Consider the following 121,896-nt stretch of genomic DNA (forward strand, 5'->3'; position numbering starts at 1 on the left):
CCGGGCTTTCCCCAGGCCTCCCAGGGCCGGGCGACGGTGTCTGTGTTGTTTAGAAAGCGGGCAGCCCAGCCCAGCACTGCGTTCAGCAGGCGCTCAATGCATGCACGAGACCTGCCCTGTGGAGGCAGGCGGGGGACCCCGGGGCATGGCTCTGGCAAGTAAGGAAGAGCTTTCCAACCAGCTGCCTCAGCGGGAGTGAGGTGCCCGTCTCTGGAGGCATGCAAGGGAAGCTGCTTAACCTCTGGCAAGAAGGCGGGAGGGGCGTCTTCAAGGCGAAGCCCGTGCAGAGCCTCTGGCTGGGGGCCCTGTCTTTGTCCCTGGTCACAGGGAGAAAGGCTGAGAGGTGCCCCAGCATTCCCACTTTCTCTGTCTGCAGTCGTTCCCGGGCGGCGGAGGCTGGGCTTCGGGGCAGGCCCGAGGCGCTGGGGCTGGGGCTGGGGCTGGGGCTGGGGACAGCAGTGCCTGTTGGCCTTCTTCTGCTCGGGCCACCTGCCCCGGGAGCTGCCGGTTCAGGGAGCATCAGGCATTGTGGGAGCAGCCCCGAGCCCGGCCCACCAGACCCCTCCCCCACAGGCCCAAGAGCAAGGAAACTGCTGGTGGGTGTTGTAACGGAGTTTTGTGGTGGTTTGTTACGCAGCTGAAGCTGACGAATGCATGTCCATGCTATAGTGCTGACATTGTTATCACTCAGTGCTACCGGTGGGGAAGCTGGGCTCAGAGGGATAGGTCGGGCCACGCTCCGGAGGTGCCCCCACTTGCAAAGGCAGCCTGACACTCAAGCCCAGCGGTCTGGCCACAGAGCCTGGGCTCTCAGCTCCAGCGGCAACGCCTGTGCCTCCCTTCCTCCCTCCAGGGAGCCCCGCTCGGCGCCCAGGGCCGGGGGCACCGCGGGCAGGCCTGCAGGTGAACCGCAGAGGGAGCCCTCACTCAGGAGGGCCAGCTGCAGCCAGGACCAGGCCCCATGACCGACTGTGTGCAGGTCCCCAGGGTCCCTGGTCTCCGTCGGCTCCCTGTGGTCGCCCCACCGCAAGGTGCTCGCCTCCTCTCTCTCCAAGGGTGGGCCCCACCTAACACGCTCATTCCCTTCAAGGTGCCGAGACAGGCGAGCGGATGGAGCCGGAGCCCGGAGACCAGGCTGCAGGGGACCGACTGTCAGCCCGGTGACCTGGGGGTGGGGCGGGCAGGCCAAGCACCGTCCTCGTCCTCAGCAGAGGGGGCCGGGCAGCCTCAGGGACGGGAGGGCTGTCTTCCCTGAAGCCTCAGTCACTGCCATCTCGGAGCCTTGGCCCGACCGTGGCCTTCCTGGCCTGGAGCCCCACCTCCCCAAGACGGGACACGGTCTTGGACCGAGGACTCAGCCGGAGGGCGGCGGGGCGGCCCCGGACTGCCCAGCGGCCGGGTCGCGTACCAGGCAGCCAAGCCCCGTGGGCACTCGAGCAGCACCGGCTGTGTAAGTCCACGCCGTCCCCAGACGCCCCCGAGCAACGCTGTGCCCCCTGGGCCCGGCTCGGCCCAGGGCTCATGCCGGGGGACCTGGGAGATGTGGCCTTGTCCCAAACGTGCCCACGGCCCTCGGGAGGGCGTCTGGCAGGGCGACGAGGCCAAGCCGGGCCCAGGGCAGGGCTGCGTCCACGAGATGAGCAGAGCGCCCCGCGGGCTTTGCCCCGGGGTTGTCCGGGGTCTGGGACGCCGTTCCACCCCAGGCATGTGCTGGGCTCCTGCCCCGTGCCCCGCCCTGCGTGGGGTGCAGGAGAGAAGGGTGGGCAGGGCCGGGGCAGGGCCGGGACCCGCGAGGCCTGCTGCGAGCACAGCTCTCGTGGTGGCCAGGAGACTGGCCGGTGGGGGTGAGCGCAGAGTGGGGCGGACAGGACGTCCAGGGGAGAGGGGGCGGGGCGGGGGCGGAGTCAGAGGCGCTGGGGGCTCCGGGCCTCCTCTGCGGGGGGCGTCCTCCTGGCTCTCGCCTGGGCGCCGCTCATGACGAGCATTTTAGGGGCACTTGGCCGAGCGTCGGTCACACGTCGATTGGAGAGATGAAGGAATGGCCTTTACAAATGAGGGCGGTGGCCCCGGCGAGTCCCCACTGGCCTGGAGGCCCGGCCCCTGAGTGTCCTGGGTTTTGAAGGCTGAGAATTATTTATTCATTCGTTTGGTTGTGGACTGATAGATACATCGATTTCTTGTTCCGCTTATTGATGTACTTGTCGGTTGATTCCTGTTTCTCCCCGGCCTGGGGATCGAACCCACAACCTTGGCTCATCGGGACGATGCTCCAACCACCTGAACCCCCAGCCAGGGCCCCGAAGGCTGAGATCTCTACGCAAGCTGTGGAGCCTGTCACCTGGGATCAGGGCCTCCCCGTCTCCCCATCCCAGGCCTTTGGTGGGCTCAGTGAGAGGGAGACAGAGGCAGGGAGGGGAGGGGACAGCCAGGAATGGCAGGGGGACACCTCGTGAGGGGCGCTCGCGGCTCAGCCTCCACCCGGGCCCCGCCGCCCGGGTGCCGGGCGACAGAATATTCTGGGGTCATCTGTGCCCTGGCGAGGGCAGCAACCCCAGGAAAAAGGAGGCGTTCAGCCCAGCAGTCCCGTCGCGGGGGAGGCCGGGCGCCAGCAGCCGGCGTGTGCACGTGTGTGCGCACGTGTGTGCGTCCGTGCACGGTTTGCACCAGGCCCACAAATTGCCTCTAAAGAAACGAGCACGTTCTCGAGGAAGGGGACACGTCTTTGCATCGCCATTGGCCCTCCGAACAATGCTCGTTTAATTAGTGTGTTTTGAAGGGGAAATGAGGGAAAATTATAACTCGTCCGAGAAAATGTTTGTACGTGCTCAGCGTTTCTCATGGGCTCTGGAGGGGCTGCCCCAGTTCCCGCAAAGCCCGGACCCAAAGACATCCGGGCCAGAGGACGCAGGAGAGCCCATGAGGACCCGGGGGCAGGAGAGCGCCCGGCACCGGACGCGGCGGGGCGCGAGCCGCGGGCCCCTCCCCTCGCGGGCTCGGCAGCGCATGGTTCAGCAGAGAAAGGAGCAGGGCCCCCAGCCACCTGGTTCGAGCCCCGGCTCTGCCCCCGCTCGCTGCCAGAGCCAGCCCAGGCCTTGCTGTAAAATCTGTGACCGGGGCCGATGCCCGTGAGCCCGACAAGGTGAGGGCCAAGACAGGGCTTGACTGAGTGCCAGGTCCCGGGGGGGCGTGGCCGAGACCCACCTGCAGGCCCGGCCGGCTCTCCGTCCTGCACGAGGGCCGAGCCTGGGTCTGGTCTCTCCCCAAGTGTGAACACCCTCTCGCCTCCTTCCGGTGGCCTGGCTCCCTGGGGCCGGGGCACGGCTCCCCCTGCCCAAGCCACCCCTCCCAGAGGCCGCCTCCCTGCAGGTCTCTCCCGCCCCCGGCCCTGCTTCTGGCTGCAGCCCGAGTGAGGGAGTGACCGGGCCTGGGGGAAGCGCCACCCTCCCTGCCCAGCCTGCAGGGCAACAGGGCCTCCGCCCCGCCCCCAGGCGCCCGAGTCTCCCCGCTGGCCCGCGCCCCTCCCAGAGGCCCCCACCCCCCGGTGGCTCGGGCCTGGGCTAGGGGTGAGGAGCCCGAGGTTCCTCCCCTGCCCTCCTCCGGCCTCTCCTGTGGGGCAGGTGCGCCGAAGGTCGGCGCATGATGGTCGCCCCACACACTCAGGAGATGGGCTCTAGCTGGAGGGGGCATCTGGGGTGGGGAAGGCGCAGGGCCCCAATGTGCTGGAGAGCAGGGCGCCTTGCGCAGGAGGGTGCCAAGCGGTCTGCACTCGCGGGGTCCACAGGGAGCCCCCTGCACCGGCAACCTCACCATCTGAGGAAGCAGCAGCCGCCCCTCCCCACCCCCGCCGACGCCTGGGGAGGTGAGGGAGGCGGCTGCTGGCCTGTCCGGCCCCCCCCCAGAGATGACAATCTGGCTTCAGTCCCCAGCTGGGACTCAAGTTCCTCCTCTGCTCTGAGGGGGGCTTCCTGCAGAGGTGGCAACCCAGCCCTAGAAACCCCAAGTCCTCTTCCCTCTGGTTCGCCCTCTGCCCTCGCCCTGGGGCTGCGCCCCCAGCCTCGGGCAGTGGTGGCGCGGGGAGCAGAGCCCCCCCGGCTCTGCCCAGCGTGGCGCCCCCTCCCCTGCAGGGTCGGTGCAGCTGCCTGGCCCGCAGCGCCGCCCCCTCGCCGGCACCTGGGAGCGCTCCAGCGCGTGCCACCTGAACAGCGCGCTAGAACCCTCTCGGCCTGGCCGCCGCTCTCCTGCTGACGACACCATTTCCCCCTGGCCGACGCTGGCGCCTTCCCCGACAGGTCTCTTACGCACCGGGAGCTGGCTGGACGCCTCCGGGGGAAGTTGGCGGCTGCCCAAGCGGCTGAGTCGCAGCCACGGGCTGCAGGCGGCCTTCATGGGAGCGGGGGGCTTCCGCCTCTGCGTCTGGCCGTGCCCCACGCCCACGAGCGCGACCTCAGGCCGGCGGCCCCGGTGCCCCCACCTCACAGATGCCGGAGCAGAGGCCGGGAGGGTCAGGGGCCACAGGGGAGGCAGGGGGGCGCCGAGGCTGGCCCCGCTCAGCCTGGCCGGAGGCGGGTGCTCCTTCTGCACGCGCGGCGTCCTGCCTGCGTCCCCCCTGCGTGTCCGCTCCTGTCTCCTCGTTTCCCTGTCCTGGAAGGCGTGTCGGCCCCTCCCAGCCCCACCTGCTGGCCTGTCCCCCAGGAATGCAGTCGCCACCCCGCCCCATGCCCCTGCTGTGCCTCCCTGTGACCGTGGTTCCCCGGGGCCTGGGGCGGCGGGGTCACCGGCTCCACACCATCCCCGCGGGTCTGAGTCCTGGCTCTGCCCCGGGAGCCGTGGGACTCCGGACCGTTCCTCAGCCTGGGCCCCGCTTTCCCTGGAGGACGCGCACCCCGGCCTCTGGGCTGCTGGCAGGGGCACCGGGCAGCCCCGCGCACTGACCGCTCGCCGTGGATGTGGGACTGGGCAGCTCGGAGCGAGGGTGTGAGGCGTCGCGAGGCTGCGTGTGCGGCGCAGGGCTGCCGCTCTGCATGGCCTCTCATCCGACGGGCCTGCTCTCCACGGCGGGAGGACGGCGGCCGGCCGGCGTGGGGGCCGGGACACGGTCGTCCCCACAGACGAGCTCTGTGCTCGAGCACCGCCGCCTCCCCAGCCGCCCGCCCGCCCGCCCCTGCTGCTTCCCGAAGGCCGCCTCCGCGTGGCGGGCTCCAGGCCACACACGGCCCGCGCTTCCCCCGAAAGTCAACAGCCCCGTTTTAGCCAACGTGGAAGCCACAGAAAAGCAGAAAGGTGTGGACAGCGTGCCCGGGGCCCTCCTCAGGCCGCCTCTGCTCACGCCTTCCTGGCCCCGCTTCCTCTCGCGCTCGCGGGGATAGGGGCCCTCGCCCTCTCCCTGCGTCCCCGCCAGGCCCCGCCCGCGAGCCCCCCGACGCCCGGCCGCGGGGGCCTGCTAGGATGCTCACTTCTTGGATGGGGAAACTGAGGCTCCAGGAGGCACACTGGCCCAGAGGTACATTGGGTGGCCCCTAAGTGTGAACCCGGGTCTGCCTGACCGCCCGCCGGCCTCTCAGCCCCGATGGGACAGAGCAGATGCGTGTGAACGGGGAGGGACCCACAGGACAGAGAGGGAGGCACCCGTCTCCCACGAGCCTGCGGCCAGGGGAGCGAGGGGCAGGGGGGCTCCCCCGGCGGCGCTGGGGCCCAGGTCGCTTCCCGGGGGTGCCTGGCGGGGTCCCGACGGGAGGCCAAGTGAGCTGGGCTGTGGGGGGCTCGCCTGTCCCCCGTTTTCCCCTTTCCTGTCTGCCTCTGGCCCCGGCAGCGGCAGCTGGGCCCCGGGAGCTCGCACGCAGACCCCCACGGCCAGTGGGCTCCCGGCCGAGGGACCGTCCCCAGCCGCAGCCGGGTCCCCGCCCTCCCCTGTGCGCCCTCTGCCCCTGCCTGCGCCCCGGCCGCCCTCCCACTCCAGTAGCTGGCCTGCGGGGCGGCTGCCCTCCAGGTGGACATTCTTTAGAAAAATGGCTTCATTATCACCTCGGGCAGCCTGGCGTTGGGAGCGGGGGTGCATGGCGCGGGGCAGGCGGATGGCCACCGCCTCCCGCAGCTCCCCCAGCAGCGGCCCGGGGGGCAGGGTGGCCTGGAGCCCAGGCTCCCAGGGACCTGCTCACAGGCCTGACGGAGACAGATCTGCAGGTCCAGGGGCTGGAGGGCAATATTACATTATGAAAACAAATCACTCCGCTGATTGGAACTTAATTACGTCTCTTTTATCTTGGTGACAGTCCCGCACCTGGGCTCAGGGCTGGCGTGGGGCCCGGCCCCTGGGGATTAGTGAAGCCCGGCCTCCTCGCCCCCGCCCCTGCCCCAGAGGAAGCAGCAGCTGCCCCTCCCCCTCGGCGGGGCAGGGGAGACAAAGGGGCTTCCTGCGGCAGAACTGCAGCCACCAGGGCCTCGGTAGAGAGGGTGGCTGAGCAGGGCAGGGGGTCGGGGTCTGCCCATGTGGACGGAGGAGCCCACACTGGCCTGGCCAGGCTCCAGGGCGGAGAGGCCCTGCTGGGGCCTGACCTCTGCAGAGACTAGCGGTCCCTGTAAGCTCCAGGCCGCCACCGAGGGGGGCGCGGCCCCAGGATCGGAAGGTGTCACGGACCAGGGAACACAGGCAGCCTTTGGTGCTGGCCTCCGGGCCGAGGTGACCTCAGATGGCCTCTCGGCACCTCAAGATGGGGCAGACAGGAGGGACAATGAGCCAGGTCTGGGGAGGCCCCTGCGGGCCACAGGGCCTCCTGGGAGCAGGGCCGGCAACAACCAGGATGTGCTCTGGGGGCGAAACCCTGCTGATAATCACCTTTTGGGGGCAAATGTATCCCGCAGATTTTTCCCCAATGGCTTGGACTGAGAAGCGCTGGCCCCGGAAGCTGCGGAGCCCAACCCTCGGGCGTTCCCGACGCAGGTGGGGCCGCCCCTCCGGCCCAGGCCCAGGTCCCGGTGCCGGCTGCCGGGGCTGTGGCCATGGGTGGGTCTGGGTCCCCAGGGAGCGGCAGGTCCTGGGGCAAGTCACTGGGTCTTTCTGGGGATGGGGTGAGGACTGGGCACCCGCCGGGCTGGCGTGAGGCTCCGGCGGACGGTGGAGCGTGTTCAGTGACGTGACCAGCACGTGCGCCCCGCCCCCCCGACCGGGGCTCGGTGCTTCACGATGTGGACTGGTTGAATCCTCCAGCGGACCTTACGGGGGTCCGGCGATCAGCACTGGGCAACTGTGCAAACTGAGGCACAGCGCGGCGATATCGCCCGCCCTGCGCCGCACGCCCGCGGCAGAGGCTGCCCGAGCCGGGGCCGGGGGGGGGGGGCGCTGTCCTGCCTGCGGTGGCAGCGGCAGGCACGGGCGGGTGCTGCCAGTATCGTCGCCTTCCCCACAATGATGGTTCAGCCCCCGAGCGAACGTCGTCTCTACGCCCGGCCTGCGTTTGGGTTGGGGGACTTGGTTCCCGCGCCAGGCCCAGGGCGTGCCCCAGGGGTTCCGGCCTGACTCAGGCCCGGGGGGCTCTGCGGACCCTCTCTGGGCCTCCCTTGGAGAAGGGCTGCGGGGGGCTCCTAGGCCCCCCACGAGGAAGCTGGGGAGCGGGGCTGCCCCGCCGCCGTCCCCCAGCCCCTGCCGTGGCCTCAGGGCGGGAGGAGGCCCCGCACCCTCGCCCGAGGCTGCCGCGGGCGGCACACACTCGGCTTCTGATGGAAGCGCCGGGGCGACCCCGGCAGAATTAATGCCTTTTCATAGACTGGCTGACAGCCGCTGAGTCATCACACAGGACGATCCATCAGCCGGGCCTCCCAGGGCAGGAGCTGGGAGCGATGTCAGTGCTTCGGGGACTCGGGGGGGGGGGGCCTCCCTCTTCCACACAGTTCCTGGCAGGGGTTGGCGGTCTCTGTGCGGAGCGGAGCGGGGGTGGGGTGGATAGGCGTGTCAGCCGCCTTCTGAGTGAGCGCGGGGTGCGGCGTGAGGCTGGGGGCGTCACTGCAGGTGCGCGCGCATGCTGTGCACCCCGAGTGTGTCCGGGACTCCCCGGGGCTCGCCTGCGTGACTTTTCAGCCAGGCCCCCCGGACGTGGTCCTTACGTGCGGTTGAGTATTTGCACGTGAACCACAGATTCCGGGGCGTTCGAGGCCAAACCCCAGGCTGCGCAGGAATCCCCAGATCTGTCACTCGCCCCCAGCCAGGCCGGGACGTCGGTCCTCTCACCGGAGGACGGCGAGGGCGGCAGAGCCGACAGGACACGCTCGCCACGAGGGCTGACGGATGGCAGGGCTCCCTTGCATGGAGCCCGCGCCGCGTCCCTCGAGGCTGCGTGTGCCGAGCCCGTGTGCAGGGGGCGCTGGCGGGGCACCGCAGCATCAGGGCCTGCGTGCGCGCGAGTGTGTGCGGGGGACGGGGGGCGTGAGCGTGAGCGCAGGGACTGGCCCACGAGACCCCCGAGGCCGGGAAGTCCCACGTGGTTCCACGTGCAGCTGGAGACCGTGGACTCCAGGGGAGTCCGGAGCCTGGGGCCCGTGCCCAGGGCGGAGGGTGCCGGTGCCCCAGCTCACGCCCTCAGGCCGAGAGAGGCGGTTTCCCCAGGCCTCGCCCCGGGCCACGTTCCCGGGCGATCCCCTGCCCTCCCGCTCCCCTGGGCCGGCTCCCTCGAGGCCCGGCTGCCGTGGGATCGTGGCTGCTCCGACCGAGGGCAGCTCGGGCCCCTCTTCCCTGGCCGCAGCCACACCGCTGCAGGCAGGGTGGAGCTGGCCGCCCCCTCCGTCACCCCGCCCCGAACGAGGAGGGCCACAGCGAGGGAGCCCAGTGGACGAGTGAAGGCTGACGGCCCAGGGGCAGCGAGGGGACAGGTGTTTATCCGATCTGGCACCTTCCTAACGAGCCCCGGGCAACCTCTGGAACCCTAGCCCTGGCTGGAAACGGAGCTTCCGGATGGTTCTCGGGGGATAGTTTTCACAGACACCTGATCCCGGAGGATTTGATCCCGGGAGGTGGAGGCCTGGCCTCCGTCCCCCACACGGTGGCTGTCCCCTGGAGGGGGACGTGTCCCCGCCTGGGGTCTCAGTGTACCTGGGTCAGTGGGTTGGGCTGCCCGGTGTACGGGACCAATGGGGCGCGCCCTGCGGGGCGGGGGGCGGCGGGACTGGCCCTCCAGGTGTGGACACCCAGGTGCTGCTGGGCTCTCCCTGGGCGGCCGGTCGTGGGCGCCCTTCTGGCCTCTCCCGGCTGCTGGCGGTGGCCGCCCAGGCTCACAGCGGCGGCTGGACCTCGCCTCTGCCTGCGCGCCCTCCTCCCGGGCGTCTGTGTGTCTGTCTTCACAGCCGGACCTCCTAAGGACCCCAGTCCCGTCGGATTGGGGCTCACCCCACCCTGCCTTGACCTCGCCAGAGCCAGTCACACCTGCAGCGACCCCGCTTCCTCCCCATCAGGCCTGGTCCATGACCCTGGCGGCTGGGCCTTCGAAGTCTCTTTGTGGGAGGGATGGGATTCCACTCAAAACAAGCAACTCCAGGTGTCAGAGCCGTAGTGTTCCCAAACGGCCTTGCCCCACCAGCTCACCGTCGACGGCCCCAGGGGTGGGAGTGGACACGGTGCGCCTGGCTTCTCCGCGGCCAGTGGCTTCATCTCCCGTGCAGGGGGTGCCAGGCCCACGTGTCCGGGGCTCGGGGCCTGGGGCCCGGGGGCAGCATTTGTTTCCGGGCGACCTGGCGCCTTCCCTGCCCCACGATGGGGCCGGGGCTGCCCACCTGGCCCCCACTCCCAGGCCCGCTGCCCAGGGCTGCCCGTCGGGGGCAGGGCCTGCCCACGGGGGGCAGGGGCTGGGAACCAGCTCTCAGCGCAGCCTCTCTGCGAGACCCCTGGCTGGCCGCCCTGCCTGCGCTCGGCCTGGCTCCCGCGTCTGTGGGCGGCTGGGCAGCGCTCGGGGGCCCGGGCAGCGGCGTCTGCGGGTGCGAGAGCCAGCGGGGGCAGGGCAGGGCCCGAGACAGATGCGCTGCGTCCCAGGGTCCGACCCGCCGGTGTCTCCTCTTCCCACAGAGTCACCCCATTGAGCCGGCCTCCCCCGGCCCCGAGAACAAAGCCCAGGCCCCTTTTATCTCCCCTGCCGGGTCCTGGGGGGAGGGGCACACAAAGGCCGGACGCAGCATCATTTTTCTCCCCCTCCCCCTCCGGCCCGCCCTTTTCTTCCCTTTATAATGTGTTTTAATAGGGTCAGAGCAAGACGGATGGCCCCGGGCACCGGGAGAGGGGCAGCGCGGGCCTCCCGCCCACCCCCCCCAGGGCCCTTGGAGCTCGGGCGGGCCCTGCCCAGAGCCAGGACCAAGGAGGCTGCCAGGGGCGGTGTCTCGCCCGAGGCTGGGGGTGCGTGCCCACGCCCTGCCCCACAGCCGCTCTGCTCTGCCCGCTGGGTCTCCGGAGGGACCCCGGCTGGGCCGCGGCCTCCACCCTGGTTCTTAGCTGCTCCCGCCCCCTCCCCTAGCAAAGAGGCCCTGGGTCCAGCCCTGGGGTGGTGGGGCAGGGGACGGGGGACCCCCGCCCCAACTCCCGCCCAGCCGGGAGGACCAGGGAGGACCGACCCGCAGCGCCCCAGGGAGCCGCGGTTGCTGCCCCTTATCCAGCCGCTCACTCCCGCCGCAGCCGTCTCACTCCGTGGCTCCTCTCCCCATCAGCCCGGCTCTGCGCATCCACGTCCCCCTGGCACGGCCTCGTGGACCCCCCACGTTCCCAGGACGCGGGTGCCCTCACCCCACCTTACAGATGAGGAGACGGGGCCTCAGGGCGCACTGGCCGGGGCTCAGGGGCGGGGTCCGGAGCAGCCCACCCTGACCCCCACCCCCATGCAGAGACTGAGGCCCAGGGCCACAGAGGGCGGGCCCGACCCACGGAGCGTCAGGGAAACGGGCGTGGAGCTGGGGGCTCAGGTCCCGGGCCAGCCCCTCCTGGCTCAGGCGCAGGAAGTGCTTCCGAAACCCAAAGCGCCTGGTCTCCCTGCAGCGGTCCATTCACCAATTGAACGTAACATGTAGACGTTCCTCTTCGCGAGAGGATCACTCCTCAGCTTCTCTGGCTGGTTTCTCCTGCTGGGGGTGGGCGTGACGCTGGTCACGACAGCCGAGCGGTGGGCACGGCCCAGGGTCCCCCACGCTCGAATGGGGCGGCGCAGGCGGCACATCCCTGCGCTGGCATATTCTTCGGCCCCGGGAAGCCGGCAGTGCCGGCCCACGGTGCAGGCAGGGAGACTGCAGGCGCGTTGCGCCCAACGGCGGAAGCCGGACACGAAAGGCCACGTGTCCCGTGAGGCCATGGACGCGAAACGTCCGCAACGGGCAGACGCACTGGGATGGCGCGCAGAGGGGTTGTTGCGGGGCCGCGGGATGGGGACGGAAGGGGCGGCCGGGAGGCGCAGGGCCTCTCAGAGCCACGCGCATGGTATGGGGGCGGGCGGAGGGGCCGCCTGCCCCACCGCGCGAACACCCTGAAACCCACTGGACTGTTTGCTTTAACACAGTGAATTCTATGGTTTGCAACTTCTATCTCGATTTTAAAAATTAAGAAAACAAAAGCCACACAGAGGAGCTGTGGTCTGGCGGGCAACGCCGTCCCCTCTGGCTTACCAATGGCAGAGCAGTCCTGTCCCCGGCGCCTTGGGAACTGGGGCGCAGGGGCCGCTCTGGCCCAGCACCCCGAAGAAAGACAGGGGTCGGGAGCGGGCTGGGAGCTGCCTCCGGGGACGTCGGAAACCCCCAAACCCCGGCTTGAGTCCTCTCCCCAGAGGTCACGGCGTGAAAGTGGCGGCAGCCGCGGTGTTGATGGGGGCTCCCCCCAGGGGACCCAGAATCTGGGACCCAAGCCCTGGTTTCACTCTGTCCCACAGATGTGTGCTGAGCGCTGTACTGGCCGCCCAGGGCTACGTGAGAAATCACCCCCGACACACAGTGGCTTCAAACACCAAGGACCCTTGGTGACACCACGTCCTGAGGGCCAGTTTCGAGGGAGAGCTTGGCTGGGCAGGGCCGGCTCGGAGAGGCTGCCGCCAGGATGGGGGCCGGGCCGGCCCGACTTGCCTGGTGCCGAAGGGCCCTGGGGCAGCAGGTCACGCACGTCACTGGTGGGTCTGGGCCGGCCGTGGGCCGGGGGCCTCGGCTCTTGCCCGCGCGGAGGCCTCCAAGGGGCCAAGCGAGTGTCCTCACACTGTGGGCCCTTGGGCCAAGGGGGACACCGATGTCTCCGGACCCAGCCCCACGGCCGCGCACTGGACGACGTCCCACTGGATCCCCAGCAGCTCCCTTCTGCGAGGAGGGGGCTGCGGGGGCGCAGCTGCCAGGAGGTGGGGTCGCGGGGCCATCTGGGAGGCTGCCGTCCCCCGGCACGAGCTCAGGGTGACGCCGAAAACCCAAGTCTGTCTGCTGTCGGTGGGGGCAGCCGCCCCAGCCCGCGGGTCGCTGCTGTCAGTCCTTCCGGATAAACTGGCGCTGCGTCCCCCGCCTCCTCCCGCTGCCCTGAGGCTGGGAGCTCGGCCCTGCCCGACGCCGTCCCTCCGTGCCAGGCAGGGAGGCCGGCAGAGCAGACTCCCGAGGGCAGAGGCGGCCTGCGCACACCCCCTCCCACGTGCAAGGCCTCACCCCGGCCGGCGAGGGCGGAAGCAGCGCTCAGAGCTCAAGGGAGAGCGGCGCCGTGCAAACGAAGAGCGGGCAGGGCACCGGGTCTTCGCCTGCTCCTGGGAGCCTCCGCCCTCCTCCCCTCGTGGCTCTGTGACTTCGGGGGCTGGCCCGGCGGGGGGAGGCGGGCGCGGGCTCCCTGTGCGCGGACGAGGGCGGTGAGGCGGAGGCAGCGGGTGGACTTCGCTCCGGGCGGCCAGTGCCTGCCGGGACCCCCTTCCCCAGTCGCCTCTGCTTCTGGGTCCGGCCCGCACCCCTCCTCCTTCTTCCTCACACGTACGGTGCCGACCGCCTGGGCTTCCGACCCCTCGCCTTGCAGCTGCCGCCCCTTTGCAAATGCCCCCCAGCACCCCTCAAATCCCTCTGCGTGAGAGCGCCTGCGTACGGCCCCCCCGCCTCTGCAGGGGAAAGAGACAGAAGACAGGCAACGGACGGACCCAGCTCTTCTCGCGAGTTCTGTGTCTGCGAGGCCGCGTGCGGAAACACTCACACGCCCAGGCCATAAAGGAACCGTGAATCCAAGCCCGAGGACTCCCAAAAATGTCACCAAGACTGCAGGGGTGGCTGGTCCCTTCCCGGCTGCACGGCCGTGGGTGTCAGGCTGCCCGTGACGGTGCCTCCCACCCAGGGTCCCACGGCCGGGGGGTCAGAACAGCCTGGGATGCACATCGGGGCCTGAGGGGCCTCCCCAGAAGGGCTTCACTGCAGGGAGCGGGGAGGAAATGACTCGACACCGGGTCCCCAAGGTACCCGTCACGCGTGGTCGTGTGAGCACTTACTGAGACAGGAAGACGTGCACGGCAGAATTTCAGTTGAAAAAACAGGGTACAAAATAGTGAGTGTAGTATGACCTTTAGGTTAAAATACGTACATTCACAGAAAAACAGTGGAAAAACCCCCAGTATTAATAAGGGCGATTTCTGCCTGCTGGGATTACTGGTGTTTTTAGCTTGTCTTTTATCCTTTATCTTTGTACATTTTCCAGACTCTCTCCAATGAACTACTGGGTGTTTATTTAGAAAGGAAATGACTTAGGAGGTCATGCCACCCGGGACCAGCACACGGAGAAGAAGGCACGTCTCAGGCACAGGGCGTCAGGGGACGCGGGCGATGTGTCACACGCCATGTGCACTGCATCTGACAGTGTCAGTGGGGACGGACGCCGCCGAGGCCCCTGGGACCCTGGTCCCAGACGGCGCTGGCCTGTCTCACTGCGCAACTCTGGGCGCGCTCTCTCGGCGGGGTCGTCGGTCTGTCAGCTGCGGTGGGGACGCCCCCCGCCCCACCCCCGGCCTTAACCCCCGCTGGCTCCGGTCCCAGATGCCGTCCCTGCCAAGGGAAGGACTTCACCTCCCAGGGCCCCGAATCCTCTGAGCTGAGCTGGCGTCCGGCTGGGGAGACGACAGGGACACGGGCAGAGAGGCACGTGTCCAGGAGATGTCTGACCAAGCGCCTGAATTCGTGGGGGGAAAAACGACGACAGCCGCCCAGAGCCAGAGCAAAACGCCGGGCAGCGAGGCCAGCCAAGCGCCGGGGGCTCGGGCCCGGTGGGCGGGGCCCCGCAAGCGTCGCAGGCGGACGCTGACGCTGGCGGCGCAGGTGCGGAGAGAGGCGGCAGGGGGCGAAGACGCACGCCCCTGGGCCGCAGGCCCTGGCCCTCATTCCGTGTTCACGATGTTGGATTTGTTTTCTTAGAGGCCTGCCGATCGTGCGTACTTCCTGCGCCCCAAAGCCCGGTCCGCCCTGTCATGGATGAGCCCGTCCCTGAGCCCCTGTGAAGATTCCTGGCTTAGAGAGCGGAGCCTGGGCCGGGGTCGGCCCCTCCTGCCCATGCCGGCCCACAGCTCCCCCCGCCCCCCCCAGGAGGAGCCTGAGAGTCTGGTCCACGTTGGTCCATCCGCGGCCTCTCCCGGCCCTGGGCCCGCCTTCGGTGGGGCCACCCCCTCCGAGATGTGCGCTCCTCCCTCCGTGGGGTGGGCTCTCCTCCGAGTCCCCAGGCTGAATGAGCCCCCAGCCCCACGCTCCACATCACTGCCCCGCCCCCGCACACACAGTGCTCGCCTTCACTATAACGGCCGAGCCAGAAAGCCCTTGGACCGGGCGGCCTCTGCTCCGGCCGCTCCCGCGGCCCCCGCGCAGGGCGCCGAGCCTGGCGCTTCGGGGGTGCTCAACAACGTTGTTTTCTAAATAGACACCAGAGTGAAGGGATGAATACAACCAGACCCTTGCCAGTCCACGTCACCCAGACAGGTCCCTCGGGCAGGTCCCCGAGGCCCACGGGAGCCCCGGCCGGGGGCGGGGGGGGGACCGGGTGCCCAGCCGCCTCGCCCTCCATGGGGAGCCTGGGGGCGGGGCCGAACCAGGCGGGCTCCGTGCTCCTTCCTGCTCACAGGGGGTCTCCTGCCCTACTTTCCTGGCCAGCCCCCCACTTTGCCCATTTGAGGGTGTCCAGCTAGAGCTCATTCGGAGGCTGCCGGCCACCCCAAGCCCAGCAGAAGGGGAGCCTGTTGGCCCCAGCCTGCGCCCCTCTCTCTGTCCCCGCCGAGCCCGGCACCAGCCTCTGAGCCAGCCGGTCACAGCCAAGCCCCGTGGCCAGACGGCCCCGCTGTTTTACTTTCGGCTTGTCATTGTCGATAATACCCTATTAAAAGTTGAAAATACATTTTCCTCCTGCCGATCTTTTTCCTTTTCATTTAGCAAACATTGATTTTTCCCTCCTGCAGATGGACTAGAAATGAAATCACACACGTCTCTTTGGGGTGATTTAGCTGTCAGAGCCGGAGGCAGCGGGCAGACGCGGGCGCCTCTTGTCACCTCGTCCACGGGTCACTTTGTGACCTCGGACAGACGTTCAGCCTTTCTTCTCTGCCGTGGTGCCCCCACCTGGAAAGGGGGAGCCCGCGCCCCGGGCCTGGGAGGCCCTCTCCACCGGCTGGAGCAGGATCAGGGCACGGCTTTCGTAAAGAGCCCAGGTCAAGGCTGCGCCAACACCCACGCCGCAGAGCGGCAATTATCCAGCAACCCTGATTAGTGTAGACAGAACCGCCCACGTCTGCTCTGCGCACCCCCCGTGCGGGTTTCTGGAGCTCAGAGAGCGGGGCCCGAACACCCGGGACTTGGAAGCCGGATCCCGGGTGCCCTGGCTGTCCCCCTCTAGGCCCCCGTGTCCCCGGCTCTAGTGTGGGGGTGACGGAGCCTCCCTCAGAAGCTGTGGCGAGGGCCGTGGGCTGGTTCCCAGAAGACCTCCGGGGAGGCCAGGGCAGCGGGTGCCGAGGGGTTGGCGTGCGGGCCACCGTGGGCCAGCGACTCGGCACCTCGGTCCCTTGTCTGCTCCGTAGGCGGCCTGAGGCCTCGGCCTCGGAGGGCGCAGCTCAGGGTGACGGTGGCGGCGACAACGGTGGTGTTGATGGTGACGATGACGGTGGCGTTGATGATGATGATGGTGGTGGTGACGAAGGTGAGGAAGAGGAGGAGGAGGATGTTGCAGGAGCTGACGTGACACCTGTCTTCCGGGCTCACTGTACAGCTCTGGCCGCAGAGCCTTCCGAAGCGATCCCTCCCCACCGAGCGGCGGAACCGACTTCCTCCCCCTTAAACCTGGGCTGCCCCCACCACTTGCTCGACCAACAGGACACAGGAGGAGTGGTGGCCCGTGACTTCCGGATCTAGCGCAGACGGAGCCTTGCAGCTTCTCCGGGCCCCGGGCCTCCTGGGACGTGCTGGGAGCCGTGGCGTAAGATGCCCACCTACCCCAGGGCGCCGAGCTGGGGGGCCCAGCCTTCTAGGCTGCCCGCTGAAAGCCAGCCCCCGGGGAGCCCAGCCAGGGCCACGCGGAGCCGGAGGGCTGCCCCGCGGGAGGCCTGCCGGGCTTCCTCAGCACACGATGGCGAGATGTAATAAAATGGCTGCCGGCGGCCACTGAAGGCGGGGGCGGCAGGTGACTCCCCGCTGGAGCCGCAGGTCTGGTTCCCAACCGCGTCCCGGAGGACATGTGTGCACAGGTGGCTGCTTGGCGTGGCATCACACGCCTCAGGCCCCCGCCCGGCGCTGCCCTGCCGTGGGGCCCACGTTACACAAAGAGCGGTTCAGCCTTTGCCTCTTCTGCCTGTCGTGGAGCTGCTGCTCACAGAGTCGGCAAGGGTCACAGCGGGGAGGCGCGGAGGGGCCGGAGAGAGCCCAGCGCCCTGCGAGCCGAGGGCTGCTGGGTCCCGGGGCCCCGCCGGTAGCCCCAGGCTCGCCGGCTCGGGAGCAGGGCGGCCCTCCGCGGCAGGGCCGCCTCCTCCCGGCCAACCCCGGGCTATGCCCGCGGCCGGCTGGCCATGGGGTGGGCTCAGAGGTGCGGGCGCAGTCTGGGGCTTTGGCTGTGGGAGTTTCTTTCCCTCCCAGCCAAGTGCTGTGTTTGTGAAACGCCGCGCACTGCGGTCCCCTCTGTGCACCCGCCGTGTGGCTGTCATCGCCTGAGGGCTGGGTCGCTGTGACCGCGCAACTCGCAGGCAAGGAAACCGGGGAGGAGAGGCAACGCGCCGGAGCGTACACGGCCAGAGGGTGGTGGAGCCAGGCGGAGCCACGGTCCCCTCCCGCCTGCCGCCGAGTGGCCTGGAGCACCGGGGTCCCTCGGGCACGGAGGACCCACCCTGGGGGTCTGTGCTGGGGAGGGCAGCTGCGAGGGCCTGCGGGGCCACCCTGGGCCGTCGGGGGCCGGCCCAGCCATGTGGGAGACAGGACTGTGTCCGTTAGCGTGTCCCTGCAGCGAGACCCGAGGCCGAGGCACAGCCAGCACCCGTCGAAGCCCTCGTGGCTCAGTCAGGGCAGTGACGCTCACAGGCGCCAGGCACCTACGACGCGCTGCGTCCCCGACACAGGATCTTCCAGGAAGGTCCTGGGGCCCTTGCTTTAGGGGGGGAAATAGAGTCGGGGTCCCGAGGTGTGCACCTGGGCCCCGGGGACATGCGAACCAGCAGAGCAGGGACCCCAGCTCGGGCGCCGAGAAGGTCCACTCTCTCCGCACCCCGACGCACGGCCCCGCCTCAGGGCCGAGGGCTGCCCGTCCCACAGGGCGGCTGGCAGCCTGCGCAGGCTCGGCCGCCGCCGGTCCCTGTCAGAGAGGCCTGACGTCAGGCTCAGCTGCACCCCTGACCGTGAGGCGCAGATGCAAGGCGGCAGTGGCTGGCGGTCTGGGCGGAGGGACGGCGTGGGCACAGATTCCTCTTCAGACGCCGAAAGGGGTCAGGGCAGGAGCGATGAGGCCCTGCAACCCTACCCGCCCTTGGCTCGGCAGCCTCCGTCGGGTGGCTCCCCAGGTGGACAAGGCCACCCGGGCAGCTGCCTGTTGAAGAACCCAGGCCTCGGGGAGCGCAGGCAGCCAGAGAGCCCGAGGGGGACTGTGGGTCCGCTGGACGCTTCTGAGGGTTGGAAGGCCGGGGAGGCCCTGCCAATGGGGTGGCCCTGGCGGGCCGGGCCTCGCAGGAGACCCCCAGGGCTTTCAGGACGGCCTGGGGCATCCTGGCGCCTGCCCAGGGCGGTTTTGCGCGTTAGTCCTTGGAAAGTGCCCTGGGCGGGGCGGGGCCGCAGGCTCTTCTCGGGCACAAGGCTCAGCGCCGAGCTGACCTGGGCAGCGGCCACCGCCTCCTCCCCGGCCAGGCTGGACCCGCTTCGCCCTCTCGACGGGGCTCCAGCCGGGCCAGGCAGAGCCACCCTGTAAAGCAGGTCAGCTGGCACCTCCAGGCGCGTTTCCCGCTGCCGAGTGGAGCCGATGACGGCGCCGTCCCCCGTGACAACGAAAGCGGGGGCGGGGGAGCCCAGGGAACAGCAGCGCAGGGCCCGCGGGTCCCCGACAACGGCAGGTCCCTCTGGGCTCCGACCCTCCTGGGGCTCCTCCTGCCCTTTCAACAGGCCCCAAGCTGGGCCATCGGGGTCCTCCCACCCCTGTGCCCAGCCCCGGCCTGCAGGGCGCGACCCGCGCTCTGCAGAGAGGGTCCCGAGCCGCCGGCAGCCCCCTACCCCTCAGCTGCGGTCTGACCTGCCCGCCCTCGCCCGCCCGCGCCCCCGGCGGACGTGGCCCACCTCCAGGCCCCTCGGGAGCCCTGCACCCCGATGCCCAGAGGGCCCCAGCGCCCCTCCTGGGTGCTCCCAAGCCCTGGCCCCTTTACCTCTGGTCTCCCGCCGTGCCCGGCCTCCACTCTGCTGCTGTGGGTTTACCTGGGCGGTTACAGGCGGGCACGGGTGGGACCCGGCCCAAAGGCACGTATCACGTCAGCGGGCCACCTGGAGTGGAGGGGAGGCCGGCGCCTGGATGGAGCACCTGCCCCTCCTTGCTGCCCTCCCCGGCCCCTGCGCCCCGGCTCGAGGGGGGCTCTGTGGGGGAGGGGCGTGTGCCAGGCGCGGGGGCTGGGGACCCCCGCGCTCGCCGCCTTCGGGGGAGCCCCGCCACCAAGCTGTGCTGGTCCCTCACGGCCCGAAACAAAGGCCAAGCGGCTTCTGCGTCAGCCTCTAAAACCCCTGAAGTGAGCTCACTGGTGCTGTGGTCCAAATATTTTGGCCATTTAGATGCGACCTTCTGTGCTGGTGAAATTAAGTGTATTATTAATCTCGTTTGGCGCGGTGACAAGGTGGGCCGATCAGATAAGGATCCTGGCAGTGGATCGCGGGAGGGCCAGTGTGTTCATATCGGCACCAAGTGGACGCGGCGTGGTTCCCAGGTGATGCGGATGGAGCCGAGCCAGCCGGGGGGACGCTGGGAGCCCCCCACGATGCGGACGGTGCTCGGAGAGCAGAGATGGCTCCAGGGACAGGGCCACTGACCACAGGGCCCCGGAGGCGGTCACGGGGCACCTGGGGAGGAGGGGGCCGGGGGCTGCGGCCGGGGGGCAGGACCCGAGCTGGGGCTGGCTGCGGCGCCGGGCCTCGGGTTTCCGGCACGTTTCGGACAGACCTTTGCTGGCCGCACTGTGCACCGATGACACACGTAAGGAGGGCCCGTTCTGAGAGCAGCGCAGAGGAGGCCAAGGGACGGCGGGCAGCCTCCAGCCCCGGGGCGAGGCCCCGCGCAGGCCGGGGGGGGCTTCCCGGGCCTGTGGGTGCGCGTTCATAATCGGAATCCTTCTGTATGTAATTTTAGACTGCGGTGTTTTTTCACTTGGCAGTGTATTATTTTTAGCGCACGCGTGGATTCCACCGGAGGCTCATTGCTCGAGGCCCCGCGGCGCGCTCCCACCTGCCCAGTGTCGGCCGGGCCTTTCCCGCGGACCCCGCCTACTGATGCTCCCTCTGGGTGCGTTTCCTGGGGACCCCTGCTGGGCAGGAGGAACCCGGCTCCCAGGGCCGCCGATGGCCAGGGCAGGGCGCGCTGGGTCACATACCTGTGGGGGCGGGGGCTCACGCGCCCGGGAGGAAGCCAGGGTTGGGGGTTGGGGGAGGGCAGGCCTGAGGCTATCAGGGCGATTGGCTTCCCTGTCGGCTAATGCTCCTCTGAACCCCGTGGGCTGAGAGGGCCAGCAGCTGGGGCGGGGGGGTGTGCCAGGGGCCTGCGGGGCCCGCCTGGCCAGCCGCCGCCTCCGGACAGCCTGAGCACAGGTGCGGGCCGTCCCGTGTGGGGATAGCCGGGTCCTTCCTCTCTGCCCGGCGGCGATGGGCGCGCAGGAGCAGGGGGAGAGCTCAGCTCTCTGCTGGCGCCGCTGCGGCCACCGGGGACAGCAGGAACCTGTGCCCTGGCTGGTCGGCTCTGAGTGGCTCCGCGGGCGCGGGGAGGCCCTGCTGCCTCCCCACGCGAAGTGTTGCTTGGGAGCGGAGAGCCAGGGGCCGGACCCGCAGAACTCGGCCCGTGGGCAGCCACGCCTCACCCCTGGGCTGCTGGGGCCCGAGCCACCCGTGGGTCTGCTGCAACGGGCCTGCTCCCACCCAGCGGCCACGGAGCCCCCGAGCATCAGGGGGCAGCACGCAGACCCCAGGACAGCCGGGGAATCTCTGCCACGTGGCGTGACCTGGGCCTCGCCTCTCGCAGGGCTGCCAGCAGCCCAGCAGAGCACCTTGGTGGGCGCCGGGCCCCGGGGGCCCCGTGAACTCCCCCACGTTCGCGCGGCTCAGGGCGGCCTGGGTGGACGCTCTGCTGGTGTCGTCTCACGGCATCCACACTTGCGCCCTGTGGGGTCCCTCTGTCACGTGCCCCTGCCCCCGCTGCCACGGGGGAACCGAGGCCGGGGCTTCGCCCGCCGCCCGAGAACAGAGCCGGGTCGGGAGGGTCCGGCCCCGGAACGCCCCGACTCCCGCTCCCACCCCCTGGCCTGGATTTATCAGGGACACACACGTACGATTAACCTGGAAAACATCGAGAGAGGAACTCACTTTTTCTTGAAAATTAGACATTTCCCAACAAGCGCACTTCCAACAGCGGCTGCGGTGAAAGAAATGCAGACACCCCTGAGGGACAGGGAGGCACCGCCCCGTCCCTGCCGCGCAGCAGAGGCAGCTGAGGGCTGACGCCGTTTCCTGAACGCACGCAGCCCCCCTGGTGGTCCTGGAGCCTTGGGGCGTCCCTGCCGGGGAAGCCTGGCACTGGGGTCCCTCCTGACTCCGTGTCCATGACTCTTGGGGTCCGGCCAACCCCTCAGAGTTGGGGGGCTACACAGGTGCAACCGCGGGCCTCCCAAGGCTCGCACCTGCCCTCTCCCCGGGGGCCCTCTGAGGAAAGGGTCTGTTGCCAAGGGTGCTTGACACCTCCCGGTCCCAGGCAGCTGTCCAGGCCGTGGGTGGGACATGGGTGGGACCCGTGACCTCCTGGGCCTCCCTTCCCCCTTCCTGTGTCTCCATCCCCTGGGGCTGGCGGCGACCCTGTTTCTCACGTCCTGGGGAAGAGAGGAGGGCGGGGGCCCGAGCAGGCCCAGGTGAGGGTGGCGGGCTCAGTGGGCGAGGTACAGGGTGCGGGACGTGCAGGTGCTGCCGCCAAGGGCCCACCGGGGCGTGTCGCCATGCCAACGCCAGGCTGCCGCGGGGAGGCCCCGTGAGACCAGCGTGGCCACAGAGCAGGAGGCCGGGGCTGCCGGGGGTCTCCGGGGCGGATGGGTCTCGCTGAGAGGGCCCGGGAACTCGGGCTCCGTCTCCTCGGCCCCGGCCTGCGGCTCCGCTTTCCTGTCGGTCCGTCCTGCCTGGGTGTGTAACTCCACCCCCCGGCCCAGGGAGGAGGGGCCCCGGGTGGCAGGCAGGCAGGTCTGGGCTGTCCTCCTGGGCCGCTGCTCGGCCAGGCTGCCCCGCCCCTGCAGGCTGCGCCTCAGCTCCGGCGCTGTCCTCTGGGACCCTCGCAAGGGGAGAAACAAAGGCCAATTGTCACCGTGTGCAGACGTTCATCAGCTGGGGGGACGGGGCTCCTCGGGACGGAGCTCTGGGGCTGGGGGCCAGGGACTGGGGCTAGGGGGCAGGACCTGGGTGTGGCCGGGCGAGGGGGTGGTGGCAGAGCGGGTGGCCCCTCAGACGTTTCTCGGTACAAGACTCTGAGCCCTTCCCAAAGCAAACCCTGAATAGCTTCCTCGTGGACAAATGCTCCAGGCCTTCCGGGGGCCTGTATTCGGGGCCGAGACTCCCTGCACTATAGGTAAACTGAGGCCTGGGAGAGGAAGGCTGTTTTTCTGAGAATAGAAGCGTTGAGTTGTATTCGGGACCCTGGGAGTCCACTCCCTGGCTTGGAGCGGATCCACTGCCACGGTGGCAGGAGCCAGGCCCTTGCAAATAGTATCCCGACCCCTCCCTCCACCGCGCAAACATCCCCGCTGTGTGCAGTGCGGGGCCATGGCTTCCGAGACGTTCGAGGGACTATCAGGCACACGGACAGGCCACACAGAGGGACAGAGGGTGCTGGGGGCACAGAGGAGCCCCAGCCGGCGTGCGTGGGGGCGGGGGCGCCCGGGGGGGACGCTCAGCAAGCTGAGGAGAGGCCAGGCTGGAGCTGGGCTCTCGGGTAGCACGTGGCGTGGCTGGGTGTGGCTGCGGGTCCAGAGCCGCAGTCCCCGCCGGCCTGGGGGGGGGGGGTCAGCCTGCAGGGAGGGCTGGGCGCGGGCAGGAGGGAGGTAACCCGAGGCGGGGGCGAGGGCCTGGCGGGTTTTCTTTGGGGTCCGGACTTGATCCCACGGGCAACAGGGGCAGGAGCGGGTCCGTAAGCTGCGAGCGGCCAGGCAGGGACAGGCGGGCACTGGGCGGAGGGAAACTGGGCCCTGGCCGACCTTTCAGGGGTCTCCAGCCGGGGAGGGCGGGGCCTGGGCCTCCGTGCGGGGAGGGCCCCCCCCGTGGGACGCCGCGTGGCGCCAGGCCCGGCCCCCTCCGACGCAGACGCCGGTCTGTGCCCCCCGCCCACGCGCCGCCGGGGGGCGGGGGGCGGCGCTCCGCTGCTGCTTTTGACGCGAGCGCCAAGGACCCCCGGGCCAGCTCCTTGGCTACTTCTCTCCCATTCTTCAGTGCAAACGACTGCTCTTTATGGCCGCCATCAATAACCGCTCCATCCCCACAGCCGCGGCGGCCACATATATAACATTTAAACCACGCTGGTGGGTGACAGAGACGTACGGATATTTTTAATCCCAACAGGCTATTACGGTTCATATCATGTCTGTCAAATAAATATTATGAATCATTTCCCGTTATCTTTATGGGGGCGAGGGACTCCATCGGGGGCCCGGCAGGGCGGCTCCTGCATATTCATCCCCTCTTACGCGTGCTTGTGCGCACATCGAGAGCGGCGGACCGGGCGGTTGTCGGGAATAAATGTCCGCGAGAACCGCATTCTCCTCCGGCTCAATGGGCGGCGCCCGCCGAGGTGCAGGCAGAGGGAAGCCAGGCTGGGCTGGGATCTCACCGCCGGGCGGGCGCGCGCTCCTCCTGAGCCACCTCCTCGCTTCTGCGATATGTTCCCATCAGGCTTCCTGCTGATCTGTTCTCGCTTCATGCCTAAACGGCCCCCGATTCGCTGGCTCTTGTTGCCCATCTCACAGAAGAAGAGACTGAGGTTCAGAGAGGACCAGGCGAGAGCTGGTGGCCGAGCTAGGCTGGGGCGTGTCCTTCTCATACTCAGTTTTCCGAGTCGGACACCCGGCCCTGCCCGGCCCTGCTCGCTGGACTCTGGCTTCACCCAGCCCCTCCCGCCCCAGCCCTTCCTCGAGAAGCGGGGAGGTGCAGTCCACACCCTCCACCCTTGGTGGTGGTCCCAAGGCTTCCCGGGGGGGTCTGACCGTTGACCTCCACTGCAGTGACCAGGTGCGGCGCCGACGCCGGCCCCTCTCAGCCTCAGTGTCCCCATCTGTGAAGTGGGGAACAGCAGTCTGCAAGGCTGGGAGCCCACCCGGCGTTGCCGGGTGGTTCAGGGCGAGCCCTTGCCTCTCTGGGCTTCATCCCCACCTCCCAGCTCGGGCCACCTGCCGCCACAGGCAGAAAGCGTCGCCCCCCGAAGGAGCCACAGAGGTGGCGGTGAGAAAGGGCCCTGTGGCCTAGGGCGCTTGGGGACAGAGACAGGCCACCTGCCCATGAGGACAGGCTGCAAGTGCCTGAGCCACAGCCAGGCTTGCTGGGGACAAGCACCCACGCCCCATAGGGGTCCCGTTGGTCCCCCCTCGGGATCACAAGGGCCCTCCTCGGGGAACGGGAACCGGTGGCAGCTGAGGTGCCTCTTGGTGCTGCCAGAGCTGCTCGGAGCCGGCTGCCCAGACGCCAGCCCCGGGGGCCCCAGCCCAGCAGACGTCCGCCTTTAAAAATATTATTCGCCAGCAATTCCGGAGACTGTTTACAAGACTGAGCCCAGACAGGCGCACGGAATAGACCCAAGCGCCTTAAAAAGCACCCTTCAGGGGGAATAAAAAAGCCCCAAACAAAAAACAAACCGCTCTCAGATCCTGGGTTGTAAATAGATGGATATTACTACAAAAATATTTTTGGCTTCAGGAGCACACGGCAGGAAGGCGGGGGGCGGATTTTTCCATGGTTAGCCGGGGTCTGGGCTCTCCAAGCGGGGCAGCCACTGTCTCGGGCGGTATCGCGTGGGATCATTTGCTCCGAGGGGCCCCCGCTTGAGGGGAGAGTGAAAATAGAAAAAACAAGCAGACCGCACGTTTTCCAGCCGGGAGCCCGTGTGTCTGTGGGGCCTGCCCGCCCCTCTCCCCAGCGCCCCGCCGCGCCCACAGGTAAGAGGAGCCCGGCACGGGGTGGGGGGGGGGGGTGGGGGGGGTGGGCGGCTTCGGCGGGGTTTCGGCCAGGCCTGTGCGGGGCCCGGCCGGGCCTCCCGCTCGCTCTGCGGCCCACGCGGTCTCCAGGACAGAGGCCGGCAGGGCCTGGGTGACGCCTTCTCAGGTCTCAGGAACAGAAGGCCCCTCTCGCGCCTTTGACAGCCCTGAGCCCTCGTGCCTTCCCCAGGGTGGGGAGCCCAAGTGGACATCTGTCTGCATGGGGCTCCCTGTCTCAGGCGCCAAGAGTCCCAGGCTCCAGTTGTCTGTGGCAAGGCTGCGGCGGGGGGAGGGGCGGGGAGGCCAGGATGCGGGCTGCCCACCGCCGCAGGCGACTGCAGAGGCCTGAGCCCCGCCCTGCAGGCCTCGGGGTCCAGCCTTCCCGCCAGCGCCCGGCGTGTCCCGACCCGCTCGCCCGGCGGCCGCCTGCCGTTCCCTCGCGGTGCTGGGCGCCTCCGCCCTGCAGGCCCCGGCTCATGCCCGTCCTGCTGAGCCTGACGGAGAGCTCCCACCTTCAGAACCCAGCTCAAGAACCGGCCGTGCCCCGAAGCTGCCCGGGCCCCGGGCTGGACCCGGCCTTGCCCTCGGCTCACTGTCCTCGAGGCTCCGGCCTGCCTCTCACGCTCCACCTCGACCGCAGCTCCTTGTGGGCGTGTCTCTTGTCCCCCTTCAGGGCGGGGGCTCCTGGAGGCCTAATCTGTCATCTCCTGAGAAGAGTGATCACAGAACAAGTCACTAGGGCTTGCGGAGCTCCTCCCCCGCGCGGCCAGCTCTGGCTGCCTTATCTCGGTTAGTCATCCGGGTGACTCAGCGGGGAAGGTGCGCCTCTCCCCACTTTCCAGATGAAGACACTGAGGCCCAGGGAGGAAAGTGGACTGGCTGGGCCACTCGGCTGGTGGGCGGCAGGGCTGGGGATTGGCCGCGCCTGTCCTCGGGGACCACACCTCTCCCTGAGCACCCAGCCCTAGCCCCGGCCCCAGCCCTGGCCCCAGCCCAGGGTCAGGCCCTGGGTGAGGGCTCAGCAGACGTCTGTTGAGTGAATGAATGATCTACGGTGCTGGAAACCTGGGAGTCATCCATGTACCCCCGACGTCTGCGCCAAGTCCCCGGGCCACGCAGCGGGAATGGACCTTCCGCACAGGAGGCGACAGACAGGCCCCACCGGGCCACTGGTCCCCAGCTCACATCCTCAGCGGCCTGGAGGTTGCGAGGACGGGCCCTGCAGTTAAACGCTGGCTTCACCCTCACGACCTTGTGACGCGCTCACCAGTCAGGGGTTGAGCAGTGCCCACGGCCCCCCAGTTGTTGGGGTGACAAGCGAAAGACTGGGCACTGTGGTTCTTGGGCAGGGGCTGCTCCTCCTGGTCACTTGTACCCGAAAGGGGCCTCGGCGTGGAAAGGGCACGCGGTCTTCTCTTTCCCAGCGGGAGGGCCAAGGACATGCCGGGGTGATGGGGACGGGCTCAGGACCCGGCTGGCCCTCGGCACCCCCCACAACCGTGTCCGTGCGTCCAGCCTTGCCTGCTCCGGCCCTGGCAGGAGGAAGTCGGCTCGAGGAGCGGGTGGCTGCAGCTAAACAGGCTGGAGGAGGGAGGGGCAGGGGCAGGACAGGGTGCGTGCCAGGGTGGGGGGTGGGGAGCAGGGGCCCCGGGCAGGAGGCTTCGAGAGCAGGGGAGGGGAGCACGGGTCCCGCAGGAACCAGGAGGACAGGCCCGGCAGGCCGCCGGTGGCCGTGTGGGGGCGTGCTCCCCAGCCGGGACTGGCCCTCCTAGGCCCCCCAGGATGTGGTTGCCTCTGGGCAGCCGGCAGGGTCATCCGTACTCAGGAGTCACCTCCCTCTCCACCAGGGACCCCGGCCCCAGGGCCACCCTGTGCAGCCTCTGCCCACCAGAGCCCAGGTCCACACAGCTAAAGAGGCCCTGGATGACAGCAAGGAGCCCCTCTGCAGGGCCTGGCGCCGGTGGAGGTGGGCCCCGCTCAAGTGACCCCCACCCAACCTCAACTCCAGCCGCCCAAGTTGTCCAGGGCACACGGCTTCCTTTCGTTTTCATACAAACAAATCCTGAATTTTAAAGTCCGGGCGGACAACTACCCAAGGCATAAAAATAGCCACCAGCCACAAAGTCACTTCCCGACTCTCGGCAGGTCCTTCCCGGCGGAGCCCTTTAAAGAGGGGTCCCCGAAGAAGTCAGGGCTCACGTGCAGCGGTAATGCAGAGCCCTCGCCCTTCCCGGCCTGCCCGTGGGTCAGCCGTGGGGGCGGGGCTGGGGTGCCCTTCGGCCTTTGCTTTCCCGCAGGCGTGAAAGTGAGGGGCCGACTGGGAGGGCCAGGAAAAAAACAGAACCCCCCACCCCCCCAACCATGGAGGAGCCGAGCGCGTGCTCCCGCGCCTGGCTCGGCCACCCTGGCCTCAGTTTCCCCGCTGTCGGCCGCGGCGGGCGGTGCTTTGTGCGGCCGCGCAGACAATGGCCCGGCCGAGCCGGGCTCCCCAGCCTTTCTCTTCTCCTCCTCCGCCCGAGTGGCGTTTTTTTTTTTGTATTTTTTTTTTTTTTGGCAGGCCGGGGAGGGAATTCTGCTCCCGCCCGCGCCCTGCCCCTGCCCCGCCACCCCCGCGCGGCTCCTGGGAACCCCTGGCGGAGGCAAACTTGCAAGTTTGCAACGCGCTGGCTCGCTCGCAACTCGGCGGCCGGGCGGGAGGGAGGGAGGGCCGCGGGTGCGCGCGGGCGGGGGCGGCGGCGGGGGGCGCGCGCGGGCGGCGGGCGGGGCGGGAACGCCGGGCGGGGCGGCGGCGCTGCGCCGAGTTCGCGCCCGTCGCGGGCCCCCCGCCGCCCCCCCCCGCCGGCGCCGCAGCGGTCGGAGCGGGGCGCGGGCGCGCGCGGCGGGGGCGCGGGCGCGGGCGCGCGGCGGCGGCGCGCAGCACAAGTAGTTTACATTGTTGGGCGACTTTTGCAACAACTCGCCGCGCCGCGGCCTCCGCGCGCCGCCGCCGCCCCGCCGCCGCCGGCTCCCGCCGCCCGGGCCCGGCCGGCCGCGCCGGGGGCCGCCGCGCTCGCCGCTGCCCGTCGCGGCCGCCGACATGGACACCAAACATTTCCTGCCGCTCGGTGAGTGCTCGCGGGCCGGCGGGCGGCGGGCGGGGGCGCGTTCTCGGCGCGCGCGGGGCGCCCCCCGCCCGGCCTCCGCGGAGTTGGGGCGTCGGGCCCGGGGCCGGGGGCCGGGCAACTTTTCCCCGCGCGCGCCGGGTGAGGAGGGGGCCAGGACGACGGGCGCCCCCGGCCCGCGCCGGGCCGCCGACTGGGTCGCGGAGCGGGAGGGCGGCGGGCCGCGGGCCGCGGCGGATCGGCCGGGACGGGGTCTGTGCGCCCCGGCCTGGCAGCTCCCCGCGGCCCCGGCGCCTGGCTCCAGCCGGCGGCGCAGGGACCGGGCCGGGCGGGCGGAGCAACTTGTGCGCTCGCAGCCTCCGGCCGCCGTGGTACCGGGACGGCTTCCGCGCCAACGCCCGGGCCGCTGAGTCCAGCAGGCCGCCGGCCCGGGCACACGGGGACCCTCGTCCCCCAGAGCAGCCCGGCGCGGTGGGCAGGGTCACCGGGGGGCCGGGTGACCGGGAACGTCAAACCTGGGAATGCCCTCTCCCAGAATTGGGGCCCCGCGCTCTGGCGCACTCGGGGTGTCCTCTGGGGCCTTCTCCGGGGCTGGCCCTACACTTGCAGGGAGGACGCCCCAGAGGCACGGAGGGTCGGTTTTCCTGCCCTCCCACTGCCATCCTGCTCGGTGGCTTCCTAACCGCAGACTGCCCTCCAACTCCAGGCCAGACCCACCTGGGAGGAGGAGGGGGCATAGCCAGGCGTCCCCGGCTGTTGCCCTCCCCAGGGTTTGGGAGCCAGTGAGAGGCAGGGAAGGGGGAGGCGTGGGGAGACTTTATAAATGAGTGCCGGGAAGGATATTAATTTGGTGGTGGGGACAGCAGCCAGGCTGTCAGGCTGGGTGAAGGATTTGTCCTGAATGGAAATTAAAACAGCTGATTCTCAATGAAACCCCACGGCCAGGCCCCCCGCCCATCTGCTTCCCCCCCCGCAGCCTGGGGTGCAATTTGGCTCCTCGGTGGGCGGTCAGAGTGGCCGCAGTGACCCTGGGGAGATGGGAGTTGGCCCCCAGGGTGTCAGGGCGAGGGTCTGAGTGCAGGGCGAAGGCACAGGGCTTGCTGCAGGGCGGCGGGAGAGGGGGTGTCGGGTTCCAAGTTTGTCGGACCTCAGGCCCCTGCCTGACTCTGTGTGTGATGGAGGCCTCCCGGGAGGCAGCGGGCCTCCCCCCTCCCCGCTGCTGCGGTGGGCGCTCCGGCCCGACCCACAGATAAGGGAACTGGCTGGGAGAGGCAGAGGCCACAGGCTGCCAAGCGGGAGATTTGGGATTTGGACCCCCAGCCCGCGCGGAGCAGGGCAGAAAGCCGAGTTGCTTGGGACTTCGTGTCTGGCCTGGCGGGCTCCTGTGTGGGCCGGCTTCGCCTTTTCCCCGTTAAAGCCTGGCGCGCCCACAGCCGCCCCCACGCGCACACTCGCGCGCAGAGCCGGGCTCTCCCCGAGGATCCCCCCTGGAACCCGAGCGCTCGGCTCTGTCGTGCCCCCCACCCCCCACGTGGCAGGGCCCTGCTGGGTGCTGGGAGCAGGACGGGCCGCTGTCCCAGACATCCTGGGACTTGGCCCATGCGGGGCCCGGGTTGCAGGGTGGCTGTGCCAGAGGCCCCATGGCCACGGCTCCGGAAGCCTGGGTGGGTGCCCCCCGCCGCCCCCAGGCGGCTGGAGGCTGCTGCCCGGTTCTGCCGCGGCCTGCCGGGCAGCCCACACACCCCGGGCCTGAGCGGAGAGACCTGGGCTCTGATTACATTTCATTTTTCTCTACGCTTGTGACCAGCTCTGAAGTCCAGTGGAGTCGAAGGTCCATTTAAGCGGCCACTTGCCTAAGCCCTTTTGTCAACACAGCCTGATCCCTCCCGGGGGGCGAGTGTCAGAGGCCTGCCTCGCCCGGGCAGGCGCTGCCGGGAAGGCCCGCAGCTCCTGGTAGTCGTCCGGCCGCTTTCGGGGCCTCGGGCAGAGCAAGTTTCCTCCTCCCAGCGCCTAGGGGCTCAGCAGGCCTTGTGGGCTTGGCGGGTGCCGGCCCTCCCCCTCCCCAGAGCCTCCCAGCTGCCGCCTGCTGAGCCCCGGGGTGGGGGGCAGGGACGGACCCAGGATGCAGGTCAGAAAGCCGAGTGGCTTGCCCGAGGCAGCCCCCCCTCCCTGCCCCTGCTGCCTGGGCCGGCCAGCGCCCCCATCCCCTTCCGCGGGTGAGGCCTGCGCCGCCATCCGCCTGCACGGCGGGACTGGACGGCGAAGCTTGGAAAGGGTGACCGGAGGTCTCAGGCCACGCCAGACCCCTCGGCAGCTAGTGACCCGTTTGCGCTGTTAGGGGTGGGCGGCCAGTGGCGGAGTGATAGGCCCACTGACCACTCTCCGGGGGGCTCTTTGGGACCTGGGTGAGCTTGGAGCCCTGGCGAGGGGCTTCTGGGAACATCAGAGCCTTTGGGACCCAAAATAGAGCGTGTTCTGGGGCCTCCCGAAATAACAGGGTCACATGACTGGGGAGGCCGGGCCGGAGTCCGCCTGCCCAGGCAGCTCTGCCTCGCCTGGGCATTGCCGACTGTTGGGGCGTTTGTTTTGCTAAACTCCGGAGGGGGCTCTGTTTGTTGACGGGGAAGTGTCAGGGTGAGAAAAACAGCTCTCACGTGTGGCCCGGCCGTGGCCGTGGCCTCGCCAGCCTGCATCCTTCCCCGGGGCTGGCCGCCATCCCCGGGCCCAGCGTGAAGCCCTGACCCCTCCGCCCAGACACGGGCGGGACGCGCCGGGGCCCCCAGGACGGGCCGGGGCCCGGAGCCAGGGTTAGGCGGCCCCACCAGCTCTTCCAGCTGTGCCTGTCCTTCAGGGCCCGCGGGAGCTGCACCTCCTCCGGGAGGCCCTCTGCCCGCTCTCGCTCGGCTCCCCCACCCCTCGGGCCCTGGGGGCGGGTCCTGTTGGTGGTCTCCAGGCCTCCCCACCCCGAAGGTGGAATTGCTGTGCAGGCACAGAGCGGGCGCCCTGGGTGGGCTCTTGCCCGGGCCGGGCGGGCGTGCGTGCATGCGGGGTCCTTGGCACCAGGAGAGGGACCCCAGGTGAGCGAGGTGGGACGCATTTTAGCTACGTGGGGGGCGCCGTGGAGCTGGGGGCCGGGAGTGAGGAAGCCTTAAAGGCCTGTGCAGAGCTGCTGGGAGCTGCCCTCGGAGTCTCCTTTTTCTGGGCTCTTCCTGAGTGGGTGTGTGTTGGGGCCGTGGCTCCAGGGCCGGGCAGGCCCCCCCCCTCCCCCAGCCCCTGGGCCCGGCTCTGCGGCCCTCCGCAGGGCACAGAGCAGAGACCACCGAGCTGGCTCCGGCGGAGGCCGCGCAAGCCAGGACCTGCCCTCTTTCCCTCCTCTGCCAGCTCCAAGTTCGTTGCTCGCAGCCGCCTCTCGCGGCCAGGCCTGGAGGCGGCCCAGCAGCTGGCCTGTCTCTGCTGGGACTGGCCATTGGTGGGGCCTGGGGTGGGGCCTGGGGTGGGGCAGGGGTTTGGGGCTTCCGAAGCCCGGCCGCCTGGACGGGGGGGATCGCCTCCCGGAGCTTTGCCGGGTGCTGCGCGAGCAGGTCGATTTCAGGGGTGCCGGGAGGATGGGGGAGGGCGTCCCTGGCCGCCGCCGCCCCAGCATTTACACTGTACCAGGTGCAGGTCCGAGCGGGACTGTGTCCGCCTCCCCTCCTCCCGCTGCCGCTCAGGCCCCTGTGTCACTTGTTCCCCTGCCCACTCTCCCTGGAAGGAAGAGGCCCCCCAGGAGCTCTGCCTTCCTGGGGGCTGTGTCCTGCTGCGGCTCAGGGCACTGGGGCCCTGGTCCTCTGTCCCCGCTGCCTGCGCTTGTGGCCACCTGCCCGTCCACCCTGCAGCGGCCCCGCCGCCCACCTGAGAGAGGGGCGCGCGTCCGTGCTCTTCCTGGGAGCCGGGTGAGGCTGCGGGTTGGCTGTGGGGTTGTGTCCCCGCCCACAGGCTGCCTGGGTCGGCGTGCGGCCCGGTCTGCGCGTTGGGCCCAAACAAGACCCCGAAGCAGGGACGGCGGCTGGGGCCGTCAAGCGTGCGGGGCGGATTCAGGAGAAGTGGGCTGCCCGTGTCCTCCCCCGCTGAGCCCCCGCCCCTCCTCTCCTGGGGCACCCAGGAGGCAGGTGGGACCAGGGGCTCGCTGGCGTCCCCCACCCCCGGCGGAGCCAGCCGTTCAGAGCCGCGGTGCCCCAGCGCCTCCCAGACAGGAAAATTGCGCCCTGGAGTTACAAAGCGATCGTCTAGCTCAGCAGCTGAGTGTGCGTGAAATGGAGCAGAAAGCAGCTCCGTGCGGCCGGCCTGGGCCGGTGCTGGGAGAGTGGGGATGCGCACACGCGTGTACGGGGCCTGGCCGTGCACAGGCACGCGCACGCGCGCGCAGGTCCCCTGCCCCCCGCCGCCGGGCCCTACCTGCGGCTCCACCTGGCACTGTTAGTTGTGTGTCCCCGGGCCTGTGTCCCTGTGTCTGGGTGTCCCTGGGACCCCACGTGTCTGCCTGTGTGTCCCTGTGACTCCGTCCTGCACCGGCTTCGTACCTGGAGCTGCATTTTCAGGGCCTCACGGACGCTTCCCAGGGATGGGCCCCGTGAGCAGACGGGAGAGCGAAGCCCTTCCATGAGGCCTGACCTGGCCTTTGCGACGGCGCTGGGCCCCCAGGTGGCTGATGGGCGGCCGCCTGCGTTTTCTCAGCCAGCTGGGTTCCCAGCCCAGAGGTCCTGCGCAGGGGCCGAGGAGGCCCTGCCCTGGGCGGGGCCGTGCCCCCCAACCTCCCGACCTCCCGGCCCTCAGGCAGCGTCGCGGGAGCTGCCCGCTGCCGAGACCTGGGCCTGCTCCCGGCTGGGCCCCGCGGAGGGAGAAGCTTTGCTCCGTCCTGTGTCTGTTCACCCTCGAGGCCATTCGAGGTCGGGAGACCCTTGGTCCTCACCCTGGGCTGCCCTGGGCTGGTGGGGGGTAAGGTGGGACAGCGGCCAGTGGCATAGCCTGAGGACCCCACGGCCGGGTGCTGAGCTCCCTACCCCAGGGCGGGGCTGTCTGGGCGCAAATTCCTGAGCCCCCTGGGGAGGGGGGTTGGGCAAGGATGGCCACTCTGGGCCCCAGGGCAGGGCGGGGCCTTGGTCGTCTGTGGTGTCCATGCCTAACACATGCACACATGTGTGCACACAATGCATGTTTGGATACATGAACACACACAGAGGCACCCACGCACACACGCGAACACCCCCCTACCCCCACGCACACGCCGAGCCTTCCCCGCCGACTCTAACAGCCTTGACAACCCCTTCCTTAGAAGGACTCGCGTCTGCCGTCCCGGCCGTTTCGCGTGGTGGCGCCTCGGGCTCGCCCGCTGGGTGCTCGCCTCGCCCTCCCCACCCCGGGCGTGGGGGCGCGCAGGGGGCGGGGAGGGCTTCCCGTCAGAGCCGGCTCTGGCTGGGGCTCTGCTTGGGGCGCGGACGGAGGGGCAGGGTTGCTGCAGGCGGCGGGGGCGGCCCTCCCCGTGGCGGGACGGCCAAGACAAAGGCCAGAGGCTCGTGTGGCCGGAGCCGGGCGGGGGGGCAGTGTGGGGGGGCTGCAGAGACACACGTGGGCCCCGGTGCCGCATCCGGCGTGGGGGGTCTGGGTGCTGGCGTCCGGGGTCACAGCAGCAGTCCTGGCCGGGGTTGGGCCCCAAGCCCTGTGCAGGGGGCCGGGAGGGGGCCCAGGCAGCCCGGAGCCAGACGCGGTGGCCGCCCCCCGAGTGGCCTGTCCCCTTGCTCAGCCAGGGCGGGGGGTGGGGGACGCTGAGGGGCTTCCTGGGCTGAGCTGGGGACCCCCGCCCCGAGCACGTTGCTGGGCGAGCCCCCCCACCCCCCAACACTGGGCCCGGGCTCCTGTCCCGGCTCCTCCTCCCGTCCCGGTCCCTGGGCCCTGGGCCTGGGGCCTCTGGGGAAGGTGGATGCCCAACCCAGCGGTCAGGAGGCCTCCAACCCAGGCCTGGGAAGGCCAGGCCAGGCCTGGAGCGCTGGCTGAAGTTGCGAGACAGGCTGTCCTTGCAGGGGCGAGGCTCTGGGGTCAAAGTAGGAGTGTGATGGGGAACGGGACATGGGCATTTGGGGGACCCGAGCACTGGAGGCCCCCGTGCGAGGTGTCACGTCAGGCCCTTGGCTGGCCCTCGGCCCCGAGCTCGGTCGCAGAGGGGGAGCCCGAGCCCGGCCCTGGCCTCCCACACCTGTCCGGGCTCATTTGGTCAGCAGTGGTGCCTAGCCGTGCCTCAGTTTCCCTGACCGTGCCCTGGGCGGGGCGCTCCGCAGAGCCTCTGGCCGCTGTGCTCAGGCCCGGGCATCCGGTGCTGGATGGAGAGCGAGTTGGGCCGTGGCCAGGCCGCGTGTGACCCGGCCGGCGCACCGTGGGCAAACCCCGTGGAGTTCAAAGCCGGCCCCGGGTGTGGGCTCCGGGTTGTAATGAGATTACTGATTCAACAGGCTGTCCGGTGCTGCTGCCCAGAGCCAGGGGGGCGGGGGAGCCCCGGGGAGGAGCCTCAGCGTCCCGTAATTGACCAATTTAGCTTAAGTGCCCGCACTGGCCCTAGACAGAGGTCAGGCGGTGACAGCCCAGGTGGCCGCCGTCGTGGCGCTGGGCTCCCATGCATGGCCGCCTTGTCCGAAGACCTCGGAGCGGCCGGGCCTGGCTGGCCCTGAGGCTCCACCTGGGACTCCTGTCCCCCTGCGCCCCCCGTCCATCCATGGGATCGGCCCCAATGCCGCGCCTTCCGGAAGCCTGCCGGCTTTCCCCGGCCAGAGCCAGCGGGCTGCCCTCGGTCACTTGGGTGCGGTGGGGGGCGCAGGCCGGGGGGCGCGGCTTTGGGGTTGGGTGCTGGGCCGCCTGGGTTCCGGTCGCGCTGTCAGGCCGCTGGCCCCGCGCCGCCGCCTCCTGGGGACGCGTGAGGACGAGCTGACTCCTCGCGGAGGGCTCAGGCCTGTCCTGGTGGAGCAGGTGCCCGGTCAGCGTGGGCTGCGGACGTGCCGGCCGCCCGGCCTGCCTCTCGCATCCGAGGCCTCCCGAAGGCAGGTGGTCCAGGAAGCGGGGAAGACCCCACGCCCGGCCGCCCCAGCGCCGGCTCCCCAGCAACGCCGGGTTCCGTGGCCAGAGTGAGGGCCTTGCTGTCCGCTTGCTCGCCCTCAGAGGCAGGGCCGGCGGTGGGGAGCCTGGGTCTGCGGCGGTGCAGGGGTGGCCCTGGGCCGGGCCGTCCCACGCGCAGCTCTCTGTGTCCTGCGGCCCACAAGGCGGGGGGCTGTCATGTCCATGCGTTTGGGGGGGCGGCTTCCGACGTGGGGGGTTGAATGATAGGCCGAGCCGCCCTTGCTGGCGAGGACCCGGAGCGCCATCTCTGGGGACTGGGCCGCGACGTCTGTTCTCCTGCGTCCCGAGTGGCGCTGGGGTGCCCCCAGCAGAGGCTGGCGCTGCTGCTTCCGGGTACAGTCTGTGCCTTTGACCTCCGGGAGGCCCCTAAGCCCCCCGTCCTACCCGGTCCCGGTGTCTGCTCTCCGACCAGCTTGCTGTGGGCCAGACATGTCCGTTCTCCCTCTAGGCCTCAGTTTCTCTGGTGTGCGCTGGCTGCCGGAGAGTCCGCCCTTCCCTCCCCTCCCGGCAGGCACCCTGGCCTTGTGCCCGTGAGCTGGTGGCTGTCCGGTTGGGACGGCGCAGTTGGGGACCAGTTCCTCAGGAAATGGCTCTGCTAGGTCCCGTCTTCAGGGCGCAAGGCCTGGGCTGGGCGGCTCGGTCTCCGAGGCTGGGGAGCCGCGGGCTCTGCGTTGGCTGAGGCGTGTGGGCCCTCCGGTGAGGACCGGCTCTGGTGTTCAACTGAGAGGGTTCTGAGGACACTCTGGGAGTGAGCAGCGTGCCGTGGGGAAATAGTGACCCTCGCTTATCGGGACAGGCTGAGCGGGGGACTCTGGGTCCTGCCGGCTGCCACCCAGGGCCCTCTCTCCTTGGCCTCTGACCCCACCTGCCAGGACTCCCCATGGCCCTCCCCGCCGCCGTGGGGCGGCCAGGCCTCTGCTCAGTGCCACGCGGTCCTGAAGCCTCTGCCGCCACACCAAGCACCACTCACCCCTCTCCCCGGCCTTCTGGTGTGTAAAAAGGGACGGTGGCCCTGGCCGGGTGGCTCGGCGGGTTGGAGAGCGCCGTCCTGGAACCGAGAGGTGGCCCGTTCGAGTCCCAGTCCCAGTGCGTACAGGAGGCGACTGGCAGACGCTCCTCGAGTGTTTCTCTCGCGCCCTCCCTCTTTCCCGTCTCTCTCTAACAACAATGGAAAAAAATGTCCTTGCGTGAGAGTGAAACCAAACAAAGCAAAAGAGGACTTGACAGGGAAAGAGACCGTCCTGTGCCACGGGCGACCGCCGGCCTGGGCCGCAGCTGCCCCGCCTGTAAACTCCCTGCCAAGGCAGGGCGGCTTCCCGGAGGAGGTGCTGTAGGTGGGTTTTAAGGGATGGATAGGAGTTTGTTGGGTGGACGGCACAAAGGGAATCAGCAGGGAGAATGGGCGGCCCCAACCAGGGTACAGAGGGGGTGCCTGCGTGGCCGTGGCAGGGGTCCCCTCCCAGAGGACCCGCCTGCTGGCCGGGCTCCGTCGCTGCCCGCTGGGTTACGGCCTGTGCTGGGGATGAGCCATGTGACCGCAGGGGGTGTGGTCAGCTGGTCTGGGAATAATTAACTGCGGGAGGAGGTGGGGCTGGGGGTGGGCCCGGCTGCAACCTGGAGCCCCCTCGGAGTCGGTCCCCTGCTGGCCTGATGTCCCCTTCGCCTCCCGGGCCCTGGAATGTCCTGGTCTAGAACATGAACCACGCTGGCCCACCAGCTCGGACCCCTGGCTCCTGGGGTGAGTGGCCCTGTCGGCCCCTTGTCCCCCGGTCGGTCCCCACGTCCCGCGGTCCCTGCCCCCGGCGCCCTCTGCCCCCTCCGTGGGCAGCCGTGGGTGCTGTTTCCCTGGCAGCCCCTGCGTGCGCCGGGCTGTCTGACGGCCCGCCACCCTCTCCTTGCGGGGGCCGAGGGCGACAGCTCTGACTGGGGGCAGAGTCCAGGGAGGCGTGGAGCCTCCCCCGCCCCAGACCGGCTCCTGGACTTTCTGCCCGGGATCAAGGTCAGGAGGAGGGCTGGGAGGGGGGCCGTACGCATGGGGCGGGCGGGCGGCTGGCCACTCGGGGCTCAGGCTGGTGAGGGGGCCAGGGCCGGGGGCAGGGCAGTGCTGGCTGGGGCCTTCCTGGGCCCAGCTGCAGGGGCGGGGACCACGGGGAAGGGGCAGCCCTTCCCTCCCCCCCCGCCCCCTCCCTGGGCACAGGGTCCGGCCGGCAGCCTCGCTCCCCCCGAGGCGGGGACCCCGGAGACCTCCCGCGCGAGAGGCCGAGCCCGCCAGGGGCTGGCCGCGGGCGGCACGCTCCGCGCCCCTGCGTGTGCATTCCGGCCCTGCCTTGGGAACTTGGTGACTTCCTCGCTCTTTATCTCGGTTTCCTCGTTCGTAAAATGGAAGGAAGGATGTGGGACCAAGTCCGAGGGGGGAGGCGTTGCCGCGCTCCCGCTCCCGGCAGGACCCGGGCCGGCATCGCCCACTGGCGTGGGGCCCGGGATCTCGGGCCCCGCTCAGCGGTGGGGTTGGCTCGGAGGCCAGGCTGGCAGAACCCGCCGCACCGGGCGCCGCATGAGCCCTGTGACGTGTTTGTTGAGCGAATCCGTGCTCTCTGCTGATTCCCTCTGCAACCTCCTCTTCAGAAGTGCCCTGGGGGCGAGCCCACCCCTTGCATAGTCAGCTTTTACAATTACCATCATGATTTGAAAGGGAGGGAAGTCCCGCTGGGCATCTAGCCTGGCTCCGACGGCGGGAATGATGGGCTGGGGCGCTGCCCAGCGTGCTCTGGGCTGGCGCTCGAGGCCGGGGCTCCGGGAGCCCTCAGGGAGCCTGCAGCCGCGCGGTGGCCGTGTGTGCAGTGCCCGCAGGGCGAGCCCGCACCCTCGGCAGGGCTTGTTGTAGGCGCACCTGCCCCCCGCGGCTGGACGGAACCTGGCGTCCTCGGACTCAGTGCTCAGTGCAGAGTGGGGGGACCCTCAGCCACCAGTGACCGTGCTGTTGGGACCTCGTTCCTTTCTCCACTGCTGAGCGTGTGCTGTTGGGGGTGGGTGGGTCGGGGATCAATGTTTGGCCAAGATTTCAGAGCACACCTCCTTCCTGCCAGCTGTCTATCCATCCGTCGACGCGTCCCAGGCCTGACTGGCTTTCTGTCCGCAGGTGCCTGGCTCCTGCTGGCCGCTGGGGACGCAGAGTTGAGTGAGGCCCCGCCCCCCAGGGTGAGCCCTGCTTGGAAGACAGACAGCGTGCAGCCGTGGACCAGGTCTTTAAAACCTCCCTGGGCCTCAGCTCGCTTCTCTGTGAAGTGGGCTGGCCACCTGCGTCCCGGCGGGTCGCTCGCAGGGAGCGTGGCCCTGAGGCTGATGCGTGTGGTGTCGCTCCTGCCCGTCTGGGGAGGAGGCCGGCGAGGGCAGCGGCTGCCGTGGAAGCCGGCGGGCACACAGAGGAGGCGTTGGCCCGCCCTGGCGGGGGGGCCCTCTGAGCTGGGTTGCGGCGGTGCCTCGGAGCGGTCCTGCGAGAGGGCGGCGTTTGCACCCTCAGACCTGCGTGGAGGCCGTCCAGGCGGGGCTCCGTGGATCTGCCCGGGTGGTTGGGGCGGAGCCAGCGAGGGAGCTGGCAGAGAAGGAGTCAGGGAGCCAAGGAGGAGGCTCCGCATCGTCTGTCCCCGGGGCCAGCCGGCCTGGATCTCGCTGTGGGGACAGTTGTGCCCGCCGTCCGGGTGGGCCTGTGGCCGCAGAGCAGCAGCCAGCAGCAGCGTGAAGGTCCAGGAAGAGGCCAGCAGCAGCGGGGTGGCACCCTGGCCTCACCCTGAGGTGAGGGGGGTCCGCGTGTCCCCGTGGGGTGTGGGCACATACCCCCTGCCTCCAGCCCAGGGCCTCTGCCCTTGGTGGGGGAAGCGAGAGAAGCCATTCTCTCTTCTGGGGCCGGGAAGCCCAGAGGGCACGAGCCGTGTCTGAGGTCCTGGGGCTGGAGACTGCCCCTCGCCCAGCACCGTGTGGCCGCGCCCCGAGGGCTGGCTGGAGCACTCGAGAGGTAGGAGGCCCACGGCGGCCCCTGCCACCGGGCCCGGGCAACTGGGCGGTCGGAGCGTGGGCCTGGGCCGATGCGGCCTGGGGTGACGCCGGCTCAGGGTCTGCGTCTGCGAGGGGCTCCTGGCAGCCGGCGCCCAGGAGACCGGAGGCTCTGCGAGGCCTGGGCGCCGGCAGGGCCCTGCCCCTGTGTCGCCTCGCGCCTCAGTTTCCCCGGGCCCCTCTGGGCCTCGTCCTCCGCCTGGAAGGGCATCTCTGCCGGCAGCTGGCCCGGCCTGTGACTGGCCACCACCGAGCGCGTGGCCCCTGCTGACTCATTTCTGGCTCCCTGTGGCCAGGACTTAACAAAAGGGACGTGCCGTGGTGTTCACAGGGCTCCGCGTGTCGGAGCGTGACCCCGTCCGCTGGGCTGCAGGACCACAGGGCAGGGGTTCGGGTCCCAGGGGGCGTCCCTGTCTCTCTGACGGGGCTGGTGCTGCCCCCCACCCCCCAGTTCCTGGGTCACGGGTGGGTCACTGCTCCCAGCGCGTGGCTGCTGGGGTTTGTGGGAGAGGCGGTTCTCCGCGGGCGTCTGCCCAGGTGTGGCGGGCGGCCGGGGTGTGGGCGGCCACCCTACCCAGGTCCCATCGCTGAGGCTTATCTGCTTGTGGACAGGATCGCGTCTCCCACGTTGGGCAGCAGGGACACCCTTGTGGCCGGCCGGTGGAGTGGCCCCGGAGGTGGCTGATAAGCTGTGGCGCTTGTTATCGGAGGGGGCAGCCCCACTGGGCCGTCACGGCGGCCCTGGGCTGCGGCCAGACCGCGGCCCCGCGGGCGTGAGCAGGCCCTGCGCAGAGCGAGCGCGGAGGTCCCACGGGGCGCTGGCGGCGGTCCCGGCCTCCCGCCCCTGCTAGCCCTGCGCCCTCCGGGCAGCTGGCCCGCCCCCGTTCCTGAGGACGAGGAGATGATGTCGTCACCACCTGGCTGTCTTGGACTCCGCACTTGGTGCTTGGCGGCCCACGCTGGCCAGGACCTGGAATCTGCGCCGGGATCTGGGTCGCCGGGATCTGGGTCACCGGCCCATGCGCCTGTGTCCGGAGGGCCGCCGGAGTCCCCGACCCCGGGCCTGGTCCCCGTCCCCAGGACCTGGCGCTCAGGGGGCCCGGCGTCGGCCCTCCTGTCCTTGCTGCTGCCCTGGGCGACCCCCGCCCTGGGCAGAGCGGCCGGAGGGCCCCGACCTCCCCAGACCTGTCTCAGGAACTCACAGCCGGAACCGAGCCAGGCGGAGGGGCTGGGCAGGGCCGCCCCATGGCCGGGGTTTAGAGGCAGAGCGCGTGTGCGTGCGTGTAGCGCACATGACGTGTGCGCGGCGTGTGAACCGTGGGGGCCTAGGTGCACACGCGCCCGGGGCCCCTCCCCTGCGGGCCCGCACACAGGCTGGTCCGGGTGGGAGGCAGGCCCACGCCCTTGTGGGGTGGCCCCCAGTCAGCTGGTGCCCTGAGGAGGGAGGCCCCGGCCGAGCGGCAGCCCCGGCCCATGCGTGCCGGGCGGCGCGGGCAGGTCAGCCGGGCAGCGTTAGAGGCAGCGGGCTGCTCGTACAGGGACTGGAGAACCGAGAGCGTCCAGAGCGGAGACGTCTTCCAGAAAGACCTCGTCTAAGGGATGTCGGATGCAGGGCGGTTTGGTGCTGGGTCCGACCCGTGACGTCAGCCCCAGACTTCCCCAGCCGGCCCCCCGAGGGCGCCTTGTCCTCGGGGAGCGGTCAGTGGTGGGCCAGGGGCTCGAGGCCAGACTGTGGCAGGTGGCGCTCGGACCTCCTTCTAGCAGGTGCCCCAGGCAGGCGCCTCGCTGAGGGTGGCCGGCGGCTGGGCCGTCAGCTCCGGGGTCCGCGCGCACGCGCTCCTGTGGGGCTCTGCACCTTCAGCGCACAAGCCAGGGTCAGCCATGCACACTGTAGTGCGAACGAGTCCCGGGCCGACCTGGAAAGGCCCCCCGGGAAAGGGAGGGAGGAAGGAGGTTCCCTCTGATTGTGCGGATGAGGAAATTGAGGCCTGGGCTGCAGGGGGAGCCACGGTGGGCCGGGGGCCCGCCTCGGTCTCCTGCCCCTGGCAGGGGCTCTGCTCCCCAACCGCCCAGCTTGGGGCAAGCCAGCGGGCACACGGGGGGCTCCGCAGGGGAGCCCGGCAGGGAGAGCTGTTGGCAGGCCCAGCGCAGGGCACCCTGCGGGGTGAGCCGGCGGTGCCAGGGGCGCATGAACACCCCTGTCGCCGAAGAGGAAGCCTGAGCACGAGGAGCCGGCCAGCGCCATGCCCGAGGTCCCACGGCCAGCGATGGGCACAGCTGGGACCGAACCCGGTTCCCAGATTCCTCTCGGAGGCACCTGCTGCCCTGGGCCCGGGTGCGAGGCTGAGGTCCTGGTGGCAGCGGAAGGTTGGGGGGACATTCCTCATCTGGGAGGGGCTGGGAGATGCCTTGTTTCCTACACAAACAACCAGGGTGGCTGGAGCAATTTTATTTTTATTTCCTATTTTTACTTCCCCATGAGCTCTTTTTAGTAACTGTGGGCTGGATAGGCCCCCGCCCTCTGATCTCCACCAGGCTTCCTGGCGCAGCCCGGGGCCCTTGGAGAGGGCGAGTGTGAGCGTGTGTGTGACCCCGGTGGGGGAGGACCCGGCGGCTCGGCTTGCATACACCTGGTGACGGGGAGCTCCCTCCCTCCCTGGCTAGTTCTGTGGGGCGGCCCTTTCTCGCCCCCTGGGACCAGGCCTGGGAAGCAGGGGGTGGCAGTGGGTGTGCCTTAGTGTGTGACTCAGTTTCCTCACATGCCTCCCCGGGTTCTCGGCTGGGATTTAGGTTCGGGGAGGCCCCGATGGAGAAGAGAAGGTGACCAGTGCGGGTGTATGTGCGGGGTAGGGCGGGCTGTGTACGCGCAGGTGAATGAATGCAGTGTCTCAGCCTCAGACGCGGCTGGGCAGGGGGCGGGGCGGGGCGGGGCTGGGGTCCACTGTGGGCTCTGGTCTGACCCACTGAAGGACCCGCCATGCTGTGGGGTCAGCGAGACCCGCCCGGCCGGCTGGGGTCGGGGATGTGAAGGCCCTGGGTTGGAGGGCATCTCCCCCCGGGCTCCCAGCCCTGCCTTGGGTGGGGGGGCCCTCATGTGCCCCCTTGAGCCCGGGGGGAGGTCTTCGTACCAGCATTTGGTGGATGGGGGCCGTGAACTGCCGGGGCCGCTGGGGGCGGTGCCCTGGCCGAGTGGGGTGCCAGCCTGCGCCCGGCCCACTGTGCTCCCGTGACGCAGGAGGGCCAGGCCCCGGGAGGCCGAGCGTGTCCTCGGGGCCGCACAGTGTGCGGGCGATGGGCGGCGGGGGCCACGCCACTTCCCTGTGTTGTGCAGACAAGGAAACCGAGGCACCGAGCCGGGGCGCTGCGGCCAAGGCGCCCTAGGTGGCTGGGCCCCAGGCCCCGGGCGTGGGATCCCGCCTTGGGCCCTCAGCGGGGCGGGGCTGGGGGACACCCGGCAGCCAGCGGATCCGGGACTCGGTCCTGCTGAGCCCCCCGGGCCCGCCCCCTCTGCCACCCGGAGGTGCCCGCGGGCTTCTGGGTGTGGCCCCCGGCTTCTGCAGGGTGCCGGTTGGCCCCCACGGCTGCCGTGTTGTGCCCGGCCTGCCTGGTGGGCTCGGGGGACTCTGGCCCAAGGGGAAGGTGGAGGGCTGCGGGGGAGCCTGCCGGCCCCCCTCCTGGCCCTTCCTGCGCTGGCTGGCTCAGCCCCGAAGCGGGGGCCCCGACCTGCTGCCATGGCCTCTCCTCCGGTGCGAGTGGCGTGGACAGCAGGGTCATGGACGTGCCGGGATGGCCGGCAGCCCCTCCACTGGGGGCCAGGAAACTGAATCCCAGAGCGAGGCGAGGGGGAGATGAAGGGCTTTCCGCACCCCCGCCCTTGGGAGGTGGCCTAGGCCGAGGGCACCTGGCTGCTGAGGCCACCTCGTCACGACCCGAGGGGGCACTTCTCCTCAGAGCCCGGGAAGCCGGCTTCGGCCTGGGGCGGCAGGAGCCCCGGGCCCACGTCGGGCCGTCCCTCGGCCCCCTGCGGCGGGGTGGCGCGGGGCAGCGCGCCTCCTCTGAGCCTGGGCTTTGTCCCCTGTGACCTGGGGAGATGGCCCGTGTTTCTGGGGTGGCCGAGAAGGGGGACGGGAGTAGTGCCAAACCTTCAGCTCTTGTGCAGGGACGGGGAGCGCCGCGGCTGGGGCCCTTCCGAGCCTCAGCGCCTTCCTCCGGGGCGGCGGGGGGGAGGGGGCTTCTGGCTCTGCCGCCGGGGGTCCCGGGAAGGATCGCCTGTCCACGCCCCTTGACTGTGGGCAGCGCTCCATGCGCAGCACTTGGGGAGCACGTGAGGCTGGGCCTGCTCCCCTGGGAGGAAGTGGCGCCCCAGGAGGCTGGGGTCGGGGCAGCTGGTGGCAGAACCGCCCTGGGGTGTAGGCGGCTCGGGGCTGGCAAGCGACGCCCCTGCCAGGTGGGCCTCGGTGCGGAGCGTGGGGTCGGCCCCCGCGGGGCCTCCACTCCCCGGACCTTCCCCTGCTGAGTTGCCGAGGTCCCCGGGTGGGGCCCGGGTCCAGGCGCACGGCTCCCCGGCGGGCCGGCCCTGTTGTGGACCCCGGTCCTCAGGGACGCGTCTCCAGCCCCAGCGAGCACGGCAGCGGGCCTGGGACCGTGCGAGTCCGGGTTTTCTTCGTCTTCCAGGCAAAGAGGACCTTGCGTAACTGTGGGAAGGAGCACTTCCTCCCCGGAGAGGGAGGGGGCGGGGGCTTGGTCAGCGCACGTGACGCCCTGGCGCCCTCTTGCCCTTCTGCCCTCCTGCCTGTGACGTCCATGGGCCTGTGGCCCAGGGGGTGGCCGTGCCCGGCCAGCCCTCCCCCCAGGCTCCTGTGGGGGCCCACTGGCTGCATGGCGCCCCGCGGGGCCCTGGGGGCTGGGCCGCGCATCCCCACCCTGAGCCTTTGCTCTCTGCGCTGGCGGCCTGCCCTGTCCCGCTCTTCTTGGTCCCTGCAGCCCAGTTTCAGGGCCTCCTCCCCCTTGAAGCCGAGCGCCTGCATCCCCGCCCCCCAAGGGACCCCGTCATCCCACGTCTGCCCCGTGGCCCAGGCGGGGGTCCGCACAGCATTGACGAGTCCGCCCTGTCCTGGCCCAGGCCTCCGTGTCCCCGGCCCCCGGCGGGGCCCTGGCAGCCTGGACGAGGGGCGACACTGGTGCCTGGGCCTGAGGAAGGCGTGCTGGGCGGGAGCGCCGGGGGCTGGCGCACGCGGCGCGGGCCTCGCCTGGCGTGGCGTGGAGCTCGGCGGGGCCCGGGGCCGGCGGGCCTGGCTCCGTGCCTGCGCTGCAGGAAGGGGCTGAGATTCGGCCCCTCCCCCCCGCAGGCTCCTGACTCAGCAGCTGCAGGGTGGGGAAACCAGAGGTTTCTCGACAGAAGCCCCAGCCAGAGGCGCCGGCCGCGTGGCCCGGATTGTTCTTGTGAGGAAGGTTCCCGGGAAGTGGAGCTCTCAGTTCTGCCTCTGGGTTCCCCGCAGGAGTTTGGGGCTCTGGGCCCCTGGGCACACTGCTCCCCCCTCTCTGGGCCTTACTGTTGGGCTGCTCTCTGAGCCCACGGCGCCCACTGGACGATGCTCTCCCGGCTGCCTGGGCCCGTGGTGCTTCTGCCACCACGCTGCACGCCCCTCGGTCCTTCTGCCTCCGGGTCCTGCTCACGCTGCCCCTTCATCCGCCAGCCTCCTGCTCTGTCAGGTGTCCATGTATAAGCAGCCTCCTCCAGGCAGCCCCCCCCGGGGGGGGGCCCTGCCACCCAGTGACTGTAGTACCTCCTTTCCCTTTGGTAGTGGTGATGGTAGTGATGGGATCGGCCTCGGAGGCCCCTGTTAACCTCAGGGCTGCGCCCGACAGTCCAGTGGGCGGGGCGCTGCGGGGACGGGAGGCGGGACAGCCGCCCGGCTGGGGCCTGTCTCCCGGGCCTGTGGGCCGCGGCGCCTGGCAGAGAGTTGGGTTTGGCGTCCATGGGCTGTTGTCGGAGCTGCTCGAACGGGTCCCCTCGGGCCCCCTAGGCTGCAGCTGCCCCGGCCGGCGTGGGGCGGGGCCCCGCCGCCCAGACCAGGGATGGTGGAGGACGTGGAAGTGCCCGTGCCCCAGGGGTCAGCAGCGAGTGCCCGCAGCCTCGATGGCGAAGGGCCCCAGGCTCCCCGCCGGCCAAGCGGGGACGAGGGAGCTGATGTTGGCACAGCCCTAGGCCGGGCCTGGGAAGGAGGGTGCAGGTTCGGGCTGCACCCTGCGCCAAGGCTCTCGTGGCCCCGTGGCGGCCAGCGGCGGGGGCGCCTGGACCGCCGACCGGCCGGGGCTTTGGAGCCTGGGTTAAGAAGTCCCGCCTCGATGGTCTTCAGCAAGCAGGGCCCGTGGCTGAGGGCTGTGGTCCAGCAGGGACACGCTTTTGTTGCTGTGATGTCAGGTCCCCTTCCCACCGGCGTCTTCACTCACTGTCTGAGGGCGGCCACGTGTCCCCCTGCCCACAGCGTCACCAGCGCCGGCCACCGGCCGCCGCCTGCCGGATCCCTCGAGGTCCTTGTGAAACACGGAGCTAAAGAAGGCTCCTCCCGGAGGGGTCGCTGGGCGGAGCGGAGCGAGCCGCAGAGGCTGAAGTTAACCGTGCCTCTTGCTGCCCCGCCCCTGCCCGAGGTCGGCGCAAAACGCAGGAGGAGGGAGAGTGAAAAGTAATTAGAGTCTCGCCTGGCGGCCCCGCTCATTCATGACTGAATCTGGGTCAGCAGAGGAGCCCAGGCCGGCGCCGCACAATGGACGGGGCGGTGCTGCGGTGCCCGCTCCGCGTGCTGAGCCCAGGCGCCCCCGCCTACGGGAAGCCCTCCTGAATGTCCCCCCCAACTTGGCCCAGTGCCTTTTGCATCCGATGGCGTCTTTTAGGGACTGTTGGGAGTAGGGGTGGCAGCACCGAGGGTTGGGGCACCTGAGGCGGTAACAGCCGGAGCCACGTGCTGTTGGGGACCCACAGGGCCCCCTCGCAAGTGCTCCCGTGTTCTAACGTGCTCGCCTCCCACACCGCTGTGGTCCTCGGGGTGCAGTCCCAGCTCTGGGCCGGGCCCTCGGGCCTGCTTGTGGGCTGGGCCGGTCTGCTTCCTGCTGCTAGAACGTCCCCAGCTCCTGCCCTGCCCAGGGCCTTTGCACGTGCGGCTCCTCCCCAGCATGCCCTCCCCAGAACGCCCCGTGGCCACTGCACCGCTCCTCCCACTCTCCCTTGGGTTCAGCCCCAGGGACCCCCGGGTGCTGCAGCCTCACCCCACCGGCACCCTGGGCCACCTCAGCCCGCTCGCTTCCTCCTGAGGCGCTGCACATCCTGCGAGGGGGTTGCCGGCGGGGCTCCCATCGGTCCCCAAGGATGGGCACGTGCCGCGGGATGGACTGCGGGGCCCGCCTGGTCCCCGGGGCCCCTCCCCGGCCTGTGAGCGCGGCGCGCGAAGGGAGAACGCGGCTGGGGGCCCATGTGGGGCTCCCACCCGCAGGAGGGGTGGAGGGGAGGCGCTATGCCCGGGGGACGGTCCCCGTGCAGTGTTGCCGGGCCCTGGGCAGTGAGAGCTTGCGGAGCCTCAGGTGCTTGGAGGGGCTGAGTCGGGACAGTGACGGGTGGAGGAGGGACCGCTGGGGCCTGGCTGGGAACCCCGCCAGCCCCCGACGTTTCCCGTTTTGTAGAAGGAGAAACTGAGGCGCGAGGGGAGGAGCTTTCCCTGCCTGAAGGCCGCTGGGGAACGGGGGCCCAGCGCCCGGGGAGGGCCCCAGCGGTCACCGTGGCAGGGAGAGGCGGGCGGCCGCGGAGTGAGAGCCTGGGTGTCGTCCCCGGGCGGATGGCGGGGGTGGCGCGTGCAGCGCAGGGCAGAGAAGGGTTAAAAACGGTGGGCAGTAACGATGTTTCTAATTTTCCTGTGTGATTGAATAAAAATGCAGATCGCGGGGCGGAGGACGCTCCCCCCCGCCGCGGTGCTGACCGGGACTGACCGGGGGCTCCCCGCGGCCCGCCTGCCTTTGTCTCCGCGCCCCCAGCGGAGGCGGGTGCGCCCGTCCGCCAGGGGCCGGGCAGGGAGGGGCAGCACCACGTCCCGCCCGTCCGCCCTCCGGGGGCCGGGGCGTCTGCTGAGCAAGGGACCCGGTGGGGCCGGAGCCCCGCACCCCCCTCCAGGGGCCCCAGGGTCTGGGGCCCGCGGTGATGATGGGCGCGTCCCAGGTGTGTGGCCGTGGCCCTTGGGGGGAGGTTGCAGGACGAGGAGGGGCAGCCGGCGCAGACGCGGAGGAAGCACGTCCCGGGCTGGGCAGCACGTGCGGAGGCTCTGAGGTGGGCGCGGAGGCTGCTGTCGTTCTGGCCGTGAGGGGGACAGGCGTGGCGCCGGCCCTGATGGCCCCCGTGGGGTCTGGGAGCCCCGGCCGCTGGTGAGGACGTGCCCGGGGAGGGCGGGGTCCCGAGGCCAGGGGGAGGGGCGGCCGCAGGCCGGCGTGGGGGCTCGCGGGGCCAGGGCCTGGGCCTGGGCCGTGGCGTGCGTGGGGGGCGGAAGCCCGGCGCCCGCGCACGCAGCGAGGCGGCAGACCAGGGGTGCGGACGCCCGGTCCCGGGGGAGACACGGGTCTCGGGTCTGTGGGCGGAGCCCGGGGTGTTCTCGAGGGCGACAGCGGGGCAGCGGGTGTCAGGGCGGCCTTCGCGGGGGGCGGGGGCGGGCCCTCCGAGCTGGCCGGGGGCGGGGTTGTGACTGGGGCAGCCTTGCGCCTTTGCGCTGGTCTTGGGGACTGTTCCAGACAGACCTCGGCCGAGCTGAGCAGCCCCAGGGCTGTCGCTTCCTTCTGAGAGGGGTCACTCTTGCCCTGCCCTGGGGTCGGTCCCGGGGCTTCCGGGCACTGAGGCGGGGGCCGCTGGGCCCTCCGAGCTTCGCCGTCTCCTGTTTCCGGGACCGGCGGGGCCTGCCCCCAGCACGGTGACCTCCCGGAAGCTCAGGCCAGGGCCCCTCGGTCCCCGGAGCTCCTCATGTGCAGGGAGCGTCAGCATGCAGGGCCAGCGGCTGCAGGGCACCCCCCCGAGGGGCAGCATCCCCGTGGGCCTGCTGTCTTGTCTCAGGAGACTGGGGGTCTCCCGTCCCCCAGGGCCACCGGGGCCGCCTGGACCTGAGCCTCGGAGTGTGAGTGTGCAGCGTGAGCCCGGCGCACAGCCTGGGCCCGCGGGCCCGGCCCCTCGGGAAGGCGCTCAGAGGCGGCCGTGCGGGGCTGGCTCCTGGGACAGCGCGCCGGCCAGCGCACGCCGCCCTTCCTGCCTTCGACGCCAACGCTGTTCTCTGCTCCGGGCTGGGTCAGCTCCCGCTGCCTCGAGTCCCCGGCAGCGCTGGGCCCCTCCCCCGCGGCCGGACCCCTGCGGTCTAGAGCGCGCACGGGCCCAGGTCAGGAGAGCGGGCCCACCAGATGGCCAGGCGGGCACATCTGCCCAGCGGCACCGTGCGCTGTGATTAAACGGCCTGTCCGGGCCGGCTGGGCAGCTGGTCAGTGTCAGGCTCACGGCAGGATGCGGGAGGCCGCGCGGAAGCCGGCCAGCACGGCGGGGAGGAGCGGGGAGGGGCCTTAGCGCCCCCGGGCTGGCGCTGAAGGGCGCATTGGCAGGAGGGGCGCGGGCCCTGCCCGCGCCCCCAGTGCCAGCTGGGGCCCTGCTGAGCGTCTGCTTCCTCTCCTGTAAGGGAGGAAGGGCACCTGCTCTCGTGTTCCAGCTGGTGGCGCAGACCTGGGCCTCATGTTCTGCATGTGTGTGCCCGTGTGCCCGTGTGTGTGTGCATGTGTGCATACGAGTGCTTGTGTGTGCACACAGGTGTGTGTGTGTGTTGGGGAGAAGCCTCTCCCCCGGGGGCGCAGTGGGCACCTGAGGCCGCAGCAAGGCCGGGGCCAGACCAGCGCCGGGCCCTCGCGCACTGTGCGCCTGTGCACGGGAAATTGAAGGGCACATCAAGTAGGTTCCTGCCCTCGGCGCCTGGAACGGGGTGGGGGGGCGGCGGGGAGGAGGGCAGAGCCGCCCTCCCCTGCCTCCGTGTCCCTGCCTGCAAGACGGGGGTGGCCGGCCTGGCCTCCCAGGGAAGCGTGGGGAGCCGCGAGGTGCGGCCTCTGGATGGAGGGTGCGTGGGCATCGGGCCCGGGCCTGGTTCTCCCTAAGGAGGCCGCGCTGGCGTCGGAAGCCTGGGAGGACGTCGCCAGTGGCCTTGGGCCCCAGCGTCCCCTCCAGCGGGGTCTGCAACGTGCCCGGCGCCGGCGAGGAATGAGCGGGGTGCTGGCCGTGGGGTGGCGGGGTGTCACGCCCCCGCCCCCGCCCCCGCCCCGGCCCCGGCCCCGTGGGCTCTGAGCTCCCGAGCAACCTGACCTCATCACCAGGAGGCGTCCCCTCCTGGGAACCCCTGCAGTGGCGGGGACCACGCCGGGGAAACGCGATCCCCTCCCTGGCCGCTGAATATTTCATCAGCAGATTAAATATTGACGCTGAGCCGTCCCCTGCGCCGGGAGGGTGGGGGAGGGGCCGTCCCCGTGTCAGGGGCGGCTGAGTATTTTTCCTGATAATGGAGCCGTGTCAATTGGAAAATGACATCGCTATTTAAAATGTGGCCCTGCGGCCCTTTTTAATTAAGGCGAGACGTCATAACCCGTCTGTCGCCGTGAATGAAGCTCGAACCGTCAGAAAGGAGAGGGGAGGGCGCCGAGTGGGGCTCATCGGGGTGGGCGTGCGGGGGCCCCGTGCGGGGCGGGGCGTGTGCATGGCTGGTGTGGATCGGGGTCACCCTGGTCCGTGTGTCTGTGTCTGCGTGGGGTGGGGGGCGGCGTCTGGTCTCCGTGTGCATGTGTGTGTGCCCGGGCGGGGAGCCCGGGAGGCTGAGGCCGGCGTCCTGTAGGTGAGCCCGACGCCGGGGAGCGAGGGCCCCGAGGCCTGACCGCCCCCCACCCAGAGCGGGTGAGGGCCCCAGCACTGACGTGTGGAGGGTGAGCGGAGCTCGGGGGCAGCCGGGGCACAGCGTTCGGGGTGCCAGGGCCGCGGGGGCGCCGGCCTGGTCCAAGGGCGGCCGTGGACGTCGGGGCCGCCTAGGTGGGTGGGGGGCGGCTGGCGAGATGAGAGGGGCTGGCGAGCTGACGTCGGGCCTCCTGGGCCGCGGGGGCGCCCGGACCCGGAGGGGCAGTGCCAGTCCGGGGGGCCGCGTGGGAGACCCTGCGCAGGCGCGTTGGGCCCGGTGGCGCACAGGGAGGTGGTGGCATCCAGCCAGGCCCGGCGGCTGCTCACCAGGGCCCTTGGGGATCTTAAGGGTTACACCGGGGTCCCTGGGTGCGTCTTGGGCCTGAGGGAGGGTGCCAGGTCCCCGCTCCGGGCCCCAGACAGACGGCGCTGCCCTGCTCCGCCCCGCCTCACCCCTGCCCCGCGGCGGGCAGGAGTGGCCTCTCGCCAAGCAGCAGACCGTGCGAGGCTCCGTGTCTGGACCACCCAGCCTCCAGCCGCTCTCCCGCTGGGCCTCTTGTTTTCCTTTGGCGGGGCCGGAGCCGATCCCCGGCTGCCGACGGCGCTGGGGGCCGCGCGCCCCGGCCACGGCCGCGCCTCCCGGCCACGCTGGGTGGACTGGGGCATCCGTTTCTCCCGGGGAGCGGCGCCAGGGGGCTGACAGAGGGGCTGTGTGGGGGGACAGCGCCGGGGAGCGGCCCGTGCCGGCCCTCCCCTCCTGCCGGGGGTGCCCGAGGGTCGGGCTCGCTGTCTGCGCCGTCGGCTGGGAGAGCGACTCACTCTGGGGTCTGGGGACGTGGACGGCTCCGCTGGCCTTTCCTGGGGCGGGCGGCGCGGAGCCGAGTCGCCGACGGGTTTGGGCAGCTGGCTCTTGGGGCCCCGTTAGTCCTCCCTGTGCGCTCTGTCCGAGCAACTCGGCCCCTCCTGAGTGGGCGGTGGCAAACCAGCCATCTGTGGCCCGAGAGCCCTGCCCTCTCGTCGGTGGTGTTGGCAAGGCCCAGGGACCCCTCGCGCCCGCCCACCACCATGCGGAGGGTGAGGGTAGACGCTGTGTGCGGTGGGGACGCTGCGGGTGGGGGCGGGGCCGGGTGTCCCGCAGGCCCCATTCTGAGGGACCCCCGTGGGGCTGCCTGAGGTGCGGGGTTCGGGCCGGGCGGGGCGGGGAGGCTGCCGCCGTGAGTGTGGGGACGAGAACGGGGCGGGAGGAGCGGGCGCTGCGCCCCCCGGGTCCGCGTCCTCGGCCGCCCGTTGCGCCGACCCCTCCCGCCAAGAGCCACCGAGGAGGCCGAGTGCATTTTCTTGGTCACCCCTGCGTGGTTTCCCGCCGCAGGCCCCTGCCGGTCCCGACTCTCCCTCCCCCACCCTGCACAGCCCGGCGCGAGAAGGCTGCGGGGTCCGATGGGCACCGGGGTGGGGGCCGCAGCTCTGGGCCTCCGGGGTTGGCGGCTCTCGCCCCGGCCGCCGGCAGGGGCATCGGGGGCCTTCCACACTCCAGGGGCCCGGCCACAGCCCTGCCGGGCAGGTCAGCAGCGTGCGGGGGCGGGGCCCGGGGCTCTTTCCGGCCCCCTGGGCGGTTCCGAAGCGGGGTCGGCTGAGCCCACGGGCTCAGGTCCGCTGCCCGGCACTGCCCCGGGTCTTCCTGCGAGACCTCAGTCTGCAGCAGCTCTGCGGCTGCCCGAGGTCTCAGGTCTGGGTAGGCCGCCCTCCTGCGTCCCAGGCCTCTGAGCCTCTCGGGCAGAGGTCGTCTGAGTCCCCGGTCCGTGGCTCCTGGCCCCACAGACCTGTGTGTCCGCCTCCCCCGGGCCTTCCGGGGCTGGGGCTGCCGAGGCTGAGAGGCCACTGGGAAGTCTCAGCTGGGAGGTGGGGCGTCCGGGCCAGGTGGACCCCCACAGACTGTCTCTTCTGCTCCTAGGAGGCTGCCCAGGCCCTGTGGTTCCAGGAAGGACACGTGTCTCTCTCTTGTCTGCTCGTCTCCGACTCTGGGGTTCAGGCTGGGGCCAGGGCTGGGCCACCCCCTCCCTGTGGGCAGGAGCCAGGCCCCCGCGAGACCCCCCGCCCAGCTCCCCTCTGCCTGCCCGGCCCTTGGCTCCCCTTCCCTGGGCGTGAGGGGCAGAGGGCCTGCGGGGGGCAAGGAGGACATCTGCTGTTGGACCTGCGTCGCTGCTGCTTTTTCCCGGGGTCCTGTCCTCCCGCGGGGGACACGCGGGCCTGGGTCCTGCGTCTCTGCTGTTCTCCGGGGTCGCTGAGTGTGGCGCCCGGCGGGCCAGGGTGTTGGAGCGCCCCAGCCAGGCCAGGCGCCTGGTGCGACTGGAGGGGGCAGGCAGCACACAGAGGAAACCAGCCTGACCTCGCTGGGGGTCAGGGAGGTGCTGGGCAGCAGGCCCGCCCGCCTCCGCCCGGCCTCAGTTTCCCGTCTGCGCTTGGGGCGCGGGGAGGGTGAGCCGGGAGCCACTGCCTGTTGGTGCTGCTCCTGTTCTCTGGCGGCTGCACCCCTGTGTGGGGGGAGGGGGAGGGCGCAGGCCCAGAGCATGGGGGACGGTGGACCCCGAGAGGAGGGCTAGGGTAGCGGCTGCCTGCAGAGAGGTTTTCAAGGCCCCTTCTGGGGCCAGGGCCGAGGGCCCAGAGGCCGGGGAGCCCGGCCCCCACCCCCCCCGTATTTTCCTTCCTGGAAACACAGTGGGCCCTTGCGACACCTCGGAGGCAGGTAGGGACCTGGCCTGTTGTGCAAACCCACAGCTGTGCAGGGAACCCTCCGGGGTCTGGGCTCCGCCCTGCCCCTCTGGGAAGCTTGCAGCCTGGGCCCAGGGAAGCAGAGGCTTTGAGGTCGGCCTGCGCCCAGGTGTCACGGGAGCCTGGGGAGCGGGGCGGTGGGGCAGTCCCCGCCCTCGGGGTGCCCTCCACCCCCAGCCCCAAGAGAGGCAGGGCTGTGCCCCGGACGGGGACCCAGCGAGGCCCTCCCTGTGCCCTCCTCGGCCCTGACCAGGGCGGCGTGACCCCGGCTCGGTTGGCTCCGGCCCTGCCACCCACCCACGGGCTGGAGCAGGCGGCGCCTTCTTGGGAACGCGCCCCACCTTTGCCCGACTTCCCAGCTCCCGCCCTGTGGAGCTGGGCGGACTGCTCCCGAGGAGGGGGGCTGCCCGGGCTTCTCTGGGTGACCCCGCTGGAGTGCAGGGGCCTGCAGGCAAGTCGCTTAACCGCCTGAGCCCCGATTTCCTTATTGGCAACGTGGGGAGAAGTCGGGCCTCGCGGGTCTTGTGCGGGGGAAGAGGGCTGCCTGGCCGGCGCCTGGAGCTTGGGCAGGACGGGGGTCCCTGACCCCGGCCAGGCCACAGGAGGTGAGGGACCGCTCTGTGTGCCCCCCATGCTTGTCACCCAGCCCTGCTGGCGAGGCGGCTCGGCCACCGGCCTCCTCACACGGAGGGGCTGGGGGCGCCTCCCCGCCGCGGGTGCCCAGCACCCTGTGTGCGGTGCCCGCGGGAAGGCCCCGTCCCTGTCCAGCGGCCCTGGGAGCGGACACGGGGACTGCGGACGGGGAGGGTGGGTTTCCTCGTCTGGGTCCCGCTGGGAGGACGGCCCCAGCCTGGCTGGTGGCGCGCACGCCTTTGTACTTGGGACAGGGCGCCCTGCTCTGGGGGCAGGGGGTGAAGGGGGCGTCTCCCATCCTCGCCCTTCCTGGGAACCTGCTCACCCCCCTCCCTGTGCCAGAGGGTCCCCGCCCCCGCCTCTCTGCCCACCCAGCAGCCCCGCGCACGGCCCAGCGCCCCGCGCGGAGCCCCAGCACCCAGCCCCTTGCGGGGCGCCCCCGAAGCCTCTGGCCCAGCTGGGCCGCGAGCAGAGGAGGCACGGTGGGGGCGGAAACAAAACAAAACAAAACAAAGACCCACCCCCACCCCACCCGGCCCACACCCGAGCCTCCTTATCTCTCTCTCGGGCTGTCGCAATGGCGTGCTGGGTGCCGGGTTGAGAAATGCGATGGGAGATAGTCGCCAGGCGCTGAGCGTCAGGCCGGTTTCCTTCCCAGGCAGAGGGCCGCCTCCCGGAGGGGAACGTGGCTGGAGTTCACTCCAGGTGGCAGGGGCCGCAGCCTCCTGAGGTTCCCAGCTCTGCGCGGACGCCTGGGTGCAGGGGGCTGTGCCGGCCCGGGGCGGCGGGGGGAAGGGCGCGGGGGAAGGGGGCACAGAGCGGGGTCGGCCGCAACCCCTCCTGCAGCTCTGGGATGGCGGGCACTTCCGGGGCCTCGGTTTCCTCACCTGCCCCGGGGGTGAAGGAGGCTGGTCTCCCCGGGAACTCGTCCGGGTGGCTCGGGGCTGCCGGTTGTGGTGCAGCCTGAGAGACGGCCTCCGGAGGGGGTGACGACCGGCGGGTCCTGCTGAGGGACTGGATGGGGGAGCGGCTGGTGCAGAGGCTCAGAGGTGAGAGGGGCTCTGGGTTCGCACGGGCAGGTCGGGAGCTGAGGCGGGGCCGGCCTCAGACGCCCTGTGTGTGGTCTGGACGGGACCCCGTGGGGCTTGGAAGCATTGTGTGTGGGAACCGACACGTCCTAGTTCCAGAAAGTTCTCCAGGAATCGGGCTTTCCAGGCTTCTGTTGGGTGCTGTCCCAGCGGAGCCGCTCCGCCCCAGGTCCCCGCCTCGCCTGCCTCCCCTGGCCCCGGCTCTCAGCAGTGCCGGGTGGGGCCGCTCCCCCTGCCAGAGACCAGCCGTTCTGGGGCAGGCCCGGGCCGGGGCCGGGGTCTCCGCGAGGCAGCCGAGGCGGCCGGTGCCACGTCGGCAGGTCTGAGCCCGGCCTGCGCGTGGAAGTGCGCCGAGCGTGTGGGCAGAGGCTGGGGAAGGGCTGGGGGCCAGGTCGCGGGAAAGAGGAGGCGCCAGGGCGGGCCTCCTGGGCTGAGGTGGCGGGTGTGGGCCCGCCCCCAGCACCCCAGCCCCTTGCTCTAGCACAGGGGCCCGTGTGGCATTTATCGAGTGCCTCCTGGGTGCCGAAGTCTGGGGCGAGGCCAGGAGGAGGCAGGGGGCTGCGGCCGGAGGTGTGGGGGGTGCTGGGGGCCGGGGGAGGCCTGCAGAGTGCGGCCCGGGCGCGGCTTCGGAGCACTCTCCCAGGCCGCCTGCGGGCGGGCGGAAGCCAGGGAGGCGAGGGGCTCCTCGTGGGCCCGCGCCATCACGGGGTGCCTCGGGGTCGTTTGAGAGCCACTGGCCCCACGGTGCAGCTGGGGAAGCTGAGGCCCGGCAGGTGAGGCTGAGAGCCCCAGCCCCGGAACATTGTGGGGGCCTGGTGATGGTTATCTGGCAATAACGAGCTAACAGCTAACGGGCACCCTCCCGCCGCAGCGTCCCCCACTCTCTGGCTCTCCGCCCGCCCTGCCCACCCCTCGGGCCCCAGGCCCCGTGGGAAGCGGATGCTCTGACCCTCCCTCCTCACTCTCCTCTGCCTCCAGCCCTTGCCCCAGGCACCCAGACACAGCGCAGCTCTGAGTGGCTTTGCCTGGGGGGCGGGGCCCGGGCCTCGCGGGGCGGGGCTCCGGGGCTAAGCCCCTCCCCTCACCGGGGGTGGGGGTCTGCACTGAGTTTCCAGGCCCAGTTGGTAATGAGAGGCTCCTCACTCGCTCTGCATAGTGAGTGATGGGAACGCGGCGGGTGATCCCTCGAGGCCTTGTGTGCCCAGGCCGCTGCCCTGGCTGCCCGCTGTGGGTGCCCCTGGTGGGCAGGCCCCGGTCGTTTGTCCAGAGGGCAGGGCGGCCTGGGGCTGGGGCTCTGCGTGGGCCTGGCCTGTGAGGGGAAAGGGCTCCTTGTGCCCCGTGAAGGGGCAGGTGGAAGTTCCAGGAGCTGCCAGGTCTGGGGCTCGAGGGAGCTGGGGACCAGGCGAGGCGCCAGGGCGGTGCCGCGGTCGGCTGTGCCGAGTGGCCGCTGTGCTCGTCGACCCTGTGGTCCAGGCCGGCTTCCCCATGGCCACTTCACCGCGGAGGCAGGCGAGACCCCAGGCCCTACCCCACAGCCCCTGGGGCGCTGGGCTGGCGTACGCTGCCTCCTGAGCCCGTGAGAGGCTGCAGCGCGGCTTGTCCTCTGGGGTGGGGGCAGGGCTGGCAGGAAGCAGCTGTCCCTTCCCACTTCCACCCCTGCCGGTCACGGGATCACGCAGTGGCAGCCGGGCCGGGGTTGCCGTGGCCTCGCACGTGGCGGGCCTCAGCGGTCCGGGATGGAGCCGGCCTCCCTGCGCCCAACTGTGGCTTCCCTGTGCCTGCCGTTTCCTTTCCCGAGGGCAGGTGGGCCCGGGTCCCTTGTCTGAACGCTGCTGCCGTGGCTCCCCACTCTCAGGTCTGGGGAAGGTTCAGGGAGGCGGGGCGGGGGGCGCCCCAGGCCCCCTGGACTGCGGGCTGGCCCTGTGCGGGGGCTGCGCCCGGCACCCAGGCTGCCGAGGTGGGCGCTCTGGCCTGGACCTCCTGGAAGGAGTAGCCCACCTAAGTCCTGGGGTCCCTGGGAGTGGGTCCCAAGGTCTGGAAGCCCCACTTGGGCTGAGGGGTGGGCCCACGGGGCCCAGAGGGTGGGCTCCAGGGCTGCCTGTCTGTGGCAAGGCGGTTGTGGGGGGGCGGGGCGCTGGGCGGTGCCTGTCAGAGCCAGGGAGCCTGTCTTCCCCTGCCCCCCAGGCCTGGAATCTGGGAGGCCCCTCTGGGTGGTCTCGGAGCCCAGGAGGCCTGGCAGGGTCTGCGAGGGAGGTTCCTCTCCGGCCCCGCACGCCACGGTCTCCTGGGAGAGGGCGGCCTTTGGTGTCAGGCTGCCTAGCCCGCGGGCCCTGCCGTCCGACTCCCAAGTTAATGCGATGACCATTTTGCTTGTTTGCTCGTCAATTGACTCCGGAACTTTCTCTGGGTCAGGCACCCGGTCTCAGAGCCAGGAGGGCTGTTGGAGATCCTGTTCTCATGTCACAGGTGGGGAGGAAACTGAGGCCTCGCGGACCCTGCCCCGGGTCGCCGCCCTGTGTGGGCCGAGGCCTGCTGTGGGCCGAGGCTGGCTCGAGGCCCTCCCGCCGTCCCCTCCCTGCTCCCTGTAGCGGGGCCCAGGCCGCGGGGTGGCTGGCAGGGGCCCGGGCAGTGCCGCCAGCAGGTGCAGTGACCGCGGGGCCGCCGTGGGCCCCGTGGACAGGTCGCCCCCGCGGCGCATGACGCGCCGGGGCCCGAGTGCCGTCGCGTGTTGGTAGCGGGATTTCCCGCCTGTAACTTGTGTCCTGCCCTGCGAGCGAGCAGGTGACGGCTCTGAGAGCGGAGGGACGTGGGCGGGTGCTCGTGTGGGAGCAGGCCTGCGGCGCTCGGGGCCGCCCACCCCCTGCCTGGTGACCTGGTGGAGGCAGGAGGTTCCGGAGCAGGAGCTCGGGGCCGCTCCTGGTCCGACCTGGGTGGGGGTCCCCCGCCAGCCCGTATGTAGCCTGGGGCCAGCAGCCTGCTCCCGCAGGGCTGGATGGAGCCGCAGCCCCAGGGACAGCCCGAGGGTGCCTGGCTGGGGTGGCAGGGCCCCCTGCTGGCAGGAGGAGCACCCCCTCCAGGCCTCCCCCAGTGCGCCCCCTCCCTCGCTGCCCCTGCTGCTCAGCACACAGGTCTCAGGCCACAGGTGCCTGCCTGGGGCAGGGCCTCGCGGGGCCGCTTGTCTGAGTTGGGGGGTCTCCGCAGGGTGCTCCTGGGGCCCCGCGTGTCTCCCTCCTGCCGCAGCTCCGCACGTCGGTAGCTTGTCCGCGGCCTGTCTCCCCGACACCCCCGGACTGTGAGCTCAGGGGCGGGAGCCGAGCGGCCAGGCCCCTGCTGCGACCCAGCGCCCTGCACCGCGATGGCAGGGTGCGGAGCGAGTCCACGGTGGCGCCCCCTGTGGGCACAGCCCGCCGCCTCCAGCGGCGGGGCCCGCAGGGGCCTGGCTCCCAGACGACTGCCCCCGCCCAACACGTCCACTGCTCCCAGCCCCATTCTGGGGCGAGTTCTCGCTGTCATGATGAGAGCGAAGCTGGCCCCCCTTCCGCCCCTCTTTTCCCGGCGTTTGCGGCGGTGCCTGGGGCCTTCTGGGGGTCAGACCGTGTCTGCTGCTGGGTGGAACCCGCGCGGTGACCAGGCGCAGGGCCGCGGCCCCCTCGCACGCTGCCCCTGCACAGCCCGCGGCGGCTTTGAGGGTCCTCCTCCCTGGGGAGCCCGGGGCACAGCCCCCGCCCGCCACCCTCCCCTGCCCTGCGGGAGCGGTGGGGGTCTCCGTGCAGACGACGGGCCAGCTCCCCGGCCTGCCGGTGCCCGGGGGCGCGCCCGGCCCCGCCTGGCCTGGGGTGGACGCCGCAGGCGGCTCTGCTCCCCGCCGCAGGGCGGTCCGACTCTGTGCAGCCTTCCTGACCTGGTCGCCCTGTGTCCACCTGCCTGAGCACGGGCCGCCGAGGGCCGCGTGCTGCCGCCTCCCGACCGTGAACGGCCTGGCCTCCCGCGCAGGGGTGGTGCAGGGAGGCGCCGGCCTGGCTGGCGCGGCTTCTGGGTGAACACCGTTATGTCCCCTTTTGCAGAAATCTCGGGCTCCTGACGTCTCCAGCTGCTTTAGCAACATTGAGGGGGAAGCCGTAACAACTTCTTAACTGGAGGAAAAAGCAGGTCCTGAGAAGGGCGGCCGTCGGCGCGGCGGGCGCGGGGGCCGGGATCCGTCCCTCCCGCCATCCCCGGGGCGGCCGGCCTCCAGCCCTGCTGTCTGGATGCTGCCCCGGCGATGCAGCCGATCTTCCCCTGAACCTCGAGCCGAATCGAGGCATCTCCCCGCCGAGCCGGGTTGGTGGGGCTCCCACCGTCTCGCTTGCGATGTCCAGGGGCTTGGGAACCCGACGCGGGGCCGCGGGGCGAGCCTGTGTATCCGGGCGGGTCGGAAGGGCCGGGGAGGGCCCCCCGGGGGCGCCGGGAGCCCCGCGTACCCTGAATCCCCTGCCTGGGTGGGGACGGGCCTGCTGACCTGCCGTCTCGGCCGACAGCAGGGACAGCAGTCCCTCTGGGCACCCGCCTCTCGCGGGCTCGGTCCCTTGCCTTGTCCCCAGAGTCTGAGAGGAAACGGAGGCTCAGACAGGGCGCCCCACGCTGTGCTCCTGGCCGTGGCTCCCTGCGGGTGCTCTGGGCAGCGTCCGGGTCGGGGTGTGGGCAGAGATGGAGCGGGCCCTGCCCCCACCTAGGCTGGGCTCTGCCAGGCAGGGGCCGGGGGGACAGCCGTGGACACCCTAGGAGTTTGGGGGGGACCGTCTGCGGGGCCGTGCTGTGCCCAGCCCTGCCTGGGGTGGCGTTGGGCCTGTCCGGGCCCCCGCCAGGCCCTGGCGCTGGCGGGTGGGAGGGGAGCTGTGGAGCGTTGGGTGGGCCGTGGAGCTGGGGTCCGGGCGCAGCGAGGAAGCTAGGCCCTCCGCGTGGGCTCCCAGGCAGCCGAGAGGTCAGGGGTCAGGGGTCAGGGGAGCGGTCTCTGAGAGTGTCAGTTGGAGCCTCACTATTAGGTCTTGGGCGCCTGCACGTGACCCTTCTGTGGCGGGGTTGACCCTGGGCCAGCACCTCAGGCCGGGCCCGGGTGTGGCGGCGCCGGCGGCCCCAGGAGGGGTGCTGGGCCCGTCCCAGGGGGTGTGGAGGCTCGCGGACGCCGGGGCCCCACGGGGGGGCGGGGTGCTGGGGGGCTGCCTGGGTGGTCCTGCGCGTGCAGGCGCGGGCGGGCGGCCCCTGCTCCCGGCCCACGGGCCTTGGCACGGGCTCCGGAATTCCCCGTTACCTCGGGCCCTCCCAGCTCCCTCAGCCGGGCGCCGGGCCTCTCCGGCCTCCCACCGGCCACATCTGGAACGAGTTACCCCCGGGTGTCGGTGGCAGAGGGCCCGGCGGCAGCGGGCGCTTGGGGAGCGGAAGAGCGGCCCCCGCCCCCGCCCCCACCTCAGGCAGGACGGGGCCGGCGTGGCCGAGCCTGGCCGGGGGCGGGCCGCGGGGAGCTTGGCCCCGGGAGCCGGGAGGTCGGCCCAGCAGGCCTGCCCTCGGCCTGGCTGTCAGGGCCCGCGGGGGAGGTGAGCTGGCTTCAGCCGTCCTCGTGGCCTCTGACCTCTGCCCCCTGCCCCGGCTCATCGTTGGCCTTGAGTGCCGCCTCCTGGGCCTTGACTGTCCCGCCCGTGCAGCGGGCACACGGGCACCGAGGCCGCCGCGGGACACGGGCCGTCCTTGCTGCCCGCAGCTGGGGAGACGCGAGGGGCCACGCCCAGGCTGGGCCTCAGGGCACCTTGTTCGCGCTCCGGGGTTCCCGTCCCTCGCCCGCCCGCCCCCCGGGGACCCGCCCCGCCGTCTCTCGCGGCCACCGGGGTTCCCGGGCAGCCCAGCCGCAGCTCTTGCTGACCCTGCAGCGACCGCTCGTTAAGCTACCAGTTCCCAGAGCTCCCACCACTGGTCAGTGGCGTCGGCGTTGCTGGGGGAGCCTCGTCAATGGCACGCTTCTTGCCTGGCCGGCTCGGGGTGACTTGTTTTCACACGACCAGTGAGGCTCGTCCCGGCGCCGGCTCTCCCTGCGTCGCCTGGAACGGGTGCCTGGCTGCAGCGGGAGACCTGGGGGTCCCCGTAGGACCCTCAGGACCTGTCCGCTGTTGGAGAGGTGAGGGCAGCGGCCGGAGCTTGAGCAGCCCCGGCCCTCCGCGGGGGACGGCAGGCCGCTGGTCACTTCTTTCTTACCCCGGAGGTACAGGACACTCAGCCGTTCTGTCGTCACCTGTGTGAGATCACAGCACAGGGCAGCGGCGTTAAAGCGAAGTCTCCTGGGTCCAGGCCCTGGGAGCTCCTGTTCCTGGAGAGGCCTCCCCCCGAGAAAGGATGTGCCCGGTGTTGGGCACCACCTGCTCCTGGCCCTGCTCCGCGGCCCCCGGCCCCCGGCCCGGGTTCCCTGGCTCAACCCGGGCTCAGCAGGCGCTCCCTTCCCTGGCCACTGTGTCCAGGCGGACCTCCCCGCGTGGCGACCCCCGGTCACCTGCCCTGTTCCCGTCCTGGGTTGCTCTCCGTGCGCCATGCCCCCAGACCCAGCCCCTCGCCCGCCGCTGATGACGGCTCCGTGGCGGGCCCTCTGTGGAAGTGCGGGGGCCGCGGGTGCAGCCTGGCTGCAGAGAGCGTTGCGGGATTTTCAGCCCGTTGTGCTGTGATGCCGCAGCCCCCTTCCCGGTCCCTGCGAGCTGTCCCCCAGGGTCGGCTGCGCATTGTGCGGACGGTAGGGTCGGCTGCGCATTGTGCGGACCGTAGGGGTGGGGGCGCCGGGGGGAACGTGAGCCCCTTGGAGAGCCCGCGGTGTCCTGGGGCCCCAGGGGGCCTGTGGGCGGCTGGCAGTGCTGGGACCCGGGCCTTGGGCACAGCAGGCCTCGGGCTGGGGCCGGCCGCGGGCGGCGGGTGCTGGGCGCGCCCAGGGTCCCACGGGACCACCCTGCCAGGGCGCGGGGTGCCCTTGGGGGTGGTTGATGTCCGGACCCCACTTCTGTCATTACTTGATGTTCAGCAAAGGCGCCTCGGCCCGGGCTGGACGCGTGGGGCCTGACCGGCGCGCACAGTGAGGCAAGCCCGAGAGGGGCCGTCCGGCCGGGGTGGATGGGCACCCGGGCACCCTTGCCGAGCGGCCGTGCCTCCAGGGCTGCGAGGGCGCAGCTTCGGACGCCCCTGCTGTCCGGAGAGAGCTCTGGCCCGCTTTGCGGGGCACGGGTCGGAGGCGCTGAGCAGAGCCCGGTGGCCCTTCTATGGCCGGGAGCCCGGGCTCCCAGCCTGCGGCCGGGCCGAGGGGCACGGAAGGCAGGCTGTGGGGGGCCTTCGCGCCCTTGTCCCACGTGTCCCGAGGTGAGGGCCGTCCCTTGAGCTGGGCGGGGGGCTTGGGGCGCTGGGAGCCCGAGGCTGGCCTCTCCCTCGTGTGGCCAGGTGGCCGGGAGGTGGACGAGGCGCAGTGGCCCTCCCCGGGCCGCCCCGTCTGGACACCAGCCGGTGACGTGGCCGGCGGTGTCGAAACGCGTGCTCACGGGTTTCCCAACACCCTCCCCGCCTGTCACAGGACTGGGTCAGGGCCCCCTCTCGGGGTGCCGGGCTCCCTGTTGCCTCCCCACTGCTGTCCAGGGACGTGAGGGCAGGGTGGCGTTACTCAGGGCCCACGGAACCCGCACGAACGTGCCGTTCTTAGGGAAGTCAGGTGGCTGTGCAGTGGAGGGTGGGATTTGGTCCTAGGCCTGGGAGTCTGACGTTGGGACTCTGAGGCCAAGGGCTGCCCGCCAGCCTGGTAGGCAGAGACCAGTCGGGTGGGTGGGTGGCAGAGGGTGGTGGCCAAGTGTCCCGGCCCTGGGTGAGGGGCGTGGGCCCCTTCCTGGGCTGACTCCCCATCGAGAAGACAGCGGGAAGTGGGGAGCCTTGGGCAACACCCGGAGGCTGAAGTGGGGCCCGGAGGGGCCTGCAGTGGGCCGAGGCGCCCACCCGCCATGCCCGGCACGCAACTTCAGGCAGCGGGGCCCCCGCTTGGTGACCTCCCGGGTGGGCGTTCTCGTGCTGAGGGTTCAGAGGAGGAAGCGGGGCTCTGGGAGGCAGAGCGGGGTGTGCCGCCGGGGCGGGGAGCCGGCGTCCAGCCGCGGGGGGTGAAGGCCGTCATCGGGTGTCTGCGGGGCCCATCGGGCGGAGAGGGACGGTGGGGACGTGCCCCCGGGGGCGCGTCCGGCTCTGCCCGCCTGCTCTGTGTGACTGCGGGCTTGCGGCCGGGCTCTCTGATTCCTGAGGGCACGTGGCCAGCTGAGGGCGGGCGGGTTGAGGATGCTTCTGGAACCTGGCTGTGTGGGCGCGGGGAGGACCGGGGGCGGCGGGGGCTGCTGCAGACCCCAGCCCGGCGCCCGGCTGGGTGGGGCCCGGGGTTCTAGGAACTTGTGGTCATGCCGGCGGCGCCCGCCCGGCGCCCGTCAGCAGGGGAGGGGCCTGGAGAGGAGTCTCCGACGGATGAGGAAGCGGGAGCCCAGAAAGGGTGAGGGGCCGGGCCGGGCCAGGGCCGCACAGCGAGGAGGCCGCACCGGGGCGGCGGTGGCAGGTGGCCGCCAGCCGAGCGCGGGTAAGGCGGGGACCGTGGCCAGGTGGGGAGGACAGTGGGGCTCCGGCCGGGGGCACTTCGCGTCCTCCCTGGGGCTGGGGGTGGCGGCAAGGGGAGGAGCAGAGACCCCCGAAGTGGCGCTTGGTTGTCCCGCACCGCTGTGCGCTGGTCGTGGCCGTCGCCGGCCTCCAGCGGCTGCGCACCTACTGCGTGCTGGGCGCTGCGCTCTGCTTACGCCCCGGGGTCCGAAGACCACCCTGCCCCGCCCTTGGGGAGTACCCGCCCATTGTCCAGGTGAGAGCACTGCGGCCCAGGCTGGCGCCGTTAGTCCTGTGGTTTTCAGCCGGGGGGCGAGGGAACTCACGCCCCAGCCTTGCGCCTCCTGCTGCCAGGGGCGCCCTGCGCCTGCCTGCCGTCCCCGGGGCTGTGGCTGGGGTGGCTGTCTTCACGGTAGACGTGTGTGTGGGTCTGAGCCATCCATCCCCAGCTGTGTACGGAGAGCCCAGGGCTCAGTTTGGACAGGGGGCGCAGGAGTCCACTGTGTGTGTAGGTGGATGGAGGTGAGCGTTGCCTCCTGCAGGAAGCCCTCCTTGATTTCCGCACCTGGACAGAATGCCTCCTGCTCCGCCTTCTTTTGCTGCGTCCCTTCCTGGGCCGTTCAGGCTCCTGGAAAAGGCGGCCCGCCTGACTGCCTGTGGACGGGGCGTCCCTGGGCAGGGTCTGTTCCTCGTGCAGAGGGCAGCGGGGGCACGGTACCCCTCTCACAGGCGCTCTGTGACACGGGAGGGGCGCGAAAACCGAGGCACTGCCCCTTCCTGGGGACCAGGACGCAGCCCGGCGGGGCTGAGTCAGGTGTCTGCGGCCCCGCCCAGCTGTGAGTCACGCAGCCGGGGCTCCCACCCAGGTCTGCTGGCCGTGGGCCACTTGCCCTTCGCCACCTGTGCTCCTCACCTGTGGGGACAGAGAAGGAGAGGCCAGCCTCGTGGTCACTTGTCCGCCGCCTCCCAGCTATTTCCTTCCCATGTGACATCCTCTAGAAGAGGAAAGACCGGCTCAGAGAGGTCGTTCAACCTGCTGGGGTTGCACAGCTTGTCCGTGCCTTGGGGTCTCTTTGGGGCCTGGTGCTTGTCTGGCTGGTTCTTAAGGACTGTGGTGGATCTGCAGCCTGTTCCGGCCCATCCCCAGCTCTCTTGCCCCCACCCCAGCCAGCCACCCAACCCAGTCAGCCCTGGTGTGGCACCTGCTGTGTGCCAGGCCCCAGGGATGCGGAGGAACCGGTGTGGCTTCCCCCCGGGGCCCCTGGACCTCGGCGGCCTCCGGCAGGGAGGCTGGGGGCTCTCGGTGGGTGTGCAGCAGAAGAGGCCTCTGCCCTGGCCAGGCGAGTCAGGAGGGCTTCTTGGAGGAGGTGTGGTTTAAACTGAGTTGGAGGGAGCCCGGAGACACGTGGGGAGTTTCTGGCCCAGGGAACAGCCTGTCAAAGACCTGAGGCGCGAGGGCTGATGTGTTTCTGGAAAACAAGCTGGCTCCCAGGGCCAGTATTGGACAGTGGGCGGGCCGGAGACACGGGCGGCGTGGGCAGGCGGGCGAGGCGCGGGCAGGCGGCTGCTGTGGCCGCAGGTGGCCCGGCGACCCCAGAAGACCTTCCTGCCTCCAGAGTCACAGCGGCTTCTGGGACTGGGAGGGTGCATTCGGGGTCTGGGCGGCGGGCGAGCTCCATGGAGGAGGTGGAGGGGCCCCGGGCGGGCCCCGGCCTCTCTGGAGCCTGGGGTGGGGGCCCCCAGGACGCGGGGCCGGGGCGCTGGCAGAGGCTGCAGGCAGGCCCTGGCCCGGAGCAAACCCGGTTCACAGCGGGGTCAGCCCGGACCGTGTGGATGGGCTGCTGGGTCGGCCGGCTCATCTTACAGCTGAGGACGCAGGCTCCTGCCCGCTGCCCCCTGGGGCTCCCTCCCCCTTACGTTGGGGGAGGAGGTGAGAGGCCCTGGGGTAGGTGGGGTTTTGGAGAAAATCAGTCTGCATTTGGCTTGGCGGGGGCTTTCGGTGGGAACGGTTGTGCAAGCGGCTGGGGTTCTGTGAAACACCCCCACCTGACCCGAAAAACAAAAAAACCAGTCACCCCGTGGTGCGGTTCCCAGAGCTTAGCCGAGCCGCGAGAGCCCGCCGTCGCGCCCCCAGCCCAGGTGAGGGCCGCCCGTCTCCCTCCCGTGCACAGAGACGAGACACGTGGCTTGGTACTCGCTGCTTTTTAAGCAAAAGCGGAATAGACTTTCCATTTCTGTCACGTTGGGACCTCCCGCAGGAAGGACGGACGCCCCCTGTTCTGGGGGAAGAAGGGTGGGCCTCGTGGTGGGACTGGCCAGTGGCGGGGGGCTTTGGCCCCTGGACCCAGGGCCGCGTGCCTGGCGCACACAGTCCCCCCTCAAGCAGGGCGTGGGGCTTGGGGGCTCCGAGGGGCTTCTGGGCCGCCCGCTGGCGCGGGTGCTGACGTCCGCCGTGGGCACCGACGCCGAGCGGGCCTCACCCCCTGTGGGATGGAGGTTTCACCAGCGCCCCCGCCGTCAGCGCCCCGCTGCCACCCACAGGCCCCCCCCCCGCCCCGCACCCTGTGCCAGGCAGCCTCGGGCCGCGGTCTGGCCTGGCCCTCACCTGCCGTGTGGCCTTGGGCAGGTTGGACTTGGTGTCTCAGCCTCGTCACTGTGAAGAGACAGCGATGCTCGTGGAGATTTTGAAAGAGCCAGTCAAGGCGCCTGTTCTGGGGGGCACAGCGCAGGGTCCCTGCCCTGGGCTCAGTCCCTCCTGGAGGTCCTGCGGCCCTGGCTGGGGAGGGGGCCCAGGGCCAGACCCCCAGCTCTGTGCTTCGGAGCCGCCGTCCGTGCCGGGGCCCCAGGCCCAGTTGGCAGCTGCCGGCCTCAGCCAGACCGGCGGGCCCCGGGTCGCGGGGGGCGGAGCTGGCTGCGGTCCACGTCGCCCTGGGGTGTCTCTCCGCGCAGGGGTCACGGCTTGTCCCTGTGGCCGCCTGACCGAGGAGCAGCTGGGGGAGCCCAGCGGGGCCTGTTCGGAGCTGCTGTGCGGCGGCGGGGGGGGGGGCGCCCCGTGCTCGCAGCGAGGGCTGCCTCGCCCGCGCCGTCGCCCGGGCCCCCTCTGTCCTGTGCGTGTGTGTGTGTGTTCGTGGGCTCGCTGCGCTTGCTCTCGAGCGGCTGGTCCTCAGGCAGCCTGTCCCCGTGGTCATCCGTCTCGTCCCGCGACCAGGCAGGCCTGGGCTGTTTGTCAAGGTCACTGTGAACGGGCCCCGTTGACCTGTGGTGCCGGGCCACTGGCCTGGGTGGCCGCACGGCTGCCCCTCACCCGGGAGCGGGGCCGCCACGTCGTGGAGCACTTTTGGGGGCGACGGTGGCCCCAGGGTGTGCGGGCTCCACCCCGTGGGCTCAGCTCTCGCGTCCGCTTGTTCACACGTGCGGAGCCTAGCCCGTGGCTGTGCCCGGGGCGGCCAGGGACCGTGGGCGGCTCCGAGTCCCTGCCGCCGCCCCCTCGGGCTGTCTGTGCTCTGTGGGAATTTCGGGGCAGCGAGGGGCACCCGGTTCTTCTGGAGATTTAACATTTTTATTCGGGGATTTGATTTCTTTTTAAGGTTCTGTAAGTGTGTTTTGATGGGTCTCAGGCGCCAGGTGCCCAGACAGACGCGGGCCCTGGCCCTTTGGGTCTGGGAGGTGTCTGGGTGCCCAGCAAGGCTCCGCTCCATCACCCCCGAGGGCTGGGCAGACGCCGGGTGGCAGGGCGGTGTGGGGCCGGAGGCACCCGGCAGCCCCGTGGGGGAAGCCCCGTGGTCCGGCCCATGCGCGGCCCTCCTGGACAGCGGGCCGATGGCCGTGCCAAGGGCAGCGAGCAGGCTGGACGCCGGCTGCCCCGGGGATTAGGAGCGCGTTCTGCAGGAAGCTGGCAGCCGCTGTGCGCCCGGGCAAGGCGGGGGGCGGGGCAGAGAGTGCAGGCGAGGCCCTGAGCTCCCGGGGTGCCCGCCGGTGCCAGGCCCCTCGCAGGCGTCGGTTTGTGATGGCTGTGCCCGGGCCTGGCCCCATGCCCGCGTGCACGCCTGGCCTCCAGGCCGCTTAACGCGCGCCCCCTTGCCCTCCGGCCGGCGAGACGCGCGGCCGGCCCCCGTGGGGGGTGCGGCCCGGGGAGGAGGGCATCTGCTGGCTTGTACGGGCTCCAGGGCGCCCGGAGAGCAGGTCCTGGTCCCCATCCCTGTGGAGCTGTCCTCGGGGGGCCCGTGGGCTCTTGGCCTCCCCAGGCAGCCCGGGCGGTGGCTCGCTGGGGTTGGCGTGGGACACAGCTCCGTCACGGTCAGGGGTGGGCGCCCCGGCCTGCCTGCCCGCTGCTCCGCCCCTGGGCGCGCCTGGTTCCCTGTTCCCTGAGGGCGCTGGATCCGGGGCATCTGTCCCTCCGCCTCCAGGGCTCCCGCGGGGGTCCCGCCCGCAGGCGCCCCTACCCCGGCCGCACGCTGCTCGCCTGAGCCCCCCGGGCCGAGCGCCGGGCGAAAGCCAGGCTGCTCTTGGCTGTGACTTTGTTTTGTTTCCTCGAGTCACATTGTCCCCCTCCATCCTGTGCCCGGAAGGGAGGCCTGCCTCCGTCCTGGGGCGGGGGCGGGGCGCGAGCCTCTCGTCCTCCTGTGGGGGTGGGGGGTGCGGCCCTGCCACGTCCCTGTCAGCAGATGCCGTGCGGACGGAGAGTCAGAGAGTGACCCCGCGGGTCGCTCCCCCGCTGACGCAGCTCCTGGGGCGGGGCCAGGCTCCGGGCCCTCCTCCCTGCGCTGTGCTGTTCCCTGTCCTGCCTGCTTGTCCTCGCGGCGCTGGCCCCGGCCCCTACACCCTGCGCGGGGCAGCCCTGCCCTCCCGGCTCCCCCAGCTCCCCGCGGGAGGGAACGGAGGACCCTTGGGGCATAGGGAGGGCACGAAGGGGCGCGGGCAGCCCCAAGGGCATGCTCCGCGCACGCTCTCCTGGGGGGCTCCTGGGACTGGGCCTCCCTCGCTCCCTGGACGTCCGTGGGGGCCGTACCTGGGGCCCATGGCTGGGGGCCTCCTGCCCGCCGGGTGCTGTGTTGGAGGGGCCATCGCTGCCTGGTGGTCAGGTGGCCCCCCTGTGTCCCGAGCTGCTCCGGCATCTTGGGGCCGGGACGGGGCTGCCCCCTCGGAGGTACCTGCCGCGCCCCTCTGACCGCTGGCGGGGCCTCTCCCTCCTCTCCGTGCCCTCTTGGCCGCCGTGTTCCTTGGAGGCGACAGGCCTGGACGACGGCGGGGACCTCTGGCCGGACCCCAGCAGAGGCCGTGGCCAGGCCCCTCCCTGGGGCGGGCGTCTCCGGGCGTCCCCGGCTGGAGCCCGAGACCCAGACGCTGGTAGCCTGTAGGGGCGCCCGCACCTTCCCGGCCCCGTGGGGCGAAGCTCAGCCTCACGCGGGGAGGGACCGCGGCCGGCGTGGGTTTGGAGGGCCCAGCGCCCTCCTGGACTGCCAGGTGCTGACCGCTGGGCCGGGCGACCCCCGGGGGCGAGGCGGGAGTTTGGGCTCCTGGGCCTGCTCCCCAGGACGTCCCTCTGGGCCCTCGGGGCCTTTGGGGTGGGACCCAGCCCTGCAGGGGCCACATGTCCTGGGCCGCCCGCCAAGCATGACCTTCCTGGGTCCCTCCTGGGAGCTGCTCTGCGGGGCTGTGCTGGGCCAGCCCCGTGGAGCTGGGAACATGCAGTTCCCAGGCCTGTCCTGCCGTCCGCCGGAGTCAAGCCCAGACAGGTGTGTGTGTTCAGGGCGGCCGCCTGCGGCGGGGGCCGGAGGCGGCGTGCCGGCCCCGTGAGTCACCCCAATCCTGGGAGCGGGGGTGGCAGGGCCCGGCTGCCACCGACGTGCCGAGGCACGCTGCGGCCTGGCGAGGGAGCAGGGGAGCGGGCGGGGGGGGGGGCCCGCCCGGCCGCCCGAAGGTGCTGGGATAGGGCCGCCTTCTGCGACCCCACCTCCCGCCAGGCCGTGAGGAGCCAGAGCCTCCCAGGCCAGGCCTCCCCGAGGAGCAGATGTCGCCCCCGGGCCCAGCCCGCCGGGATGGGGGCTGCGGGAGGTGGGCAGGCAGCTGGAACCGGAGTCCGGGCCCCTGCGGGTTGCTGTCCCTGCGTGTCCAGGGAGCAGGTGCGGCCGAGCCGGGCGTGAGGGGGTGGCCTGTGTGGCTGCCTCGCGCCGCTGGGCCGGGCCTCCCGCACCCAGGCCTGCCGGGACCGGCTGGCCTCCGAGTCCCCGCAGCTCCTCCTGCAGACCCCTTGCGCCTCGGCCTGGGTCAGAGGCGAGACAGAGGGCCCCCAGGCCTGGGGTCCGGGGGCCCAGAGCCGCGGAGCTCTGAGGTGGACCGCAACCCTGCCTCCCCCTGAGGGTCGGCACCGTGCCACCCACCTTGCCAGGATGCGGATAGGGGGGCCGCGCCGGGGGCCAGCAGACCCACCGTGCTCCCCGTGGGACGGGCGCCTCCTGCCACCCCCGCCCCCGAGGCTGCTGCCGCGCTCCCGGCCGGCCGCGTGCGGAGGAAGGAAGCTGAGGTTTGGTGTGTGTGTGTTTGCTCTGACTGGGCTGCAGGGGCGCTGGCCAGGGCCTGGGCGCCAGCCTCTAGCACCTTCATGCGGAGGGCGTGGCCCGGGGGGGGAGGGGGCCTCGGTGGGGCCCGAGGCTTCCTGGGGGCCAGGAGCCGGGTGCCAGGGCAGGTCCCACGCAGCCGGTGGGCGTGAGGGGGAGACAGAAGGACCGCCCATCCCCCAGGCGTTGCTGGACGGGCAAGGTGGACCGGCGGCAGACAGGCAGGAAGGGCCCCCGTGCTCGGAAGGAGCCGCAGGTCTGGGGGGTGCGGGGCGTGGTGGGGGAGGGGCCCTCGGGTCGCCCGCCACCCCTGCGGCTGTGCGTGTGCCGGGGGGCGGGGGTGAGTCCGGGACAGCGCTGTCTAGGCCGGTGGGGGCAGGGCCCCGCCTTGAGCCTGCGCCGCTCTCTAGTTTCCGCGGCGTGAACGCTCCTGCCGCAGCCGACCTCAAGCTGCCAGTGTCGCCGGGTGCTGACCGGGGAGGGTCGGGCCCACCAGCTGGCCTGAGCCGGTCTCACCCCCGGTGCCCGTGCCCCGGCCCTGTCCCGCTGCTTCTCCGCCCGCCCAGAGGCCGCCCGTGTGCTGCTCAGCTCCTGGCGTGTCCTTGGCCCTCGCCAGCTGTCCACGTGCCTTTGGCTGGGCCTGCCCGGGGCGGGGACCGGTGGGTGAGACCCCCGGGGCACCGGGAGGCACCTGGCCTCGCTTAGCGTGGGCTCCAGGCCGCGCGACCCCCGAGGGTGCGGCGCGTGTGGGCCCAGGCGGGGGTGGCAGAGGTTGGCCGTCTGAGCGCCCGGTCCTGCGGGAGGCCTTCCGGTCCCCAGCCCACGGGCGGGCCTTGGCGGGGGCTTGTGTCCAGGCTTCACCACCTGAGGCCACCAGGCCAGTCCCTAGGCCGGCCCTTCAGCTCCTCTGGTCCCGGCAGGTAGGCAGGAGGGGCGGCAGGAGGGCCCAGAGAGACGCGGTCTTCCCGCCGCCGGTGAGCCCTATTGGCCGGGACGACGCGACGCAGGACCTGCGGGGCTAGGGTCGTGCTGGGGGGTGCAGGGGCTGTGGGGAGCCGGGAGCCGGGAGCCGGGTGGCTGGTGGGATGTGCCCTGCGCGGGGGGAGAGTGGCCCCGCAGTGCTGGTCCGGGCCTGCCCCGTGTGTGGCTCCGGGCGAGCACCGCTCTCCCCCGGGCGGCCGAGGACGGCAGGAGTCCGCTCTCACGAGACGGGGCTTGTCGGGCACAAGTGACCTGATTCTGGGGGCCGAGGGCCAAGAGGGTCCCCCAGGAACCGCCCCGCCCCGGGAGCGCGGGCGGTCTTGCCAGGCCCCGGGGCGGCCGAGGAGGATCAGTGGGTCACGGTTGACCACCAGCCGCCGCTGAGGTGGCCCGGCCGGCCCTTGGGAACAAAGCGTCGGCCTGATCCGGGCGTGGAGGCAGCGGGCTGGGCCGGGCTCCTCCCCCGGGCGGGACCGTGCCGTGCCCCCGTTCCTCCGAGGGCTTATCCAGGTGGGGCCTGGGCGCCGAGCCAGGCAGGCCTCCAGCCAGGAGGCCCGAGCGAGGGATCCCGGCCGCTGCGGAGCAGGGGCGGCGGCAGCCCTGGGGCCGTCGGGCCACCTTGGCGGGGGGCGGGGGGTGCTTGTGTCATCGCCTCAGAAATAACACCTGCCCGGGTCACAGGGCCCGAGCCAGGCACCCCAGGAGGTGACGCGCGCCTCCCGCCCACGGCTGGGGGTCCCAGCCCTCCCCCCCGCAGAGTGACCCCATGGCCGTCCCCGTCACCCTGAGGCCCCATGCGGGCCTGGGCCCGGGAGACCGTGGGCCCTCACGGGTGCGGCGGGGTGCCCTGCAGAGGGGGGTTGCGGGCGGAGGGTGCAGTGTGCGCAGACGGCAGGGCGTGGCTGTGGGCGGCCCTGGGGCCAGGGTCGCCGGGGGGTGGGGGGGAGGCCGAGGCAGGGCTGCTGCTGCTGGGCTGTCCGCGGGGCCGGCCGGGGCACGAGGTCGCTGGACCTGAAGGAGGCGCAAGCCCCCGGCCCCCAGCCGGCGCCAGGGTCGTCGTGGGCAGCACGGTGGCCCGGTGCTCGGGTGGCCGGTCCCCCGCGGGGCCTGTGGGCGGTAGGTGTGGGCGTGCAGCCTCGGCCCCCACGGCCCGGACAGCGGGCCGTGGGCCTCGCAGGGGTGAGCGGGGAGGACCCCCCCACCGGCCCGCCAGGGGCCGGCGTGGCTGGAGGCTGTATGTGGCGGCCCGGCGCCCGTCCCTGGGCCGAGCCGCTGGCTGAGGGCCACAAAAGGCGTTCTTTGCCCCCGAGGAGCAACCGCGCTGTGGGGCTGGAGGGTGGCCAGGAGCCACGAAGGCCGCTTCCCTCTACACTTCCTGCCGAGCCCCGCCCGTGGCCCGTCCAGCCCTGCTCAGGCCCCGCATTCCCGGCTGTGGACGCTGCTGCACCCCGCTCTCTGCCCCCCGGGCCTGGGGACCCGGCGCGGGCCCGTCCCCTGCAGGGCGCTCGCTGCTGGGCTCAGGGCTCCGTGTGCGGAGGGGACCTGAGGGCGCGGGAGTGCCACCTGGGCCTCTCCCCGGGCCCCCACCCCGCCCAGGCCAGGCCCAGATCAGCCCAGCGTGCTCCGCCAGCGGCGCTGCTGCGGGGGGAGGGGCGTGTCCCACGGCTCCGGCCCCTCGCCCGCACGCAGAGGGGCAGCGGTCCGGCCGTGGCGAGCAGCGGCACCCGGGTCTGCCCGCCGTCCGGGCCGCGCCCTTTGCACCTGCCTCCGGTCACCGGCGGGCGACGGCCCTTCGGCTGTGCCAGCTGCAGGCCGGGACGGTCGCGTCTCAGATTGAGGAAACGAACCAGGGTCCCTGTCCTCTTCCAAGAAGCCCTTGGCTCCGGCCAATGGGAGCTGCCTGTGGTCACAGGTGTCTGGGCGAGGGTGGCGGGCCGGGCGGGCCCTGGGAAAGGGGAACTCAGCCGCCGGGCCAGCCGAGCTCCACTTGTGCCCGGCGAGCACCCAGCCACCTCGCGGAGACACGCGCCCTCCTGGGCTCCCTTCTCGTGGGCTCCCGCTGCTCCCCGAGTCGCCACGCTGCATCGCCGGAGGCCGCGGGACCCCGAGCCGGGGGGCCGGGGACTGATGGCGCCGGCCCCGCGGTGGGACCTCTCGCCTGCTCTGGCCATGAGGCTGCACCTCCTGGCCTCTCTCTCGGGAGGCGGCCTGGGCTGGCGGGCGGGAGACCCCCGGTGGCTGGCAGGTGAGGGCCGGGCTTGCGGGACACGGGGAGGCAGCACGGCCTGGGAGGGCGCCCGTGACTTGCCTGTGGGGCGCGGGGCTCAGGGCAGGCGCTGGGCGTCGGACGCCTCGGTGGAGTGCGCCCTTCCGCCCCCGGTCAGCGCTGCCGAGCGTGCACGTGGTGTCCCGCGGTGCCAGGGCACCTCCTGTGCGCCTGACGCGCTCACAGCCTGAGGCCAGGGCCGGGGGCTCTGCTCTCTCCCAGGCATCCAGGCCAGCGGGTTCGGTGTGGGGAGGGGAGAGCGGCCGGCTTTTCTCTCGCCCTGAGGCTCCCGGGGGGCCCCTCGGGGTCTGGCTCACTCCCCTCGCAGGTGTGGAAGCGGAGGCCGGGGACGGGGGGGGCCTGTCCGGCTGAAGGGGCGCAGGGCACCCGGCCACCCCGCTGGGGTCCCTGGGGCCTGCAGCTGCGTGAGGGAGGCTGGGTGCACGGCCAGGGGCCGGCATGTCCCGCGTCTTGGCCCCGGCTCCCGGGGGCGGGGGTCCCAGGGGGTCCCAGGCTAACCCTGTCACGCTGCCGGGAGGCCAGCACCGTCTGCCGGGCGCTCGTCCCAGCCGGTCCCGGCGGCTCGCTCCGCCCCCCCGCTCGGATTCCCCAGCACCCACCCTGTGCCGGGGCTCCTGGGCCCGTGCGCTTGTCTCCCCAGACGGCCCCGGGAAGGCGCGCCCTTCCGTGCCCTGGTTCTGGGGCAAACGGGGGCCGGGGCCACACAGCCGTTCGTGGGGGGCTGGTCACACCAGACCGGGCCGGCCGGTGGCAGCTGGGGCCCCTCGCTCTTCCAGGCCTTGTAAAGCCCCTTTGCAGCTGTGAGTGGTTAGCGCCTCATGTCCAGGGCCCCTGGCTGGCACCTCCGCGCGCTGTGTGCCCCGGGGTGGACGGGCAGCCTCTGGGAGCCATGTGGTTTGGAGCTGGAACCCAGAATAAGAGAATGCGGCTGGGCGGCGCACTGTCTTGATGGGAGCCTGCCCGTGGCGCGCCCTTTATGGCGCTCTGCTCGGCCAGGAGTTCAGGGGACCCGCGCCCAGGGTCCTCGCAGCCGGCCCTGGGGGGCCATGACCCAGAGCCCGCGCTGGGCCTGCGGGCTCGGCCCCGTTTTCCCTGCTCTGCTGCCCTGGTGCGTGGCGGGGGGCTTGCTGCCGGCTGGGCCGTGAACCCCCGCGGCAGAGAGCGCTCAGCCTAGGGTTTGGACGGGGCTCTGTCCCCCCGTTTTGGAGGTGTCGGTGGGCGCTGAGTTCCCCGAGGGTGAGGACGGCCCGCGCACCCCTCGTCTCCCCGCCGCGGGGACCCTGACAGGCGCTTCAGCGCCCGGCTTGGGCTTTCCTGTCTGTGAAACGGGTTGCCGGAGACAGGTTTCCGATCCTGTGCGATCGCTTTTGCACAGGACACGTCCTGGGCCGTGTGCCCGGCGGCGTGCCCGCCCGTCTGTGCGCGTCTGTCCGGGGCGCCACTCGCGCTGCCTGCCGGTGTGCCGGCCGCCCCCGTGCAGCTGGCCGGGGCGCGCCGCTCGGGCCGCGCGCAGGACACGCGCATGGGCCTTCGGGTTTCTCTGCCCGGGATGCGCACGTGCTGCCGGGCCGGTTGCCGCTCGAGCTCGTTCCCATTCGTCCTCGGGGGCGTCACCCCGGGGCAGCCCGTTAGGCTCTGTGGGGACTCAGGCCGCCCTGGGCGGGAGCAGGGACGTCCCCTGAAAGGCCCGTGGGTGAGATGGGCGCCCTCGGCGTCCATACAATGTCCGGGGTCCCCCGCGCCTGGATCCGCCGCGGCGCCGGGTCTGGGTCGGCGAGGGCGTGCCGCGCGATGGAGTGGCTGTCTGTCCGTGGCTGTCCTTTCTCTGACCATGCAGGTGAGAGCGAGTGCCCGCGGGGCCAGGCGCGCAGGGCTCCCTGGGCTGTGTGTCCGCCGAAGGGACTGAATCTCTCTGGTCTGGGGGCGATTGCCCCTCGAACTGGGTGGGTTTGAAGCCTTGGAGGCAAGTTCCCGGGACCCCCTCAGCTCCGTCAGGCGCCAAGGGGCCCCCCCAACTCTGTCCGGAGGGTGTGAGAGCTGGAGGCTGCAGCCTGTCTGGCTTGATCCCCAGCCTCTGTGCTGCCCCCTCCCCAGGGCGGGGCGCCCAGGCCCCTGGCGGTGGCCCTGCCACAGGAGGGGTGGCATCGGTCGCTTGACTGGCCTGTGGTGGGCGCCCAACCCTGCCCTTTCCCGTGCCCTGGACACTGGAACAGGCATGTGGTGCCCCTTCATGGATGCGGCCAGCGGCCCGCAGCGGGAGCGTGCTTTTCCCGGACCCCTCCCCCCATGGGCCCTGGCCAGGGACCCGGAGGCGGACGGGGCGGAGGAGGGCACAGCCTGGCCCATCACGGGTCCCCGAGGGGTGGCTGGGTGGGAAGTCGGGAACCCGTGCCGTCAGCGTGGTGGGCGCAGCGGGGACACGGCAGTGAGGCAGCCCCGTGGGGGGTGGGCGGCGCGCTGAGGCCTGGAGAAGGCGGGCCAGCGAGGTGCGTGGCCGCTGGCCGGGCTGGGCGAGCCCCCCGCGGGCCCCTGCCCCATGAGGGGAGGCGCCCCCGCCACGGCGGCGGCGGGGAAGTCCCGTCTGGGCGGACGGATGTCCCATTTTCGGTCTGTCTCACAGGTGAGGCCCTGTCTCCCATCTGCAGAGGCCCTGCCAGCCCGGCCCCCACACACGACGGGCACCAGGTCGATGCCGCTGGCTGAGTCACCGCGCGTGGGCGAGCCAGCCCCTGCCACGGGGAGGGCTGTGTGGTCTGGGCTCGTGTGCTCGGCAGTGGGGTGTTCGGAAAGCCCTCAGTGCCCCCCTCGGGAGCCCGCCGACGGCCCGCCCCGCCCACGGCACGGCCCTGGGCGGCCACGCCCTGGAGGCGCTGAGCATCCACGGCGTGTCCTGAGGGTGGCTACGCTCAGCGGGCAGTGGGAGGACATGGGGACGTGTCCAGGGGGAGTCAGTCCGAGCTGCGCCCCGGGCGCCCCCTCCCTGACCATTCCCGGGCGCTCCGACCTGCCGGCCCCCGGGCACGGAGTCCCCCGCTCCACCGCAGCTGGCCAGGGCGCGGCCTCCGAGTGCACGAGGCTGCGTGTGGGGCCCGCGGGGGCGCGGGGCCAGCCAGAGAGAGAAGCAGGCGGCGGGGCGGGAGGCGCGGGCGCCCCACGACAGAGCAGCTGGCGGCGGCGCGCCCCCGAGCCAGCGAGAACCGCACAGCTCAGAATGAAACGAGAATCATCTCTTTTCCTGTTCAAGAGAAACGGCCCCGGCCAGCCCGCAGGCTCAGGGCCCCCCGGCCCCCCAGGTGGCGGTGGAACTGGCGGGGTTTCACCAGGAATTCCCCCCTCCCCGCCCACCCTCCGGCGCTGCCTGGGCGGGCACCCCGGCGCCACCGGGGGCCGTGCCGGGCGACGGCCTGGAGACGAGGCGGCCGCAGCCCGGAGCCCCTGCCTGGCCGCGGAGAGGTGAGCGTGCTCCCGGCTCCCCGCGCGCGCGCGGCCCCCGCGGTGGTTGCTGATGCCGGGCCCTGGGTCCTGTGTCTGGCGCTGGGCGCCCGGCCTCCCTGGCTGGCCGTGGGGGGCTTCGTTGTCAGGGTGGTGCGCGGGGTGCGCCAGGGCAGTGTGCCGGGCCCTGCTCCCGGCGGCTGGGTGGCCCTCGTCCGGCGCGGGAATCGCTTCTCCCTCCCTGAGCCCCTTTCTTTGCCCGTCTGCGTGATGAGGCAGCTCCGGCAGTAAACGTCAGCGCGGCGTGGACAGGGCGGGCGCGTCGCAAGGGCAGCTCCTCGGACCGAGGGCTCACGCTCAAAGCCGCTGTCCTCGGGGGCCTCCGTCGCTGCTGTGTGGGGCAGGCCCCTGCCGGCGGGGGTCCGCCCGGCAGACTCGGTCGGTGCCAGCTCTCTCCCAGCGGCTCTCTGGCCCGTCCCGTTTGTGGTCCCTTTTCTTCCGCCTGTGCCTCCTCCCCGGGGACCCCCGCAGGCCTGGGGATTGACCGTTGTCCTTTGCTCCACTGTGGCCTCTGTGAGGCTGCCTGTCCGGAGGCCTGGCCCCGCTGTCCGGCGGCAGATCGGGGTGGTCCACCCGCTGTGCCCAGCGAACGGGAGGGCCGGGGGGCCTCTAGCCGCAGGGCCGGAACCCCGCCCTGGGGACTCTCTGGGGCCCCTTGGCATCTTCTGGGTGGGTGTCCCTCTGCCTGCCTCCACCGGGCGGCACGCCTGTTGGGGGCTCCTCTCTGGCAGCCAGCAGCAGGGGGGCGTTGCAGGGTGGGGCCTAGGCTGGTGCCGCCTGCCACTGTCCCCTCCCGACGTCTCGCTTGGTGCCGGCCGTGCAGGTCATCGTCACCTCCAGGTCCCTGGGATGGGTGGGTGGCCCGCTCAGCTGGGCCACATGAACCCTCGTCGCCCCCAGCCAGCTCTGGGGTGGGGTGCCTTGGGGCGGTCCTAGAAGGTCCGGCCGCAGGTTTGGGGGCCCCAGGGGAGGGCCTTGGCCCCTGCCTGCACCCTGAGGACAGGTCCCCGGGGAGGTTTCTGCCCGTCAAGTGGGTGGGGAACAGCAGGTAGACCGGGAGTCGGGCCTTGGGTGCTTGTGACGCGTCTCGTGAGTCCCATGGCTGCTGCTGGTCATTGCCCGTTCTGTCCCCGCCAAGGCCTCGGGGGGCAGGTGGGCCTGCCGGTCCTCGTCGGGGGCCCTGCCTGGGGTCACCTGGCGTCTCCTGACGACAGGCCCTGTCCCGGGGTCCGGGGAGCCCCGGAGTCCCGGCAGAGAGGGCAGGGGAGGAGGGGAGCGGGCATTCCCCGTGTGGCACGCGTGGGATGGAGCGGGGGTGGGGGCGTGTCGGTGCGCAGGCCCCGCACCCACGGCCCGAGGCGGGGAGCGCCCGTGGGCTCTTCCCCTGCAGCACGAGGCGCGCACGGGCCGGCCTGGCGAGGGGTGCGGCGCAGCCGGGCGCTGGGCCTGGGGGGCCGGCCCCAGCCTCCGCGGTGCCCGGGCGGTGGCAGCCGTGTCCCCGGGGAGGCGTGCAGCTCAGCACCTGGGCGCCCCCCCGGCAGCGCTGGCGCCTGGGTGGGTCATGGCAGTGCCCGCGGCCGGCCACGGGGAGAGGGAAGTGCGGGTGCTTTGGGGTGACTGTGGCTGGGCTTGGGGCGGGGCGGGCACGGGGGCGGGGCAGCCCCCTGCCAAGCCCCTCGGCTCTTTTCTGAACAGCTTCCAGGCCCGGGCGCTGGGCAACTGGTCACGGGGGCCGGCGGCGGCACCCCTTCCTCCTGGCCGTGCTCCCCGCGTCCCCCACCACGGCTGGGCGCAGCCGCCCCTGCCGCCGCGGGGCCCGACCACACGTCCCAGGGGGTGTGGGCGGGCTGGGCGCGGGTGGCTCCTCTCCCGGGCTCGCTCTTCCCCTGCGCCGCACGAGCCCGGGGCTGCTCGGTGGCCACTGTGGCAAAAGCCCGCTGAGCAGCGCCCTTGGCCTCTGGGGCTGCGGCGTCTGTGCCGTGGGGCGGGGCTGGGCTGCTGGAGGTGGTGGTGATGGTGGGGGGTCGGTGACGGTGACCACGGGGACAGTTGTGACGCAGGTGCGTCGGCGGCTGAGCGCCCACGGGCGCTGGGGTGGACATCTCCCCGCCCCGAGCCTCATCACGGGGAGCAGCGTCCCTGGTTGGGCCCTTCGGGACTTGTGCGCCGTTGCCCTGCGGAGTGGGAGGTTGGTCCGGCGGAAGGCCCGTGGGCTGGTGTCTTCTGGCCGAGACCTGGGGTCCAGCGGTGGGAGTCGCCGTTCCTGGTCCCCGTGCCCCTGGGGGCCGTGGAGGTCCCTGGAGGAGGCCCGGGCCGGCGCCCGGCAGGTCTGAGTGGCAGACTCCGTTCCTCCCTGCCTCCCTCTCTGTTTCCCTCGGCGCAGGCGGGGGACCCAGCTCCTGGTCCGTCCTGTCCGCTACGTGTCCTCCCGTGTTGGGGACCGCAGGCCGCGCGCAGCACCCCTCGCCCCTCGCCTTCACCTCATGCCCCCTCTGGGCCCGGGCGGGCCGTGCTGGACAGCGGCACTCGGAGAGGCCGGCCGGCGGTCTCCTTGGGCACGTGGAGGGGAAGCCCTGTGGGGTGTCCAGGGGCTGAAATTCCTTAGGGCTGCCCTCCGTGGGCGGTGGGGGGCAGGGAGGAAGGAGATGTGGGTGTTGGGTCCCGTACCCTCCCCTCACCTCTCTCCCTTGGGGCCGGGGCGGGCCACTCGGACCCCCTGCCGGCCGCCCTTCGGCCCCCAGCTGACCCCCGCCTGAGGGCCCCGGGCACGTGGGGAAGCCCGGGTTCTCCTGGCCGCCGCCCTGTGTGGTCCTCGGCAGGGGTGGCGGTTCTGTGACGGGGACCGTCCGTGGGGCAAAGGGCAGGTGACCCCAGAGGAGCCGAGGTGCCAGCTGGGCCCCCCAAGTCACAGCCCGACACCGGGCGGGGGCCGCGGGCGAGCCGTGTGGCCGGGGCGGCCCCGCTTCTGCGGGCCGGCTGGGCGGAGGCGCACGGCACGGGTGGCAGCCCACCTGGGGGGTGCGGGGGACGGTCCCCCGGCCGGTCAGCAGCCTCTGCGTGGCGTGCCTGTTTGCAGGAGGGACAGCGAGGCCGGGGAGTGGGGGCCCCGGTGAGAATGCGGCCCGGAGCCCGTCCTCGCCAGCGCCGCATGGCCGGCCGGCTGCCCCCGCCCCAAGCCCTGGAGGCCCCTTGGCCCTGCGGGGCTGGGGCGCTGCCGGCCCCCCCCGGCTCCAGCCGCCCTCCGCTTCCCCCAAACCCCGACGCGCCGCGGCCCCACCGCAGTCCCCACCAGGCTGCCACTTCTCCCTGCTCTGGGCGGCAGGGGAAGCGGCCTTTCAGGAAGGCGGGGGCTGGCGGTGGGCGTCCCGGGAAGCGCCTCTCTGCAGGGTTTCCGCTCCGGGGCAGCCCCAGGAGGGGCGCGGGGCGCGGGGCGGGGGGCGATGCTGTGCTCGGAGCCTGCCCTTGTCTTGTTGGGCTCTGGCTCCCCGAGGGAGTCTCTTTCACCCTTTGGTGCCCCTGTCCCCTCCTGGGCACCCCTTTTTCTACCTCTGTGCCCTCCCTCCAGCTGTCCTTGAAGCCTCACGGGACCCCTGCCCTGCCCCTGATTGGGACCCCTGTCCCTCCCCTGCGCTGCGCCCCCTGCTCAGGGGAGCCGAGTGCTCCCCTGTCCCAGCCTGTGGTCTGCTCAGACCCTGCCGCCTGCCTGCTCCTGCAAACTCAGAGGGGCCTAGGGGAGCTCTGAGGTCCCCTTTCCAAGAATCGGGGGTTCCCTGCCTGCCTGGGAGGGGCCGAGTCTGGGGCTCACCCCCGCCCCCTTTGGCAGCATGAGACTGGCATTTCCTGCCACCTCCTCTTCCTCCGCTTGCCAGGCAGAGGCCGGAAGGGAGCGGGGCGGGGGTTCCCCGGCTTCCTGCCGTGGGGTCCAGGAGGGTCTGGGGGGGCACATTCTGGAGGGGGCTGCACCGCCCAGGCATTTCGGTCAGTGGGTATGTCGCTTCCCTTTCAAAGGGAAGCCTGCTCTGCCGGTCCCGGGAGCTGGCCGTAGTTGCCACTTGCATGCCGCTGCCACGGGGAACTCACCACCTCGGAAGCAGCCGTGCCAGTCTCAGTGACCGTGAGGCCCTCCTGTGCTTGGACTCCGCTCCGTGCGCCGGGAGCCCTCGGCCTTGGGCCCGTGCGCCTCCACGCCTGCTCGGGGCGCCGGTTGTTCGGGGCCTTCCCGTCTCTGCCGCACGGCTTCCGTTTCCGCCTTGCCAGTATTTAGCACCTTAGAGACGGTTTTGTGGCCTGAGATACTTGTAGTGCCAAGAGAGAGCTGCATACCACCTCCTCCATGCTGCCTTCCCGGACTGAATCCAGCAGCTCGGGGAGGTCCTTTCAGCGTGTTGGGGTGGCCAGGGCACCCCTCTGGCTGGACAGGGCCCGTCTCTGGTCTCCTGGCCCCGAGTCCCGCCGATGGCTGATGGTCTCGAAGGGGGCGTGGCGGGTGTGCAAGGTGTGAGGCTCTGGGGCTCAGGGCCCTGCGAGGGCCCGGGCCGGAGGGTCCCAGAGTGGGCGGGTGGGCTCGGCCCCGCCTCTGCAGCCCCTCTGGGTGGGTCGGGTGGGCTGGGGGGCTGCTGGCTCCGGGGCAGGGTCCGGGGCCCTGCAGCCTCCCTGGGCTGAGGGTCGGGCGAGCCTGCGGTGGTGACAGGTTCCTGCGAGCCCCTGGTAGGACCGTTTCGGAAGAACACCTGGTCGTCCGCGCCCGCCCCTCCGCGCGCGGGGCTGGGGAGGGAGGGCCCGGCGGCAGCGAGCCCTCCAGGCGCCGCACACGGGCAGAGCCTCCCCTGCCGCGCAGGATGTTTGGGTGCTTGCGCCTTTTCTAGCATTCCCTTCCGGGCCAGCGTGTCTGTCTCCAGAAGACTCCAGAAAGCACACCCCGCCCCTTGTCCCCCGGGCATTGTCACCCAGGCCCAGGAGAGTGTCTCTGTGGCCGGCTCGTGTAAACAGGAAGCCCCTGCATGGGGCCCGGGGGCTGCTGGGGTCCTGCAAGGCAGGCACTGGGGGCGCCCTACCGCGATGCGGGGGCCAGGGGCTCAGTCAGCCTGGTGGGAGCAGTCGCTGCATTCTTGACCCTGGGGTGCAAAGGATGGGGGTGTCCCCGAGGCGCCAGGACCCCGCGTGGGGGTGGGCTGCCCCCAGAGTCCGAGGCGCCTTCCCCGGGGTCCCCCCCTTGAGCCGTCTCTCCTCTCCTGTCCAGCTTCCCACCCGTCTCATCGGCCCCTCCTTCTCGTGGTTCGGACTCGGGCTGGGTGTGGATGGCGCCTTGGGGTGGCCGGGGGAGCTTTGGGGTGCAGCCTGGCCGCTGGCAGTCGCCTCTCTCCCGGCCTTCCTCCCTCCTTCCTTCCGGCCAAACTTTCTCCTGCCTCCCCACCCCCTTCCTGCCCTGGAGCTGCAAACAAACAGCCGGGCAGCCCGGGCCCTGCCTGCCCAGCTGGACGCAAAGCCCCTGCTGCTGCGTGTCCGAGAACCCCTTCCCCAGGCAGGACTCTCCCTGTTGGGTGGGTCTGGCCAGCAGCAGAGGCCCTGCAGGCAGGACGGCAGCCCCCGCCCCCCGGGTCCCCCTGCAGAGGGGGGACAGAGGCGGGGAAGCAGTGAGATCCAGGACCGACTTCCCCTTCATGGCCCACCTGGATCCCAGAGGCTGGGAAGAGGGCGGGTGCCCCCCAGGGGGCCGCCAGGCCCTCAGGCTTCTGGGCAGACGTGCTCCTCAGGTAGGGGCGCCCGTGCCCCCGCCAGGGCCAGCCTCTCCCTGGAAACCCTCCGCGGTTGCCTTGCCCCTCCCAGTGTGGGCTCTGGGACGTCTGCAGCGTGGACCTTGTCGTCCTTCCTCTTGCCCGCTGGAGTCGGCAGGGCGCTCCCAGAGCCCGTGGAGGGAGGGCCAGCCCCGGCCAGCCCGGCCTGCACCTGCGGAGTGGCCTGTGTGTGCAGGGCGGAAGCGAGGCCTGGGCAGGGACGGGGTTGGCTCGGGGGGTTGCGGCCCGGGACGCAACTGTGGTTGCGCGTCGATTTCTGGGCGCGTGCCTTCCTGGTGCCTCAGTTTCCCTGTCGCTGCGAGACCAGGGTATACGGGCACTTCACAGGCCCTCGCGACAGCTGTCCCGGGCCCTGATTCCCGCCTGTCCACCCTCGGCCCTGGCGGAGACCCCTTGGTCCCCACGTTCAGTGAGCGACGGCTGATGCGCGCTACCACCCCCTGCCAGCGAGCGCTGCCGCGCCCCCCCCACCCGCCCCCCGGCTCTGGAGCGCCGTCGGCTTTGGTTTCCCTGGTCAGCGGCGGGGCTTCTGTGCAGTTTGGTCGACGGCGCGGGTTTCCGATGGGCCGGGTGAGGCTGGTGTGCTGGCAGGGTTTGACCGGGCGCGGCGGCAGGCAGACCCAGTCCTGGCCCGACGGTGACGCTCCAGGCCCCTGGGGGCTCTGGGATGGACCCTGGCAGAGGCTCCCGGAGGGGTGCGGCCGGGGTGGCAGAGCCTCTTGTGTTCCTGGGGGGCTGCCCCACCGTGAGGGTTCTGGCATCTCCGGGCACGTGTCCGAAGGCCCCTGGAGGGGACCGTGGGCTTTGGCTGGGGGCGGGCCTGCCCGTTGGCAGCGGTGTCCGGAAGCATGGCGGCGTGTGTCCCCCGAGCCTCGGGCACACGGGCGCCCCAGGAGGATGAGACAGTGTGGGGACAAGGCACGCGGAGGGTCCTCCCTGCCGTGGTCCGGGGCCCAGGCACGAGGCAGGTGCGGCCGCGCTGAGGTTTGGGGAGTTGAGGCGGCGTCTTCCCAGGGCTGTCGAGCGGTTGCATGGCTGTGAGGGGTGCCGCCGGGTGCGCCCCGACCGGGGGTGCGCGTGGGCGGGGCCCACTGCCTTGTGCCCATGGCCCCACTGGACTCCTCTCCTCAGAAGCAGGAGGGGTCGCTGCGGGTGGGGTTGAGGGGGCCTGAGAGACCCTTCGCGGATGGGAAGCCCGTGGCCCCAGGGCGCACGTGGCTCGCCCAGCGCGCCCTGCCAGGCTCCCGGGCCAGCGGCCTGCTGGGGGCGCTCTGCCTGCTGAGCCCTCGGGGCGGGGAGGGGAGGTCTGATGGCTGCTGGCTGGCTCACTCGTTCGCGGGGGCTTTGAAATCCCCGAGATGAAAGGCCGGCGTGTGGGAGGCCCCGCCCCTCGCCACAGCCTCTGTGGGCTGCCCTCTCGGGGCCTGGCCCCGCGCCGGAGTAGTGCGCACCTCTCCCAGGCGGGAGCCAGGACTCGGGTCCTGGTGGTCTGGGCCGCTGCCACCATTACCAGGCCGCGTGTGCAGGCCCGGACAGCGCGGCCCGGCGGCTGAGGCCGTACTTAGGAGGGGGCCCCCGCCCCCCCCCCGCCGCCCGGCGCTGGCGGCTCCTTGCCAGGGCCAGTGTGAGAACCCAGGTCCTCGATCCCCTTGCTGTGGCCTGGGTGGCAGTAGCTTCCCCGTCTCCCGCCGCCCTCCAGCGTCCCTGCGGCTGCCCCGGGAACAGGGACTTGGTTCTGCGCTGAAAACGGCGTCCTCCCCTTACTTGTGACCCCCCTCGCCTGTGCTGTGAGCCCCCGAGTCCCTGGGCAGGGGGCGCCCTTTGGGTGACCGGGCCCGGGTGCCTCGGAGGGAGCTGGGGCAGCCTGCCGCCCGGCTTGTGCCATGGGAGCCACCGGGGCGGGCGCCCGGGCCTTGCCCTGGGCCGGCTCTCCGTTCCGGGCCCCCTGCGGCTTCTGGGCTGGGGTTGGGGGGCAGCCGGCCAGTCCTCGCCGGGAGTCCTGACCTCCCTGCTGTGTGTTCTTGTCTTGCAGACTTCTCCACCCAGGTGAACTCCTCGTCCCTCAGCCCCCCCACGGGGCGTGGCTCCATGGCCGCCCCCTCGCTGCACCCCGCCCTGGGGCCCGGCATCGGCTCCGCGCTGGGCTCCCCGGGCCAGCTGCACTCGCCCATCAGCACCCTGAGCTCCCCCATCAACGGCATGGGCCCGCCCTTCTCGGTCATCAGCTCCCCCATGGGCCCCCACTCCATGTCTGTGCCCACCACGCCCGCCCTGGGCTTCGGCACCAGCAGCCCCCAGGTAAGTGGGGGGCTGGGGCGGGACGGGGCCACGGGGACCCCCAGGGCGGGTGTTGTCACGGCCGCCCCTCGTCTCTGGAAGCGGAGCCTCCAGAGGTGGCTTTGGCCCAGATCCGAGCCGGGGTCTGGCTGAGTCCCCGCTGGGTGGCCCGGAGACCTGCCTGCGCCCCAGCGGGCGCGCCCTCTCGGGGGTCCTGCTGCCCTTCCTGAAACAGGGGTACCCCTCCCTGTTTCCCGTGTCCTAGTCCGGGCTCCGCTTCCGGCCCCCGGTAGAGGCCGGCCCCGCGGGGGAGTTTCAGCGCCCCGTCGCCATGGGCCTGCGGGGCCGGCCCACCAGGGGCGGGCGCGCCGTGTGGGCCCCCTGCACGGAGGTGCCGGCCGTGCGTCCGGTGGGCCCCCGCTGCCTCCAGGGCAGCTGCCCCCGTCGCGGCCCAGGAACGGGGGCGCCGTGGGGTTGTGGAGCCGGCCCACGGCCCGTCTGCCGGGCCTCTCTAGGCTCGGGCTCGGGCACCCGCGCAGGCCCCTGCCTCTCTCGGCCCCTGGCCTTCCAGAAGCAGGCAGAGGCCCGAGGCGTTGGAATGAGGGAGCTCGGCCGCCTTCCCGGGCCTGGCCAGGCTATTTTTAGTGTGGCCGCCCCACCCCCTCCCGTTGGCTGCACGGTGTGTGCAGAGAAAGGGCAGATGAAGACTCGGGAGCCCGGGCCGAGGCGAGCAGCTGCCTGCTGTCTGAACCCCCGGGCTTCCTGCTGGTCGCGGGCCTGCCGCCGGCACTGGGCGCCTGGAGACTCGCATAGCGGAGGCCGCGGCGGGCTGTGCGGGGCTGGGCCCTGAGGAGCCCCCCCGAGGGGGGTGGGGGCGCCTTCGGCCCCGGGTGCCCAGGGGGCCGGCACCGCTCGCTCACCTAGGGGCGGGGGCGGGGCGGCGCTGGGTGGGGGGACTCAGGGTTGACTTCGCTCTGCTCTCTGCACCCAGCCAGGGTTTTGGCCCGCGTGGACACGTGTTGAGCCCGGGCTGCCTGTAAGCGGAGGGGCCAGACCCCTTTCGGTGGGCGCGGGGGTCTGGGCAGGGTTGGGCCCGGAGCGGGGCGGGGGAGGGCATGTCCGATGCACACCAGGCGCTCACTGCCGGTCAGCCGCCGGTCTGTGCGTCCTTCGGGGCTGCACTCGGTTTGCCGTGGTCTGAGCCTGAGCTCGCCCTTTGCCCCGGCCTGGCCCCCAGGCCCCTGCCTCTCCGCTGTTCCCGTAGCCCCTTCCCTGGGGCTGCATTTGGCTTCCTGGCTGAATTTAGCAGCTCGTGTTGGAAACCTGGGCTTCCAACATCCTCATGGGAGGGTGGGAGGAGCTCCCCGAGGGCGTGTCCCCACCCCCTGCTCCGCAGCCACCACCCCGGAGCCGGAGTTGCCGAACCCCGCGAGGCCCCCGCATCCTGCTGTTGTCAGGAGGGTCTGGCGCTCCGCTGAGTCCCGGGCCGGGGCCACCCACGTCCCCGTGCCCCGCGGGCGGGCCGGTAGGCGTGAGGGGGTCAGGGCAGAGCCGGACCGCGCCCCGGAGCGCCTGGCCCGCGTGGGCACCTTGGTGGCCGGCCCTGCCTGCGCCTTGCTCCGGGCACTGTGGCCGGGCGGCCGTGGCGGTCGGGCGCCAACACGTGGCCGAGCGCACCTCGCAGGGCCTGCCCCGCCTCGACGGGCGGACGGTGGCCACGGGCCTGCCCTTGGGGCCCGGGGCCTCCCACTCCGGTTCTGCTGTGGGTGAGGGCGGCCCCCGCGTGCGTTGGTGGCGGGGTCTGCCATGCGCGCGGGAAGGAAGGGCGTGGCGGGTGTGGGGAAGGAGGCGGGGAGCTGGGCAGGAGACCCGGGTGGGGCGCCGGGGAGGAGGGCGGTTGTTTCAGTCAGTCCGCAGGCTCTGGCGGGAACTGAAATAAGTGCCAAGGATATGAAAGGGGAAACGGGCCAGGCCCCACCCTGGCCGCCCCGTGGAGTCTTCAGGCTCCAGCGCGGGCTGGTGCTGCCCCGGGTCTCCCAGGAGGCGGGTGCGGGGCGGCAGGGTCGTGTCGCCGTAGGTGGGGAGCTGCGGAGTCCACCGCGGGGCGCAGGGCAAAACCAGGCCCCTGGCCTGGCCCTGCTCTGCTCTGGGGACTGTGAATCCGGCATGAGCTCAGGCCACTGGCAGCTGCGAAGGAGGCTGAGTGACCAGCTGGCCCGAGTAGCCTTGCCCTGGTGGCTGCGTGGGGACTGTCTAGCAGTTGGATGAAAGGCGAAGTGGCCTGGGGCTTGCAGAGAGGGTTCTCTCACGGGGCCGGGGGAGCCGGGGGAGCCGGGAGGGCGGCGCTGGCCTGCGCGTCCGTGCGGCCTTGGCACGGACCAAGCGTGCCCTGCCCGTCTGTCCTGCCTGTGGCGGCCCTGCCTCAGTTTACCTGGAGCAGGCCCAGCCCCAACGGCCCTCAAGTAGGGGGCTGGGAGACAGGGCAAGGGGCCCCCTCCCGCCCAGCACGGCTTGGGCAGCCACAGAAAGAGGAAACGTCCGTACTCTCGTCCTTGGGGCCGCCAGGCTGACCCAGCCACACGGGAGGTGGCCGGGTCCCGCCTCACACCCAGTTTTGCACATGAGGGGCTGCAGGCTCCGGCGACAGCCCCCCCAGGTCACACAGCAGGTGCAGGCTGCAGGCCTGGAGGGTGGGCTGTGCCCCGCCTTCCCGCCTCCACCACCGCAGCCAGCCCTGCAGGGAGGCCCGCCCTCCCGGGGCCTCGGTTTCCCTTCTGCAGCAGCCGGCTGGCCGCCGCCAGCTGACTCCGAAGCCGCAGCGCGCTCCCTGCCCTGCCGCTGGGCGCCCGCGGCCCCCTGACCCCCCCAACCTCTGTGTCCACATCTGGGGAACGGGGCAGCATTTCCCCACGGGAGGCGCTCCCACGCCGTCAGAGGCCGGGGAGCGCAGCAGCCGGGGACGCAGGAGCACGGGGCTCGCCGTGGTCGCCTTCTCTCGGCGGTGCCCCGTCTTAGTCTCCTCTGCCCCCCGGGACACACTGCAGCCTCCTGCAGCCAGTGTGCAGGGACATCTCGGGTCACACAGGGCTGCCCTGCTCTGCAGCGGGGGCCCGGGGACGCCTCGCCCCGCCGGGCTCCTGTGCCCCGGCAGCCCGCGCGGTCGGAGCTGGCCTCCCGGCAGCCCACCCGAGGCCCGTGGCGGGCTCGGCGTCCTCACAGAGCCACCCAGCCCCCCTCCGCCCCCCCGCCCCGGGCGGAGGGAGGACCCGCAGCGGCCCGGGCTGGGGGAAGGGCTGCAGGCGGGAGGCCTGGGAAGTGCCGTTGGCGGGGTTTCTGCCGCGTGCGCTTGGAGCACCGGGCTCTTCCTGTCCCGTGAGAAGGGGCTGGGGGCGGGGGCCACGGGGAAGGAAGGGGGAGCTTCCTGTGTGCGGAGGGGCCCGGGGCTACCAGGGGGCAGCAGCTGCAGCTGCTGCCCATCCCCAGAGACACCCGCACCGCCCAGTTTCCGCCTTTGCCAGGGCTTCGCAGAAGTGGGGGTACTGGGGACCACCGGGCGCCTGCCAGACCGGCTGGCTTGCGGGGGCCGCGGGAAGCACCTCTGGCCCCTGGTGCTGACGGGCGAGCTGGGGGTGGACACAGCGGAACCAAAACTGCTGTGTCATTGCAGCCTCGGCAGCTGTTGCCAGGGTGACCGGTGAGTTTCCCACGCTGCCTCTGGCGTGGCGTCAGGCTGCCGTGTGGCGAGGGATGGTGTCCCTCTCAGCGGATGCCCGAGGGGCGTCTCCAGGGCTCTCTCCTGGAGCCACGTGATCGGAGATCCTGCCCTGCCCCCCCGCCCCGCGGCCCGGGCAGTGTGGCCTCCGGGTGGACCCAGTCCGGCTCCCTCCTCGCTGTGACCAGGCCTCAGTGTCCTCCGGGGTGCGGGGGTCCCCAACGCACCTGGCTCACCGGGGGGGTCATGGGGCTCACACTGTCCTACAGAGGGGGAGCCCAGGAAGGGAGGCGGTTCTTCTCTAGGCGGGCGAGGGGCAGGGGCTTTGCGGTGTCCCCGTGAGGCCTGGGTGGGCTGTGGAGAGTGCAGCCGCGAGGGCAGGGCAGCCTCCGCCTGCCTGGCCTGGCCCGCAGAGGGTGGCAGCCCTTGGGTGTTCCCCGCTGTTCCCCGACGGTGGCCTGGGGCGCTCAGGGCCCGTCTCTGAGCCTCAGCGTCTGTCTCTGTAAAGCGGGGGCGTGGCGGCACCTTCCTGGCTTCAGGGCCGCGGGGGGCCGGCCTGTGCCCCTGGTCACAGCACCTGCCAGCGCTGAGCCCACTGTTCCCTCCTTAGCTCAACTCGCCCATGAACCCCGTCAGCAGCACCGAGGACATCAAGCCCCCGCTGGGCATCAATGGCGTCCTCAAAGTCCCCGCCCACCCCTCAGGGAACATGGCGTCCTTCACCAAGCACATCTGTGCCATCTGCGGGGACCGCTCCTCAGGTAGGCGGCGGCGCAGCTGGCCCGCAGGGCCCTCGCGGGGCGTGAGGAGGCAGGGGTGGGCCGGCCAGCCAGCCAGTGCGGAGGCACTTGGAGCTGCCTGCCTTTCCCACGGGCCTTCCCGAGTTCTCACAAGGCGAGGGGAGGTCGCTGCTGTCTGCTGCTGTCGGCGACGGTGGAGAGTGGGCGGCAGTCCCAGGCTGTGCCTCTCTGTGGGCTGAGTCGTGGGCGAAGGGCCCCTCGCGTCCCCCCCTGAACCCCGACAGCCCCCGGAGCAGACGTCCCCGCTGGGGCCACCAGCTCAGACCGACGGGGCAGGGGCCCAGCCCTCGCCCCAGCGCGGCGGCCGGTGCCGGAGCTGATGGCCCGCGCCCGCACCTGCCCGCAGGCAAGCACTACGGCGTGTACAGCTGCGAGGGCTGCAAGGGCTTCTTCAAGCGGACGGTGCGCAAGGACCTGACCTACACCTGCCGGGACAACAAGGACTGCCTCATCGACAAGCGCCAGCGGAACCGCTGCCAGTACTGCCGCTACCAGAAGTGCCTGGCCATGGGCATGAAGCGGGAAGGTAGGCTCCGCGGGGCGCTTCCTGGCGGTGGCCGCTCCTCGCATGCCTCTGCTGACGGGGCGCTCACTGTCTGCGGCTGCACGGTGGGCCGGCCCCTCCCCCGCGCTGCTCGTCCCTGCGGGCCTGCCGTCTGCCACGCTCTGGGGTCCCAGGAGGCGCAACCGCGGTCCTGCGTGCTCGCAGCCGCCAGTCCCGGGGGCGCAGGTGTTGCCCAAACCCTCTCCCTGGTCACCCCGGCCGGGCCCAGCCCCTGGCTCCCGGGGGTCGGGCGGAGGCAGCAGGACAGTGAGGGCCAGGGCCGGAGTGGGGCAGGGGGCGTGGGAATGGACCGAGGCTGGCGTCGCGGGTGCACCGGGGTCTGGGGCCATGTTCCCGCTGTCCAGCAAGGGGGCAGCCGAGGGGGCCCTAGCGGAGGCAGCGCTGACCCAGGGCAGGGGGCTCCAGAGGCCCCCTGGGTCCCCAGGCCTGCTTGGCACCGGGTCGAGCTGCCCTGTGTTCCTCCTGCGCACCTGGCGGGTTGGCTCCCGACAGCCAGGCCCTGGGAGTAGCAGGACCCCCGCGCGGGCCTCTGGCCTTGGGTGTGTAAGCCCGTTTCACTGACAGCGTTGGTCAGGGGCGGGGTGGGGGCCAGTAGCACTAAGGCCTCCCTTGAGGTTGGTGCAATCGCCAAGGGGTGCGGCCGGACCTGGGTCCGAGCCCTCACTCTTGGTTCGCAGGGGGGCCTCCGCTAGCCCGTTCCGGCCCGTGGCCTCGGTTTCCCCACCTGTGGGTCTGGTGACTCCTGCACTCTGAGCGGACTTTCTCCGGAGGGTCAGCATCCGCGCTGGCGTAGGGGATGGGCCTGTGGGGTTGGGGTCTTGTGCCCTGCTCCCTTCACCGTGGCTACTCCTGTGACCCACACGTGGCTGGTGTGTCCGTCTTCTCCCCACTGGCTCCTGGGTGCCCTCTAGTGGTGGCTGAAGTTGTTACCCAATTTCTTTCATTCTTTTTTTTTTTTTTTTTTTTTTTTGGTGCTTCTTTTCAGCCCCAGTAATTCTTGTTCAAAACTGAAACTTTGGCTGGGCCGTGAGGTCCTGCAGGCTCTCCTCCCTGGGACGACAGGGGCGTGCCTCAGGGTGATGTGGGCGGGAGCTCATGGCCGCCCCGTCGCCTGCAGCTGCCTCCGCCTCCCCCTGGCGCGGCGCAGCGGGCCTGTGCACCGCAGGGGGCGCACTCGGGGTCTGAGCTGGGGGCTGGCCTGGGCCGCGCAGAGTGTCTGCCTGCCAGGCCTTCCTGATCAGGGTGCAAGTTTCATATCGTGCTGGCCCACCCTGTCCCATGCGGGCGGAGAAACAGACCCGGAGGGCCCAGGGCTTGTCTAAGTCACAGGCTGGGCTGAGCCTGGGCCTCCGGCCTCGGGTGCCGAACTCCCTTCTTGAGGCCACCGAGGGAGGAGGTATGTGCCGGCCTCCACTCCCTGGGTGCCCCGTGCGGTAGGGGGGTGCTTTCTGGAGGCGGCGAACACAGCGTCGTTCCCCGAGGATGGATCCTTGGGCAGGGTGCAGGCGGGCAGGCATGGCATCCGGTCGGTGCCTGGCCAGGGGGCTGGGTGCCGGCGTGGCGGGGGGCAGTGCCGGAGTCGGCTTGGGTCGCTGAGCTCAGCCCTCTTACTACCGGCCCCACGCTGGTGCCGGCCCCCAGCAGCGAGCTGCGGGGGCCCATTGATGCGAGCGTCACCTGACCGGGCAGGACCCCCGGTGCCACTTGCAGGTGCCGGGCCCCGTGGGAGCTCAGAGGAGGCACCGGCCCAGCCTTAGGCCCCAGGGAAGGCTCGGGCGGGCGGGAGGTGGCTGGGCTGATGCCTGAGGAACAGGAAGGGGTCACACAGACTCTCGCCCAGCAGAGGAAGCATGTGCCGAGGAGGACAGAGACGTCAGCGGTGCGGCCCGCTGCGGGGACGGGTGCAGCCCTGCACCCCTTACCCCAGGCGGTGGCCCTCCCCTGGGTCCCGGGCTGGCCCAGCAGACACTGACGCTTCCTGAGGGCCCCTCAGCCTGCCCACCTGAGAGCCTGGGCGTCATCAGCTTCCGGTCCCCTGAACGCCTGGGGGAGAGCAGATGACACCCCATTTCATCACGAGCAGGGGGCCCAGAGCTGGGGAGAGCGGGTTCCCCGTCCGACCCTCCCCTGGTGCCTGCCAGTGACTGTATTTCGTCACGAGCGGCTGTGGGGAGCGCCCTGTGAGTACGGGCCTCGCGGGTCCCGCCCCCCTGCACACATGCTGCCTCGCTCACTGCCGCTCTGGGGGGGAGTCGGGGGCACCGAGCAAGCACGGGGGCTACGTCCCCCTGGCCTCCGCCCACAGGTCTGATGGATGAGGCTGGTGCTCCGGGCACGTCTGCAGAAGCAGCGAGGTCCCCCGAGACCTGATTTACGGGCTGTTAGATAAACGCCCGACGCTGCCGGGACCCCCTGCCCTTTGCGTGCGCCTGGGTTCGTGCCATGGGCGCACAGAGAAGCTCGTTCGCGCCCCAGACGCTGCCGCGCGGCGCTGGCCTCATCGGCTTGCGGGGTGGGCAATGCAGCCGAGAGTCACGTGGGCTCTGTCCCCGACACGCGGCTCCGCAGAGAGGTGCTGGCTTCTCACGTTGCGTAGAACCCAAGGGGCACAGTCCACAGCTGCCCTCAGGAGGCGCGACCTGTGGCCCCAACGCGGTCTCAGTGCCGTCCCTGCAGGGAGCTGCACGGCCTCCCAGGGCACCTGTCCGCCCGCCCCCACGCCTGCCCTGTGGCCTGCCGCTGGGCGCGAGGCACCGCCCCCAGGCCCCTGGAAATGGTCTCAAGACACAGCCCCTCCTCTCTGCTGCTCCAGGTGAACCGTGGAGGTCTCCCTGGTGGCAGTGGCGCTGCTGGCCCCGAGCCGGGGCAGCGGGCAGCCCAGGGGAGCAGGAGCCAGGTGTGCCCACCCACGGCGCCCTTGACCAGGAGCACACAGGACGTGAGCTGTAGGCTCCCGGGGCCAGCCCCAGGCAGGGCACTCTGCTGGCCGGCCTGGTGCCCACGACTCCTCGGCGAGGCAGGTGGTCACACTCCCGTTGCAGGTGGGGAAACCGAGGCAGGCTCATAGCCCGGTGAGTGGTGGGAGGGGCAGCTGGGGGCCGGCGCGGGGCTGGCCGAGCACAGGGCAGCCTGGGGGTTCTGGCTGGGCCACCGGGAGGCCGCCTCGTTGGGCGGATGGAGGACACCGCAGGCTGATAGCATCTGCTGGGCAGTGGCGGGGCCTGCGGGCACAGGCAACAGCCAGGGACTCGTCCCGCAGCATTCCGGGGAGGGGCGGCCAGGGCCCACCGGGAAATGTCGCTTGGCCAGCCTCCGCTGGGCCGAGCCCGGGCCTGCGGGCTGCAGCGCGGGGTGCGGCGCTCGGGGGCCTCCTGGTCCGATGGGGGCCGGCCCCAGGCCGGGGGTTCCCAGTCTTAGGGGGAGGCCCGGCCCCACCCGGGGAGCCCCTGGCCCGGGCTGGCGAGGGGCCGGCTGCTGCCCCGCCCCTGCTTCCTCCCCGAGGAAGGCCTCACCCCGTTTCCTCTCTCCCTCCTGCTGCGTCCTGTGCCCCGGCTGCGGACTCTGAGCAGCGGGGCTGAGGAAACGGCAGCGCCTGGCGTGTGTGCGCCGCGGGGGTGCGCCGCGGGGGTGCGTGCCCAGGCCCCGGGGCCCGGCCTGAGGGCTGGTGCTGTCGCTCCCGGTGTGGGGTCAAGGTTTGGGGGAGCAGAGAGGCTAGGGACTGGCCGGGGCCACCCAGCTGCTCGGGGCAGAGCAGGGAGCGGGGGCCTGGGCCCTGTCCGACTCGGAGCTGGCCGCACAAGGCCGCCCACGGTCCTGAGAGCCCAGCCACGCCCCTTTGGCTGGTCTGAGCCTCAGTTTCCCCATCTGGTGAAACCGCATGCTTTTTAGCTGTGCCCCACCTCTGAGGGTTTAGGATTCTGCCCGGGAGACAGACTTTGGGGATCCCCTCCCCAGGGTCCCTGGGACTCTGCCTGCCTGGGTTCCGGGTCTTGGTCACCCTGGATGCTGGCCTGGCCAGGGGTGTAGCCACCTCCTGCCCGGTCGGCTCTGCTCGCTTGGGGCCTGTGTGTTGTGGCTGAGAGGGGGGCCCCCCACATGGAGGGGCTGGGGCCGGCTGTCCTCCGCAGCCCCTCGGCCCCCTGTCACCTGCCGGCCAGCGCGGGTCCCCACCCAGCCCCCACCTGCTGTCAGACTTTCCGGAAGAGCCAGGCTCGCAAACACTTGGGCGTGGGCTCCCGGCCTGGCTCCCTGGCCCAGCTGGCGCCTCGGAGGGTCCTGTCCAGCCCGCCCTTGAGCCTCGCCCCGGCCCGGGGGCGCCTTGAAGCAGCCACGTGTCTACTGGAGGGGAGCAGGACCTGCTCTCGGAGCCCTGTGGCCCCAGAGAGGGCCGCAGATGGGTTCCGGCCTCTCTGAGTGGCCGTCAGCGGGGTCTGGCGAGAAGCGCGCGGCTCTGGCTGGGGGAGAGGTGTCGACGGGCCTGTGACAGCTCTGGGCGGTGTGACAGGGGCCCGACCCGGCCGGGGGGCCGCCCAGCACAAGCAGGAGGCCCTCCCACCCCAGGACTGGAGGAGTGAACGAACATCCCTGCTGTGCACAGGGAACTACAGCCTTAGGAGAGTGGCTGCTGAGAGCCAGGGCGGGGGTGGGCGGGGCTGTGGGGGAGGGCGGAGCCCTGGGGGCGGGGCTGGGACAGAGCCGTGGGTCCCCCTTGTCTCCTACTGTCTCCCTCCTGCTGGTTCCTCCCGGAGGCCAGGGGGCCAGGACTGAGGGAGGCTGCCCCAGTCTTGGGGGAGAGGGTGGGTCTGGAGGTGTAGAGGGGTCCGGCGGCAGCCAGGGCCTGTGAGGGGAGGACTGTGGGCACCCCCTAGGGGTGTCCTGGGACCTGCGGGCGAGGGACGGGGCGGCGTGGGCGGGCGCAGAAGTGCCTGGGAAGCAGGGAAGCCCTGGGGGTTGGCTGGGGGCGAAACGGGTGGGCCTGAAACGGTCGGGGAGTGCCCGTGGGGCTGGGCTGGGTGGAGCTGGGGAGGCTGCCCTGCCGCGTCCGGCTGGGCCGGGGGCCGCGGTGCCCGCAGCTGACGAGTCCGCCCACGGAGCGCACTCCTCTTCGGGAACGTGCGGGACGGAGGGGACGGAAGGGTTGCCTTCCTGCGCACACCCTGTCCTCAGGGCCCCCAGGGAGCAGGCTGGTCCCCCGGCGGGAGGGCCGAGCAGGGTGGGCTGGGGGCTCGTCCCCTGCCCTTGGCGTTTGGATGCTGGGGGTCTGCAGAGGGCACGACCCTGGGCCCCGGCGGTCCCTCCTGGCGGGCGTGGTCGGGGAGTCGGCTGCACGTGGCACGCAGCTGCCTCCCGTCCCGTCTCCCAGGGGCGGCAGCTGCAGCACCCTCCCCGTCCCCCAGCCCTGGCGCTTCCTGAGGGGCTGAGCCGCCCTGCCACAGGGGTGCTGCGGCGGGGACCCAGGCCTGGGGGCTCTGCAGCTCGGAGGGGTCTCTGTCTCTTGCCAGGGCCTTGTGGACCGGGGCGCGGCCCCAGAAGGCGGGCCCTGTGCTGCCTGTCCCGGCCCTCCCCAGGGGTCTGTGGCTGGGGCTTGAGGGAAGCAGGGTGGGCCTGTGCAGAGAGGTTTCCACACAGCGCTCTGCGCGCCGCCCTGCCCAAGCGCCCACCGCGGGGCGGGGGCTGAGGAGCCCAGGGAGCCCAGGGGAGGAGCTGTCGCGCGGCAGGGCCACAGGACGGCGGGCTCAGGTGGGCCAGGGGAGGACCCCCTCCCGGTGCTGCTCCTGCCGCCCACGGCCCCGCGGGCACCCCTGGGAGGCTCGGCCCGACTCCCTGGCCAGCTCACGCCGTCGCGGTGCTGTGCGCACGACCCCTCCAGCCCCATTCCAGGCCGCGGCTTCTCCCTGCGCCCGCCGCTCTCTTCGCCATTTCAGACCCTTGGGGCCCCCACCAGAGAGGAGGGGCGGGCACGGGAGCCCTCGAGGGGCTCTCTGTGGGGTGGACGTCCTGGCGCCGAGGTGTGGTGGTTTGGGGCCTGCGGTGACGTCAGGGAGGTTCTGGTCCCTCTCTGGCGGCTTGAGCTGCGCGCACTCTGATGCTGAAGGTCTTCAGGCACCCGGTGTGGGGCGTGCGGGCCTCCCCGGCTCCTCTACCACGTGGGTCTTTTGGGGGACAGAGTTGAAGTCAACCCCTTATTCTCTGCCTCCTCCCATTGGCCTCTCTTTCCGGGCTCCCAGCGCCTGGCCACCTCCTGGGTCCCCATCTGTCAGTTCCCCTGCGCCCCTGCCCTGGCCCTCAGCACATGCTGCCTCTGCCTGAACTGGTGCCCCTGGGTTTCCTGCTCCTTCAGTCTTGTTGCCCCTTCTTCCGGGAAGCCTTCCTGGCTTGCCTGCATCCATGGCCCGTCCAAGCCCCGCTCTGGCCACGTGGGGATCCCTGCTGAGCCGTGGGCCCTGGCCGTGCCCGGCCCGGGGCGGGGCTGCGTGAACGTGAGTAGGGTGGGTTAGTGAGAGGCGGCGCGCCCGTGTCTCAGCCGTGCAGGAGGAGCGGCAGCGGGGCAAGGACCGGAACGAGAACGAGGTGGAGTCCACGAGCAGCGCCAACGAGGACATGCCGGTGGAGAAGATCCTGGAGGCTGAGCTGGCCGTCGAGCCCAAGACTGAGACGTACGTGGAGGCCAACGTGGGGCTGAACCCCAACTCGGTGAGTGCCACCCGCCCGTGAGGCCCGTGCGACGGCTTGGGGGCGCGCGGCCGTGCCCCCAGGGGTGCGTGGCTGTTTGGGTCCTTGGATCGGGACCAGGACTCAGCACTTCACGCCTCCTGTTGTCTGTCGTCTCCTGTCCATCGGCCGGGTGGGTGTCGGGGTCCCGTACCTGCCCCGGGTTTGGGGCAGCATTGTGGCTGGACTCCTTCTTTGTCTCCTGTGAGGGCTCGGGGCTGGGACCAGGGCTCAGTGGCCCACCCCGAGGACGCCTGGGCCCACCCTGGGCCCGCCCGGGCCTGGCGGCCCAGACACAGCCTGCTTGTCCCCGCGGTCTTCACGCGTGCTGCCCCTGCCCCTGCCTCCCCTGGCTTCAGTCTCAGCCAAGGCGTCACCTCCTCAGGGAGCCCCGTCCCCCGGGGCCCTCTTCGGGCCCCTGCCGAGGTGGGCCCGGCCCTGTTAGGTGGGCACAGCCCTCACCTTCCCCGTCACGGCCCCGAGCACCTGGGGGTCATGTGGCGGTGTGCGCGGCGACCCCACTGTGAGGAGGCTGGGCGTGGCATCCGCGCTGTTCCTCCCGGCCGGCCTTCGGCCAGGGGCAGCGGGCCCTCCCTGCCGGTGGGTGCTCACACGTGGCCGAGACCCCCACCTAAGAGTGCGGGGGTCCCCCCTTATCAGCTCATGAGGCTCCAGCAGGTCGAGGCCCCCTGCTTCCTGCACTCTGTGAGGGGTCGCCCGTCGCGACCCCCGTGACCTGGGGCGGCTGGCCCGGCCCCTCCCCACCCTGCTTGCCCCTCCTCAGCCCCACTGGCGGGTGGGAAGCCAGCTGTGAGGGCTTCATGATCGAGCAAAAACTCCAAGAAAAAAAAACGATCAGGAGATCGAGAAAGGGCTGCCAGCTTTTAATTTTGTCAAGTAAAGACATTATTTGGAAAACCATCTGGCGCCCGCCCTCCCCGCGGCTGTGGAGGAAGGTGGTGGAGGCGCAGGCAGGCGGGGAGCCCCGGTTCTGCCGCCCGCACGCCCGCCTTCCCGCGGGCCCCGCGCTGCAGCTTCCCGGGGGCCCCCTAGGCGCTGTTGGCCCCTTCCCTCGGGCGGGTGGGCGGCAGCCGGAGGCTCAGGAGGCCTGGCTGGCGGCTCTGAGGCCGGGGGAGCCTTGGGCCTCTGCCCGGGGCCCTGCCGTCCACCCCCCAGGAAGGGGCCGTCCTTCCCACTCAGGCACAGGGAGGACCGTTTGCTTGAGCGAGAATCCAGCCTCCGAGAAGCTAGCTGTGTGCTGGCACCGCCCAGCCCCTCCCCCCCGGGGAGCCCCTCCGGCCCGGCCCTGTGCCTCCTGCCCCCACACCCTGCGTTTCCCATCCCAGGTGCGCAGAAACCTGGGCACCACCTTGGAGGCCTGGCCTACCCAGGGGTGCTCAGGGTGGCAGCCCTCCCCCGCCCACCCTGCTCTGGCTCGACCCCTTGAGGGCCCTGGGGGGTGTTGGCGGGGATGTTAGCCTGGGGCCCTAGCCGTCCGCTCCGCCCCACACCCCGCCTCCCCCTCGCACCCTGGGCGCCCCCCGCGCGGGCTGCGCCATGGCACCAGGAGGCAGGGAGCACGGTCCTTCTCAGCCACGTGACAGGAGACTGAGGTGCTGGCTGCTGGCAGCCCACCGGCGCGACCCCGAGCCCTGGCGGGCCAGCCTCTGCCTGCGGCTACCCGTCGTTGTTCAGACGGGTGAGGGCAGGTGGCGTCCGGCCCCGCCAGCGCCCAGGCTCTTGCTGGGGAACCGGGCGGGGGGGCGGGACCGAGGAGCTGGGGGCCGGCCCTGGCCGTGGAGGGGTTTCGGTGCGAAGGCGGCTGCGGGGTCGTTCCAGGTGCTGGCGCCCTGTCAGCCCTCCCCGCGGGGTCCCCAGGCTGCGCTCGGCCTCCGTTCCATTGGTCACAGGGCCTCCCCAAGAGCCCCCGGCAGGCCCTTCCTGCAGCCCGGGGTGTTTGGACGGCACGTCGCTTAGGGGCAGATGGTTTCTGTCAGGGAAGCCCTTCAAAGGAGCCCTGGCCGCTGTGGTTCCTGGAAGGAGCGATTGCTCGCCCTCTGGTGCCGGGGCGCTGGTCCCGCCCCTTGCTCGGGACCCAGGGGATCCCCCACGTAAGCCCCCCCGGCCCGGAGCTGGGAGCAGGGTGCCCTGGGGCCGCCTGGCGTCGTCATCTGTGAGAATGATCGAGGGTTCCTTTCCGGCCGGAACTTTCCGGAAGGGCCTCTGGCGGCTGCTCCCTCTGTGGCACCACTGTGTCTGGTAGGGAGGGCCGACAGGAGGGGCTGGGAGCCCCCCCGCTGGGCCACGCTGCCTGGGGTCCCGCCCCAGCCCCCACCCGTGTCTCGCGTCCTCGCCCGCGACACGGGCCGCCTGGCCCTGCCCCCCGCGGTGGGACCGAAAGGGCCACGGGCTGGCTCTGCGACGGTCTCCCTGTGGCCGCTGTAGCCAACAGCCACGGACTGGGCGCTTAACAGCGCAGACCCTACTGCGTTGCCCTGCCCAAGGCCAGAGTCCGAACGCTGCCCCACGGGGCTCACGTCAGCGTGCTGGCCGGGCCGGGCCAGCCCTGCGGGGGACGGTCCCCTTCTGGGGGGCATCGCTGCCCTGCCTCCCCCAGGACCACGGGCCTCCCGTTCTGGCTTAGGGCCCCTCCTCCAGCTGCCCGGCAGCCGCGCCTTCTCCCCTCCGACCTCCGCTCCCTCCTCACGTGTCCCCCGACCCTGACCTCCCACCTCCCTCTCTGAGGACCCCGGGGTGACGCTGGGTCCCCCGCGTCACGCACGGTCTCCCACCTCAAACCCCTGAGCCCGACCACGTCCGCGGCGTCCCTTTGGCTGCGTAAGGTCCCCTCGTGGTCACAGGGCCTGGGGCCCCGGACGTGGGGGCATCTTTGGGGGCGGCGCGGGGCCTGGGCTGGGCTGAGCGTCCTCTCACCACGGCGCCCCCTCCGCAGCCCAACGACCCCGTCACCAACATCTGCCAGGCGGCCGACAAGCAGCTCTTCACGCTGGTGGAGTGGGCCAAGCGGATCCCGCGCTTCTCGGAGCTGCCGCTGGACGACCAGGTCATCCTGCTGCGGGCCGGTGAGTGGCGGCCGGGCGGCCGCTGCGCCGCCCTCCCCGGGGCCGGAAGCCCGGCGCCCTCCCACGCCCTGTTTCGGATCGGCCGCTCGCTGTTCCGCGGGGGCCCGTGGGGCCCGTGGCGGTCTCAGAGCGTCTGCTCCTGGGGCCAGGCTGGCAGCCGCGGTTCACGGCCGCCCCCGAGAGAGCAGCGGGGACGGTCCCGGGCGCGCTGTGTTTGCAAACGCCTGCTCTTGCAGAAGAGCCCGCCCGCGGGCTCCCGAGCGCGGGCGAGCCGGGGCGGTACGGCCGCCACAGGACCTCTGTGCGGGGCTCCTCGGCCTCCACGGCGCCCCGTGGGGGAGCCCGTCCCCAGACGCAGAGGCTCAGGGGCTCTTTTCTGCGGCACGTTCGTGGGGTTCGGGTTCTGCAGAGCCCGGTGTGGGAGCCCCGGCTCGGGCCCCCGCGGGGCCGGGCCGGGCCGGTGCACGCCGCCTCTGCGCGGGCGGGGGCCGAGGGCTCGGTGTGGGGGGCCCCCGGGGTCGGGAGCCCGCCGACTGAGCGTCTGTGCCCTCCAGGCTGGAACGAGCTGCTCATCGCCTCCTTCTCCCACCGGTCCATAGCCGTGAAGGACGGCATCCTCCTGGCCACCGGGCTGCACGTGCACCGGAACAGCGCCCACAGCGCGGGGGTGGGCGCCATCTTCGACAGGTGGGCGGGCCCTGTCCACGCAGATCACAAACGCGGGATGGAGGGAGAAGTGCTGGGGGGCGGAGCGGAGACCCTCCAGAGCCCAGCGCCTGGGACCCGCGAGCCACAGCTGGCATTTGGGTCCATTCCCTTCCGGTTCTTTTTCTTAAAAATCCCGAATGTGGGGAGGAAAGCTGCGCCTTTTAAAAAGCAGAGGCAGCTTATTCTGCGGATACGGCTGTTCTGCGCTGCTGGGCGGACGCGTCCGTGTCTTCCCAGCTGGGATGTCACGCATCGCACACAGCCCACGCGTGCCCTGGGCGGGGGCCTGTCCCCGAGCGGCCAGCCGAGTCCCTGCCGCTGCTCCCGGCACCTCTTCTGGGCAGCTCAGGCCCATGCCAGTCTGCGCCTTGGCCACCGCGCGGCAGGCCGGGGCGGCGCGGGCGGGCGGCTGTCTCCTCAGGCCGCTCTCCAGGAACGCGGCCCCCTGGGGAGGGGGACAGGGCTGCCCGCCCCTGTCTGCGGCCGACCTCGTCGGAGCCCAGAGGGGCTGTGCCTGCATTGGCCGCCGGAGCAGGTGGGGCTGGGAGGGCGGCCGCCGGGCCGCCTGCCGCTCAGCGTCTGGCGGGGCAGCAGTGGGCGCAGCCCTCGCACCCCGGCCTCTTGCTCGCCCGCTCAGCTGCCACGAGCTTCCGTGGCGTCCAGGCTCCCAGGACAAAGCCCCCCGCGCAGAACCTGCCAGGCAGAGGGGAGACCCGCCTTGGGGCAGGAGGGGGCAGGCTCGGTGCCGCTGACCGCGGGCCCCGCCTGGGCGGCTTCCTGGCCCGGCCCGGCCCTTCCCCGCTGCCCTCCGGGGCCCCGGCGAGGGGCGCAGCCTGATGTGGCCCCGGTGCTCGCCCGCTTCCCCTGCAGGGTCCTGACCGAGCTCGTGTCCAAGATGCGAGACATGCACATGGACAAGACGGAGCTGGGCTGCCTGCGCGCCATCGTCCTGTTCAACCCCGGTAGGGCCCCCCCCCTCCCCGCTCCCCCCTCCCCGCTCCCCGCTCCCCCCTCCCCGCCGCGCACGGCTGCCCCGGGCCCGCCCCGAGCCATGGTCTCCCGTTGGCCACGGGGGAGGGGAGGCCCTGCTGCCGCTGTCCCTGGCCCTCGGGAGCTGCACTCACCCGGAGTGGCTGGCGAGGACTCCGACTGGCACGGCGTGGCACCGGAGCCCTGGGGTCCGGAGCCCGGGCAGCCCAGGCTGTGTCGCCGATGGGCAGACCTGGGTCCCGTGGAACCGGACTGTCCCCTACCTCAGGCGCTGCGTGGAGCGGGGGCTTCTCAGAGCTGCCTGGGTCCCGACAGCCTCCCGGGCGTGGCGCTGACCTACGGCCCCCCTTCCTTGCAGACTCTAAGGGGCTCTCGAACCCGGCCGAGGTGGAGGCCTTGCGGGAGAAGGTCTACGCGTCCCTGGAGGCCTACTGCAAACACAAGTACCCGGAGCAGCCGGGGAGGTGAGCTGGCCGTGCCCCGCCCTGCCCTCGAGGGCCTCGCGGTCCCGTGTCCACCCCCTGCGCCAGGCCAGAGCGCCAGCAGCCCCTCAGGCCCCTCCGTGTGAGGAGGCGGCGGCGCCCTCCCGGGTCGAGGGCAGCGGGGGCACGGCCGACGTGTCCGAGCGAGGCTGGGCGCTCTCCCAGCCCCGGCGCACACAGGCCCGCACGCTGCTGTAGTCCCCCTGGAAAGAGAGGCCTTGCACCGGCACACAGTAGGTACTTGTCTTTGTAGAGGATGTGAGAAAGGTCCCGCCTCCCGCACCCCCAGGGGAACCACTAGAGGCAGGGCCTTGACGCTCACCCCCGAGGGGACAGATGCAGGCACGTAGTAGGTGCTTTGCAAACACATGCAGAGTGGAGAGGTGGTGCGGTCCCAGAGCACAGCCGGCCCCTCGCCCTCCTGCCGGGGCCGGGGCCCGGGCCCAGCGAGCATCAGGAGAAGGGAGCCGCTCAACGTCGTCCGGGTTGTACCCCCTCCCCGGACAAGGGCGCCTCCCGGAGTGGCCCGGGGGCGGGCGCACGCAGACCGGCGCGCACAGGGTTAACAGGGCGGCGGCGCTGGGCCCTCATCTGGTTTGGTTTACAGCGGAGCTTCCCGGATGGAGGACCGAGGATGGACGGAGTGGCGGGCCGCGTGTTTTTCCTGGCTCCCCGCCGCAGCAGCCCGCCAGCTCAGCAGAAACGGCTCGCTCCCTGGCCCCCGTCCAGGCTGGAGGCTGCGTTTCTGCCTAGAAAACGCGGGGGGTGTGGCCGCCCACCCCGGGGCTTTTGCCCCCGAAATGCAGGTGTTGTCAGCAAGTCACGAGGCCGTGCAGCCCCTCAAGGGTCCGCGTGGGGTGCCCTGGGGCAGACGGGGCGTCCCCGGAAGGGGCGTTCGGCCCAGTTGGCTGAGCCGGACGTGGGTCCTCCAAGGGCAGGGCATGGGGGGCGTCTGGGCACAGGCCCGGCTCCGGCAGAGCTGGCTCTGGGGATGGGCTGGCCTGGCCTGGCCTGGCCTGGGGGCACGGGGTGGGCTTGCACAGCCCAGACCCTCCCCCGCTCGGGGCCAGCTCCACCCGAGGCCCCACCGCAGCCTGCGCTATCCCTGCGTAAAGCCCTGCTGTGGCCCCGCGGCCCTTGAAGAAGGCCCGCCGCACATTTTAACCTTCCTACAAGGCCCTTGGCAGCCCACCCCGCCCAGACGCTGTCTCACGCTGGCCCTTTGTCCCCAGCCGCCACCCTCTGGGCCTCCTCCCAGGGTCCTCGCGCCCACCCCAGGTCCTGCCTCCAGGCCCTGCCCCGCTCTGTTCCCACCGCCCGAGAGGCCCTCCCTTCTCTCCTAAGGCTCAGCTCAGGCAGGTCTCGGTCAGGCAGGAGACTCGGGTCCTAGGAGGCGCTCGGGTTCCCAGGAAGCGGTTGGGCCCAGGGCGGAGGGAGCGACGGCCGCCCGCTCACGCCCGGCCCTGTCCCCGCAGGTTCGCCAAGCTGCTGCTCCGCCTGCCGGCCCTGCGGTCCATTGGCCTCAAGTGCCTGGAGCACCTGTTCTTCTTCAAGCTCATCGGGGACACGCCCATCGATACCTTCCTCATGGAGATGCTGGAAGCCCCGCATCAAATGACTTAGGCCCTTGGCCCCAGCCGCGCGCCGCGCTCCTCGGCGAGCCCTGTCCCTGCCCTCCTCTGCCTGGCCTGTTCGGACGTTGGGGCGCAGCCTGTCACTGCTAAGCCTAAGAGAAGTGTTGCCACCCTCGTTACTTTCAATACGACTTGTCTTTGGACCCAGCAGGGAGTGGCTTCCCAGGGCGCAGCCCGAGCAGCAAGAACTGGTGTGACCCAGCGCTCCGGCGCCGCGTGGGGCAGCCCAGGGGGTCTCGGGCCCCTTCCCCGGAGCTGCAGCAGGCAGCCAGGGTGGCTCCGTGTGGGTCGCTGTCGTCTCGGGTGTCGGCATCTCCCTGGTGGCTTTCCTGTTGGGCGTGCTGTCCCCAGCCAGCGGGCCCCGCCTGTGACCGGGGTGGGAGGGGCGGGTGGGGGGCTGGGTCTTGTCCCAGGAGGCCCCCCCGCCCCCCGCCGGGGACGCCGAGGGGCTCTGGGACCCGTGGCCATTCTCCCCCCGCTGTGGAGGGCCCGCAGCCCTTGTCCAAAGATGACTCGCAGTTCTGCCCGAGCCCCCCATCAGGAGCCGACCTCTGTGCCGGGTTTGGGGGCCGCCCGCGGCTGCAGGGACTGCCGTCGCCCCCTCGCCTCAGTTTTCTCTGCGTTGTCTTTGTGCCCGCTTCACCGCCCCCGCCCCGTGGTCCCCTCCCACACAGAGCAGCCCCGCAGCGGTGCCTTGGCCCCTGCTGCTCCCGGAAGCCATGCCCACATGGCCCTGCTGCCGTCTCCTGGCAGAGGTGGCCCCCAGGAGGCCCACAGGTGCGAGGGGAGTTGGGCCGCGTTCCCAGGCGGTCTGACCTGCTGCTTGCGGAGAAGCTGGGCAGGGCGGGGCAGGTGGGGCCGCAGCCTGGGGCCCCCGGGGGACTCGGGGAATGAGCAACCACTGAGTGCCGGCCTCCTGTGCCTGGGCTGGGCGCCCCGGATCGGCCAGCCGGCTATGCTCTGGGTGACGGGCCTCCGGCGGGAGCCCCGGCGAACGCCTGCTCGGGTGGAAGGCGCCCGTGTGGCCCAGCGCCCCCTCTGCCGGTGGAGCTGGCCTCCGGCACTGCGGTCCCTCCCTGTGGTCTGAGTTTTTTCTGTCTTCATGCCTCACCCCCGATGCGCCCCGCATTTGTCTGCAGCGGGGGCCCAACAGGGAAGCAAGGGGTGTGTGGGGAGGTCCTGTCCTCTCAGCCCCGGGGACGTGCTCTCTACTGGTGGCTTCCCTCCCGTGTCTTGCCGCCCCCACCAGCAGCCCTGGATGCAGGGGTGGGGGAGTATGTGTTCTGGGGCATTGCCATCCCTAGTTTCCCCAGATGGCACAGGGGTGCCCGTGGCAGGGGCTGGGCCGGAAGAGACGGGCCTCTGTGGGGCAGACAGCCCTCCCCGGGCACTGTCCCCGTCCGCTGTCGAAGGCGTGCCTGGCTGGCCCCGCTGCCCTCCTGCGCTGTCCCCGGGGGTCCTGGCAGCCTTTGGGGACCCACTGTGACAGGCAGAGATGCTGGCGCGCTCGAGCCACTCCCTTTCGGGGCCCCCAGCAGTGGGAATGCGGAACTGTCCCCCACCCGACACCCGGTGCCTTCTGCAGCCAGACGCACCCCGCTGCCCGCGCCCTGCCCCCTGCTTTCCCCTGGACCTCTCAGGTGGCTCCAGAGGGGGAAACCCAGGTGGGGGTCCTCAGTTGGGGGGGCCAGCTTCTGGGGAACGTCGTCACCGGCCCTGCTGGCAGCCTGCGAAGCACTGAGGCCCCGCCCCCTCGGCGCCCAGGCACCCGGGAGCTGCCCTCCCCCCATCCCGGTCACCCTACACGCAGCTGTTTGTTTGGACAAGAGAAACGTGGGAAGTGGCACATTACTCAGTAGAGAGGTAGAATTCTTATTTAACCAGATCTTCAGTAGTATTACCAATCTGGTTCAATTAAGGTGATTCTTTTGTAATTATTATTATTATATGGGTGGGACAATCTTTAATTTTCTAAAGATAGCACTAACATCGGCACGTTAGCCACCCTGCACCGGTCCCCGCCTCGGCCCGGCTGGATGCCTCCGGGCCCCCAGCCCCTTCCGCCGCAGCGTCACCTCCTGCCTTGCCATCCAGACGGGGCTCCCGTGGCCGCGGCCGAGAATCGGAGGGATGGCCGAATCCTGTGCTGGGAAGGTGTTGGCAAAGCCGGCCTGCCCCGCCCCCTGCCCTTGGAAGCTGGCCTGCTGGGGACATCCACCGATACAGCCCGGTGACAGCCACAAGTCACCTGGAAGAAGGCGTCTCCGGGAAAACCCGGTCCCCGGGCTCCCCGAGTCTCGGCGTTCCTGGAGGATCGGGCTGGTGCCGGGGGCCAGGCTGGGGCCCCTCCTGTGTGGGTCCCCGCGGGTGACCAGCTGATGTTGTCCCCATCACGGAGCTCAGGCGCACAGCCCGGGGCCTGCCCACGCAGGAGTGCGGCGTAAGATGTGTGTGCTGTACCAAGTCTGCACGGAGCCGTGCGCCCCCCACAGCCCACGCGTGCGGTTCCCGGCGTTTCCTGTTCATTTTTAATCAAGACTTTTTCCTGTTTTCCTATAAATTTGCTTCGTGTAAGCAAGTGCATAAGGACCCCTCCTTTGGTGAAATCGGGTTTGAATGAACTGTCTCCAGGCGAGCAGCTGCATCTATTTTAAGATGCTTTGGAGCAGACAGCTTTAGGCCGTCCCCACCCTTAGCCTTGCCTTAGCAGGGACGCGGCTGCGCTTCAGAGGTGACAGATACAGAGAGTAAAGATAAGAGAAATGTCTAAAGCATTGGGAAAGGTAAAAAAAAATCTATTTTTGTACAAATGTAATTTTATCCGTCATGTCTACGTGGAGGAGATGGTGGGAGGGGGCGCTCGCTCTGTTTCTGCTTCTGCAGCGCGAGGTGACCGTTCTCGGTGACCCGCGGGGACGGGAGGCGGCGCCGAGGCCAGGCTCCAGGGCGCCGCCACCGCCTCCCGCAGCTCGGACTGTAAATCCCGTCCCGGCCTGACCGGGCCACGGCGCGGGCCACGGGCCGGGGTGCGGAGCAGCGGCCCGCCAGTCGTGGAAAGGACAAAGACAGAAAAACGTGAGAGGAGAAACAAAATATGAGCGTTTAAAAATACATCATCATCTTTCAGGCCTCGTTTGTTCTGCTGAGATTTCCTGTTTGGGTCTGGAGGTCGGCTGCGCACAGGGGTTCGGGGGGCTTCCTGCTCTCCCCGGTGGGGTGCCCGCTGTCCCTGACCCGGCGCATGCCAGGTCCTGGCGAGGCACGTCGCCGGGACCCCGCATGGGGCCGCCCTGACCGCCCCTGCGCCCCGCAGCTCCCCTGCGAGCCCCTCGGGTTGGTCCCGTGCAGCGGACTCCGGAGGGGACCCCTTGGCAGCTGCAGGCCCTGGCACAGCCCTCGTGTGGCCACCAGCCTGGCCCCAGGCAGCCCTGGCCCCAGCATCCACACCGGCCGAACGGGCGGGCAGCTCCGTGCCACCAAGTGAACGATGTCCTCTAACTGCCCCATGGGTGCCTGAATGGCGTCTGCCCGCTTCATCCAGCCTGACGGGGGCCCTTCGTGCCCACGCTGTCCGGGGGCTGGGCCGGGTCGGAACCTGCCTGTGCCTCCGTCTAGCAGGCGCCCTCTGGGGAGGCACTGGGCAGCCTGGAGTGGGGTTGAGGGCCACGGCCCCGGACAGACGGCGGTGAGGGTGCGGGCCACTCCCTGCTGGGGGCGGGGAGACACAGCCCGTAAGGTGGGGCACCCCGGTGTCTCCCTGGGACGCGCTGTCCCACGCACACCAAGGCACGCCCACGACACTGCCACGCGGCCTCCCCCTGGGCGCCCGGCGAGCGCGAGGTGGAGCAGTGGGCATGGAGGGCCTCTCGGGCCCCCCGCTGGTGGAGCTGGACACCCACCTTCCCCCTCCTGGGGTGCCTTGGGGTGGTGGCTGCGCCCTGCACCTCTGTGCCGCTCTCTGGGTCCCCGACTGGCTGGGTGATGGGTGTCAGCGGGGCTCTGGGTCCGCAGGGGGACCCGCTGTCTCTAGGGCCCAGCCCAGTGCTGATTGCCGGGCCTTAGTGGCCTCGTGTCCCCTGCCCTCCGTCAGGGCTCTGGCCTCGCCCGCCAGGACCCAGCTGGGGCCTCTTGGACTGGCCCATCAGGGCCACGGGGGACGGGAGGGAGCCTTCCGAGGTGCCGGCCCTGCTCCCTCCAGTGCAGCCGCCCGTGGGCCTCGCTCGGGCCTTGCTGACCCTGGCCTGTTCTGTGTTCAAGCCGTCATGGGACCTCACACGTGCCGGCCCTGGGCGCCTTCCTGGGGGGCCCTGGAGAACTGGGGGGTCGCCTCCTGGTCAAGAGGCCTTGTTTTGTCTTCCATGTGCCCACACCTGCTTCAGGGTGCACTGCGTGGGACCATGCCCCCCCGGGGGTCCTGGTCCCCGAGAACAGCCTCCAGGGGGTGAGTGAGTGAGCCCCGTCGGGGACCGACTGCAGGCAGGGCTGGGAGGGCCCTTGAGGCCCCCTCCAGCCCCACCCTGTGCTGGGAGGGCAGAGCCACAGCTCCCTGTTCAGCCACGCGGAGGCGCCCGGGCGGGAGATGTCTGACAGTTACCGGTGGCCCAGGCCAGGGCGGCGCAGTGACCAAGATGGCCCCCAGGGGGTGCCCCTGGGCGGCGTGCTTACCCAGGGGAGGAGGAGCCTAGAGGGGCTCTACTTCCTGCCGTGGGGGCCCTGGCCAGCCCTCGGGGACCGTGCGGAGCTGCCCCCAGTGAAGCGGACACCCCCGCTGCCTCCAGTTGCCACAGCAACGTCTGCCCAGGACAGTGCCCGGGGCCCGGGATGCTGAGCTTGACAAGCCTCTCAACGGCAGGAGCAGATGCTGACAGCGGAGCCGGCGGGGCCGGGGGCCTGGAACCTTAGCACTGGGGGTGGGACAGGGGCCCCTGGGTGGGAGGCCGCTGAGCGCCCACCGTGGCCGGGCCCTGTGCGGGGGGCCGGGAGCCCAGTGCCAGGGGAGGGCTGGCCCTGCCGTCCAGCAGGCAGGAGGGGCGTGCTGGCAGATGGGGGGCATCGTGGGGAGAGGCCCTGGGACCGGGCAGGGGACACAAGGGCCGAGGAGTGGGTGCCCTGGCCCCAGTGGAAGTGGTCGGAGAATTCGTGGGGACCCGAGGCAGGAGGGGCCCCTGTGAAGATTTGTTCCCAGGGCCCAAACGGCCCCATCGGCCCACAGACTCAGGGCTCCCCGGTGGTGGTAAAGACACCCTGGTCAGCACGGGGGCGAGGCCAGTGTGGCAGCGTCTGGGCCACAACCCGATGGCCTGGGACGCAACCTGAGGACGGCGGCCAGACTCCGTCCCTAGGGGGCGTCCAGCTGCGGGTGACCTCTCAGACTCCAAGTGTCAGAGCAGCCGGCCATTTAACATTTCCACCCACCCTTCCGCCGCAGAACCTCGTGCGCAGGTGCCCAGAGAGAGCCTGGGGCGGCCGGGAGCGGCCGCAGCCTGGGCGGCGTTCCGCCTGCAGACCGCGGGGTCTCCTGGAGCTGAGGCTGGGCTGTGCCCCGGGGCAGGACCGGCCCGGCCCCAGCCCCTTGGTTTGACGGACCCCTAGGAGCCGCAGGCCGTCGAGGGCGCCCTGGGTCCCTCAGAACGGAAGCCCAGGCACCAGGTGCCCCAGGGGCGAGGCGGCACTGCCCCCTTCTGGTGACGCTGGGGCAAAGCCCACCCCGGTCCCGTCCTGTACCTTCCTGCCCCGTCCCCTCCTGCCCCTTCCCATCTGCGGGTGTCCCCTGCAGCCCTGAGGCAGGGGGCTGATCCCCGAAAATGACAGTCACCCGGAGCTTCGGGGGCCCTGCCCCCAGGCCCTTCCCCAGGCCGGTAAATCAGGAGGCTTGGGCCCGACGCACCCGCGGGGAGCGGGGCCTGCGGCCCTGCTGTGCGCTCAGCCTTCCTTCCCGGCTCGTGTCCCATCCTCTCTGCGCCTCAGGCTCCCCGTCTCCGCGAAGACAGGATCCCCATGTCCCAGGGCCGCTGTGACGAAGGTGTAGAAGGCCTCAGTCACCCAGAAAATGCTCAGAAGTCGCCGCTTCCTGCTTCATTTTGGTGTGAAGGGGCCTTCATGCCGGGGCCTGGGCAAGGGTGGGCCGGAGCCTTGGAGATCCGGCCCCAGGGTTCGCCTCCAGCCTGGGGTCCGGGGCCCGGGCCCCGGGGGTGGCGTTGGGAAGGCCCCTGGAGGTGGAGATCCGAGGGCAGGTCAGAGCTGCCCGTGGGGGCGTATGGGAATCATGGAGAAGGGGCTTGGTCCGTTCGTTCCTTCCTTCATTCGCTGGACAAACCGATCAGGCCCAGGCCCCGCCCCGAGGGGCTGGCTACCTCCGCGGCTGGGGCAGGGCGGCGGGCGACAGCTAACCCTGAGCCGCAGGCCCCGTCTTGCCCCCTGGGGGCCCCAACCCCAAGTGAAGGGCTGGCGGTGGAGCCTGTGACCCGAAGCCTGTGCAGCGTGGCGCTCGCACGGTGGGGCCGAAAATCACCCCCGCCCAGGGGCCCGCGCTCACAAGGCCAGGCGTCGGCTGGCAGCTGTGTCCCTTGGTGCTCGTGCCACCGGCTTGGAAACGTGCGTCCGCCCCAGACCCTGCGGGGGACCTCGCTAGCAGCACACTCGCCGTCGCTGGAAACCCGCCAGCGGCCCTTCGGCAGGTGGACGGATGTGGACGGTGGCCCATCCGGACCGTGGGACACGCTGAGCTGTACGGGGGAGGCGCTGCTGAGCCACGGACGGGCGGACGGAGGGGAACGCCGCGTGGCTGGGTGACAGAAGCTCTCGGGGAGAAGGCAGGCGGCGCGCTGCCGCGTCCGCCCGCGGACGTTCTGGAGAAGGCAGAGCCGGGGGATGGTCCGCAGAGCGGCGGTGGCCCGGGCTCCCCTGCAGAGGGCAGAGCGGGGATGCCACTCGCGTGTGCGACGCGGTCCCGGTGGGTCCAGGACACTGGGCGCCTGCCAGAAGCCACCGCGCCTCCCAGCACAGAGGGCGCGTCGCTGGGCGCCCCCAGGACAATGACCGGGAGGCGGGGAGGACCCGGGGATGGAGCGCAGGCTGTGGGACGAAACAGCCCGCCTGTGTCCCCGGGGAGGGGGGGACGGAGGGGCAGGCAGGCGCTGGCCCAGCGGCGGTGGGAGTCAGCGGGGTCTGTGTGCAGAGGGGCGGCGGAGCTGAGTGGGAGGCTGCGCTGCGCCTAGCGGGCACAGCTCCTTCCCGGGGCCGTGGGTTCGTGGCTGAGATGCTGCCACCCAGGGGCCCTGGAAAGGAACAGGTAACCGCGGTGGCAGCCAGGCATGTCGCCGTTGGAGTGCGAGCGGCAGAAAAGCAGGGGGAGGCTGGAATAATTCCTCTGCGAAAGAGTTCGAGCTGCAGACACCACGCTGAGCTTCGCACAGGTGGCTGCAAATAGAAACCTCTCTCCGTCTGCGACCCTCACGCCGGTTAGTGCGCTTGTGCCTCCTCGCGCTGCAGCCCAGGGCCTGGAGGCGGTGCCCCGGCCTTGGTCTCTACCGCCCTTCGCCAGCGGATGCCAGGGCTCCTGGGGACATGGCCGCTCCGGGCCGGGCAGGAAAAGCTGCTCACGGGGCCAGAAGGTGAAGGGACAATGGAAGTACGGCGATGGGCACATGGAAGGGACGCAGGGGGCGGCCGGGCCAGGCTGGAACAAAATGCTTGTATTTTGCCGTGTATAATGCGCACCTACGTTTTTGTGCACATTATACATGGGATTTTATAACCATTATTACACCCATTGTATGTAATCATTATTCCCATGTATAATGTGCATCTGTATTTTTTCTCTAAAACATTTGGGGGAAAAGTCTGTGTCATATATAGCAAAATACAGCAAATAGCCCTGGCTGGTGTGGCTCAGTGGGTTGAGCGCCAGCCTGTGAAAAAAATGTCACCCGTTCGATTCCTGGTCAGGGCACAGGCCTGGGCTGCGGGTCAGGTCCCCAGGAGGAGGCGTGTGAGAGGCAGCCACACATGGATGTTTCTGTCCCTCTTTTTTTCCCTCCCTTCCCCTCTGTCTATAAACAAGTAAATAAAATCTAAAAAAAAATTATAGTAAATAAAGTCGCTTTGGATTGTCACTCAAAGGTGAGTGTAAAAATTCACGAGCCCACACTCATAGGAACAGGTGATGGGGCACGCAGACCGATGGTGGAGAAGGCCGACCTGCTGGCCTCTTCTCCGCCGTCCGTAAGGAGACGCCCCGCCCTCTGGGAGGTGGCACCCGAGGCCCCGCTCTCCCCGGACGCAGGGCTCGGCGGCTTCCCTATGCAGCGAACAGGTCGGAAGGGGCAGGAAAGACGGGCTTCGCAGAGAGGAGACACACCCGGCAAACATGCCTCAGGAAGCGACCGAGGTCAACCTGAGCAGTGACGAGTCAGGTGACAGCACAGGCCCCTGACAGGAGGCGGTGACCAGGGCCCCTCACGTCTGTGATCTCGTCCCCCAAACCCACCCCAGTTTAACCACGAGAAACACAGCGGGCCAATCCCAGTTGGGGACCTTCTACAAAACGTGGGCGTGGCCAGGGCCGCCTGAAAGCTGTCTGACCCGGGGAGCCCGAGCTTCTGGCCAAGGCCAGAGCAGCCAAGGGGACGGGCGCGGCCAAGGGTCCCGGATGGGGCCCCGGGGCCTGGAAAATCCGAGAGACGTAGGGGCGTGAATAACCACCCCCCGACATGGGTTCATCAGCCTGTTGCCGAACTCGCCTAAGAGGCCGGTGCCCGGAGAACGGGGGTGAGGCCTAGGGGGGCTCTGCGGTCCCTCTAAAATGATTCTAAAATGGAAGTTTACTTAGAAAACCAAAGCAGCGTGTGTACCTAGAATATCACACACTGTTGCCTAAGTACTTGTGGAAACCAGCTGTTTACGGAGGACCTGGTGAGACAGCGGAGCTGTCGGGGAACCCATGTCGGGGGGTGGTTATTCACGCCCCTACGTCTCTCGGATTTTCCAGGCCCCGGGGCCCCATCCAGGACCCTCGGCCTCGCCCCTCCCCTTGGCTGCTCTGGCCTTGGCCAGAAGCTCGGGCTCCCCCGGTCAGACAGCTTTCAGGCAGCCTGGCCACGCCTGAAACAAGGACAGCTTTTCCGAAAAGCCCACATCCAGCCCACGTTTACGAACATCCCAAGTTCAGGAGGGGGCGGGGCGAGGGAGAGGAGATGGTGGGCGTGGCTGGGGTCCCGTGGGTGCTGGGTAGGGACTGACGGGGCCCCTGCTGGGCTCTCCTCCAGCTCTCCTGACCTCTTCCCTCCCCCACCCTTTCTCTAAGGTTAGATCCCTAGCTAGGTCCCTGTGGCTGGTGCCCGAGCCTCAGTTTCCTCAGCAGTGAGAGCTGTTCGGGGATGGGGATGACCCGAGTCGCAGAACTGCCCACGTTAAGGTTGCGCTTCGTGGCTCAGGCTGCAAGACCCCAGGGTTTCCCCGAGCGGGAGGGAGCCGCCTGGAGAGCCGGGCGCAGACAGGCAGGGCGGCAGCCGGGCTGGGCGGGCGGCACCCGCTTCCGCCACCAGAGGGCAGCATCGCCTCGCGGAGCGCACTCCGAGCACAGCCGGGGAGGCCCCTGCTGATTGGTTGAGCCCTGCCGTCTCCCAGGCAACAGCCTCCCGCCTCCCTCTCCCAGAGCCCCGCCCGCCGCCCACTGGCGGCAAGGCTGACGGGCTAGACCCGCGCCGCGGCCCAGGACCGAGGACCCTGCCGCGGGGCCGCAGCAGCCAGGGGCCCCCTGCCAACATCTCTGATTTCACCTTGGCCAAGGGGTCCCCCTTGTCCTCCAACGCCTGTCTTTCCCACATCCTGCTCTGGAAACACAGAGCAGAAAGAGGGGGAGCTCTCAGAGCCCCTGATGAAGGCAGAGGAGCCCTGTAACTGCGAGGTCCCTGCAGAGCCCCTGTGTCCCCCTCCCAGCTGGCCGTCGCACACCCGGAGGGCGTCGAGGGGGTGCAGAACGCAGGGGATGGGGCGAGGAAGTGGGGTCCCTGGGACATCCACCCCTCCCAGGCTGGTCCTGGGGAAGTTCCCGTGGGAGCCCCTTTGGGGGCGGACCTTGTCAGGAGTGAAGAGATGATGAATTTTGGCCCCTTTGGACCCCCGTGTGACACCCTAGCTGTCCCCAGACCTGCAGAAACCCTGAGAAGGGCCCCTTCCCCACTCAGGGTGAGACACAGAGAGGCAGCTGGGGGGTGAGGGCAGCCTGCATGGGGGGGTCAGGGCCCCCCCCCACTCTGGCCAGGGCCCTGGGTCCCAGCCCAGCCCTGTGGGGCAGGTGGAGAGTGTGAGGAGGGTTCAGGAGACCACTGGTACGGCGCGGTCAGGGTGGCCTCCCTAGGACCCAGCCAGGCAAGGACACAGGGAAGGACATCCCAGCAGGGAACAGCAGGTGCAAAGGCTCAGAGGCGGGCGATGCGGCGGGGCCCACGAGGCAGGTTACGTAAGTGGGGAAGCCCACACTGCTTAGCACCCTCAGCTATTGGGGCAGTCCCTCCACCTCCTCTCAACCCTGCTCTCTCACCAGCGCTTCGTGGACGTTCCCACCTGGCCTGGGCCTGCAGCCTCCGCAGCGGCTCGCTCCCTGGGGCTCCCGTGGTCCCCTCGGGGTCCCCGAAGACCCCAGCTCAGCGCCAGGCGCCCAGTGGGGCCGGTTGCAGGACGCACGGTTTGCATGTGGGCCCCAGAGGAGGGAGCTGTGGTTTGGTGAACGTCACACGCTGTCTGTTTTGACAGGACCGTTCAGGGGGCAAGAGTGGCAGGCTTGGGGCAAAGGCGCCGGCCCCACGCCCGCCCGCCCACTCCCACGCTCGTTCATGTCGTTCAGTCGTTCATCAAGCGCCGCCTGGAAGCGCATGGGCCGGGCCTCACACTGGCTCTGCAGAGAGCGGAGTCGGCTCCGTAGACGTATAATCTGGCCCATACATGTGATTAAAGTTTTTCTGGTAGCCACATTAAGAGCCACGTGAATTTTAATAATCTACTTTATTTAACCCAATATATCAAACTATTATTATTTCAACAGGTAAGCCATGTAAAAATTATTAACGAACTGTTTTACTTTCACGTTTCAGGCACCACATCTATGAGGTTGGGTATATTTTACACTTACAGCCCCTCTCCACTTGTGAACGCCACGTTTCAAGGTCTCAAAAGCCATCTGTGGTTAGTGGCTGGCATTTTGGGCAGTGAGAGCCTAGAACATTCTCATGGGGCTCTGTGCAGGCTGATCTGTGCCAGGAAGGGGCCATGTTCAAGGTGCTGTGGGAGCCCAGAAAAGGAGGGGTCTGGAAGGCTTCCTAGAGGAGGTGGCACTTGAACTGGGCACTGAAGGATGAATAGGAGTTCTTTGAGTGCAAAATAGGGGAAAGAAAATCTTCCCATTTCATTCTTGGAGCCCTGGGGAGGGCTCCTGAGGATCAAGTGTGGTCTGAAGAAACCGAGGGCCTGCAGGACCCCCCCAGGGGCTCCCGAGGGGCCGATGGCTTGAATGCTGCTCTTCGCGCCCCAGGCCAGTGCGGACATTTTCCATCTCTGCATTACAAGCACTCACTCAGGTCTGGACACTGAGCTACTGACAGGCAGGCCATACACCATGAGCTGCCTGGCCCAGGTCGCTGGACAGTATTTCCTCGTCCTACTGCTGTTTTATAAGACCATTATGCACCCCTGTGAACCTTCCAGAACCTTCGTGTACGTGTTACAGGAAGGAGGTGTAGGCATGGCCTCCTGGCTCCATGTTCAGCCCACACCTGCCCCCAGGTGAGCGTGTAGGTGAGGCACGCCCCGCCGCCAGCCCCAGGCTGGGGCTGCTTTAATGGAAGCTCCGTGTGGAGATGTGGCTTCCCCGCAGCCAGAGCGCAATCAGCGGAGCTGGGGGTCGCATGCGGGTCTGTCCGAGCCCTGGGCCTGGCCTCGGGGCCACAGCCTCTGCTCGGCCACAGCTCGGGCCAGGGCCCCGGCGTCCGGGGCGAGGGCTGCGGCCCCGTGGCCGTGTCCTGCCGGCGTCCAGACCAGGGAACCGGGTGGCCGAGCACTTGCCTCTGGCTGGAGCCCGACGCCTCCCCGGCCTGTAGACGTGGCCGGCCGCCCCCGCCCTGCCACGTCGTCTGCTCCAGCCCAGCCGGCAGGAAGCTGCACGCGCGCGCTCTCTTTTTGTGAATTTTTGGAGGGTTGTTGGTGCAGGAAACATCTGGCCATGGTCCAAGGAACATAATAAAAAAAGAGAGAGCGCGCGCGCGCGCGAGGGAGTGGGGAGGAGGCGGGCGGGGGAGGTTGGGAAAAGCCATCTGATTTCACTTTGCAGAGACAACGGCGATTATGCCTCGGAGACCCTCCTACTGACTTCAGATTCAAACCACGCTGGGTGACGTCAGTGGGAAACTATGGAGCTCGGGCGGGTTTGGGGCACACGCAACGTTGCGTGTGCCCCGGGGCCGGCCAGCCGATGAGCTGCGGGGGCTTCCGGAAGGAGGCAAGCGGGTACGGGCGGGAGGGGGTCCCTCACTTTGGACTGACGGGGCTGTCTGGTCTCAGCGCCAGGAAAGGCTCCGTGTTTCATCAGCCCCACCGCGAGCCCCAGGGCCGGGGCGGGGGCGGGAAGCACCCGGCTTCCCCCAGCCTGTTCTGCTCTGCGCTCCGTGCCTCGGTCATGGGGTGGGGCCTCCAGGCCTGGGAGGGCCCCCTGGGCTTGCCGGGGCAGCTCAGCCCTCAGGGCCCCTGCCTCCAGTGTGCCCCCCGCTCCGACACGTCCCGCAGTCTGCCCTGCAGCGTGGGGCCCGGGGCTGTGCCCCTCGCTGGGTCCCTACCTCCTGGCTCCCGAGGGAGTGAGGATGGCGGTCCATCCCTTTCTGTCCCTGCTGCCCTGGGAAGGCTCTGGTCCCTGGGTCAGGACCTGGCTTGTCCCAGCACCTCCTGCCAGAGTCCCCAGAGCGTGTGTCCCTGAGCCAGTGTCCTGGAACATGACAGGAGCTGCCCAGAAAAGGGTGTTCCTCCCCGTCTCCAAGATTCCAGGGACTTTCTACCCCGACGCCGCCCAGACCACTGACCAAGGCCGCCACTGCCCCACCAGCGGACCCTCCTCAGTCCCTGACTGCTCCTAGAGCCAGGGGCCACCCGGGCGGACAGGGCCTCGCCCGCCGCTTGTGGAGCGGTCGCAGCCTGCTGTCTCCAGGGATGTCCCGGCCGCGGGTCTGTACGGGCGGCCTGGCCTGGTGTCAGTGCCACGGTTCACCTTAGAGATGAGCTAAGTCCCAGAGGACCTGTGACGCGGAGCGGGCCGAGGGCGGGGGCCCGGCCGGGGCCGGGACGGAGGTTTTCTGTCTGGGAAGCCTCAGCGTTGGCCGCAGAGCCTTGAGTCATGGGCGGGGGCCTCCTGACCTCTGGGGGTCTGAAAGCGTTTTTTCCGTGGGAAGCAGCCCTGGCTGTGTGCGCGTGGGGCCGCGGGGAGGCTGTCCTGGGCCCCGTCCTCCTCGCCTGACTCTCTGTGGCTGAGGCGGGAGGGGCACCCGCCCTCCGAGCCGGCGGCTGCTTTCTGTCTGCATCTGCCGGTGGAGTGACATGGGACAGGGGGTGTCACGGCGCTGGCTGCAGGGGACACGCCCGAGTCCTGCGTTGGCTCTCCCAGGGGGAGCCGGGGGCGGGGCGGGGGTCGCCCTCCTGGGCGCTGCAGAGGGGAGGGCTGAGAGGGGAGGTCTCGGGTGCTTGCTGATGACGTCGACTTCGGGAGCGGAGCCCTGGTGGGAGGCACCGACTGGCCTGTGCAGCGCCCCGGGGCCTGTTTTCTGCTGGGGACCCTGGCTGTGAACGGGTGGGTCAGAAGCCTGCCCTGGAGCCCCTAGAAAGCCTCATCCTCCACGGGCACCCCCAGGGCCCGGGACGTGCGTGACGCAGGGACCAGAGCGGTGGGGGTTCCCGTGTCACCTGCGAGCGCAGCCGTCTGCGGCCACAGCGTCGGCGGGAGGGGCGTGGAGGGCAGGCCGACCCCTGGCCGCGGGACTCCAGCCGGGGCGGGGGGCTCCTGGCTGGGCGCCGGCGAGGACATGCCCGCAGGCCCTCTCCCCAGGTGGTCTTGGCAACATGGCCCGGGGGCTCCTACAGGGGGAGCTCTGGGACCGTCCTTGACCCTGCCCCCTCCCGCAGGAAGCCCCCCTGAGCCACCCCTGCCTGCCTGAGTTTGTTTCTCCTTTGGATTCTGCAGGGCTCGGCACGTGGACCTCACAGTCTGGCCTCCATGTCTTCTCTCCGGAGAGCCGGGGCCAGGCCGGGCCCAAGGCTTGGCTGGTGGGGGCCCCCACAAGCGCTGGCGGAGCTTCCCGGCAGGAGCGCGGGGGCCAGGCGTGTGGCCCGGACCGGGCACCGGGCTGTGCAGGTCGACAGGCCTGGGCGTGACCCCCAGCCCTGCCACCCCCCGCCTGCACGGCCCTGGGCACGTCGCCCATTGCTCTGAGCCCCGGCGTCCCCTTCTGCGAATGGGCTCTGAGCAGAGCGTGAGAGGGTCGGGGATGGAGGCACGGAGGCCCGAGGCCCAGCCCACGGAGGGTGGATTCTCAGAGGGGCAGCCGCTGGGTCGAGCAGCACCGACCGCCACGTCACGCCTCACGCTTGCTAGGACCCTGCAGGGCCTTTTGGTCACCTGGACAGTTGTGTCAGGAGACACGTGACTTACTTCCCTGACGCGGTAGCGGCGAGTTGGGCCGGGTGGTCTGCCGCTCCCCCCAGAGGCTCGGGCACCAGCCTCCGGCCCCGCCAGCCCCGCAGCAACCCTCCCCCCGCTGGCTCTGCGGCCCCAGCCTGTGGCCCGTGCTCTCGCGGGCCAGGCTCCTCCCCGCAACGGGCCCCCGGCCTGCCTGCTTGCCGCGGGCCGGGGGCACAGGCTGGCCGAGCCCGCCTGGAGGCTGCTCTGTGGCTCTGTGGCCAGCGCGGTGGTGTCCAGCTAGCGGGCCGTGCAGTCCAGCCCTGGCGGCGTGGCCTCGGGCATGTTGCTGGGTCTCAGTTTCCTCACCTGTAAAACAGGGGTAAGAACGAGGCCCCCCCCGCCCCACCTGCCGCCGGCCGCCGGGAGCCGTACAAAGGGCGCCAGCACAGCAGCGGGCCAAGGGGCAAGCCGGCGCCGTGGGGGCTGTCACAACGACACCTTGGTCCAGGCCAGGCTATCTGCGCCCCCTGCCTCTGCCTTTGGACGGCCCCGCTGGGCCACGGGACAGCAGGAAGGGCTGCAGGGGAACCAGGGCGGGGATGGCGGCAGGCGGGGGGCACTCGCGCCCCAGCTACGGCTGCGGTCAGTGGGTCAGGGGCTATGTGGGCAGGGGGGACCCGGGACACAGACAAGTCCACTGTCGTGGTGCTCGGTATGGAGGAGGGAGAGAGGGAGGGCGCACCTTTAAAACAGGGTAGGGCGGGGGAGGGGAGGGGACAGGAGAGAGCAGCACCGGCCGCCCGCACCGGCTCCCGCGGCCACATGGTCGGGGAGCCGCAGAGCACGTTGACGCGCTTGGGTTTCCTAGGCGCGTTCTGCCTCTTCACCCGGCGAACTGCCCGCTGCCTCCTGGCACGGAGACAGGCCAGACGCGCCCAGAGCGCCCTGGGCACTGCTCTGCCTGCGGGCAGACGACAGCCTGGAGAGCGAGGGCATCAATTTTGCTGCAGCGAGGGAGAAAAATAAACCTTCAAAGACTCGGCAGCGGAACGCCCGGCCCCACCAACGCCCAGCCTGGCAGATGAGAGTCGCTGATGAAGCGGGAGGTGCGGTGGCAGCCACAGGGCGGCCTCCGGTCTTCCTGGGCCATCTGGCTTCAGTCCTTGGGCGTGTCACCCCGGCCTGCACCACCTTCCAGAAGGTTCCATATTTGTGCAGGTCTCTGGTCTGGAGTCGGTCCCGAATGTCGTCCTAGCAACAACCTCATTCCTAGTTACTCAAAACTTCTCTTTATTAAAAGGGAATAGAAAAGTTGTAAAGGGGAGCCAGTTTCCAGCGGGGCCGCCGTGGTGGCTGACCCCACCGGGGAGGCGCAGGTGCCCGGAGCCGCAGGCTCCCTGGGGGAGGGGCCTGGGGAGCCTGCCTCTGTTCCTCTCGGTCCTCGCTGTCCCCACGCCCGAGTCCATGTGAGGCCACCGTCCCCACCCACCTGCCAGGGTCCCTCTGCAGAGCGTCCCCTCCCGTGGCGAGCCTGCCGGCGGGCCCCCTCCCCTCCGCTGAAGACCCTCGGGCAGCACCCAGCGCCCAGCCTGAAGGCTGTGTGCAAGCCGCGGTCCGGCCGGGCCTCCCCCGCCCCGGCTGCCCCCGTTCCGACACCTGCCCCCCGCTCCTCTCTCGGTGCCCGGCCGAGACCTCCAGACGCCGCCGCCTTGGGTCCTCTGCACACGTCCCCATGCCTGCGCCCCCTGGGTCTGCGGTGCAGGGCTCGCCGCCGCCCGCAGCCACGTCCCCAGGCTCCGCCGGCCCAGGCGTCCTGCGTCTGCTGGGTGCCCAGCTCCGAGCATGTCAGGCCCCGTGACGGCAGAGGTGGGGCGGGCGGGGGCCGCCCTGGACTCGTGGGCCGCGGCCGGGGCCAGGTGGGAACAATGAGGGCGCCGCCTGCCGCTGTGGCTCGTGGGGGACGAAGGCCGCCATGGCCGGCCCTGCCCTGGGCCTCGGTCCCGCTGGTCTGGGGCCGCGGAGGCTGGTGACTTCCCAGAGATGCCCGCTCTGCGGTGGAACTTGGGGTCCTGGTAGAGGGTCTCGGGTGAGACCGAGGGTGGCCCGTGAGGCTCCGCATCCCCGGCAGGAGGCCGGGCGCGGCAGGTGGGTGCACGGGCCCCAGACGTCGTGTGGCTCCCAGCCACGTCGTGGGCTGGTGACGCCCTGCCACCCCCAGGGCGGCCTGTGGGGGACGCTAGTGCCTGGGGCCTGAAAGGCCACCTCGGTACTTCCTGGGCAGGGAGGGAGCCTGGCAGCCTCTCGGGGGCAGAGCCGGGAAGCCAGAGCCGCGGCCTCCCTCCAGTCCCCTCTGCTCGCCCTGCGCTCTGCTCTGCCCCGTCCCGGGGCTCCGGCTTCAGCCCCGATGGGCTTGCTGGCTTCGGCTTACGTGCCCACTTCAGGCCTGGAGATGGCAGGTGATGTCGCCTGATGCTGGCCACCCTGAGGCCAGGTGGCGGCTGGACCCCTCAAGGGGGCTGAGCTGGGCAGAGCCGCGCGCTGGGGCTCCGCCGCCTTGCTGGGCCTGGCTGCCCACTGAGAACCCGGCTGTGGGCCGGGTCGCCCGGGCACAGGAGGCCTGGTGTGCCGAGCCGTCCGGGTGTGTACGGATGAGGAAGGGGCATGCAGGGAGCCCCGTGGGCTGCGGCCCGTGCTGCCGGTGGAGACAGCGCCCGGGTCCTGCCCCAGCTCGGCCACCTGCTCGGAGCTCTGGGCAAGGCTCTGCCGCCCCTCTGGGCCCCAGTTTCGCCCGGGCAGCGGGGTGGGGGTTGGCGCAGTCGGCCTGTGAAACCACCCGGGCTGCGAGGCCATCCACACAGACGCGACAGTGCTGTTGAACAGAAACTAACTCACTGAGAGGTGTGTTTTGGCCAGAAAAGGAGGCCATTTGAAGGGGGGGGCTGCCCCCCCCCGCCCCCGGCCTGGCGTGGCCGGCGGGTCCGGCGGCCCAGAGCCCGCGCTGGCTGCAGCAGGGGGCGGGAGGCCCAGGCCGGGTGCTGGCCAAGCTTGTTTCATGTCAGGCTGGCTGAGGAGGAGCGCGGTGTTGCCAAAACAATGTTTAAAACATCTCGGAAAATGTGCGGCCGCTTCTTTTCCACGGGACTCGCGCCGAGTCCTCCCTGCTCCCTGGGTGAGGGGGGCCCTGGGTGAGGAGGGAGGAAAGGAGGGACGGACGCCCACTCAAAAGAGGGGGAGGCAGCGGACTGAGCCGGCCCCTCTTCACTGGCAAGGAGGGTGCCCGGCCCCGGGGCCTCCCCTCCCGCTCCCCTCCTGCACCCCCCCTGGGCCCCTCCGCCCACTCGCCGCTCTGTTTTCTGCCCCGCCCACACTGCCCTGGGAACTGGGCATCCGCCCGCTTTTCGGCGGGCCGGCCGCCAGCGCCCGGTGGGGCCTGGCTGACTGTAACCTGCAGCGTGAGAGCCGGGAGCCGGGCCGGGCTCCTCATCCCGACCTGAGTCAGGGTTTCAGGGCAGCCGCCGCACAGCGTCGCCTGGCGCGGCCTCCCGGGCGCGGGCCCCCGGGGGCCGTGGCTGGGCCGTCGTGGGGGCTGGCCGTCCGCCCCACTGCCCTGCGGCTGCTCAGCCCCCACCGCGTGGCCGCCGTGAGCGGGGGCGGTGGGGGTCACAAGGAGCTCTCGGAAGCCCGGGCCTCCTGCTGCCTGGCTGACCCTGTGGATAAAGGGCAACTGCCCGGGACCCAGATACCTCAGGGCAGAAGAGGCCACCCAAGCAGGGGCCTGGCCTCGGGTGGCCCAGGGGGCGAAGGGGGCCCGGGCTGGGCTGGGGAGTCCTTTTCCAGGAAGGGCGGCGGGCCGTGGGCTTGGAGAGCCGGCTGGAGGCCCTTGGAAACAGGTCAGTCGGCCCCGCCCCAAACGCCAGCTGGCCAAGCGGGGCCGCAGCCCCTGCTGCGGGGGGCCCTTCTCTTC

At 71.0% G+C, this 121,896-nt stretch overlaps 1 protein-coding gene across 2 annotated transcripts; it reads left to right on the forward strand.

Moving 5' to 3' along the window:
* The first annotated feature begins 27,846 nt into the window (after positions 1-27,846).
* Positions 27,847-103,670, forward strand: RXRA (retinoid X receptor alpha). Of its 2 annotated transcripts, none has more exons than XM_054584147.1 (10): positions 27,847-27,964; positions 84,347-84,612; positions 88,914-89,064; positions 89,450-89,629; positions 96,192-96,361; positions 99,333-99,462; positions 100,017-100,149; positions 101,041-101,132; positions 101,519-101,624; positions 103,118-103,670. In XM_054584147.1, exons 1-10 carry the CDS (start codon positions 27,937-27,939, stop codon positions 103,263-103,265), a joined length of 1,404 nt encoding a protein of 467 aa, XP_054440122.1. In that variant the 5' UTR covers positions 27,847-27,936; the 3' UTR covers positions 103,266-103,670. The 2 variants fall into 2 exon arrangements, with proteins under 2 accessions (XP_054440122.1, XP_054440121.1); XM_054584146.1 differs by lacking the exon at positions 27,847-27,964 and adding an exon at positions 36,821-36,839.
* Positions 103,671-121,896: the final 18,226 nt, after the last annotated feature.

Source organism: Pteronotus mesoamericanus, unplaced genomic scaffold (genome assembly GCF_021234165.1).
Source record: "Pteronotus mesoamericanus isolate MK-2021 breed Mesoamerican mustached bat unplaced genomic scaffold, CSHL_Meso_final contig_78, whole genome shotgun sequence".
Lineage (NCBI taxonomy): Eukaryota > Metazoa > Chordata > Mammalia > Chiroptera > Mormoopidae > Pteronotus > Pteronotus mesoamericanus.

What these genes read in the sequence shown, in the direction of transcription:
- RXRA (XM_054584147.1), top strand. Translation starts at nt 27,937, where the DNA reads ATGGACACCAAACATTTCCTGCCGCTCG. An exon ending in TCGGCACCAGCAGCCCCCAG is followed by an intron (nt 84,613 to 88,913) that starts GTAAGTGGGGGG and finishes TTCCCTCCTTAG; the next exon opens with CTCAACTCGCCCATGAACCC. An exon ending in TGGGGCTGAACCCCAACTCG is followed by an intron (nt 96,362 to 99,332) that starts GTGAGTGCCACC and finishes CCCCCTCCGCAG; the next exon opens with CCCAACGACCCCGTCACCAA.